General features: G+C 48.0%; 1 protein-coding gene across 5 annotated transcripts; it reads right to left on the bottom strand.

Annotated features, from left to right (window-relative positions):
- Positions 1 to 20,248: 20,248 nt before the first annotated feature.
- Positions 20,249 to 107,209, bottom strand: zgc:86598 (STKc_CK2_alpha domain-containing protein). Of its 5 annotated transcripts, none has more exons than XM_048523797.2 (13): positions 107,082 to 107,209; positions 67,228 to 67,366; positions 65,792 to 65,903; positions 65,104 to 65,205; positions 63,224 to 63,274; positions 59,334 to 59,393; positions 57,433 to 57,516; positions 54,290 to 54,400; positions 45,081 to 45,182; positions 43,949 to 44,049; positions 34,414 to 34,562; positions 27,087 to 27,176; positions 20,249 to 21,047 (listed from the first exon to the last, which is right to left on the bottom strand). In XM_048523797.2, exons 2-13 carry the CDS (start codon positions 67,326 to 67,328, stop codon positions 20,932 to 20,934), a joined length of 1,179 nt encoding a protein of 392 aa, XP_048379754.1. In that variant the 5' UTR covers positions 67,329 to 67,366; positions 107,082 to 107,209; the 3' UTR covers positions 20,249 to 20,931. The 5 variants fall into 5 exon arrangements, with proteins under 5 accessions (XP_048379754.1, XP_048379747.1, XP_048379761.1 ...); XM_048523790.2 differs by having other exon boundaries at positions 107,036 to 107,173; XM_048523804.2 differs by lacking the exon at positions 107,082 to 107,209 and adding an exon at positions 98,231 to 98,326.
- Positions 107,210 to 133,929: the final 26,720 nt, after the last annotated feature.

The following is a 133,929-nucleotide window of genomic DNA, read 5'->3' as shown; positions in this document are numbered from 1 at the left end:
AGGATTCTCTAAAGGTTAACAGGCTCAGTTGACGTTAGGAAGGCAAATGCAGGGTTCAGAGGAAGAATGATTGCAGGGATGAAGGGCTTGTCAAATGAGGAGCAGTTGAGGACTATGGATTTTGAAAATTTTTTTTATTCATTCATGTGATGGGGGCGTTGTTGGCTATACCACCATTTATTGCCCATTTCTAATTGCCCTGAGGGGAGTTAAGAGTCAACCACATCACTATATGGTCTGGAGTCACATGTAGGCCAGACCAATTTCCTTCCCTAAATGTCATTAGTAAACTGACAATTAGTTTTTCCCATAATCAATAATGGATTTGTGACCATCATTAAACTCTTACTTCCAGATTTTTTATGAAGAATGGTCTAGGCCTGATGCTCCTCTGATGCTGTTCATTCAGCTCTACACATTGTTATTCCAGATTTTTGTTGGGTTTCAAATTCTACCATCCACCATGGCTGGATTTGAACCCAGATCCCAAGAACATTATTGGGTTCTGGATAAACAGACCAGCAATAATACCACTGGACCATTGCCTCCACCCGAAGAGGCACAGAATATTTTCTAAATGGGGAAAGGCTTCAAAGATCCAAAACACAAAGGGACTTGGGAGTCCGAGCTTAGGATTCTCTTAAGGCTAACATGCAGGTTCGTTTGGGAGTTAGGAAGGCAAATGCAATGTTATCATTCATTTCAAGAGGGCTAGGTTACAACAGCAGATATGTACTGCTGAAGCTGTATCAGGAACTGATCAGACCACATTTCAATACTGAGAGCAGTTTTGGGCCTAGTATCTACAAAAGGATGTGCTGGCCTTGGAGGAGGTCCAGAGGTGGTTTACAAGAATGATCTCAGGGCTGAAGGTCTTGTCATATGAGGAGTAGTTGAGGACTCTGAGTCTGGACTCAATGGAGTTTAGAAGGATGACAGGGGATCTCATCGTCATTTACAGAATACGGAGTGGCCTGGATGCAGTGGACATGGAGAAAATATTTCCACAAACAGGAGAGAGTAGGACCCAGAGGTATAGACTGAGAGTGAAAGGATGACCCTTTCGAACTGAGAATGAGGAGGAATTTCTTCAGCCAGAGGGTGGTGAATCTATGGAACTCATTGCCGCAGACAACTGTGAAGGGCAAGTTACTGAGTATTTTCAAGACAGACTTAGATAGGTTCTTGATTAGTAAGGGATCAAGGATTACAGGGAGAAGGCAGGAGAATGGGTTTGAGAAACATATCGGCCATGATCGAATGGTGGAACAGACTCGATGGGCCTAATGGCCAAATTCTGCTCCTATATAACAAAGTCTTCTGCTCCTATATGTTGTGATCTTGCAGGGGAAAAACAAAAGGAGATGTTGATCGATTGTAGAAACGATGAATGAGAAAGGGATAACAAAGTGTGGAGCTGGATGAACACAGCAGGCCAAACAGCATCTTAGGAGCACAAAAGCTGACGCTTCGGGACTAGACATCAGAAAAATCAAATTATCTCTGAATGAGAAGGGGAGTTGTGTTGGGCACGAGGAGAAACAGTGAGGAGAAAGAGATGATGAGAATAATGAGAAGTACTGGGGAATTTGAAGGTGATGAGGAAAGATGAAATGAATAGGAAGGCAGAGGATTTTCAAAGTTGCTAGTGGCTGCTAGGAAGATGGCAAGTTGGCAGGGAGGCTGCTATTCAGGGAGTTGAGAACTGCATATTCACTTGTTTCTCAATACAGTGTCACAGTTCGCGCTCTTTTAAGATGTTCATGTTCAGTTTCGTTTCTCATGTCTCCAGCCAATGACCAGAAACAGAAATTGGAGAGAAGCCAACATGTGACAGGATGATGAGATGACTCATATCAAACTCACGGGAACTTTTTGCCTTTGCTGTTAAATTTTTAATAATTGCTTTGTTTCTTTTCCCAATCCTCTGGGGTAATGCACTAGAAGTCAAGTCCTATTATTCACAAATGTGAGGAAATTGAATCAAACTATTTAAATTGCCTGATTTGTTCAACAGTCAAACCCAGGTTAAAGGAAAACTTCCGTGGCCTAACTTGCTGTGTTTTTGCAGCTCCACATTTTTTGAGTCGAGCTTCCAGCATCTGCAGTCCTTTCTGTCTTGAAAGAAAACTTACTATATTTCTGTGCTTAATAGGAAAACAAATTTATTGCAAACACTATTTTCAATTCAATCATAAGAGTCAGAGTTGTACAGCACTAAAACAGATCCTTCAGTCCAACTTGTCCATGCCTACCAGATATCTTAAACTGATCTAGTGCTATTTGCTAGAATTTAGCCCATTTCCCTCTAAATCCTTCCTATGCATGCACCCATCCAACCTCTACCACGTCCTCTGGCAGCTTATTCCAAACACGTACCATCCTAAACATGAAAAGTTGCTTCTTAGCCGCATTTTATATCTTTTCCCTCTCACCTTAAACCTATGCCCGCTAGTTTTGGATTCTCCTACCCTGGGAACTAGGCTGTTCACCCTATCCATGCCCCTCATAAGGTCACCCTCAGCCTCCGATACTCCAGGGGAAAATAGCCCAGCCTATTTAACCTCATTGGTGGTGCTGGCTCGAAGGGCCGAATGGCCTACTCCTGCTCCTATTGTCTATTGTCTCTCCCAATTGCTCAAACCCTTCGACCCAGGTAATGTCCTCTTTTCTGAACTTCTTCAAGTTTCACACCGACCTTCCTATAGCAGGGAGACCAAAATTGAACGCAGTATTACAAGTATGGCCTAACCAAATGTCATGTTGAACTACAACATGATATTCCAACTCTTATACTGAGAAAAGAATCATAAATTACTAACTTATTACTCTCTAGAACTAAAATCTTACCTTTGTTTTGAAGGAAAAAAACTCATTCCAACACAGACACAAAGAGAGAAGACACAAATTCTATGGATAGAGAAGAAAGGCAATAATATCAGCGAAGCACAGTAAAAACTAGATTGTTTCTTGAGCAAGTGGCTACAGCTTTGTGTTCTGCAGCAGTACAGATTCCAGGTATCTTACTTCAGTTCCTTTCCTACTACTTTCAACTCTTTGAAGAGGAGATGAGAGTTGTAGACCCACTGATTCTCAACATTTCATTCACCAGTTGAGCGTTCATCTTTTCACTGTATCTGAAGGAACTTTTTCACTTCAAGGAGAGAATTTGCAGAGAATGCAAGAGTGGCTAGCCACTTGGAATGATCCATGACTTCTCCATTCACAGAAAGTTTAGAGTGAGTCAGAGACAGAGAGATACTCTTTCCTTTCACAGGCTGGGTGTTTCCCTTGTATTGTCCAACACAAAGCTGTTGCCACTTACCGAGGAAACACTGATGAAATTGTTACTGTGCACAGTACTCCAGAACACACACAACTGGGACTTATTAAATAACCAATCACATGTCTGTCACTGGACAAAACATCCACAGGACTAAAGCGTCTAGCTTCCTGCCCCACTGCTTGAATAAGACCATGTTATAGAAACAACACACATTGATTTCTGATAACTCAATTTTTCTTAAACTGCAAATTCATTTTCCACAGTCTCTTGGTTCAAAATAGTATCTTTTCCCATTTGGAGGGGAGGCAATGGCCCAGTGGTGTTATCATGGACTGTTAGTCCAGAGACCCAGGTGATGTTGTGGGGACTTGAGTTTCAATCCTGCCACGGCAGCTGGTTGAGAAGTAAGAGTCTCATAATGACCATGAATTCATTGTTGATTGTCGGAAAAACCCATCTGGTTCACTAATGTCCTTTAGGGAAGGAAACTACCATCCTCAACTGGTCTGACCTACAGGTGACTCCAGCCTCACAGCAATGTGGTTGACTTTTAACTGCCCTCTGGGCAATTAGGGATGGGCAATAAATGCTGCCTAACCAGGAGCACCCTCATCCCATGAATAAATAAAAAAAAAATTCGAGTTCAAAGTCTAAAAACAAATAAAAGTAGTCTCTACACCAAGTGTTGGATGATGAGTCAGGAAATTGGTAGCTTACCAACCTACATTTAAATAACATTAGTTGAGATCACTGGTGACAATTATTGCATGTATATTCTCCCCCTCTTTTGCCCCTTAGTTTGGTATTTTTGAAATGCTATTAATGTCCTGCACCAAGAAGACTAATACAAAATATTTATTCAACCTCTCTGCTACTTCCAAGTTCCCCATTATTATTTCCCCAACCTCAATCTCTAAATAGGCATATGCTTATTTTAATCTGTCACTTCTCACATCTTTAAGCTCTTACTAAGATAATAAAATGTGAGGCTGGATGAACACAGCAGGCCAAGCAGCATCTCAGGAGCACAAAAGCTGACGTTTCGGGCCTAGACCCTTCATCAGAGAGGGGGATGGGGGGAGGGAACTGGAATAAATAGGGAGAGAGGGGGAGGCGGACCGAAGATGGAGAGTAAAGAAGATAGGTGGAGAGGGTGTAGGTGGGGAGGTAGGGAGGGGATAGGTCAGTCCAGGGAAGACGGACAGGTCAAGGAGGTGGGATGAGGTTAGTAGGTAGCTGGGGGTGCGGCTTGGGGTGGGAGGAAGGGATGGGTGAGAGGAAGAACCGGTTAGGGAGGCAGAGACAGGTTGGACTGGTTTTGGGATGCAGTGGGTGGGGGGGAAGAGCTGGGCTGGTTGTGTGGTGCAGTGGGGGGAGGGGATGAACTGGGCTGGTTTAGGGATGCAGTGGGGGAAGGGGAGATTTTGAAACTGGTGAAGTCCACATTGATACCAGTTTCACCAGTTTCAAAATCTCCCCTTCCCCCACTGCATCCCTAAACCAGCCCAGTTCATCCCCTCCCCCCACTGCACCACACAACCAGCCCAGCTCTTCCCCCCCACCCACTGCATCCCAAAACCAGTCCAACCTGTCTCTGCCTCCCTAACCGGTTCTTCCTCTCACCCATCCCTTCCTCCCACCCCAAGCCGCACCCCCAGCTACCTACTAACCTCATCCCACCTCCTTGACCTGTCCGTCTTCCCTGGACTGACCTATCCCCTCCCTACCTCCCCACCTACACCCTCTCCACCTATCTTCTTTACTCTCCATCTTCGGTCCGCCTCCCCCTCTCTCCCTATTTATTCCAGTTCCCTCCCCCCATCCCCCTCTCTGATGAAGGGTCTAGGCCCGAAACGTCAGCTTTTGTGCTCCTGAGATGCTGCTTGGCCTGCTGTGTTCATCCAGCCTCACATTTTATTATCTTGGAATCTCCAGCATCTGCAGTTCCCATTATCTCTGATACTACTTTAAGCTCTTACTGTTTGTTTTTATTCCATTTGTTAGTTTACCCTCACAGTTTATTCTCTCCTGCTTTTTTTTTTCATAATCTTTTTTGGTTTTTAAAACTTTCCTAATCCTCTGAAGGAAACTGTTTATCTATTATGCCTTTCATAACCTCAGAATATCATGAAGTACTTTATACCTATCATAGAGTCCTTTTAGGTGAGTCAATGTATTGCAAAAAGCTGCCAATTTTTACACACTTGGCACCCATAAATTATAATGGCTGGAATACATATGTTAGTGATGTTGAGGGATAAGCGTTCATGCCAGAAAGCTGTAGATGTTCAGTTGTTGAATGTATTCAAGATCAAGACACGTAAGATCAGGGAGTCTTTGCTGGAACTGTATAAATTACTATTTAGATTTGAGTATCATGTCTACATTCGGTCATCTTATTAGATGTCAAATAAAATGACGCTGCCAGACATGCCAAGTTTCTCCAGCCATTTATATTTTTGTTTTTTGACACAAAGAATGTAATTGTACTAGAGGGTGTATTGAGGAGATTTATGAGGATGTTGCCAGGACTGGAAAAAGACGGGTATGAAAAAAGATTGGATAGACTGAGATTGTCTGCTTTGGAACAGAAAAGACCAAGGGAAGATTTTAAGAATTAAGAAGTTCAAAATTTCGAAAGGCCTACATAGGGTGGAATGCAAGGGCCTATTTATCTTAGCACAGAGGTTAGTAACTGGAGGAAGGATCAGAGCTGAGTGAGATGTTAATGTGATAACATCCCATTGATTTCTATACTTCTATAAATTAAAGTCTTTTATCTGCATTTGATTCAAAGAAACAAAGAAACCGACAGCACAGGAACAGGCCCTTCGGCCCTCCAAGCCTGCACCGATCAAGATCCTCTGTCTAACCTGTCATCTATTTTCTAGCGGCCTGTGTCCATTTGCTCCCTGCCCATCCATGTACCTGTCCGAATATATCTTAAAAGACGCTAACGTGTCTGCGTCTACCACCTCCGCTGGCAATGCGTTTCAGGCGCCCACCACCCTCTGTGTAAAGAACTTTCCACGCATATCTCCCCTAAACTTTCCTCCTCTCACTTTGAACTCATGACCCTTAGTAATTGAGTCCCCCCACTCTGGGGAAAAGCTTCTTGCTATCCACCCTGTCTATACCCCTCATGATTTTGTAGACCTCAATCAGGTCCCCCCTCAATCTCCGTCTTTCTAATGAAAATAATCCTAATCTATTCAACCTCTCTTCATAGCTAGTACCCTCCATACCAGGCAACATCCTGGTGAACCTCCTCTGCACCCTCTGCAAAGCATCCACATCCTTTTGGTAATGTGGCGACCAGAACTATACACAGTATTCCAAATGTGGCCAAACTAAAGTCCTACACAACTGCAACATGACCTGCCAACTCTTGTACTCAATACCCCGCCCAATGAAGGAAAGCATGCCATATGCCTTCTTGACCACCCTACTGACCTGCGTTGTCACCTTCAGGGAACAATGGACCTGAACACCCAGATCTCTCTGTTCATCAATTTTCCCCAGGACTTTTCCATTTACTGTATAGTTCGCCCTTGAATTTGATCTTCCAAAATGCATCACCTCGCATTTGCCCGGATTGAACTCCATCTGTCATTTATCTGCCCAACTCTCCAGTCTATCTATATTCTGCTGTAATCTCTGACAGTCCCCTTCACTATCTGCTACTCCACCAATCTTCGTGTCATCAGCAAACGTGCTGATCACACCACCTACACCTTCCTCCAGATCATTTACACATATCACAAACAACAGTGGTCCCAGCACAGATCCCTGTGGAACACCACTGGTTACAGGTCTCCAATTTGACAAACTCCCTTCTACTACTACCCTCTGTCTCCTGTTGCCCAGCCAGTTTTTTATCCATCTAGCTAGCACACCCTGGACCCCATGTGACTTCACTTTCTCCACCAGCCTGCCATGGGGAACCTTATCAAACGCCTTACTGAAGTCCATGTATGTGACATCTACAGCCTTTCCCTCATCAATCAACTTTGTCACGTCCTCAAAGAATTCTATTAAGTTGGTAAGACATGACCTTCCCTGTACAAAACCATGTTGCCTATCACTGATAAGCCCATTTTCTTCCAAATGGGAATAGATCCTGTCCCTCAGTATCTTCTCCAGTAGCTTCCCCACCACTGACGTCAGGCTCACTGGTCGATAATTACCTGGATTATCCTTGCTGCCCTTCTTAAACAAGGGGACAACATTAGCAAGTCTCCACTCCTCTGGGACCTCACCCGTGTCTAAGGATGCTGCAAAGATATCTGTTAAGGCTCCGGCTATTTCCTCTCTTGCATCCCTCAGGAACCTGGGATAGATCCCATCCGGACCTGGGGACTTGTCCATCTTAATGTCTTTTAGGATACCCAACACTTGCTCCTTCCTTATGTCAACTTGACCTAGACTAAGCAAACATCTATCCCTAACCTCAACATTCGTCACTGTCCCTCTCCTTGGTGAATACCGATACAAAGTACTCATCAAGAATGTCACCCATTTTCTCTGATTCAGCGCATAACTTTCCTTCTTTGTACTTAAGTGGGCCAATCCTTTCTCTAGATACCCTCTTGCTGTTTATATATGAATAAAAGGCTTTGGGATTTTCCTTAACCATGTTTGCCAGCAATATCTCATGTCTACTCTGAGCCCTCTTAATCCTTTTTTTTCAGATTCGCTCTACATTCCCGATATTCTTGCAAAGCTTCGTCTGTCTTCAGTTGCCCAGACCTCATGTATGCTTCCTTTTTCCTCTTGGCGAGTTTCACAATTTCACCTGTCATCCATGACTCCCTAATCTTGCCATTTCTATTCCTCATTTTCACAGGAACATGTCTCTCCTGCACGCTAATCAGCCTCTCCTTAAAAGCCTCCCACATATAAAATGTGGATTTACCTTCAGACAGTTTTTCCCAATCTACATTCCTCAGATCCTGCCGAATCTTGGTATAGTCAGCCTTCCCTCAGTTTAGTACTCTTCCTTTAGGACCACTCTTATCCTTGTCCAGGAGTATAGTAAAACTTACGGAATTGTGGTTGCTATTTCCAAAGTAGTCCCCTACTGTAATATCAACCACCTAGCCGGGTTCATTCCCCAGCACCAGGTCCGGTATGGCCTTTCCCGAGTTGGACTACATACATACTGCTCTAGAAAACCCTCCTGGACACACCTTACAAATTCTGCTCCATCTTGACCCCTAACACTGAGTGAATCCCAGTCAATGTTGGGAAAATTAAAATCTCCCATCATCACCCTGTTTCTCCTACACCTTTCCATTATCTGTTTCCATATTTGTACCTCTATCTCACACTCGCTGTTGGGAGGCCTGTAGTACAGCCCCAACATTGTTACCGCACCCTTCCTATTTCTGAGTTCTACCCATATTGCCTCACTGCTCAAGTCCTCCATGGGGCCCTCCTTCAGTGCGGCTGTGATATCCTATTTGACCATTACTGCAACTCCTCCACCCCTTTTACCTCCCTCTCTATCCCACCTGAAGCATCGATATCCTGGGACAACTAGTTGCCAGTCATGCCCTTCCCTCAACCAAGTCTCAGTAATAGCAATATCATCATACCTCCAGGTACCGATCCAAGCCCTAAGCTCATCTGCCTTGTCTACTACACTTCTCGCATTAAAACAAATGCACCTCAGACCACCTGTCCCTTTGTGTTCATCATCTGCTCCCCGGCTACTCTTCCCTTTAGTCACACTGACTCCATTATCTAGTTCCCTACAGGCTTTCGTTTCTACCTCCTTTCTGTCCAATATATGGTTCCCATCCCTCTGCCACACGAGTTTAAACCCTCCCCCACAGCATTAGCAAAAGCACCCCCAAGGACATGGTTCCTATACAGAGACTTTAATTTATAGAAGTTCTTTGAGAAGGTGACCAAACAGGCAGATGAGAGTAAACCAGTTGATGTGGTGTATATGGATTTCAGCAAGGCGTTCGATAAGGTTCCCCACAGTAGGCTATTGTACAAAATGCGGAGGAATGGAATTGTGGGAGATATAGCAGTTTGGATCGGAAATTGGCTTGCTGAAAGAAGACAGAGGGTGGTAGTTGATGGGAAATGTTCATCCTGGAGACCAGTTACTAGTGGTGTACCGCAAGGGTCGGTGTTGGGTCCACTGCTGTTTGTCATTTTTATAAATGACCTGGATGAGGGCGTAGAAGGATGGGTTAGTAAATTTGCAGACGACACTAAGGTCGGTGGAGTTGTGGATAGTGACGAAGGATGCTGTAGGTTGCAGAGAGACATAGATAAGCTGCAGAACTAGGCTGAGAGGTGGCAAATGGAGTTTAATTCAGACAAGTGTGAGGTGATGCACTTTGGTAGGAGTAACCAGAAGGCAAAGTACTGGGCTAATGGTAAGATTCTTGGTAGTGTAGATGAGCAGAGAGATCTCGGTGTCCATGTACACAGATCCTTGAAAGTTGCCACCCAGGTTGACAGGCTGTTAAGAAGGCATACAATGTTTTAGCTTTTATTAATAGAGGGATCGAGTTCCGGAACCAAGAGGTTATGGTGAAGCTGTACAAAACTCTGGTGCGGCCGCACTTGGAATATTGTGTACAGTTCTGGTCACTGCATTATAAGAAGGATGTGGAAGCTTTGGAAAGGGTGCAGAGGAGATTTACTAGAATGTTGTCTGGTATGGAGGGATGGTCTTATGAGGAAAGGCTGGGGGACTTGAGGCTGTTTTCGTTAGAGAGAAGAAGGTTGAGAGGTGACTTAATTGAAACATATAAAATAATCAGAGGGTTAGATAGGGTGGATAGGGAGAGCCTTTTTCCTAGGATGGTGACAGCGAGCACGGGGGGGCATAGCTTTAAATTGAGGGGTGAAAGATATAGGACAACATGTCAGAGGTAGTTTCTTTACTCAGAGAGTAGTAAGGGAATGGAACGCTTTGCCTGCAACGGTAGTAGATTAGGTACATTTAAGTCATCATTGGATAAGCATATGGACGTACATGGAATAGTGTAGGTTATATGGGCTTCAGATCGGTATGACAAGTCAGCACAACATCAAGGGCCGAAGGGCTTGTACTGTGCTGTAATGTTCTATGTTCTATGAAGTAAACTCTTATCTACCTACATATAGGTATGCAAGCACTGCCCTGAAACTTCCTGCCCAGCTAGGAATTGTGTAAAGCTTTTGTAACTCCTTATCTTCCCACACATCGGTATGCAGACACTGTCTTAAGCTTCCTGACTGAATAAAATTAGAATTAAAGTGTTTCAAATAGGGTTAGGTGGGGAAAATTTGTAAAGGTGTGAAACCTCTAAAGCATGTAACTTCTGTCACTGACAAAGGGGCCAGGGCACTGACTTTGTTCTAGCCAGACACGCTGACAACTTGAAATCACAATCTGTCCCAGACAACAACTCGAAATCGCCTCCTGCCATTAGCAGCTACTTCACTTGCAATCAATACTATATCCTGTGAGGCTGGATGAACACAGCAGGCCCAGCAGCATCTCAGGAGCACAAAAGCTGACGTTTCGGGCCTAGACCCTTCATCAGAGAGGGGGATGGGGTGAGGGTTCTGGAATAAATAGGGAGAGAGGGGGAGGCGGACCGAAGATGGAGAGAAAAGAAGATAGGTGGAGAGAGTATAGGTGGGGAGGTAGGGAGGGGATAGGTCAGTCCAGGGAAGACGGACAGGTCAAGGAGGTGGGATGAGGTTAGTAGGTAGGAGATGGAGGTGCGGCTTGGGGTGGGAGGAAGGGATGGGTGAGAGGAAGAACAGGTTAGGGAGGCAGAGACAGGCTGGACTGGTTTTGGGATGCAGTGGGTAGAGGGGAAGAGCTGGGCTGGTTGTGTGGTGCAGTGGGGGGAGGGTACGAACTGGGCTGGTTTTGGGATGCGGTGGAGGAAGGGGAGATTTTGAAGCTGGTGAAGTCCACATTGATACCATTGGGCTGCAGGGTTCCCAGGCGGAATATGAGTTGCTGTTCCTGCAACCTTTGGGTGGCATTATTGTGGCACTGCAGGAGGCCCATGATAGATATGTCATCTAAAGAATGGGAGGGGGAGTGCTTCCCCTCCACCCACTGCATCCCAAAACCAGTCCAGCCTGTCTCTGCCTCCCTAACCTGTTCTTCCTCTTACCCATCCCTTCCTCCCAACCCAAGCCGCACCTCCATCTCCTACCTACTAACCTCATCCCACCTCCTTGACCTGTCCATCTTCCCTGGACTGACCTATCCCCTCCCTACCTATCTTCTTTTCTCTCCATCTTCGGTCCGCCTCCCCCTCTCTCCCTATTTATTCCAGAACCCTCACCCCACCCCCCTCTCTGATGAAGGGTCTAGGCCCAAAACGTCAGCTTTTGTGCTCCTGGGATGCTGCTTGGCCTGCTGTGTTCATCCAGCCTCACATTTTATTATTTTGGATTCTCCAGCATCTGCAGTTCCCATGATCACTAATACTATTCCCTAATCTTTTATGTTGTTGATGTAATAATTGCTTGGTATCCTGTTTTTGTCTGTTGTAGTAATTGTTTTATGCATCATGCCATTGTAAATTGTGAAATCGTTTTATGTATCATGTCTTTTGTAAAGTATAAAAAAAGCGGGGACTGTCCGCTGCTCGGGGAGAATTACTTGCGAGACTCTGCTCTCTGTGCCGGGTTGAGTACAGTGATTCTCCACAGCCTGTACTTGCTTAGTAATAAAAGGATTTGTGTTTTTCTAAACAGGTCAGTGTCTTGTTATTGCAGCAAGTCCATGAGGGTCTCCGAAAACAAACTTGACACAGAGGTCAGGAAAGGCTTTTTTTCATCCAGAGGGTGATGGGGCTGTGGAGATCACAGCTGAAAGGGGCGTTAGAAGGAAAAGCCCTAAACTCATCTGAAAACTGTCTGGATATTCACTTCAAGAACTATAACCTGCAGGGCTACAGATCAAATATTCAAAAGTAGGAGGAAGCTCATTTTTCAATTGGCACAGGTACAAAGCCAAAAGGCTCTTTCCTGGAACGCAAAACTTTTACATTAGATTGTTGTGCATTAGGGGAATTGAAGGATTCAACAGGAACATAAATTTGAGCTAGTAGTCCAGCAATGACTGTTTTAAAAAAAGTTTTATTCATTTGGGGGACATAGGCATCACTGGCTAGAAAAGCATTTATTGCCCATCTCTAGTTGCTCTTCCAAGGACCACTGCAGTCCATGTACTGTAGGTTGACCCACAATGTCCCGAGGGAGGGAATTCCAGGATTTTGACCCGGTAACAGTGATGGAATGGTGATATATTTCCAAGTCAGGATGGTGAGTGGCTCGGTGGGGAACTTCAAGGGGTCGTGTTCCCATGTATCTGCTGCCCTTTTCCTTCTAGATGGAATTGGTTATGGGTTTGGAAGGTGTTGTCCGAGGATCTTTGGTAAATTTCTGCAGTGCATCCTGTGGCCAGTACACACTGCTGCGACTGAGTGTCGGTGGTGGAGGGAGTGGGATGTTTGTGGATGTGGTGCCAATCAAGCAGCTGCTTCATCCTGGATGGAGTCGAGCTTCTTGAGTGTCGTTGGGGCTGCCCCATCCAGGCAAGTGGGGCGTATCCCATCACACTCCTGACTTGTGCCTTGTAGATGGTGGGACAGGCTTTGGGGAGACAGGAGGTGAGTTACCTGCTGCAGTATTCCTAAGGAGAGGTGATGGTAGTGGTGTTATTACTGGACTGTTAATCCAGATAACATTCTGGGACCTGGGTTCAAATTCTGCCACAGCAGATGGTGGAATTTAAATTCAATAAATATCTGGAATTGAGAACCTAACGATTACCATGAATCCATTGTCGATTATCAGAATAACACATCTGGGTCACTAATGTCCTTTAGGGAAGGAAACTGCCATCCTTACCTGGTCTGGCCTACATATGACTCCAGACCCACAGCAATATGGTTGAGTCTTAACTGCCCTCTGGGCAGTTAGAGATGGGCAATAAATGCTGCCTGGTCAGTGACACACTCATTCTGTGAATGAATTAAAACAAACAAGAAAGCCTCTGACCTGCTGTTGTAGCCATTGCGTTTATGTGGTGAGTCCAGGTGAGTTTCTGGTCAATGGTAGCCTCCAGGATGTTGATATTGAGGGATTCAGTGATGGTAACACCAAGGAACTTCAAGGGACAGTGGTTAGATTGGCTCTTATTGTTGATGGTCATAGCCTGGTATTTGTGTAACATAAATGTCACTTGACACTTGTCAGCCCAAGCCTGATGTTGTCCGGGTTCTTGTTGCATTTGAACACGGACTGCAAAGAAGTGACAGATGGAATGAGAAAGGGTAAGGTTTTGCACTGTGGTGAGAATAGTAGACAACATAGACTGTCAAAATCTGAAGCTCAAGTGGACTTAGGAATCATTGCAGGAATTGAACCCTTATTTTCTGTTGTCACTGCATTGCAAACCAGCCAACTAAGCTAACCGTCTAACCAGAATGAATCTTTAATTGAGGACAGAATTTAGATTAACACTTTTGTATAGCTAAACTAAAAAGTTTTCTTCAGTTCTGTGGAAGAATCTTATTTAGCTTGAAACATTGACTTTCTCTCTCCCCACGGATGCTGTCAAACTCACTATGCTTCTCAGCACTGTTGTTATGATAGTGTCAAGGCTATTTCACTGGTCAAGTGCTTCTCTTTTGCCTACTTTAGTGAACTTCAACTTTTGAGTTACTAAATTCATGGAAAGCACAATGTAAAGTTCATGTCATTTATCTACAGGAAGCAAACAGAAAGTACATGTGGCAAGTTATAAATTACAGGGACTGAGTGGCCTCCAGCCAGTTTATGGAGAGTACTGGGGCTGCTGATTGAGGATGCAGAAAGCAATCAGTTTACTCAGTCCTGCAGTGTTCCTCAGGGATACAGTTTTAAGTGAGAAACTCACCCCCTCCACCATGACCACATGCCAGCTGTACTAAGATAAAGAAAGGTGTCACACTGTAGTAGAGTACTGCCTTCAGCTGTTGGACAGACTGCTGTTATACAACTCAGGTAACTTGTTCTTTATGAGCTTGAAAAGGTAATGAATTCAATGCCTAGTCCACTCTTTTAGGATTTCGAATCCAGGGTACAGTCCTGTCCATTTGAGCTGTAATCAAAACACAGCATCAGGGAAATGGAAGGAACAGAGAATGCATTAATTTGTAAAGAGAATAGAGAGATTTCCCTATTAGGACAGGAAAATATACTCTGCAGAAGAAACCCTTCTGCCCATCAACTCCAAACCAAAATCGTACTGCCACCTACACGAGTCCCACTTTCGCGTAGTCTTGAATATAATGACATTTCAGTTGCTCATCCAAGTAGTTATTTAAATGTTATGAGGTTTCCCTCTTCAACTACCTTCCAAGGCAGTGCATTCCAGACCCCCACTACCTTCCAATGAAAAGCTATTTCCACGGATGTATAAAGTGAAAAGCTGTGTTCCCACAGTGACCTTTGCAGAACACCACTTGTCACCAGCTGCCATCCTGAGAGAGACCCTTTTAACCCTATTCTCTGCTTTCTGCCAGACAGCCAATCATCTATCTATGCCTCCACCGTCTCTTCAGTTTTCTGCTTCCGAACACTGGGGTGTAGTCCATCTGGTCCAGTTTATTTATCCACCTTCAGGCCATTCAGTTTTTCTAGCTCCTTCTCCTTGGTGATGGCCAACATACTCAGCTCTGCCCCCAACTCTCTTGAATTTTTGGGATATTAGTCATGCCATCCACTGTGAACACTGACGTAAGGTAATTATTCAGTTCCTCAACCATTTCCTTGTTCCCTGTTACTATCTCTCCAGTATCATATTCCAGCGGTCCAATATCCACTTTTGCCGTTTATACATCTAAAGAAGTTCTCACAGTCCTCCTTTAGATGACTGGCTAGACTACCCTCTTATTTAATCTTCCCTCTCATTTTTTTGTTGCCCTCTGTTGGTCTTTGTAAGCTTCACAGTCCTCTGATTTCCCACCACCCTTTGCCACATTACAAGCTTGGGATTGGGAGGTGAGAGGCAGGTTATTACCACTTCTCACACTTCCTTTAACAGATTATGAGGTGAGGCAAGCTTCTCTAGGGGTTTCGGTTTAAGCCAGAGGGAGTCAACCTCTGCTTCATAACACATAAAAGAAGAAGAAAATCAGACAAAGAACCCAACATATATCTGAATCTCATGCCTCAGTTAGAGAGATGATGGTTCAAGGTCAAAGCAACAAGTGGGGAAGTAAAGTTGTGTCAAAATTTCTGAATTGGAGAGTGGTATGTTCCAAACCTCTGAATCAACAATTACACACCATTAAGCCCTCATTTCTTTTAGATAAGAACTACTACTGGAATCTGTTACTCCCAGTGTGTACAGAGCACTTTTAGTACAGCTACCTTCCTCGGGGGCCTGATGGTCTGGCTTCAATTCTCACCTGACTTGGACGTGTATCATAATCCAAATTAGAGGCTCAAACCTAGCAAACACACACCCGTCGTCCATAGCAAGGCCTAAATGACATTATGGGATACAAAATGAAACAGTGTAAGATAGTGGACAGTGGCACATCCCTCCCTGACATGCTCAACGCTTTCTATGCTGGGCTTGAACAGAATACCACCTGTTCCGACAGCCCCAGACACACCTGTTCCCTTGGTTACCACTTCAGATCGTGGATCCGTCTCCCTGGGAATCAACCCAAGGAAAGCGATGGGCCCAGATGGTGTCCCAAGCTGAACACTCAGATTCCCTGTGCACCAGCTGGCGGAGGTATTTATTGATATCTTCAACTGCTCCCTCCTACAAGCCAAAGTCCCCACCTGCTTCAAGAAGACTACCATCATTCCCGTACCCAAGAAAATGCATGCAGCGTGCTTTAATGACTACCACCCAATAGCTCTGACTTCAATAATCATGAAGTGCTTTGAGACGCTGGTCAGTCTCCAAACTGCCTCGATCCCCAACAGTTTGCTTACCAACGTAACAGGTCCACAGAGGAAGCCATATCCCTAGCCCTGCCCTCATCCCTGGACAACAAAGACACCTACGTCAGACTCCTGCTTATCGACTACAGCTCCGCTTCCGACACCATTATCCCCTCCAGGCAGATCTCAAAACTGCATGACCTCGGTCTCGGCTCCACCGTCTGGTTCTGGATCCCAGCTTTCTGACCCACAGACCGCAATCAATGAGGATAGGTAACTGCACCTCCTCCACAATAACATTCAACACTGCAGCCCCCGCCCCCAAGGATGTGTCCTCAACCCCCTAATGTACTGTCTGTGTACACCCACGACTGTGAGGCCAAATTCCGAATGAATGCCACCTATAAGTTCACTGACAACACCACTGTAGTAGGTCAGAGATCTATCAACGAGTCAAACCACAGAAGGGAGACAGAGGGTTTGGTGACATGGTGCAATGAAAACCTGTCTCTCAATGCTGGCAAAACTAAAGAACTGATCATCGACTTCAGGAAGAAAGGAGGACAATACACCCCCATCTTCAATCAACGGAACTGAGGTTGAGAGTGTGACATTAACCGACCTGTCCTGGAATTCCCACGTAGATATGACAGTGAAGAAGGCACAACAGCACCTCTTCTTCCTCAGGTGGCTCAGGAAATTTGACATGTCTATCAGCTCCCTCACCAACTTCTACAGATGCACCATTGAAAGCATACTGTGCGGGTTCATAATGGGCTGGTGCGGCAACTGCTCTGCCCAGGGCTGTAAGAAACTACAGAAGGTGGTGTGCACAGCCCAGACCATCAGAGAGGCCAAACTTCCATCCACTGACTCCATTTACACAGCTCACTGCTAGGGAAAGGCGGCCACCAAAGACCCATCACACCCTACAGCCTCTTCCATCAGGCCGAAGATGCAGAAGCTTGAACACGCGTAGGAGCAGGTTCAGGAACAGCTTCTTCCTGGCCGTTATCAGACTGTTGAATAGCCTCAAATAATGTAACCTGCAACATAACCTGTACGCCGCTAGGTCTTTTTGATCTGTACATCCTTTGCTTGTTGTGATCTGCCTGTACCACTCGTAAACAAAACATTTCACTGCATTTCGGTACACATGACAATAAGTCAGTGTCTGAACACGTTACTTGAGATAAAAGTACTCTAGGTTCCTCTCATCAATCTTTTGTCTTCACTTGTTCCATGACCACCTCCCTTTTCTTACTAAATCTGCCCTGCTCTGTACCATCACAGACCATCAATTTTCCTCACCTCCCTCACTCTTCCCTCTTCCTATATTTGCTTAAAATTTGAAACCTGTGGCATTTTCCATCAAATGATCATTGATCTGCATCGTTACTTCTACTGCTCCCTCTACAGGCACAGCAGGAGAAGCCTCTTTACCCAAAGCTTGCTTTCACAGGTAATGATCGAGGGCAACAGTATGGCTGCCTTGTTTTTGCACTGCCGCAATTCCACCCACAAGAAATGTGGAAGTGCTGATAGCTGAGGAAGTTAATCCTGAAGAGGCAGGTTCACACAAGCGCTACTCATGAAGCTGTGTATGTGTGTGACCATCTTCCTTCCTATGAATGTGGCCAAGCCAACAAAATCATCTCAGTTTGATAAGTCATAGAGTCATACAGCACAGAAACGACCGTTTGGTCCAAACAGTCTATGCTGAACATAATCCCAAACTAAACTAGTCTCACCTGCCTGTTCTTGGCTCATATCCTTCCAAACCTTTCCTGTTCATATACTTCTCCAAATGTGTCTTAAACATCCACCACTTCTTCAGGAAGTTCATTCCACATGTGAACCACCTTCTGTGCAAAATATTGTCCCTCATGTCTTTTTTAAAATCTTCCACTTCTCGCCTTAAAAATGTGTCCCCTAGTCTTGAAATCCCCCATCCTAGGGAAAAGACAACTATTAACCCTATCTATACCCTTCATTATTTTATAATCTTCAATAAGATCACCCATCTACCTCCCACACTCCAGTGAAAACAGTCCCGACCTTTCCTTAAAACTCAAACCTTCCAAACTCAGCAACATCCTGGTAAAGCTCTTCTAAACCCTCACCAGCTTAATAGTTTCCTTCCTATAATTGGGCAACCAGAACTGGAAACAGTGTTCCAGGAGAGGTGTCAAAGTCCTGTACAACCTCAGTATGACTTCTCAAAGGACTAAGCAACGAAGGCAAGCATGCTGAATGCCTTTCTAACCAGCCTGTCTATACGTGACGCAAACTTCAAAGAATTGTGTACCTGAACCCTCAGGTCCCTCTGTCTACATCATTGCTAACAAATTTGGGAGCTTGGCGTTTGGAAGGACTGCCTTGTCATGCTACTCTTTTGCCAGAGTGTACCCATAAAGAGTCACGAATAATTGAGCATCTTAACAGGTATACAGGAAGTTCTTCTTTAACATGATAGTTGCATTCTTGTGTGACCTCACGCGAGAGGAAATCACTATACCTGTACAGCACAAAGTCCACGTTATCAAAACAGTGCCCACTATTCATCAATCGCATTACAACCAGTTTGTGTTGACGAAACACATGTTACAGCAGAATTACCTGTAAGTTGTCCACATCCTATTGGACAAATTAGGTTTTTCCACGAGCATTCTGAGGGTTAGCAAAAGATTATAGCTGCTGTCCCATGCACGGATAAAGATCTGTACCAAGAAAGCAAAATTTGCTAACTACTTCTAGTGAGAGGTAATTTAGCAAGATTGAAGATGCAACCCCTTGTCCCATGACCACAATTGTTTTTTGATGCCTATAGTCAGGGTGTACTAGTTACATGCATGGGAAAGACAGTCCACAAGTATCTGTAGCTACATTTCGTATAGGCAACTAGCACAGCGTCATCAGCACTTGCTGATCAGGACGCAATGTGTTTTTGGTTTCACCTTCAGTCCTGATAGATTGCCATTTCACCAAGTCTGAATGCTAACTTCTGATATATCTGCAGGGAGGCCAACATTCAGAACAGGAAGAGAACGCCAAACACATCCTAGCTGCTAGGACCCCGCCTTAGTTTAAGGGAAAGTTAAACACAAATGGAGAAAGGAACAGGAGCATAGATTGGTAGGGTAAGATGCATTACGGAGAACTTTGAGACACGAATGGCAGCACAGAGAAATTGGGTCAAATTGGCCATCACTGCTGTAGATACAATGGAAATGTATACGTGCTTTTGAGAAACCCTCCTAACTTGAAGGGCCAAATGGCCTACGCCTGTTCCCACTTTCGGTGTTTCTATATTTGCCTTATTGGTTAGTCTGACATTTTAAACCAAATCCTATAACATCCAACAAGAAAATTCTCTTTATTAAATCAAACTTGTATTTCTTAAAACGATGACATGGTCTCAGGCACCCTGCCTCAAAATCTGATCCTTTTGAATGAGTCAGCCTAACAAAGTTCTATGTTGTATGAAGGGACAACAGAGTAGTTGGGATGGAAGTCTTTCCCTATCCAAACTCAAGGATAAGTGTTGCTCCAACAAATGTGAAAAAGCTCCACACCAACCAGGACAAAGCAGTTGCTTTATTCACACCTTCAGTATTTGGTCACTTCACCACCAACACACAATAGTAGGAGTCTGTCTCATCTACTTCAGAAATTCACACAAGCTCCTTCAATAGCCCCTTCCAAACACGTGACCTTCACCATCTAGGAGGACAAGGGCAGCAGATACGTGGGAACACCAACACTTATGAACTCCCTCCAAAGCCACATAACATTCTGATGTAGAAATATATCGCCATTTCTTCACTGTCGCTGGATCAAAATCCTGGAATTCCATCCTGAACTGCATGGTGGGTGTACCTACAGTATACAGACTACAGCCTTACAAAACGATTGCTCACCTCCACCACCTTCTCCAGGGCAGTTACGGATAGGCAATAGAATCTGGTGCTGATAATAATGCCCACAACATCCTGCAAAAGGGTAAATTTTTTAAAAAAGCAGTTCACAGCAACACAGTATCAGAAAAATGTATTCCTTTTATTATCATCATCTTTAGACTGGTGAGAGGTGCTGGTAGAGGGAAAGGTTCTCATTATAACACTTAAGGGAGTTTAAATACCGTGAAGCTCATTTGTAAATCCCCCTCACTGATCCTCTCGAGAGTGGGGAGGAGTAAAGTCTCAACTAATGTCTAGTCCTGCTCAAGCATCAGTTTCAGTAAGCGCACCAATAGTTTCAGGGCTGGGTTGTAACGAACATATAAAATAAACTTTTTTTTTGTTTTTTTTCTCCATAGCACTCTGCAATAACAGAGGCCAGGTATTCTAAAAACCTAGTGTCACAAAAAGAGAGCAGCTACATTGCTGATCGAGACAGGACAGGACAGGACAGGTCTCTGCAGTCCAGCAGTTAATTACACAGAAAACCAATGCCATTAACAGTCTGCAAACCTAAATAGTATTCATTTTGCAGGTGTCTGTCATTTTGTTTTTGCACTGAACAAAAATAAATGTGTTAACGATCCACAAACAATTGGAGCTTAGTCTCTGGCCTGCCTCCTGCCTCCTCCAGGAAATGCACAGACCAGGAGGAGGAGGAGGAGGAGGAGGAGGGAGGAGGGAGGAGGGAGGAGGGATTATGGTGACGGTGTGGCAAGGCCCTCAGTGCTTCAGGCAACGTCAACAGCCAAGGTTCAAGGGTCAAGGCTGTGCTCCGGCAGCTGCAGGAACAGGTGGCCCCAAAGTGCTGGGTGAAGATATGACTGGCGATCCGGCAAGAGGGCCCAAGGGCTGCGAGGCGGGCATCGAGATTATACCTGTAATGGGGAGGGGGTAGCAGAAGGCAAGAGAAAAAGACAGCCAGGTTATGGGCAAGAATCTCAGCACCATGACAAAACAGCAACCTTCAGACCTCTCAGAGCACAGTCCGGCAGGTCCTGGCAACACATTTTAAAAACTTATATTAAATTTAGAGCACAGACAGAGATTGGTGAGATCGATAGGGCCAATCAGTAACACAGCGAGTGTGGCAGGGCTATTGGCAAGAGAGATACAAATTGCAGGGTTTTAGGTAACAGGGACATGTAGAGAAACAGAGAGGTTGGGGAAAACATTTGAAGAAAATATATTATTTTCCTACAGAATAATTGACAGGAATCCTTTGGACTGTGACCCTGTATCTGTCTCCTGCGTGATACATCTCTCCAGCTGGGACAACGGAGGGAAGGGTGAGAACAGAGTTCAGGGAAGCACCTTGGGGCATTCTGCTATTTTATAAATGTGACACAGACTGGTCTGGCAGCGAGTCATGATGAAGGGTCAGAAAGAGAAATTGGGAAAGGTGACACAATTAGACTAATATCATTGCCTAACATTTGTCATGAGCAACACACTAGCTGACCTGTTCAATAAATATGAAATGACCAGGGAGAGACAGCATGTATTACAGGGCCAAATTATGTTTGTTTAATGTTTTGTTGGAGGACATTTAATGGAATAAATAAGAAATTAAATATCTTCACCCACAGGAAGGCAGGTAACTCGAGGGGATGTAACTCAGCTGGCAAAACAGCAAGCAAGAGAAGAATTTTTTCTGTTGAACAAATGTTCTGTTGCAGTAAGTTATTGTGATTTGGAACGTACTGCCTGAAAGGTCACCAGAAGCTGCTTCAATAGAAACTTTCAAAAGGAGAAACCAGAAACTTTTTGCTGGAGCAGTACAAGCTAGGGATGCTGTAGGGAATGGTCAGGAGACAGGGTTTAATTGAATACCTCTTGCTAACAGCCAGCACACATACAGCTTGCATCAAGATGATTCGATGAATTATGTGACAGCTGTTTGGAATTAGAAACCATAGTTGCAGGTAAATCAGAGAAATATCCTACAGATTAAAAACCAGTAGGAAGTTTAAAAATGTAAATTAAAAGCTAATTAAATAATTCGGAGGTGCAGGTTCAGACCACGTGTTGTACCTGCATGATGTGGGAGCTGATGGACCCCATTGTGGTTCACAGAGACCATACCTGGAGCAAGTGCTGGCTGCCTGAGGAACTCTAACTCGGAGTTGATGAGCTGAAGTCTGAGCTTTAAACACTGCGACACATCAGGCAGGGGCACAGTTATCTGAATACTGTGTTTCAGGCAGCAATCACCTTTGAAGTTAAGTACTTCAAATTGTAGCAGTGATCAGGACAGGAGAGTCTGACTGCGAGGGAGGTAGGCTCCAGAGGTGGTGCTGCAGGAGCCTCAGCCCTTGAGCTCGGCTGATATGAATGAGGTACTTGTTCCCTGGGCAGATGAGGGAAAGTACTGGAGGGAGGATGGTCACACTTCAGCATGGCATTGTAGGTCAGGAGGCCATTCAAGTGAGGAGATCAAAACAAAAGAAGTGTTAATGGTAGGGAACTCAACACTTAAAGGGACAAAGAGCATCCTTTATGAGTAGGATCGAGAGTCCCACATAGTGTACTGCCTGTGATGGTAAGGGAGTTTTTAAACTGGCTCGAAATGATACTGGAGTGGGAGGGGAGGATCCAGTTATTGTGACCCAATGACATAGGGAAGAGTTTCTGCATTATCAGGAATTAGGTGCAAAATTAAAGAACAGAACCTGAACGGTTATAATCTCTGGATTATTACCCAATCTATGTGCAAATTGGCAGAGAGATATGGAAATTAGGGAAGTAAATGTGTGGTTAAAGGAGTGGTATGGGAAGCGGCATTGTTATCGGGACAAGAGGGAACTGAAAAACTGGGATGAGCTTCACCTGAACTGATCTGGGACCACTGTCCCAGCAGAATGGGGCTGGTGGACTGCAGTGATTCAAGAAGGCAGCTCACCACCACCTTTTCAAGGGCAACTGTATAAATAAATGCTGATCAGCCAGCGACACCCACATCCCACAAATGAATTAAAAAAGGGTGGTCAAAATTTAAACTAGTAAAGGAGGTGGCAGGGGCTTGGCAATGTCAATACAGTTTCAAAATCAAGTGACATGACAGAGAGCAGAGAAACAGCCAGGACTCTTACTACAGGTACGGCAGGTAATGGAAAATCTGTAAGAAGTGTATTGATTAAACTGGAAAAGAGAAATAATAAACAGGTGAATAAAGCATCAGTGCTGAGGGACAGGTTACAGTGTCTGGCCAAATAAGGGTTTGCTATACAAATACACAGAGCATATGGAATAAACTAAATGAGCTGTAGGCACAAATTCAAATTGGAGATTATGAAATAGCAGCCATTACTGAGACATAGCCACAGGATGGTCAGGAACTGGGAACTAATTATACCAGGATGGGCAGGGAAAATGGCAGAGGGGTGGAGTGTTCTTACTAATTAGAAACAAAATTGCTTCTGGTGAGGGAGGACATGGTGAGGGCAAAGCATTCAGCAGAGACCATATTTGTGGAACTGAGGGACAGTAAAGAATCTTAAACTGTAAGAGGTGGCATCCGGAACCCCTGGTAGCAGCTCGGATTACAAGACTGTATCATTGCAGAAATTAAGCAAAATGTGTAGAAAAGCCAGGGTAATATTAATGGAGGATATTTAGTTTAACATAGTTTGGGAGAGACAGACAAGCACTTGTCAGAAAGGTTGTGAATTTCTGCAACGTGTCTACAATAGTTTCCAACAGCAATGTGTCCTGGATGCAATAAAGAGACAAGCAATGTTGGATTTAGTGATAAGCTACTAACCTAATTATGCGTGAACATTGATCAAATAGCAATCATAACCTGATCAAGTTTAATGTAGCATTTGAAAGCGAAACATATAAACCAGCTACAAGACTTTTAGATTTAGGTGAGGCTGTCTGTAACAAGATGGGAAAATGTGCTACTGGGCAAAACAACGGAGGGAAAGCGGAGACTGCTGAAAGCAAGATTTAATACAACACACTAACAGCTTACACCCCTTAGAGGGAAAAGCTCCATTTCACTGAATAAAAAAAAACAGCTATCGACAATTAAAGGGATAAGGGGCAGCATCAAACTAAAACAGATTTTTTTTAAAAGATGCAGAAAACAGCACTGATCCTACTGAATGGGAAAGATACAAAGACCAGGTCAGGGCCATAAAGCAACTTGCAAGAGCTCCCAAAAGGAATTACGAAAGGAAGCTTGCCTTGGACAGCAAAATCACTAAGAAGAAATTTTACAGTTCCATAAAAAGGAAAGCAGGTGGTCAGAAGCAATGTTGACCTACTAAAAGACTGAAAGTGGTGAGGTTGTCAGTGACTATGGGGAAATGGCAGACATATTGAACAATGACTCTGCCCCAGAATTTACAGCAGAAACTGAGGATATCTTGCTGGAAGTCCCACGGAAATTAACAGTGGATTGAAAACAGAGATGAAATGAAATTAAGAACAAAGAAAAAAAAAAATTACAGCAGAGGAATAGGCCCTTCGGCCCTCCAAGCCTGCACTGATCCAGATCCTCCAACTAAACCTATCAGCTATTTTCCAAGATGACAAAGTGTGGGGCTGGATGAACACAACAGGCCAAGCAGCGTCTTAGAAGCACAAAAGCTGACATTTCGGGCCTAGACGTCCAGCATCTGCAGCACCTATTTTCCAAGGATCTGTATCCCTCTGCTCCCTGCCCGTTCATGTATCTGTCTAGATACATCTTAATGACGCTATCGTGCCCGCCTCTACTACCTCCGCTGGCAACATGTTCCAGGCACTTACCACCCTCTGCGTAAAGAGCTTTCCACACATATCTGCCTTAAACTTTCCTCCTCTCACTTTGAACTCATGACCCCTAGTAATTGAGTTCCCCACTCTGGAGGGAAAAAGCTTCTTGCTATCCACCCTGTCTATACCCCTCATGATTTTGTAGACCTCAATCAGGTCCCCCCATCAATCTCCGTCTTTCTAATGAAAATAATCCTAATCTACTCAACCTCTCTTCATAGCTAGCACCCTCCATACCAGGCAACATCCTGGTGAACCTCCTCTGCACCCTCTCCAAAGCATCCACATCCTTTTGGAAATGTGGCGACCAGAACTGTATGCAGTATTCCAAATGTGATCAAACCAAAGTCCTACACAACTGTAACATGACCTGCCAACTCTTATATTCAATACCCCGTCTGATGAATGAAAGCATGCGTTGCCACCTTCAGGGTACCATGGACCTGAACACCCAGATCTCTCTGTGCATCAATTTTCCCCAGGGCTTTTCTATTTACCACAATGTTCACTCTTGAATTGGATCTTCCAAAATGCATCACCTCGCATTTGCCTGGATTGAACTCCATCTGCCATTTATCTGCCCAACTCTCCAGTCTATCTATATTCTGCTGTAATCTCTGACAGTCCCCTTCACTATCTGCTACTCCACCAATCTTAGTGTCATCAGCAAACTTGCTGATCAGACCATCTATACCTTCCTCCAGATCAACGCAAGTAAAACATCAGTAACGAGGAAATGAATAGAATTAAAGAACAAGAAATTCCCAGGATGATTTCCATCGAGGATGTTAAATAAAGAAGGGGAGCACATTGTGGGTGCTCTAACTAAAACCTTTCAGACTTCCCTAGGTGGAGGAGGAGTCATCTCTCTAGACTGGAGAATTGCATATTACTCTGCTTTTCAGCAAATATGAAAGAGGAAAAACCAAGGAATTACGGACTAGCAGTTAGCCTGACATCTGTGGTGGGGAAATTGTTCTATAATCAAGGATGGGGTAACTGAACACTTGCCCATGGATTTGAGAGCAAATTACTGACATGGCTGGGAAATTGATTGAGTGGCAGGTGACAAAGTAATGGGTAGGTTGTGACCAGTTGTGTCCCACTAGGATCTGTATTCAGGTCTCAATTATTCACATTTTCTATTAACAAATTGGATAACAGGATAGAAAGTCATATATTCAAATTTGCTAATGCTTTCAGTCAGGCAGCATTGAAGACAGTGTAGATGACAGTCTATCAACATCCTTTTGGGCAGAACTGTGGGAGATAGAGTTCAATATAATCAAGTAAAAGTTTATTCATTTTGGTCTGAAAAAAATATAGATCAGGGTACTTTACAGATGGAATGAAGTTAAATACAGTGAAGTCTGCAAAGATTTGAGAGTTCAGGCACGTAGATCTTTAAAATGTCACAAACAATCATGGAAGCTAATGGAATGCTGGCCTCGGGGCAAGAGTACAAGGATGCAGAAGTTAAATCCCACTCGGAGTACTGCGAGCAGGTCCGGGCACCATATCTTAGTAAAGATAAAGTGGTGGAGGTGGTTTAAGAGACACTTTGCTTTTTTGCACAAGGTCTCAAGTGCAACAGCAGAAAGTTATGCTCAAGCTGCATACAGCAACAGTGGTTAGACCACAGCTAGAGTATGGCATATAACGTTGATTATATGAAAGATGCGATCACATAAGTATGCACATCTGTAAGCGCACAGAAAGGATTTAGATAATACCGCATGAACTGATAATTTTAGCAATGGGGTAAGATTGGATGTGCTGGATCGAACTTAGGGGTTTGGATAGAAAGGACAGGAAAGTTTATTTTCATTAGTAGTGAAGTCAATAACCAGGGTTCATAGATTTGAAGTAATTGGTAAGAATGATTTGAGGGGATTGGAGGAGAACGTCCTCACCCAGGGGATGACGGAGATCTGAAGTTCACGGCCAATGGGTGATGGAGGCAGAAACCCCTCACCACGTTTAAAACTCATGTCGGATTGACGCTTGAGGGGCTAATCTACAGACCAAGCTTTGGAAGGTACTGTCCCCATAGCATCAGCACAGATCTCTGTCCAGTCACATAAACCCCTACAGCACACGGTTGCCCCTGTCAATCTTTTCACTCTTCAAAATCAACGGGTGAACGTGCTTACCTGATATCAGACTGGCAGAGCTGACTGGGGTGCTACTGGACGACATACTCGCTGTGGAACCCATTCGCACCTGATCTTTCACGACTGGATCTGTGGAGGAGACAGATTTAAATTAAACACAACAAACATTTGCTGTCTCCAAGAGCAGCAGAAGACTGCACACTCAGCACCTTTGAGCATGCCCCTCCATTCAACAAGATCATGGATGATCTACAACTTGATTGTATCTGTGTGCCTCTGTTCTACAGCCCTTCACACACCATGAAGCAAAAAAACAAATCAATCGATCTCAGTCCTAAACACTTTCAGGGGAAGTGATGGCCTAGTGGTATTATCGCTTGTCTGTTAATCCACAGACCCAGATAATGTTCTGGGGACCTGAGTTCAAATCCCACAATGGCAGATGGTGGAATTTGACTCGAATTTAAAAAAAATTGGAATTAACAATCTAATGATGACCATGCCGATTGTCGGGGAAAAACCCACCTGATTCACCAATGTCCTTTAGGGAAGGACACTGCCATCCTTACCTGGTCTGGCCTACATGTGAGTCTAGACCCACAGCAATGCTGCTGACTCAGAACTGCCCTCTGGGCAATTAGGGATGGGCGACTAATTAGTCAGCAACGTCCTCATCCCGTGAACAAATAAAGAAAAATAAAAGTCAATAGCCAGCGTCACCACTTTTTGTAGAGTGTTAGACAATAAAGAGATAAAAGAGGAGAGCTGGGGATGCTGGCGATGTGAAACAAAAACCAAAATTGCTAAAAATCAAAACTCAGCAGGTCTGGCAGCATCTGTGAAGAGAAAGCAGAGTTAACATTGAATCCAATGTCCCTTGGAACAGGGGCAATTTCGGTTTTTGTTAAAGAGTTGTGTTCTACTCAGAATTTATGGCAAGCATTGACAAGATGTTGATAAGCTGTTTAGGCCCAAGGTCACTAGAGTTTAGAAGAATGAGAGGAGATATACTTGAGGTGTATAAAGATGCAGAGGGGGATTGACAAAGTAGACAAAGATGATGGTTCCTCGTGTGGGGCAATCTCGAACAAGCAGTCATAGCTTTAGAATAAAGAGTAACAGACACAAAACAGAGAGAAATGGCTTCTCTGAAGAGGTCATGAATCTGTGGAATTCATTACCATAGAATGCAGGGATATGTAACAAATTTAAGGAGGCAACAGACTTTAAATTAGTCACAGGCTAAGGGGTTATGAGGAGCGGCAATTTATGGGGATAGGCCTTCTGCATTCTTCTGATTATAGAGAGATTTGGACAATCTACAGCAGGCATTTCAAAGCCAGGAGAGTACCAGCCGTGTATTCACCAGATCCTCGAAATCTGGTGACAAGATGGTCCAATTGCAGCATCTTGTTCAAAGCCAATCCACCCAACACTGGTGCACAATTAAATTCCAAACCAGCTCCCCAGGAGTGATGCGCAGTTCATGTATCCAACACCAAACTCCTGAAGCAACTGCGCAACTTAGAGCTTGGTCACGGCAAGAGGCTCCCAGGAGGACAGTGGAAGTGCTTTTAGGGATTTCTCTAAAGCCTCCCTGAAGAGGGCAAACACCCCACCGACTCCTGGGAGGCTGAGGCTTGGGAGGTCAGATGCACGAAGGACCTAGGAGTGCAAATCCAAGGCTCCCTGGAAGTGGCAACATAAGTGGAGAAGGTGATAGAGAAGGCATGCAGCATGCTTACCTTCATTGGTCAGGGCACTGAATGTAAAAATTGGCAAGGCATATTGCAGCTGCATGAAACTTTGGCCAGGCCACATTTTGAGTATGTACACATTTCTGGTTGTCTCACTATCTGAAGGATGTGGAGGCTTTGGAGAGAGTGCTGAAGAGGTTTACCAGGATGTTGCTTGTATTGGAATGTATTAGCTGCAACGGCAGGCTAGAGTGTCAAAGGCTGAAAGATGACCTGAAAGAAGTAAGTTTTTAAAATCATGAAGGGCATGGATAGGGTGGATAGTCGGACACTATTTGAGGGGAAAAGTTTAAAAGGAGATGTGCGAAGGAAGTTTTTTTAAAAACACAGAGAGAGAGAGGGAGGCACCTCAAACATGCTGCCGGGGAATGTGGTAGCAACAGATACGTTGGCAAAGTTTAAAGAGACACTTTGGAGACAGTAACGACTATATTTGCTGGAAGCTTAAGTCAATACATGTGGAGCTGGAAAAGCACAAGGTCAGACAGCATCCAAGAAGCAGGAAAGTAAATGTTTTGGGCTGAAACCCTTCGTCAGGATTTTGCAGAGACATTTTGACAGGTGTATGAGGGGGCAGAGAATAGAGGGATATGAACTATGTGTAGGCATATGGGACTAGTTTAGATTGGCATCATGGTTGGCACAGACATGGTGGGCTGAAGGGTCTGCTCCTGTGCTGCACAGTTCTATGTTCTAATAAGAAAAATGAAAAACATTCGCTTGGGAAGGCACTGAACACATATCGGAAGCTGTGGTGTTGGAGAAAGCGAGCGCACAAACCTCCAAACCACCAATTTACTTATCTGCACAAACACCAGCTGCCCTACACAGAGCACAGTCTGCAAATGATACCTTTCAACCTGCTGAGCCTAATGTAACTTTTATTTTTCTAGTCTGCGAGTTGTAACAAGAGAAGTTCCTACTTTAAACAAAAGAAAGCGTGGAAGTTGGTATTTGCATTTCTGTTGATAGATCGTAAAAAAGGATACAATACATTAATGGTTTAGGTGAAGGACCTAAATATAATATCCGCATGTTTGCACCTGATACAAACCTGGCTGGGAGGGTGAGCTGTGAGGAGGATGCAGAAATGCTTCAGTAAAATTTGGGTAAGTTGAGTGAGTGAGTAAAGACATGGCAGATGCAGAATAACATGGATAAATGTGACATTATAGACTTTGACAGTAAAAACAGAAAAAGTGGATTATCACAGATAACACAGTGTGGGGCTGGATGAATACAGCAGGCCAAGCAGCATCTTAGGGGCAGGAAAGCTGATGTTTTGGGCCTAGACCCTTCCACCCTAAGGTGGATTATCAATTGGGAAAGAGGGAAAATACAGCGACCCCTCCATGTCTTTATATAACCATGTGTTGAAGATAAACATGCAATTAGACAGCAGTTAAGACAGCAAATGGCATGTTGAGGATTCGAGTACGGGACGTGTCGGTGAGACCACACCAGGAGTATTACATGCAGTTCTGGTCTCCTTATCTGAGGATAGTTCTGCCTATGGAGGGGGTGAAGCAGATGTTTACTAGACTGTTTCCTGGAATGGTAGGACTGATGTACAAAGACAGACTAGATCAGCTCAGACTATGTTCACTGGAGTTTGGATGAATGATGGGGTATTTGATAGAAACATAAAAACATAAACATGACTAGACAGGGTGAACACAAGGAGCATGCTCCTGATGACTAGGGGGACCACAGCCTAGGGATACAAAGTAGGCTATTTAGGACTGAGACGAGGAGAAATTTGTTGTGGGGAGCCTGTGGAATTCTCTGCCACAGAACGCAGTTGAGGCCAAAACGTTGAATGTTTTCAAGGAAGAGTCAGGTGTAATTGTTAGGGCTAAAGGGAGAAAACGCGAACAGCGTACTGAGTAAGATTATCAGCCTCGATCATATTGTATCTCAGAGCAGGCTCGAAAGGTCAAATGGCTTATCACTGCTCCAATTTTCTACATATTTGTGTGTTTATAATTCTAAAGCTTAAAAATACGCTGGTGGTATAGCACCCTTCTGTCTAATTCACCCACACCGACCAGACATCCCAATCTGACCAGAACCCACTTGCCAGCATTTGGCCCGTATCCCTCCAAACGTTCCTATTCACATCCCCATCCATGTGCCTTTTAAATGTTGTAACTGTACCAGCTTCCGCACTTCCCCTGGCAGCTCACTCCATACATATACCATCCTCTGTGTGAAAAAGTTGCCCCTTAAGTCCGTTTCAAATCTTGCCCCTCTCATCTTAAACCGGTGCCGTCTAGTTTTGGACTTCCCCCACCCCAGGGAAAAGACCTTGGATAGGGTGAATAGCCATGCCCCTCATGATTTTATAAAATGTCTATAAGGTCACCCCTCAGCCTCTGATGTGCCAGGGTTAAAAGGCTCAGCCTCCTCAGCCTCTCACTATAATTCAAACCCTCCAGTCCCAGCAACATCCTTGTATGCACCCTCTCAAGTTTAACAACATTTTTTCTATGGAAGAACAACCAGATTTGTAAGCAGTATTCTAAAAGGGGCCTCACCAATGTCCTGCATAGCCACAACATGACATCCCAAATCCTATACTCAATGTTCTGATCAATGAAGGCAAGCGCGCCAAATGCCTTCTTCACCTCCCTGTCTATCTGCAACTCCATTTTTAAGGAACTACATACCTGTACCCTAAGGGTTTTTTGTTCAACAACACTCCCCAGGGCCATACCATTAACTGTACAAGTCCTGTCCTGGTTTGCCTTCCCAAAATGCAGTACCTCACATTTATTTAGTCTTGGGGCGGCACAGTGGCTCAGTGGTTTGCACTGCAGCCTCACAGCAGCAGGGACCCGGGTTCGATTCCAGCCTCGGGTGTGGAGTCTGTGTGGAGTTTGCACATTCTCCCCGTGTCTGCGTGGGTTTCCTCCGGGTGCTCCTGTTTCCTCCCACAGTCCAAAGCTAGGTGGATTGGCCATGCTAAATTACCCATAGTGTTCAGGGGTGTGTGGGTTATAGGGGGATGGGTCTGGGTGGGATGCTCCAAGGGGCGGTGTGGACTTGTTGGGCCGATGGGCCTGTTTCCACACTGTAGGGAATTGAATCGAACCTTTCAATATTCTGATGACTGAGGCAGATAGATTATTGATAAGCAAAGGGTGAAAGGTCAGGAAACCTGGTTCAGCCACATGCGGAGTATTGTGACCAGTTCTGGTCACCTCATTACAGGAAAGATGTGCAAGCATTGGAAAAGGTGCAGAGCAGATTTACCAGGATGTTGCCTGGAATGGAGGGAAGGTCTTACGAGGAAAGGTTGAGAGAGCTAGGGCTTTTCTCTTTAGAAACACAAAGGATGAGAGGTGACTTGATAGAGGTGTACAAAATGATCAGAGGTATAGATAGAGTAGACAGCTTGAGACTTTCCCTCGGGTGGAGCTAGCTATTATGAGGGGACATAGTTTTAAAGTGAGTCGAGGTAGATATCGGTGAGACGTCAGAGGTAGGTTCTTTACTCAGAGAGGGGTCAGGGCGTGGAACGCATTGCTGGAGAGGATAGTTGAGTCGGCCTCATTGGGGCATTTAAGCGGCTATTAGACAGGCATATGGATGATAGTATAAGGTAGGGGTGGAGGTTAGATAGACCTTAGGTTTAGGGTAAATGTTTGGCACCACACTGTGGGCCGAATGGCCTGTGCTGTTCTATGTTCAATGGGCAGGAATGCAAATAAACAGATCAATCAGGATTTTACTGAATGGTGGAGCTCGCTTAAGGGAATGTATGGGCTACACTTGGTCATAATTCGTACACTCTTAACTGTCTGCTCATTTGGAAAGTATAATGAACTGTACGGCCTTCTACACTGTCCCAATTTGGTAACTGAATAAATTCAAGGCTGAGTTGAACAGATTTTTAACAGATGAACGAGCGAAAGGTTGCAGTGGGCACACAGAAAGTAGAGCTCTGACTAACGAGATCACCCATGATCTTACGAAATGGCAAAGCAGATATGAAGGGCTAAAGGACCTAATCCAGCTCCACGGATCTCGGATTGTAATGGGGGTGCAGGGAGCACAGCAATCAGCACTTGTCTGATTAAGTAATTAAACGTTGGCAGGACTAGTGATTAGCAAAGCACACAATAACCCAGACTTTATTAATAGAGACACAGAGTCCAAGAGGAAGGCAGCTATATTAAATTTATATCAGACAATGCTCCGGCCTCGACCGAGTGGGGTTCAGAGCTCAGTGCTGCACTTTAGGAAGGGCATAAACACTTTGGAGAAGGAGCAGTAGATATTTATGAAAATGGCTCCAGGGATGAGGAATTTCACTGGTCGATTTATATGGGAGAAGTCCGGACTGTTCTCCTTGCAGAGGAGATTTAATCAAATAATTTAAAATCATCGGCGGCTGACCAGAACAGACTGTACAGAAGCTGTTCCCATTCGTGCAAAGATAATGCAGGAAGGTTTAATATAATTGGTTAAAGCAAGCAAAAGCGATGATCAAAAGCTTTGTCACACTGAGTGGTGAAGGTTTGGAATGTTCTACCTTTGAGTGTAGTAGAGGCAGGTTCAATGAACACTTTCAGAAAGGGGTTCAACTGGAAATGGAGAGATAGCAGGAAAATAGCACTGAGTAACATGCTCAGAGAGATGGTGCAGACATGATGGGCCTCCTTCTCAGATACCTGTTAATTCCCCCTGTGCTTGGGATAGCTTTGTGGTTTGTCAAACTTTTGTTCAATCTGCAAACATTTATTCAAAACCGATACTGCTTCCTGATCTTCGCTAAGGTCACACAACTGGCAAAATAAGGATAAACACCTGATAGCTTCACTGAGTAGGAAGACAGATCTCAGGATTAATCCTACCCAGTCTCCATTTTGGACTGTATCCCATCACACTCCCACCCTCCATCTCACCCATCACACGGTGAGCTTCCAGTTACAGTTGAACTATGTTTTATTTTCTGACTGGAGCCTGGTCCAAGATCTATGTGCAGCAGCAATATACACAATCAGAAGGCAATCCTGGGAATAGCGTCAGCTTCCGAGGACCCTCGGAGTAGCTGCACAGTTTAGAGAGAACGCTAGCTGCTCTCAGCAAGGAACAGACACTTATATGCCATTTACTTTGCGCTACGTTTCCCTGGAACCCTGCACTTTGTTCCTTTTCAGATTATTATCCAATTTCCTCAGAAAACCTTGATCGAACTGGTTTCTTCTGCCAATCACCTTAAATCTGTGTTCTCTGGTTCTTGGTTGGTAGGTTGAGGTTGATGTTGAGAAGACACTGGGTCATGAAGGGAGAGAACAGGAAAGTGGAGGTGAGGGCTGTAAAATCAGTCATGGTCTTCCTGCATGATACAGCAGACTCGAGGAACAGTACCCTCTAACCCTGCACCCTGTGATGCTTTACAATGCGACATGGATTCAGGAGGAGAACTGGGTCCACTTCAAGACACAAATCAGCAACAAGCAACAAAACCACAACAAGTGAGTAAATATAAGAGACAGACAGTCATGGATTCCAGCTTTTTCTCATATTTCATCCTCCCACAGATGCACCATGTTACTGCCCTCCCCTCACTCAGCCCTGTTCAATTTTGGGGGGTGACATACAGAAGTAGGGATGATCCATGGCCTCTCTCGCCGTAAGCCGTGCTTGGTGGTCATAACGGAGTAACTTGTCCAAGAAGTCCAGAGCCTCTGAACTGACCAAGTGCTGGTTTTCACTGTGCACAAAACGTTCCCACCTCTTCCGGGAATGCCTGGAGACGAAAGGGGATGACACAGGTTAACAGGTGATGGCAGAACAACCTTGCAGAGGCAGACCTACACACTTGGGGTCATTCGCACTGTGACCAAAAGGTGGCACATAAATTTAAGTTCCTTCTGTGGGGGCGCTGACTCTGAGTGAGGCACCTGGGTTAAAGTGTTCAACCTTGCTGTGCCAGTTTTGTTCATCCCATATCCAAGTTATTGTGAGGAGCAGGCACTACAGCCAGCTTGCACACAAGGTCGCAGGAGCACCATGAGTGCACAGTCAGCGCACAGCGCGGTGACATGCGACTGGTCAATCTCCTTTTGACAGCAGTATTGCAGGAAAAATGCAACTGAGGGAGGGAATTACTACAAGAGGCATAGATAAGGGAGAGAGCCAACAGCCTTTCCCCACGTTAGGGGAGTCTAAAACTAGAGCAGTAGGTTTAAGGTGAGACAGGCGAGGTACAAATGGATCCAGAGGAGCAATCCTTTCACAGAGGGTGGTGAGCGTCTGGATCATGCTGCCAGAGGTAGTGGTGGAAGCGAGTGCAATTTCATCAGTAAGAAACCGTTACACAGGTACGTGGATGGGGTGGGAATGGAGAGATATGGACCAAACACAGGCAAATGGGATTAGTTTAATTGTGAAAATTGGCCGGTATGGACAAGTTGGGCCAAAAGGGACTGGTTCCATGCTGCAGACCTCTAAAACTACACTACAGTGTCATCTTCAACCAGAAATGGCAGCATCTCAACTGAAGGACAGAGTCTAGAATTAAAGCCAGAAATAAGCCCCTGTCAAGACCTAAGCCAAATTAACACATAGACCTGCTCATGAGGGGTGTTTAGAGGGTGAATGATCAAAAATTTGGTTAAAATATGCTCTTCCACCTTTAAGTAGCACATCACACCAGAAGGGCTGAATGGCCTTGTCTCTGCATTGTACACCAGGCCTGTTTTCTTACGGCTACATCTGGGCTCTAACAGCTCAGCATCACCACCAAGAGGTGCACTGCGGCGCTGCACTCATTTGCAGCACTGCCACAAGTTTAAGATCAAACATTCAGGCTACAAAGTAGAGGTTGACTTATACATGAGAAATGCTCTCAAGGGATGGAAATCCATGACATTTATCCAATCCTTGGGGGAAAAGGCAATTATGAGGCGATTAGGCAAGATTTAGGATGCATAGGATGGGGAAGGAAACTGCAGGGGCAGGGCACAGTTGAAATGTGCAGCTTGTTCAAGCAACAGCTGCTGCATGTCCTTGATCAGTTTGTACCCGTCAGGCAGGGAGGAAGTGGTGGAGTGAGGGAACCGTGGTTTACTAAAGAAGTTGAAACTCTTGTCAAGCGGAAGAGGGAGGCTTGTGTAAAGATGAGGCATGATGGTTCAGTTAGAGCACTTGAGAGTTACAAGTTAGCCAGGAAGGACCTAAAGAGAGAGCTAAGAAGAGCCAGGAGGGGACATGAGAAGTCTTTGGCAGGTAGGATCAAGGAAAATGCTAAAGCTTTCTACAGGTATGTCAGGAATAAAAGAATGACGAGAGTAAGATTAGGGCCAGTCATGGACAGTAGTGGGAAGTTGTGTGTGGAGTCCAAAAGAGATAGAAGAAGCACTAAATGAATATTTTTCGTCAGTATTCATGAAGGAAAAAGACAATGTTGTCGAGGAGGATACTGAGATACAGCTATTAGACTAGATGGGGTTGAGGTTCGTAAGGAGCACGTATTAGCAATTCTGGAAGGTGTGAAAATAGATAAGTTCCCTGGGCTGGATGGGATTTTTCCGAGGATTCTCTGGGAAGCTAGGGAGGAGATCGCAGAGCCTTTGGCTTTGATCTTTATGTTGTCATTGTCTGCAGGAATAGTGCCAGATGACTGGACGATAGCAAATATCCCCTTGTTCAAGAAGGAGAGTAGAGACAACCCTGGTAATTATAGACCAGTGAGCCTTACTTCAGTTGTGGGTAAAGTGTTGGACAGGATCATAAGAGATAGGATTTATAATCATCCAGAAAGGAATAATTTGATTAGGGATAGTCAACACGGTTTAGCGAAGGGTAGATCATGCCTCAGAAACCTTACTGATTTCTTTGAGGTGACCAAACAGGTGAATGTAGGTAAAGCAGTTGATGTGGTGTATATGGATTTCAGTAAAGCACTTGATAAGGTTCCCCACGGTAGGGTATTGCAGAAAATACGGAGGCATAGGATTGAGGGTGGTTTAGCAGTTTGAATCAGAAATTGGATAGCTATAAGAAGGTAGAGTGGTTGATGGGAAATGTACATCCTGGAGTTCAGTTACTACTGGTGTGCAACAAGGATCTGTTTTGGGGCCACTGCTGTTTGTCATTTTTATAAATGACCTGGATGAGGGCATAGAAGGATGGGTTAGTAAATTTGTGGATGACACTAAAGTCGGTGGAGTTGTAGATAGTGCGGAAGCATGTTGCAGATTACAGAGGGACATAGATAAGCTGCAGAACTGGGCTGAGAGGTGGTAAATGGAGTTTAATGCGGAAAAGTGAGAGATGATTCACTTTGGAAGGAGTAACGGGAATACAGAGTACAGGGCTAATGGCAAGATTCTTGGTAGTGTGGATGAGCAGAGAGATCTCGGTATCCATGTACACAGATCCCTGCAAATTGCCACCCAGGTTGCTAGGGTTGTTACGTGGTGTATGGTGTGTTAGGTTTTATTGGTAGAAGGATTGAGTTTCGGAGCCATGAGGTCATGTTACAGCTGTACAAAATTCTGGTGTGGCCGCACTTGGAGTATTGCGTACAGTTCTGGTTGCCGCATTATAGGAAGGATGTGGAAGCAGTGGAAAGGATGCAGAGGAGATTTACTAGGATGTTGCCTGGTATGGAGGGAAGGTCTTGAGGAAAGGCTGAGGGACTTGAGGCTGTTTTCATTGGAGAGAAGGTGGTTAAGAGGCGACTTAATAGAGACATACAAGATGACCAGAGGATTAGATAGGGTGGACAGTGAGAGGCTTTTTCCTCGGATGGTGATAGAACATAGAACATAGAACAATACAGCGCAGAACAGGCCCCTCGGCCCTCGATGTTGCGCTGACCTGTGAACTAATCTAAGCCCATCCCCCTATACTATCCCATCATCATCCATATGCTTATCCAAGGACTGTTTAAGTGTCCCTAATGTGGCTGAGTTAACTACATTGGCAGGCAGGGCATACCACGCCCTTACCATGCTGAGTAAAGAACCTGCCTCTGACAGCAGTCTTAAATCTATCACCCTTCAATGTGTAGCTATGCCCCCTTGTACAAGCTGACATCATCATCCTCTGAAAAAGCCTCTCACTGTCCACCCTATCTAATCCTGTGATCATCTTGTATGTCTCTATTAAGTCGCCTCTTAACCACCTTCTCTCTAACGAAAACAGCCTCAAGTCCCTCAGCCTTTCCTCAAAGACCTTCCCTCAATACCAGGCAACATCCTGGTAAATCTCCTCTGCACCCTTTCCAAAGCTTCCACATCCTTCTTATAATGCGGTGACCAGAACTGTACACAATACTCCAAGTGCGGCCATTTTGTACAGTTGCAGCATGACATCACGGCTCCGGAACTCAATCCCTCTACCAATAAAACCTAACACACCGTAAGCCTTCTTAACAGCACTATCAACCTGGGTGGCAACTTTCCGGGATCTATGCACATGGACACCAAGATCCCGCTGCACATCCACACCACCAAAAATCTTTCCATTGACCCAGTATCCTGCCTTCCTATTATTCTTCCCAAAGTGAATCACCTCACATTTATCCATATTAAACTCCATTTGCCACCTTTTGGCACAATTCTGCAGTTTATCCAAGTCTCCGTGCAACCTGCAACATTCTTCCACACTGTCCACCACTCGACCGACTTTAGTGTCATCTGCAAACTTACTAACCCATCCACCTATGCCTGTGTCCAAGTCATTTATAAAAATGACAAACAGCAGTGATCCCAAAACAGATCCCTGAGGCACACCATTAGTAACCGGACTCCAGGCTGAATATTTTCCATCAACCACCACTCGTTGCTTTCTTACAGAAAGCCAGTTTCTAATCCAAACTGCTAAATCTCCCTCAATCCCGCACCTCTGTATTTTCTCCAATAGCCTACCATGTGGAACCTTATCAAAGGCTTTACTGAAGTCCATGTACACCACGTCAACTGCCCTTCCCTCATCCACATGCTTGGTCACCTTCTCAAAAAACTCAATGAGGTTTGTGAGACACAACCTGCCCTTGACGAATCCATGCTGACTACCTCCAATCAAATTGTTGCTTGGTAGATGATTATAAATCCTATCTCTTATAATCCTTTCCAAATTTTTTCCTACAACAGACGTAAGGCTCACTGGTCTATAATTACCTGGGTCATCCCTACTGCCTTCTTGAACAAGGGCATAACATTTGCAATCCTCCAGTCCTCTGGCACTAAACCTGTAAACAATGAGGACTCAAAGATCAAGGCCAAAGGCTCCGCCACCTCCTCCCTAGCTTCCCAGACAATCCTCGGAAAAATCCCATCTGGCCCAGGGGATTTATCTACCTTCACACCTTCTAGAATTGATAACACCTCCTCCTTACTAACCTTAATCCTTTCAATTCCAGTAGCATGTAACTCAGTCATCTCCTCTACAATATTCTCCTTTTCCTCAGTGAAAATAGATGGGAAATATTCGTTTAGCACCTCTCCAATCTCCACAAGGTCCACACACAACTTCCCACTTCAGTCTTTGACTGGCCCGATTCCTACCCTAGGCATCCTCTAATTCCTCACATACCTATAGAAAGCTAATCTGTAACTCTCCATCGCCTCATCTGAACCATCTCGTCTTATCGTCACATAAGCCTCCCTCTTCCGCTTAACAAGAGATACAATTTCTTTAGTAAGCCACGGTTCCCTTACCTTCTCGCTTCCTCCCTGCCTGACAGGGACATGCCCATCAAGGACACGCAATATCTGTTCCTTAAACAAGCTCCACATTTCGATTGTCCCCAGTCCCTGCATTTTGCTAACCCATTCTTTGCCACCTAAGCCTTGCCTAATTGCATTATAATTGCCCTTCCCCCATCTATAACTCTTGCCCTCTGGCATGTTCCTATCTCTTTCCATCGCTAAACTAAACATAACCGAATTATGGTCACTCTCTCCAAAGTGCTCACCCACCACTAAATCAAACACCTGGCCTGGTTCATTACCAAGTACCAGATCCAGTGTGGCCTCCCCTCTTGTCGGCCCTTCGGCATACTGAGTCAGGAAACCCTCCTGCGCACATTGGACAAAAACTGATCCCTCCGACATACTACAGTTATAGCATTTCCAGTCAATGTTGGAGAAGTTAAAGTCTCCCATAATGACGACCCTGTTCTTTTCACTCCTGCCCAGAACAGTTTTGCCGATCCTCTCCTCCACATCCCTGGAACTTTGCGGAGGCCTATAAAAAACTCCCAGCAGTGACCTCTCCTCTCCTGTTTCTGACCTCAGCCCATACCACCTCAGTAGATGAGTCCTCATCAAAAGTTCTTTCAGCCACCGTTATACTGTCCTTGACTAACAAAGCCACACCTCCCCCTCTTTTACAACCTTCCCTGACCTTAATGAAAGTTCCAAACCCTGGAACCTGCAACATCCATTCATGACCCTGCTCTCTCCATGTCTCTGACATGGCCACAACATCGAAGTGATGGCTAGCACGAGGGGACATAGCTTTAAATTGAGGGGTGATAGATATAGGACAGATGTCAGATGTAGGTTCTTTACTCAGAGAGTAGTAAGGGCGTGGAATGCCCTGCCTGCAGCAGTAGTAGACTCGCCAAGTTTAAGGGTATTTAAATGGTCATTGGATAAACATATGGATGATAATGGAATAGTGTAGGTTAGATGGGCTTCAGATTGGTTTCACAGGTCGGCGCAACATTGAGGTCCGAAGGGCCTGTCCTGCACTGTAGTGTTCCATGTTCTATGTTCTATGACAGTTCTTGGGAACTGCTGATAATGACACTGTTTCAGCAGGGAGTTACTGTTCCAGGTAATGTACATATAACCAAAAAACAAAGAACTGTGGATGCTGGAAATCTGAAACAAAAGCAGAAGTTGCTGGAAAAACTCATGTCTGGCAGCATCTGTGTTGAGAAAGCAGAGTTAACATTTGAGGTCCAGTGACCTTTCTTCAAGGGAATGCTCTTAAGTGTGACTGGACTGGAAATATTAACACCATTTCCCTCTCCACAGATGCTGCCAGACCTGCTGAGTTTCTCCAGCAAATTCAATTTTAGCTATCTATTTCTGTCAGGTTAAATGGAGCAAAAGTGATTGTGAAAAAGACATGCAAAACCATCCATACCAACAGTTCCTCTAAAACCAGCACATGAAAAACAAAAAAGAGACAGTAAGAACTGCTGATGCTGGAGCCAGCGATAACACAGTGTGGAGCTGCAGGAACACAGCAGGCCAGGCAGCATCAGAGGAGCAGGAAAGTTGACATTTTGGGTCAGAACCCTCCTTCAGAAAAAGCAAAGCTGTTTTTGGGCCAAAAGTAGGAGGTCAGTTTATACTGTCTCTCAGGTTGACTATCACTTAAATGTCTCCAGGAACAGAAGTTTAAGCCAGGATTTCCTCTCCCTCAGTCCTATTCGGTGTCTCTATACCGACAGCACACATGGGGGGGGGGAAAAAAGTACTTTTTTTTTGCACAGAGGGTCGTGGGGACCTGGAATACATTGCCACCAGAGGTGGTAGAAGCAGACCCTTTAGCAATGTTTAGATTAAGAGACATTTAGATAGACATACAAACAGGCAGGGAATAGCAGGATACAGACCATATACAGGCAGGTGGGATTAGTTTAAAATGGCATTAAGGTTGGTGCAGATATGGTGCACCATAGGGCCTGTTCCTGTGCTGTTCTTTCTACGTTCCGTACGAACTACAGGCAGGAATAGGGCTGGGGATCATGCTATCCATGCTTGGTTCTGATAACTACATGTGACCAGCTCCCAGGAAAACAGACAGCAGCACCAGAAACTACAGGAGGTGAGGGGGACTGGTGTAAGATGGGGGAAAGAGAAGGGTTTTCTCCATGATTTCTGCTAACAGCACACAGGAACAAGGAAAGCCCCTGTAAATGCTCCCCTCCACCTTTTTCCATTGAGCTAAGGGATGTCTGAACCCCTCTTATAGTCTTGCTCCTCCCCAACTTCTGTCACTTCTTTCAGATTTACAACTCTGAGTATTTAAGTCGGGAGGGTCTTGTTAAATCTATACAGGTCACTGGTCAGGCTACAGCTGGAATCCTGGGAACAGTTTTGGGCCTTTATTGAAGAAAAGATACAATGGCTTTGGAAGCAGTCCAGAGAAGGTGCACTAGGCTGATCCCAGGAATGGAGGGACTATTTTGTGAGGAGTTGTGCTGAGTGCGCCAGTACCTGTGAAAACTTAGAAAATTAAGAGGCGACTTTATTGAAACATAAAATTATATTAAGGGACTTGGCATGTGAAGAAGTTGTTTTCCCTTGTGGTAGAGTCTAGGACCAGAGGGCATTATCTCAGAGTAAGAGATCACCCATTTATGACAGAGATGAGGAGAAATTTCTTCTCTCTGAATCTGTGAAATTCTAAATGGCAGAGGGCTATCGACTCTGGGTCATTACATATATTCAAGGCTTAGATGGAGAGATTTTTAATCCGTAAGGGAAAGCGGAGTTGAATGTTATTACATCAGCCGTGATCTCACTGAATGGCCTACTTCTACTCCTAAATGTTATCGGCTGGATCCTTCCATGCAACCCCGCCCCACTTCTCCTTTATGAATCATCATGAAACCTGCCTTTTTCACCAGGTTTTTGGACACCCATTCCAATATCTCCATTTTGGACTCAATGTTGAATTTTTGTTTACTAACAGCCTTACAATTGGAATTTTTTTTTACTGGATTAAAGGCACAATGTAAATACAAAAGTTGCTTCAGTGGGGTGAGCATCTGACTCTGAGCAATACACTTGGGTCAGACTCACTGTGCCAAATCTACTTGTCCACTTGATAGGATGCATTTCCTACAACAATGCGATGTGACCACTCAGCCTTGAGGCTCTTTCCCCACAATTCGATTCCACTGCAACAGATCTGCAGCTCAACGCCATGTTCCTGCCTTTTCTCCACAGGCCCCGATAGCCCTTAACCAACAAGAGTGGGGAGATTCTGCTGCAGATGTACACAGCATTGGTGGAACCATATCTGGAATACTGTGTACAGTACTGGTCACCATAATGACAGAAGGATGTTATTGCTCCGGAAACACTTCAGAGAAGGTTTATGCGACTAATACCCAGAATGAGCAGATTGCCTTATGAGGAAAGGTTTGACAGGCTGGGGCTGTATCCTCCGGAGTTTAGAAGACTCAGATGACTTAATGGAAACATAAGATCCTTAGGGGACTCGAATGGATGGATGTGGAAATGATGTTTCACTTCATGGGAGAATCTAGAATTAGAGTTATTGTTTAAAAATAAGAGCTCACCCGTTTAAAAACAGAAACATTTCTTTCTCTCACACAGAGGGTTGAGTGTCTTTGGAATTCCCTCCCTCAATAGGCAGTGGATGCAGAATCTCTAAGTAGTTTTAATGCAGAGGTAGATAGGTTCTTGATTACCGAGGGGATGAAAGACTATGCAGAGGGTACAGCTGAGGTTAAGGTCAGATCAGCCATTACTGTACTGAATGGCAGAACAGGCTCGAGGGGCCGTGTGACCCATTGTTGTTCCTCGTTCATAACAAAAGTCTCTGCTTGAAAGTTGAACATGACCTAGAGATTCTCAGGCTAATGAGTGATGAAGGAGCGATAGATTTAAACTACAACTTTTTGTGAAATAGGTAGGACTCAGTTAACTTAGATTACAATGAAATTAGTTGCCTCAGTGTCTAGGTGTGATATTAACTGATTGCAACTTCCTCAAACAGAATTTCCAGTCACAGCAGTTGGGGGGTTATGTGATGGAAGCCCAGCTCAAGCAGACTAGAGGAAATGAGCTGTACTGGATAAACGCGGGGATCAGACAAACCTGGGTCACGAACCCAAGTCCCTGCACAGTTGCAGAATACCTTGCTGAGGGCATCTGGGTTGCTAGCAAGAGTGAAAGCCACTTGGACAAAGCGAAAATCTCTCCACAAACTAATACAATCTAAACAGAACATACAGTGTGAAAAGGCTCTGGGTTTCAGACCCAATTCGGAAGCATGTTCTCCTCTGCATTATTTTCAGGATATCAGTGTAGAGGTTGAAGATGAGGAAGGGGTCCATTCCCTCACAAATATATTTCCAACACTTTTCACGGAGTAAAGAGAAACACAGAAAGAAAGAAGACTGCAAGGACTCACCTGCCCAAGATGTCATTGAAGCGTGGGTCTAGTTCAATGTTGTATTTGTCAATGTAATCGTACAAATCTTCTGTGCCCAGCACCTTCGCAATTCTAACCAGCTGGAAACATGTGAACAATACATGAATGGCTCTACAGGGCAACATTTCAAAGTCGGCAGATAGCACAGAATCCACGAATGGAGCACGCAGTGAGGAGCTCAGTAACAGGCCTCACAAGGACACAGACACAATTTGATGCAGCAAAGTGTAAAATATGACATTTTGATTGTAAGAATGAGGAAAGCCAGTATAAATAAAAATGGTACAGCTCCAAAGCAGAAACAGAAAATCTGGGGCTGTATGCACGTGTTTTGCAGGTAAAACAGCACATTGCTAATAAAAAACGATATTTAACAAAGTGTGGGGCTGGATTTGTCTTTACTAATCCGAGTATAATTGTCAGGAATCTATTTAAATTTACAAGCATGAAAACAGGCCATTCGGCCCATTGAGTCCATACAGACTCTCTGAAGAGCAACCCACCCAGGCCGACATCCTCAACCTTTCGAAATCACAATTTGAACTTTCACATGACAAAAGAGCAGCACTCAGAAAGCCTATGATTTCAAATAAACCTGTTTACAACCTGGTGTTGTGTGACTTTCGACGTAGTTACAAGGAATGAGCTAGCACAAACATAATAGGTTGAAGGGCCGGCTTCAATGGTGCATTGTTCTATAGCGAATCTGTCATTTCAGATGAATTAGTGGTATCAGGAAGAAATAAAAAGGTGGGTATGTTTTGCTGACTGAGTGGGTTTGGATGTGTGCACATATGATAAGGTAGGAGGAGGAAGCAGAATTGCTTATTCAATCAGCATGCAACAGCAAGATAGAGAACCATAAAGATACACAGCATGAACTGCTGGGCACCACCAGGATTTTCACCTTTTATGCAACTGTCTGGCACATCCAAGAATTACTAGCATCACAAAATACAGCGCAATAATGATCCTTTCACACTAATTAAGGCTCACAGGGAAATGGGCAGAACAAGGGGCAGAGTTGTAACCCTGAGGTAAAGAGTATCAGTTTGATGCAGAGAGCTCTCTCTCCAGCTGGTTTGATGGAACATAATTGATGGACTTTCACCTGATCATAATTGTCGTGCCCGTGGAAAAAGGGCTCCTTCCTGAAGATCATGCTGGCCAACATACAGCCCAAACTCCACATGTCTAGACTGTAGTCATACATCTAGGAAAGAACAAGAGGTTTATCAATGAAAACAGCATTCATTGTAAAGTTAAATTGCTGTAGTGCAATTGACTGGGATTAGCTTATTTTCTCCAACAGTCAAGCTTCAAACAATGATCCAAGATAACAAGGTGTGAAGCTGGATGAACACAGCAGGCCAAGCAGCATCTCAGGAGCACAAAAGCCGACGTTTCGGGCCTAGGCTCTTCATCAGAAAAGCTTTTCTGATGAAGGGTCTAGGCCTGAAACATCAGCTTTTGTGCCCCTGAGATGCTGCTTGGCCTGCTGTGTTCATCCAGCTTCACACTTTGTTATCTTGGATTCTCCAGCATCTGCAGTTCCCATTATCACTGAAATAATGATCCAATTCCTTTTGGAAACACATGACCAAATCTGCTTCCACCACTGATTATTTCATTAATTACATCAAATGTATATCCCACTTCATCATATAGAGTTCAGGTACTGCTTAAAAACAACACATTTCACCGAAGATGGTTGCACGGTCTTGCATTTCTCAGGATAATTAACAAGAAATAGTAAATCGCAAACTGTATTTACATTGTACAAGAAGAGTATGCTCATTGTTTGCCGAGTGAAATTTGATTGGTAAAGGTTTTACCAGTTTGTTGATGACTGGCAGTTAACTCCCAGGAATTGTTTTAAGTTTTAAGCCAGGCAGGTTGACATGGATTGGTCAAAGCCTAGCCTTGAGAAATGAACCAGAGATGGCTGTGGCATGGAGATGGCCTCAAGGCCCTCCGCCTCTTCCTGTCCCGCAGGCCCGACCAGGCCCCCTCCACCGACACTCTCATCCGCCTAGCTGAACTCGTCCTCACACGCAACAACTTCTCTTTTGACTCCTCCCACTTCCTACAGACTAAGGGGGTGGCCATGGGCACCCGCATGGGCCCCAGCTATGCCTGCCTCTTTGTAGGTTACGTGGAACAGTCCCTCTTCCGCACCTACACAGGCCCCAAACCCCACCTCTTCCTCCGGTACATTGATGACTGTATCAGCGCCACCTCTTGTTCCCCAGAGGAGCTCGAACAGTTCATCCACTTCACCAACACCTTCCACCCCAACCTTCAGTTCACCTGGGCCATCTCCAGCACATCCCTCACCTTCCTGGACCTCTCAGTCTCCATCTCAGGCAACCAGCTTGTAACTGATGTCCATTTCAAGCCCACCGACTCCCACAGCTACCTAGAATACACCTCCTCCCACCCACCCTCCTGCAAAAATTCCATCCCCTATTCCCAATTCCTCCGCCTCCGCCGCATCTGCTCCCACGATAAGACATTCCACTCCCACACATCCCAGATGGCTAAGTTCTTTAAGGACCGCAACTTTCCCCCCACGGTGATCGAGAACACCCTTGACCGCGTCTCCCGCATTTCCCGCGACACATCCCTCACACCCCGCCCCCGCCACAACCGCCCCAAGAGGATCCCCCTCGTTCTCACACACCACCCTACCAACCTCCGGATACAACGCATTATCCTCCGACACTTCCGCCATTTACAATCCGACCCCACCACCCAAGACATTTTTCCATCCCCTCCCCTGTCTGCTTTCCGGAGAGACCACTCTCTCCGTGACTCCCTTGTTCGCTCCACACTGCCCTCCAACCCCACCACACCCGGCACCTTCCCCTGCAACCGCAGGAAATGCTACACTTGTCCCCACACCTCCTCCCTCACCCCCATCCCAGGCCCCAAGATGACATTCCACATTAAGCAGAGGTTCACCTGCACATCTGCCAATGTGGTATACTGCATCCACTGTACCCGGTGCGGCTTCCTCTACATTGGGGAAACCAAGCGGAGGCTTGGGGACCGCTTTGCAGAACACCTCCGTTCAGTTCGCAACAAACTACTGCACCTCCCAGTCGCAAACCATTTCCACTCCCCCTCCCATTCTCTTGATGACATGTCCATCATGGGCCTCCTGCACTGCCACAATGATGCCACCCGAAGGTTGCAGGAACAGCAACTCATATTCCGCCTGGGAACCCTTCAGCCATATGGTATCAATGTGGACTTCACCAGTTTCAAAATCTCCCCTTCCCCTACTGCATCCCTAAACCAGCCCAGTTCATCCCCTCCCCCCACTGCACCACACAACCAGCCCAGCTCTTCCCCCCCACCCACTGCATCCCAAAACCAGTCCAACCTGTCTCTGCCTCCCTAACCGGTTCTTCCTCTCACCCATCCCTTCCTCCCACCCCAAGCCGCACCCCCAGCTACCTACTAACCTCATCCCACCTCCTTGACCTGTCCTTCTTCCCTGGACTGACCTATCCCCTCCCTACCTCCCCACCTACACTCTCTCCACCTATCTTCTTTACTCTCCATCTTCGGTCCGCCTCCCCCTCTCTCCCTATTTATTCCAGTTCCCTCCCCCCATCCCCCTCTCTGATGAAGGGTCTAGGCCCAAAACGTCAGCTTTTGTGCTCCTGAGATGCTGCTTGGCCTGCTGTGTTCATCCAGCCTCACATTTTATTATCTTGGAATCTCCAGCATCTGCAGTTCCCATTATCTCATGGCTGTAACCTATTTTACTGAGTTGCAACAGGCTCAGCACATGTATATGTTCTTTCAAGATATAAAGAACAAAGCTCGTATGAACACAGGCACACAGAACAGCTCGAAGTAATTTTTATCAAATTCAGGATGTAATCTGTGCCATCTTGTTCTCAATTCTTCTACAAATGAAAACAAATATTTTCCCTACTTACTCTGTTCAGACTGCTCATGATTTTGAACACTAACGAATCTTGTCAACCTTCTTTTCCCCACCAAAGTAGACCAATCCCAATTTCTCTAACCTACCCAAATAACTGAATGCTCTTACAGCCTAAACAGTCAGAAAGGAAGGCTGACAACTGAGAGGGAAGGTGATAGCTTAGTGGTATTATCGCTGGACTGTTAATCTAGAGACCCAGGTAATGTCTCAGGTACCTGGGTTCAAATCCTGCCATGGCAGATGGTGGAATTTGAATTCAATAACATATCAAATTAAGAATCTAACAATGAACATGAATCTATTCATAGATCACAGAATTCCTACAGTGGGAAAACAGGCCCTTCAGCTCAACAAGTCTACACTGACCCTCAGAGCAGACCTATCCCCCTATAACCCACCTAACCTACGCATTCCTGGACACTATGGGCAATTTAGCACAGGCAATCCACCCTAACCTGCGCATCTTTGGACTGTGGGAAGAAACCAGAGCACCTGGAGGAAACCCACAGACTCAGGGAGAATGTGCAAACTCCATTGTCAATTGTCAGAAAAGTCCATCTGGGTCACTAATGCCCTTTAGGGAAGGAAGCTGCCATCCTTATCCGGTCTGGCCTGTATGTGACTCCAGACCCACAGCAATGTGGGTGACTCTCAGTTGCCCTCTGGGCAATTAGGGATGTAGAATAAATGCTGGCCTGGTCAGCGACGTGTTCTCACCATGAAAGACTAAAGAGAACCCAAAACACCCTGCGTTCCTCAGTAGCCACCTGTGGTGATCAAACTGCCTGCCCCAAATTAAGAGATCACATTTAGCAACTCTGAGAGCTGAGGCTCTCAAGTGAAAGTGGCTGGAAGGACAGGTCTGGGCTGGGCTGTCAGATCCCCAACATCAGCATCACAGTTCATACAGAACACATCAGGTGTCATCCACTGATGTTCATTGGTAACCATCATTTCTATGCCTTAATGTGCTGCTGGTGGGAATGCACTGACTTACGGATTACAAGGACTGATGTGGACGTGGCTGCACATTAATGGGTTGCAGAACATTTAGCACGTGGTCACTTAGAAGTAGAAAGTCAAAAGACTGCAGGAGACTCCTGCCTATTTGTTGTTTTCCAAAAAAAAGGTGACTTTGTAAAGCACTGTAAAGTTTTCAGAGAGAGAGAGAGAGAAAGGTATAAACCTGTTGCTTTAATTATTGAGCAAACAAGCTGGAAAACACGGAATGGCTCTATGCTATCTCTGACAGCCCCCAATTTAAGTAATGGGTGTTTTTTCAGGCTGTTTTCCGAAGCATCAGGAGTTCTAACGTATCTCGGCTGAATCTGAAATATAGTTTTTTCCAATACAGGAACGCAAAGGAATGGAGAGAAGGAAATCCAATGTTTGTCATCTGAAATCACCCCAACCTATAGTGGTATATTTCACCCCCTTTTTTTGCTGAATTTATTCCCCTGAATCCACACCTCTGCAGTTGTGTACATCTTTTCTCAGCCTGCGCATGAATGGATGTGTGCTTGGAATTAAGGGGGATAATTTAATTTGCATTATGGTTGATGACCAATTGCCACTTGTTTGAAGATTACATTTGCCTATAATAAACGCGTTATCTTTGAACTTCTTGAAAAGTCCGGTAACATCTCTGTTGATCTATTTAAACAGCATTAGAAGACACAATGTGACTAGTTTTCGTGATTGAATGACACATTTAGACATCCGGTAGTGTGCTTGTAAGAGTGGGTCTTGATTTCCAGCATACTCCTCTCGGCTTTATAACAATTCTTAATCCAGCACATGACTCCAGCTTCAACAGGAGATGTTGTTAAAAGCTTGGTTGTTGGCTGTAGCTCAATGTTTTAACACTTTGCCTCAGACTAGAATGAATCTTTTTCGCACAGGAGTACAGTAAGTCCCACATTACAGGCTTTTTTTTAAAAAAAAAGCTAGCAATAAGTGATACAGAATCAAAAGCTATTAAATCTGTGTCGGCAGAGCTGCGGAACCACAAAGGGAAAATGACCCTGTTATGTACAGGCCTCTGAACAGTAGTCAGGATGTGGGGCAGATAACTAATCAGGAGCTGAAAAAGACATGTATGAAAAGCACGATAGCAATAATCATAGGGGACTTCAATATGCAGGTCGACTGGGAAAGGGAGGTTGGTAGCAGATCTCAAGAAAAGGAATTCATGTGGTTCAGCCCCCGAGGGAACGGGCAATTCTGGAACTAGAGATGTGTAATGAGGCAGGCTTGATTAGAGAGTTTAAGATGAAGGAGCCCCCGAGGGGACAGTGACCACAGTATGATAGATTTCACCCTGCAGTTTGAGAGGAAGAAGCTAGAATCGGATGTAACGGTGTTACAGTTGAGTGAAGAATTACAAAGACATGAGAGAGAAGCTGGTCAGAGTTGATTGGAAGGAAAAGATATTGCAGCAGCACGGGCAGGGGTTTCTGGGAGTAATTCAGGATGGTGGCTGAGGGGTTAGCACTGCTTCCAGGGACCCGAGTTCAATTCCAGCCTCGGGTGACTGTCTGTGTGGAGTTCGCACATTTTCCCCATGTCTGTGTGGGTTTCCTTTGAGTTGTGAGGTTATGTTAAGATTGTACAGGACACTGGAGAGGCCTATTCTGGAATACTGCATCCAGTTCTAGTCACCCAGTTATAGGAAGAATGTTATCAAGCTGGAGGGGGTTCAGAAGAGATTTACCAGGATGTTGCCGGGTTTGGAAGGTTTGAGTTATAAGGTAAGGCCATGGATTGGTGGGACCAAAGGGTCTGTTTCCGTGCTGTATTACTCTATGCTCCAGTTTCCTCCCCCACTCCATAGGTGTGCAGGTTAGGGTGGATTGGCAATGGGAAATGCAGGATTACATGGATAGGAAAGATGAGTCCGGATGGGATGCTCTTCGGAGGGTTGGTGTGGATTCTGATTCCATGAATTACTGGAGTCAGGGAGGGTCCCAGAGGGCTGGAAAATGGTTAATGTAACAACCTTATTTATGAAGGGAGGGAAGACAGGAAACTATAGGCTGGTTAGCCCGGCATGAACTGTTGGTAAGATTTTACAGTCCATCATTAAGGATGAGATTGCTGCTCTTGGAAGTTACTAATGAACATCGTAATTAGGTGTGGGAATAGGCAGTTCAGCCCTTCAAACCCACTCTGTCATTTAATCTGATCATGGCCAATCTAATCCTGGTCGCAATTTCACTTTCCTGCCTGATCCTTGTAGCCCTTTATCCTGTTTTTCATCAGAAACATCTCAATTTCTTTCTTGAATCTGTTGATTGGTTCTGCCTTCACCGTGCTCTGGGGCAGTGAGTTCCACAGATGCACAGCCCTCTGACAGAAATCGTTTCTCCTCATCCCAGTTGTGAACCTACCTTTTCTCAATCTATATCTATGACCTCTTGTTCCAGACTACCCCACAAGTGAGATCATCTGTTCAAAGTCCACCTTATCAATCCCCTTTATATACCTCAATGAGATCCACCCTCATTCTTCTGAACTCCAGCAAGCACAAGCTCAAACTATCCAACTGCTCCTTATACGACAGCCCTTTCATTCCCAGAGATCAACCTGGTGAACCTCCTCCTGCCTCCAATGACCCCACAGCCTTCCTCAGGTAAGGAGACCAAAACTAGACACAATACTCTAGGTGTGGTCTCACCAACACCTTATGTACTTGTTATAACTCTTCTTTGCTTTTATAATCGTCATTTTGCAATAAACGCAGGATTTCATTTGCCTTTCTTATAATACACTGCACCTTCATAAACACCATCTGCAATTCATGCACAAAGATACCCAGATCCATCTGCACCGACGCACTTTGAATCTATTTCCCATTTAAATAATAATTCGCCTTTTAAATTTTCTAGTTTAAATGGACAATCTCCACGTTATCCACATTAAACGTCATCTGCCAGATTCTGACGCATTCTCCAAGTCTATCAATATCCACCTGTAAACTCTATCTCCTCATCACAGGCTGCTTTCCCATCTATGTTAGTACCATCTACAAATTTTGCCATGTTATTCTCTATCTGTCTTTGAAGATCATTTACATTGACTATAAATAGTTGAGGCGAGAGAACTGAACCCTGCAGCACTAGTTACAGTTCACCATCCACAGAAGGACCTATTTATCCCAATCCTCTGTTTTCAGTCAGTCGGCCAATCCTCTATCCCTTAACAACCCCTCCCACCAGATCTAACCTTCTGGATCAGGACCTTGTCAAATGCCTTCTAGAAGGCGAGACATAGCAAATCCAACGGTTCTCCATTATCTATCTTGCTAGTTACACCCTCAAAAAACTCCAAGTTTGTAAAGCATGACCAGCCCTCTTAAAACTGTGCTGACACTGGTGAATTGAGATTTGTTTTTCCAAGTGTTCAGTTATCTTGTTGATAGACTCCAGCAACTTCCCCACTATACAGGTCAGACTAACTGGTTTATAGTTTCCCACTGTTTGCCAATCTCCTTTTTTGAATAAGGATATCATATTGGCATGTTTCCAATCCATTGGTATCTTTTCAGAATCCAGGGAATTTCAGAATGTCATAGCTAATGCATCCACTATCTTTGCTGCCACCTCCTTTAATTCCCTAGGGTGTAGGCCATCAGGCCCCAGAGACTTATTTCAATCCTATCTGTTTACTTAACACCTTCTCCCTAGTTATAGTAATTTCAGCAAGTTCCTCTGTAGTAATTGCAGTTTTTTGGAAGAAATTATTACCCACTGTGAAAACAGCAGCAAAATATTAGTTCAGTGCCTCTGTCATTTCTGAGTGTCCCATTATTACCTTGCCATTTTTGTCCTCTGAAGGGCTAGCATTTACTTTCACTATTCGCTTCTTTTTGATATACTTAGGGCAGGGTCAGCACAGCTATGTCGGGGGGAGGTCATGCCTGAGAAATCTGCTAGAATTCCTTAAGGAGGTAACGTGCTAGTTAGACAAAGGACAGCCAGTGGGTTTTGGATCTTTTTGGATTCCCAGAAGGCCCTTGACAAAGTTTAAGGCCTGGGTAAAGTGGACGTGGAGAAGATGTTTCCACGAGTAGGAGAGACTAGGATCCAAGGGCACAACCTCAGGGTGAAGGGCAACCGTTTAGAACTGAGATGAGGAGGAATCTCCTCAGCCAGAGGGTGGGGAATCTGTGGAACTCATTGTCAGAGGGTTGTGGGGGACAAGTCATTGAGTGTATTTAAGACAGAGATAGATAGGCTCCTGACTGGTAAGAGAATCAGGGGTTACAGGGAGGAGGAGGAGATTGAGGTCAAGAAACATACTGGCCATAAACAAATGGCAGAGAAGACTCAATGTGCCAAATGGCCTAATTCTGCTCCTATATCTTATGGTCTTACGGGCTTGAGCAGGAGCTGACCGGACAGGGGTGCCCTTTCTTGGGGAATATCAGTCCCTCTCAGACGGATGTTAAAAATTCCACAGCACGTTCAAGAACCACAGGGCATCCCCCGCCAAGTCACTATTTATCACATAAGACACAGGAACAAAAGGAGATCATTCAGCGAATGGGTCTGCTCCACCCCTCAATAAGATCATAGCTGATCCAACATTCCTCAATTCAACTTTCCTGCTTTTTCCCATAATTCTTGATTCCCTTAATGATTTATAAAAAAAAGGGGTATATTCAACAAACATCATGAAAACAGACAATCCGAACACTGAAGGAACAGCGATATATTTCCAAGTCGGGAGGGTGAGCAGCTCGGAGGGGAACTTGCAGGGGGTGGTGTTCCCATGTATCTGCTGCCCCCTGACCTTCTAGATGGAAGTGGTTGTGGGTTTGGAAGGTGCTGCCTGAGGATCTTTGGTGAATTTCTGCTGTGCATCCTGCAGACAGTACACACTGCTGTGACAGCAATGGCCTCTCAACAGACAGAGCACTATCAATCCCTCTCATTAATTTAGTGATTAGATTAGATTAGATTAGATTCCCTACACTGTGGAAACAGGCCCTTCGACCCAACAAGTCCACACCGCCCATTGCAGCATCCCACCCAGACCCATCCCCCTATAGCCCACACACCCCCGGACACGACAGGCAATTTAACATGGCCAATCCACCTAGCCCGCACATCTTTGGACTGTGGGAGGAAACCCACGCAGACACGGGGAGAATGTGCAAACTCCACACAGACAGTCGCCCGAGGCTGGAATCGAACCCGGGTCCCTGGCGCTGTGAGGCTGCAGTGCCAACCACTGAGCCACCGTGCCGTCCATGATTATGTATAGTCACAATGCCCTGCCTAACATGAAGATGGGGCATGCTCAATGGTCACTATTTGATTGGGTTAAGTTGACAGACTGGCTATTTGCAAACCTACCTGATAGTCAACCAAAAGCTCAGGCCCCTTGAAGTATCTGGATGCCACACGTACATTGTACTCCTGGCCTGGATGGTAAAACTCTGCCAGACCCCAGTCTATCAGTCGAAGCTGCAGGTCATCAGGACAAGAGAACAAAACACAAGACAACATCAGGATAAAGAATTACTATTGTTCCACACGTCGCTTTGAAAAGACAAAGCACATATTTTTAACAGCATTGAGCTTAGCAAACAGGCATGCTCCAAATGGCTTCTCTCAGCTTTTGAGAAATACTTCACTCTCATGAACTACAGCACAGAGATCATGAGAAACTTATCACATCATCAGTCAGAGATCAGTGCATAGCAACATCTTTTATGCAGTCCAAATGATATGTGCTCAAGTCACATTCAAGAGGGACAAGCACATTATTCAGGTCAGTGCTGAGGGAGCGCCGTACTCTCAATACTGCAAGAGCTCACATAGTCAGCTTTGTGGTACTGTCACCGCATTAGTTACCCAGAGGACCAGGTTAATACAAAGGTTCAAGTTCTATTAATTACTGTGGGGAACTGCTTGGTTCACTATTGTCCTTTAGGGAAGGAAATCTGTGACTTTTCTTTCACTTTGTCCGTCCCACAGGTAACTTCAAACCCACAGTAATAGCCCACCTGCCCTCTGAAATAGCCCTGGCAGTTTGTTGAAGGTGGTGAATGCGGTGCCAATCAAGCAGGCTGCTTTGTCCTGGATGGCCTCGAGCAGCTGCACCCCTCCAGGCAAGTGGGGAGTATTCCATCACACTCCTGACTGGTGCCTTGTAGCTGGACAGGCTTCGAGGAGTTACTCGCTGGGGATGTAGGGTTGGGAGGATAAATTTTCTTTCATTGAACTAAAATTTTCAGGTGACCCCCAGCACCTGCAGGTTCCTTTTCAAAAGGGAGGGACCAGATTCTCCCTACTCTTTGTGTGAAGCAGAGTTTCCTCACATCACCCCTGCAGAGCCTGGTTCAAATTTTAAACCAGCATCCCGGTTATCAGGAGTCTTAATGAGTACTTTGCATCGGTATTCACTAAGGAGAGGGACATGGCGGATGTTGAGGTTAGGGATAGATGTTTGCTTAGTCTAGGTCAAGTTGACATAAGGAAGGAGCAAGTATTGGGTATCCTAAAAGACATTAAGGTGGACAAGTCCCCAGGTCCGGGTGGGATCTATCCCAGGTTAGTGAGGGAAGCGAGAGAGGAAATAGCTGGGGCCCTAACAGATATCTTTGCAGTGTCCTTAGACACGGGTGAGGTCCCGGAGGAGTGCAGAATTGCTAATGTTGTCCCCTTGTTTAAGAAGGGCAGCAAGGATAATCCAGGTAATTATCGACCAGTGAGCCTGACGTCAGTGGTGGGGAAGCTACTGGAGAAGATACTGAGGGACAGGATCTATTCCCATTTGGAAGAAAATGGGCTTATCAGTAATAGGCAACATGGTTTTGTACAGGGAAGGTCATGTCTTACCAACTTAATAGAATTCTTTGAGGACGTGACAAAGTTGATTGATGAGGGAAAGGCTGTAGATGTCCCTACCACTGACATCAGGCTCACCGGTCAATAATTACCTGGATTATCCATGTATACATGGACTTCAGTAAGGCGTTTGATAAGGTTCCCCATGGCAGGCTGATGGAGAAAGTGAAGTCACATGGGGTCCAGGGTGTGCGAGCTAGATGGATTAAAAAACTGGCTGGGCAACAGGAGACAGAAGGTAGTAGTAGAAGGGAGTTTCTCAAATTGGAGACCTGTAACCAGTGGTGTTCCACAGGGATCTGTGCTGGAACCACTGTTGTTGTGTGATATATGTAAATGATCTGGAGGGAGGTGTAGATGGTCTGATCAGCAAGTTTGCAGATGACACGAAGATTGGTGGAGTAGCTGATAGTGAAGGGGACTGTCAGAGATTACAGCAGAATATAGATAGACTGGAGAGTTGGGCAGATAAATGGCAGATGGAGTTCGATCCGGGCAAATGCGAGGTGATGCATTTTGGAAGATCAAATTCAAGAGCGAACTATACAGTAAATGGAAAAGTCCGAGGGAAAATTGATGAAGAGAGAGATCTGGGTGTTCAGGTCTATTGTTCCCTGAAGGTGACAATGCAGGTCAATAGGGTGGTCAAGAAGGCATATGGCATGCTTTCCTTCATTGGGCGGGGTATTGAGTACAAGAGTTGGCAGGTCACGTTGCAGTTGTATAGGACTTTGGTTAGGCCACATTTGGAGTACTGTGTACAGTTCTGGTCGCCACATTACCAAAGGGATGTGGAGGCTTTGGAGAGGGTGCAGAGGAGGTTCACCAGGATGTTGCCTGGTATGGAGGGTGCTAGCTATGAAGAGAGGTTGAATAGATTAGGATTATTTTCATTAGAAAGACGGAGATTGGGGGGGACCTGATTGAGGTCTACAAAATCATGATGGGTATAGACAAGGTGGATAGCAAGAAGCTTTTTCCCAGAGTGGGGAACTCAATTACTAGGGGTCATGAGTTCAAAGTGAGAGGAGGAAAGTTCTTTACACAGAGGGTGGTGGGCGCCTGGAATGCGTTGCCAGTGGAGGTGGTAGACGCAGACACGTTAGCGTCTTTTAAGATATATTTGGACGGGTACATGGATGGGCAGGGAGCAAATGGACACAGACCGTTAGAAAATAGATGACAGGTTAGACAGAGGATCTTGATCGGCGCAGGCTTGGAGGGCCGAAGGGCCTGTTCCTGTGCTGTCGGTTTCTTTGTTTCTTTGTTTTGTTTGTTTCTTTGAGTCTGTCCACCAGAAGACTGAGCCTGGTTAAGCCTGGGATTCCCAGGAGATGCCAGAGGCTCACGAGATTAATGGCTCGAGTCAGTGTCCATGAAACATACATAACAACAGCCACAAGGACAGGTCATCCAAATAAGCTGCTCCAGAGTAATCAGGAACTCCAGTCCAGACTCTCTATCGATGAAGCTCTCTGCATTCTGAGCGAGGAAGGTTGGAGAAAAAGGGGCAAGGATTTAACTGGTACAGTTTCACTCCATGAGCTGTAGCTTCCGAGACGCGGTCTTGCACGTGTCAGAAAGCTGTGCAGTTTGTAACCGGCTGACGGCAGCCAGAATATGATCTGCACATCGGCACACATTACCTTTCTGTGTTCGTGGTCAATCATCACGTTGTGTGGTTTGACATCCCTGTGCATGATTCCCATACTGTGGCAGTAATCCAGGGCCTGGCCATGGGGACAAAACAGTAACAGTTCAGCTCAAAACCACAACAAAAAATAAATAGAATTCACTACTTCTAACAGATCTAGAGCAGCTGAAGCAGATACATTGCACCCTTTATCTGTGAACCCCAATGTCTTTAATGGAGAAATGTCTCAGATTTATGTTCACAGTCCTGTAACAATGCCAGTAACACCCCTTCACTGGGGTGTGGGGTCAAAACTGCAAACATTTCCTCGGCTGGGAAGGTTAAAAAGTGATGATCTTCATTGGGGTGGGGAATTCGCTGGAGCAGGATGGTTTAGGGTTGTCATCCTGGCCTGGCATCTTTGGGTTCTGCCATGACATGACTGGCCATCACACTCTACCATTCCAAACAGAGAGAGGGAGCAGTGTCTCAGGTTGTTTATTGACCAGCAGGACCAGGTCCCCAGCACCACCCGCTGTCCCTGTCCAGCTGCACTGCCCTGAACGAGCTCCAGGACTCCACCCGGCCTGCCGCTCACATTAGGCTGCAATGACAACATAAGCAGTCAGTCCCCAAGTCTTCTGGTCTGTGAGAACAGATTATAAACTGGGTGCCTACTTCACCCACATAGGTACATTAATTCAGTGATAGTGATAATGGGCGAATGGCCCAAACAACACAAGTTCCAATCCCGCTGCAAAAGTTTGAGAATTTGCAGTTAATTTTACAAAATAAAAACCAAAATAGGAAAAAAAAAATCAGAGAATTAAGAGCTTGTAAGTCTCAGGAAGTACTCTTGAAGCTGATAGAAGTGCTACTTTTTCATTAATGCCCTTTCACGAAGGGCCTCGGTGCCAAGATGGGTCTTTGGCTCCATGCTATTGTGGCACCGCTGGAATGGGTTAGCAAGCACTCAGTGATATCAGACTAGGGACAGACAATAAAATGCATCCTCCCACACTGGAAATGATTAGCAAAATAAGGAAGGACTGGATAAATCAGGAAGTCCTGACCCAACTTTACCCTCTTACAGATTCCCAACTTTCCACTGAACCTTCTCCAAGAACGACCCGCACCCAAATCACTGATCCTGATATCTGTCCTCGCTTTCATACTGTGTATACCACAGGCAACGTGCTTTCACTAACTCAGGGTTCATGTGGCTTTTAAGGCAAAGTCTCTGAGTGAGAGTTGGACAAAGCAGTATAGCTATCCCTCCTGTTTAACCTGCATTCCAAAAATCACACCTTCGTTTCAGTGTGGTGTGCAGTGAAGTTCCTGGAATAGTGCTACGTTAAAAAAAAATCTTCACTCACCTTGCCCATCAGCAACCAGCCCACCATTCCCTCCCTCCTGGAAGTGGGATAAGCAAGAAAGGGGAGGTTCCAAGGAGATGACAAGAGGAAGTTAAGAGAGGACTTGATACACAAGTAACAGCAGCAAGTCAGATCAAGGAGACTTGGTCCACTTAGGTTCAAAGGATTCAGCAGAGTTTTACATTTGAAAACCACTAGCTAGGGATGTAAGATAACAAAGTGTGAGGCTGGGTGAACACAGCAGGCCAAGCAGCATCTCAGGAGCACAAAAGCTGGCGTTTCGGGCCCAGACCCTTCATCAGAGAGGGGGATGGGGAGAGGGTTCTGGAATAAATAGGGAGAGAGGGGGAGGCGGACTGAAGATGGAGAGAAGATAGGTGGAGAGGGGATAGGTCAGTCCACGGAGGAACGTAACCTGCTTTAGGTGTTTTTACAGGAGGTCGTTCTCTTCTAATAAGTTTTTTCAGGAAGAGATTAGGAAAGCTAAAAAGAGGACAGTTCGGACAAGAGCAGCATGATAAATAAGAAGGGCCCTTACCTTTAAGATCTCGTACATGTAGAACCGAATGTCGTAATCCGATAACGTCTGGTACAATTGCTGTGGAATTGAGAAAAGGACACATGATCCTCATAAATCTTCACAGCAAACCACCCCACCCAACTCACACAGACGTGCCAAAAATGACAGGATGTTTGGCAGTGTGCAACATCAGTCACCTCAGACAGAAACACCAACAACACTCAAATCTACCGGGGACAGTGGCCTGGCCCTTTCACATAAAAACTAACATGTACCTGCCCTCTCCGTCAGCCTTCCCCACATCATTCATAATCAACAATGTCAAAATGTTACAGACTGCAGAAAACAAGGCAGTTTGGCAACAGTGACAGGCCAGGGTAAAAGATATCAGGAAGAGGAATAAGTGGGATAGGTTGACAGATGTCAGAGCGGAATGGTAACACCACTGGACAAGCAAACCAGAACACCAGCTAAATGTCCTGAGGACACAAGCTCAAATGCCATCGGATGATGGAATCTGAATTCAATAATCAAATTCAGGAATAAAAAGCCAATTTAATGGTGACAGCATAGACACTGTGCATTGTCATAAAAACCTATGTGGTTCTTTCAGGAAGGAAACCTTCCTGAAGGGAAGCGATGGCCTAGCGGGTTTATCGCTGGACTCTTAATCCAGAGACCCAGGTAATGTTCTGGAGACCTGGGTTCGAATCCCACCACAACAGACTGTAGAATTTGAATTCAGTAACAATATCTGGAATTAAGAGTCTAATGATGACCGTGAATCCAATGTCAATTCTAAATGTCTGTTCTAAATGGCCTACCCCTTATTTTTAAACTGTGTCCTCTGGTTCTGGACTCGCCCATCAGCGGAAACATGCTTCCTGCCTCCACAGTACCCAAACCCTTAATAATCTTATACGTCTCGATGAGAACCCCTCTCATCCTTCTAAACTCAAGTGTATAACGAGCCCAGTCGCGCAAATCTTTCAACATATGATAGTCCCGCCATTCTGGGAATTGACCTCGTGAACCTACGCTGCACTCCCTCAATAGCAAGAATGTCCTTCCTCAAATTTGGAGACCAAAACTGCACACAGTACTCCAGGTGCGGTCTCACCAGGGCCCTGTACATCTGCAGAAGGACCTCTTTACTCCTATACTCAGTTCCTCTTGTTATGAAGGCCAGCATGCCATTAGCTTTCTTCACTGCCTGCTGTGCCTGCATGCTTGCTTTCAATGACTGATGTACAAGAACACCTAGATCTCGTTGTATTTCCCCTTTACCGAACTTGACTCCATTTAGATAGTAATAGAACATAGAACACAGAACATTACAGCACAGTACAGGCCCTTCAGCCCTCGATGTTGTGCCAACCTGTCATACCGATCTCAAGCCCATCTAACCTACACTATTCCATGTACGTCCATATGCTTATCCAATGACGACTTAAATGTACCTAAAGTTGGCGAATCTACTACCGTTGCAGGCAAAGCGTTCCATTCCCTTACTACTCTCTGAGTAAAGAAACCACCTGACTTCCTGTTTTAATAATCTTTTTTTAATTGAATCCCCACAGTGTGGAAAAAGGCCAGCCAGCCTTGAGTCCAGACCGACTCTCTGAAGAGAATCCCATCCAGACTCGGGTCCCTACCCGGTTGCTGTCACCCTGCATTACCTACAGCTAATCCACCCAACCTGCAGTGCTCCAGAACCGGTCTCACCAATGTGCTGTGCAACGGTTGTCAAAAATTCCTACTTCAAACCACAGCTCCAGCATTTTAAAAACCACTACAATCAGTTCCACAGCAATGATGGACAGCTCATTTACTCAGAGTCACCTTGGGCATGACATCATAAGGATGGCATTCAAGATGGAGATGCGGAGGAATTTTTTCCCTCAGAAGGCAGCAAATCTGTGGAACTCTTTACCTCAGGAGGCTGCTGAGGCTGGGTCATTACATACATTCAAGGCTGAGATAGATTGTTAATCAGGAACGGAATCAAGGGAATAGAGAAAAAGCAGGAGAGTAAAACTGAGGATTATCAGATCAGCCATGGTCTCATTGAATGACAGAGCAGGCAAAATGGCCTATTTCTGCTCCTACATTTGATGGCCTCTTTGTGGATCAGATCTGGATTTAGAAACATCATCCAGAACAAATCACCTTCTTCTCTATCTATATTTGATAATTTTTTCGATGATCTGAATGTACATTAACAGCATCAAATGATTCGATAACTAAACTACACAAAAGAATCAAGCAGAGCAGTATGCGTGTTCACACTCTTCCAGAACTGCTTTTTCTCCATCAACTCATCCACATGATCTATTCATTGCAAACATAATGCTTGGGGAAAGCATCCAAAAAGATAGTAGACCTCCTAGTATATCTGCAATGTGGGTGTTGCCTCTTCGCAGAGGCCGTGGAGTTGTATATACCCAAAACAACATTCGTTGTACAAGCCACTGTGATGTCTTCTGACATACGCTTCTCAAGAACAGGTCAGTGGCTGCACCCAGCAGCACTTTCTCTCGGACACTCCTTATTCTCCCATTCTTACACCAGGTCTTCCACAAACTCCAAATTCCTTTGCTTTAACACTATTAGTGGAAGAGCTATCAAATGTTATGAATTTTAGCTCAAAGCCAGCTTTGTATTTTCATCCTTTTTACTGGAGGCGCAATTCTGCTTGCTGTTTGTCTCACACAGCTGCTAGGTCGAAGCATCTCAAGATCCTGTGCATCGTCGCGGTCGTACAATTGGCACCCGCTGCGCGATTCCCTGACTAACTCGGAAGCTGAGTAAAACACGCCTTTCGGAGGCGAACAATTGCAACCAGCTCCGAAAGTGAGTACAGCTTTTCACAGCAGCAAGTGTTAGGAGGGCAAGTGGAATTACCAGTTAATGGGCTGAAGTCTTCTTCAAAGTGTCAGGGAGAAATTTTTTAACAGCAATCTCCAGAATTTGAGGTCGGCCCCACTTCTTGCTTTCTCCACAAAATATAAGAGGAGAGGGGGATATGGAGATATCCTTCTAGAAAGCAAAGGGGAACTGCTACACTGTAGCCGCATTTGTTTAGGGGCACACACCCATTCCGATGTGAAATATCACCGATGCCTCACCAAGGCTGGGTCACAGCGTTGGAACTCTGTCCTCAACAGCAAAATGTGGGTGTAACCACACCACAGGAACGACAGCTGTTCAGGAAGAATCTTCTGAGAATTTCTTCCAGAAAATTTTCAATGTTATTTGTCACATTTCTGAGAGATTGCAGCTTTGCAGCTCCTTTGTGCCTTAGCTGGGAAAATTACCAGCCCGAAATCAAATCAGCATTTTAAAGAAGAAAATTTTAATACGTTCGTGGGATGTTGGTGTCACTGGGTAGGCCAGGATTTACTGCCTTACAGTCGGTGGTAGTGAGCTGTCTACTTGAATTGCTGCAGTCTGCGTGCTGTAGATAGATGCAGGGTCTTGTTGGGGAGCAAATGCCAAGATTTTCACCCAATGGCACTGTGTGAATGGAAATACATTTCCAAATCAGGATGGTGAGTGACTTGGAGGAGAATTTGTAGGTGACGGCATTCCCACGTATCTGTTGCCCTTGTCCTTGTAGATGGTAGATGCCCCAGATTGGGAAGGTGCTAGTCTGGGTGAGACCGCAGTGCGTCTTGTAGAAACTGCTGTTACTGTTCATCTGTGGCGGAGGGAGGGAATATTGAAGGAGATGGATAGTGGAATGCCTCAGAGAGATTTATTTTGAATTGTGATTATGAATTTGCACAGACAAGATGAGTAAGTGGACTGGAACTGTGCAACGGGTTTCTATTGGGAACCACAACTTGGCCAATAATTGCGATATAATTCCTCTCCACCTCTCCAAAACAATTCATAACGTGACTCACCTTGAAGTCGGTATTGTTTACGTGTTCAAAAACCAGTGCAGGCGTCCGAGACTGAGAAAGGCCCATTCCAAGACATGGAAAGAAAAGAAAGGTGTTTTTTAGTCCTGTGTGTTATTAAATAAGATAAGTTTAGAATAAAGTGTGACCTGTATTTCCATGTACTACATGACCAAATATACTCACTGGAGTGTTGAAGAGTGAGAAGAGATTCAGGCTGTACGGGGATTTGATAAGATAGATACTGAGAGGCATTCATAAAGAGATTCTGAGTAAAGGTTAAACAGGTTGGGATTCTACTCGAATTACTTTGGAAGAATGGGAGGTGACCTTATGGAAACATATCAGATTCTTGAGGGGGTTGACAGGGTCAATGCTGAGAGAATGTTTTCCCTCATGGGAGAGTCTAGGACCAGAGGGCACAGTCTCAGAATAAACGGTAGCCGATTTAAGACTAACATGAAGAGGGTTGAGCCTTTGGAAGTCCTTGCCAGAGAGAGCTGTGGTAACAAAGTCCTTGTGTAAGTTTAAGGCTGAGGTGGATAGTATCTTGGTGAGTTGGGTAAAATCAAGGGTTACGGGGAAAGGACAAGAAACATGAGGAACGTGGGATCAGCCACGATCGTACTGAATGGTGCAGCAGGCTCAAGGGGCCAGACAGCTTACTCTTGTTCCTATATTCTATGGTCTTACGTAGTTACAGCAACATCAAGAGGCTGACAAGCTAATTTGTAATAAACACACGAGTGAGGAGCAGTTGGCCGCACAGCCCTTCCAGGCTGCTCCACTATTCAATAAGATCGTGTTGACCTGGACAACCCACGTTCCTACCTACTCAAAATAACCTTTCACTTCCTTACTCATCAACAATCTATCGCAGCTTGAAAAGTATTCAAAGGTTCTGCTTCCACCAATTTTCCAAAAATTCACATTCAATTTTTTTTTCTTCATCTGTCTTAAATGGGCAACCCCTTGTTTTTAAAGTGACCCCTCGTTCTAGAATGTTCCACAAGAGGAAACATTCCATGCAGCAGCCTGGCCAAAGAAGTGAAAGCACGGCGGATACAGAGCAATGTGTTGAATTGGATCCAAAGCTGGGTTAAACGACAGGAAACCAAGAGTAATGGTTGATGGCTGTCCTTGCAAATGGAAAGCTATTTCAAGTGGTGTTCTGAAGGGTTTGGTATTGGGGGCTCCCTGTCTGTTTTGGGCACAATAATGATCTGGATTTGAACAATGGCGGCACAATCGGAAAATCCATAGACGTTAAAGATTGGCCCTGTGGTGGGTAAGTGTAGAGGATAGCTGTAAGCTCGAGAATGATAGCAATAAGTGGACGGAGCGGGCAGAAACGCAACAGATGGAATCCAACTCTGGCATGTGTAAGGTAGGCAGTAAAAGGGAAAACATAATAGATAGGAATATATTGAGGGGTGGATGAAGTGAGCGATCTTGGCATGCAAGTGAAGGTAGCAGGACAGCTAGGTAAGGTTCTTCACTCTTCTTCATTGGCAGTGGTTGAGAATACGGTAGCAGTGTTATGGTGAAGCTGTATAAGACACTGGTGAGGCCCAACTGGAGTACTGTATGCATTTCTGGTCACCACATTACTGGAAGGATATAATTGGTCTGGAGAGAGTGCAGAGAAGATTTACAAGAACGTTGCCAGGGCTGGAGAACTGTAGCTATGAGGAGAGACTGGAGAGGTTGGGGTTGTCTTCCTTCCAGCAGAGAAGGCTGAGGGGTGACACGATATGAAAAGGTGAGGAAGCAATTTCACTGCCCTGTGATGGGAGGAAGGCAGTCAAATGAACCCGATTTCTGAGCCTGCTGTGAACCCAGAGCCTTTAGGGAAAAGCCCCTTGATAATACTCAATACTCACCACTGGGTCTTTTACTATGTCTAGCAGGTTTATGATATTGGGGCCCCCTCGCAAGTTCTCTAAAATTTTTATCTCTCGCTTTATTTTCTTCTTTTTTACGGGCTGCGGAAGCAAAGAATTTAGTGAGCATTGGCACAGGATTCACAAAGCAAACAGAGCTTAAATTAAACACTGCTGAAAAGAGACATGTTTCTAACACTTTTGTCTTAGTCCAGAATGAGTGTAACTCAAAAATGGCAGTTTTCAAACAATCACAATTACTTTTAACTCCTGGAGTAAGGGATGCTTATTGGTTGACAAGTCAATTCTGATTGGTCAAGGCAAAAGCATTAGGGATCTAAAGACACCCCAAGCCCCCGGTAGTAGCACAGCGAATACCTGCAGAAAGTCTGTCCCTGCAAATAAAAAGAATATGTTTGTGCCTTGCATATTATCAGGGAACATGCAGTTACAGCGGCTGCCAGAGTAACACTTTGGCTACAGATCCTGTTCCCCAATATTGTCACAGCTGGCTGACCAACAGGTAATGTTGGCAGACTAATCCACAGGAAATACCCCATTCAATCCCCAGCCCCTTCTCAGTAACAGCAAGGCAGAGGGGGAAATCACTGAGAACACTGACAAGGTAAATTAAAACATGAGGAATGAGAAACACACGACTACAACTAATAAGACAATTAACACCCACCTTCAGTATTTTGACTACTACTTTCTCATTATTTGTGATGTTGATGGCTTCAAAGACTTCACTGTACTTTCCACGACCTAATTTCCGAACTAACTGATAATCATCTTGATTGCTGCGAGAGAAAACAGGAGTGCAGTCAGTCACAGATCGCCACCTTGCAGCTACACAGGGATAACAGGAGAACTGGTCAGGGATGTCTGCAGTCATCATTCATTCTGGATACAGGCCTCCCACCCGACAGCTCCAGCACTTGGCTGCTGGTACTGAATGGGATAACAGACAAATGGGCCCGGGTGGGGGGTGGGTTCAGTTAGCTGGAAGGCGGATTCACATTGCTGACTCACACCAACAGTAACATTCAATTCCTGTACTGGCTCATGCTACCACAAAGGCTTCATGCGCAAGTGTGCAAACGAGCTCAGTTTGCAGGCAGGGTGGGGATTGGTGGCCAAGGGGAAGGCATGAGTGGGGCTCCAGGCACGGGTGTGGGTTTCTGTGCCTGCATATCATTGGCTAGGCAGCATTTGTTGCCCATCCCTAAAAATGTCCACAGGGCAGTCAGGAGTCAACCACATTGCTGTGGGTCTGGAGTCACATGTAGGCCAGGGCTAGTAAGGATGGCAGTGTCCTTCCCTAAAGGACATTAGTGACCCAGACGGGTTTTTCCCAACAATCGACAATGGATTCATGGTCATCATTAGGGGCTTAACTCAAGATGCTTATTGAATTCTAATTCCAGCATCTGCCACGGTAGGATCTGAATCCAGATCTCTGGAACATTACCTGGATCTCGAAATCAACAGTCCAGCAATACGAAAACTAGGGCATGCATGTGGGCGCAAGTGGAGAAATGGGAGAGAAGACAGCGGAGTAGGCAGCACCTAATGGCAAAATCAGGCTCCGAGGATTGGGGTCTTACGTTAGCAGCAATGCAAGATGAAGAATTTGTGAATCAACAAAGAGAGGGAATAATCAGGTTCTTTTTGGGTTGACAGGCTGTAAACAATTGTCTGTAACAATGGCCAGAACTGAAGGCTTCAACCACACTGAAGGGTTGCAGGCGGGGCCGAGGGGCAAGGCATGGGTGGGGCCGGGGGGGTCACAGTGTGCGAGGCACGGGCGGGGATGAGGGGAGTGGAATGAGGTGTGGGTGCAGCTGACAGGGGACAGCAGCACGGGCAGGGAGGGGAGGAATGCCAGGCAGGGCCATTGGTGGAGGGGAAGAGAGAGAAAATGGGGCTGAGGGAGGGAGATCAAGGCATGGGCGGGGCAGAGGGGAGGGGAACAAGGTGCGGACAAGGCCAAGGGTGGACTGGGGTGAGGCGTGGGTGGGGCCGAGGGGGCAACAAGAGCGAGAGATGAGAGCACATGCGACAAGAGCATGAAACAACAGCGAGTGTGAAAGATGAAAGTGAGAGTTGCAGAATTATTCTTACCCCCATTCAACGACATGTGATTCATAGTCCCAGTACTCGCGAGGTCTTTGTGTGTTAACATCTGCATATACTCTGGCCCTGCTTGGGACCGGCCCAGACATGGTTCACTAGGAACTGGAACGGCCACTTGCTGCGTTACCTGCAATGCAACGTGAAGGATTACATTTTTTCATCATCTTAGTCCAGCTGTCCTGTAAATCCTCCCGATGTTCTCCAACTGGATATGAGCAACTTCGTTGAGAAAGCAACTGATAACAGATACAGACAGACAGCCAATGCAGAAAGCTAAGAGTGGGAGTGTCAGGGTTAACATAGCCTGTGTGTCTGGCATCTGAACCCCCTCCCAACACACTTACCAGGAAGACCACATATTTGGCAATACAGAAACCACCATATGGCTCAGTGAGTACTGCTCCTCACAAAGACTGAGAGACCATCTGCTGCCACCTTACACAGTGCTTAACACAGCAACAGCACACCTTGTCCTCGTCAACACAACTACCTCTGTCTGGGCATCTTGTTGTGTTCTCTCCTCACATAGCAGCAAGTTCCACCATACCACCATGGTCGCGTGGGAGGGCCTGGTGGAGAGATTGAGAGGTGAAACCAAAACAGGGATTCAAGGCAGAGTTGAGTATCTGCCATTGTTACCAGTGAGGACCTGCGTGGCAATCAAGAACACGAAAGACTGGGGGCAACCAGGGATGGGCAACGGATCAGCAACAAGTGAATTAAAATATGACAGGACACTGGCCATTGGCTCCAAATGGACCCTTTGAATGAAACATGACAAATGGAGTTTGTCATTCTGTTAACAAGAGATGAACTGTGCCCCCTGATCCTAGCCTTATGCTGCAGAACTGTCAATGAATTTAACTCAATGTGGAAACAAGCTGCCATTAGATGTTATCACACTGTTACACTGTGTGATGGGGACTGGCTGGTGAAGAAGCTGCCTCCCTTTATACCTCAGACACTTAGAAGAAAACAGTTTTACGGGGCGAATAACTTCGGACTCGTGATGTGAAACATAACTGCCAAATGACTAAACAAACACAGAGGGTATTTGACAGTGACACTGCATATCAACTACCTCTACTGTTGCTCCACTCAATTTCCCAATATTCATCAACAACTCGCATGTCATCTCTCCTGCCAGAAAAATCTATCACAACAGCACAAAACTGGCATGGGTTATCTGGGCGAACGGCCCCAAGCACACATTATCACTAGTGTTTGTGCTTCCCCTACCCTGTACACTGGAGCCAATATAACAGCAGTCCCTCCCACTACCAATACCCAACACCCACACATAGCCAGCACCTTAAAGCAGTGGAGAAGTGCCGCAGCTTCCAAAAGATTCTCCAAGTTCAGTGACAGGAAAGGTGCCCCAACAGCAGTATCCACTCCAAAGCTATCAAGGTGCTAAATCACTCAAAACCAGCTCCACTGAGCATGATGCGGCTCAGCAGTGCCACCAATTTACATCAAACAGTATGCGCAGCTCCAAGTGCAAGACACCAGGGTGCAGCTACCATCTTTAAATGGGTGGGCTCCAACCTCCTAAGTGTGTGTGGTGCTGGGAGACAGCAGAAGAGTGTGACCCTGCCCAGCAGGGCAGAGGGGACAGCATGCTCAACTATTCAAGATGGCAGCACCAGCTCAGTAGGCCTGTCGACTCCAGACCAGTTGCATTCATCTTTTTCTCTTTTCCTCCTTTTCTTCATCTTCCTGACGTCATGGGACTTTTGGCTTCATAGGTCCAATGCATGGACTCCTGGAATTGGTGGTGAGGTGTCAGTTGCAGTGATGGTGGAGCAGGGCTTCCTGGCTGTGATAGCCCTGGAACAGATCAATTCTCCTTAAGCACTTCCTTTTTATTCTTTTGCACTTCCAAACGGCAATAGATTCTGGCGACAGAACACTTTTCACTGTATCTCCCGAGACTTTTGGGACAATAAACAAAAATTAAGATATCTGACACCAGAAGCAATGGGATCCAGACTTGGAACACGGCTGGGGCAGGAGACTCCCAGGAGGACCAGTGGTAACATGTTCGAAACAACCACAAAGTATCACTGAAGAAGTCAAATATCAGCCATCATTCAGGGGAGAGCCTGATGTGTGATGGACCAGAACGCAGAAGGCTCAGTTGGGAAAAATATCCAAGGGAGAGACAAACCCCTGCACACTCCACCCACACAACCCTTCAAACACCCAAGACCCACACATTAAAGCTAACAAAATGCTCTGTTTGATTGGGGGAAGGAAATTGAATGCTAGAGTAGAGAGGTTATGCTTTAGCTATACTGGGCAACTGTGTAGAATACCAATCACCATACTTAGCGAAGGGCATTAATGGATTGCAAACAGTTCAGAGGAGGTTTTCTGGGCCAATATTTGGAATAAGTAGATTGCCTTCTGAGGAATGGCTAGACCTTTATTCCCCTGGAAGTCTCAATTACCAAGGAGATGAGAGCTTATTGGGGATAAGCAGGAACGTAGAGTTGAGACTGAAATCAGATCAGCATGGTCTTACTGAATGGTGCAGCAGGCCCACTCAGAGTCACAGGTGTGGCAGAGTCTACAGATCATGCATTGGTATTGAACTATCTCAGAACCCACAGAAACCAAAGTGGAAGTTGCTGCCAATCCCGAAGAAGGACGGAGGAGGGAGGGAGAAGGGAGGGAGGAGGGAGGGAGGGAGGGAGGGAGGAGATTTCACCAAAATGTCAAGTAAAATTGGAAATAACACAGTGAAATTTTCCATGAATAACTCCCATCTGCTAACAGTGAAATAGTTATCGAACAGCCCATCCTGCCTCCAAATACATGACAGGAATTTAGAGCAACCCGAGTTTAACAGGAGATTCTTTGCTCAGGATGCCACAACTAATTTTAAGTGCAGTGAAATGACCAGAGGCTAGCCAAGCATGACAGGACCATGAAGGCTTCACTGCCAGGATCAGGACAGGTGGTTGTTTAGCCCCTCAGCTGGAGCCTTGTCTATCTTCATTCATTCAGATCATCAGTGATCTGCTCTTTAACTCCTCTTATCCTCAACAGTTTTCATATTCCTGGCTGTCAACGGGGAAACGGGTGGCAGGCCTGGACAGCAGATGGCAGTGAAGGTTGTAGCCTGGCGCAGTAGGGATGTGGGGGCTGGGCAGCGAGTGGGACCAGTGCGAAGGGGTGGGGGGGGGGGAAGGTGTGAAGAGGGCCCAGCGTGGGGTTGGGGGATGTGGTGGAGCACATCATGGAGTGACCTGCAGAAGACTGTGATGTTGAACTTTTAACTGCATTTCTTCAATTTCTATTTTGTACCAAGGTACCCTTGCATTTATGATGGTGCCAGGAATGGCACCTTTGAACCTTTTTCACTGCACTGCTGGAGTTCTGTACTTGACTACATGTGACAATAGACAAGAACAGCCTGAATAAACCTAACCAACAAGAGCTTGCCAATCTTACTTCTGAAAATGTCAAACGATTCCTGCCACTCACACCGTTTTAGTGAGGAAAAGACAGTTTCAAACATGAAGTCCTCTACTAAAGTGTGAGCCAAAAGTATTGATAACAAAGCACAAAAGAAATGTCAGTTAGCAAAATAAAAAGAACAAGAGAATTACAGCGACTGAGAATTCCAATCTTCCACATTTAATCATTAGCCCTTTGAAAGAAAGTTTCAAAAGAAATGTCACCCACTGCATTTTTCCTTCCTTCTCAATGGGAACGGCCTGGATAAGGTCACAACAGCAAAGCTACAGCAACATACAGGCTCGTTATCATTTACAGAGCCATGACCTGATTCCTGTTGTCTTGCGCCTGAAGAACAGAGGGACTTTTCAGGGTTATTCATCAAAACCTGCCCCTAAACTGGTGCTAAGCTCCCAGCGATGATCAAGGTGAGGATATCTCAATGCGCTCTGGGCAAGTGAAGCCGTTAATTACTCTTCATGGTGCACAATGCAATTTCCATTTACCTAGGACACAAAGATACCCAAATGGAAATAGAGCGCGCCTTGGATATCCCAATTCAATTAACTGCAATTAAATACATTTATAATGTAGTTGCTGCAGTCAACTTGCAAACAGCAAGGTGCCACAAACAGCAATGAAACAAGTAATTCACTACAGACTTGGTTCAAACATGGACAAAAGGAGTGGATTCCAGGGGAGAGCTGAAGGAGAGCCCTTGACATCAAGGCTGCAATTAACCGAGTGCAACATCAAGGAGCCTGATAAAAACTGGAATCAGGGGCCAGTCTGTGCTAGTTGGACTCACAGCTGACATATAAAAAGATGTCTGTGGTTGCTGGAGATCAAATCATTTCAGTCCCAGGATCTTAGCCAAGCCAACAACACCTACATCTGATCAGCAAATGAAAAAAAACTGGATAATCTACTTTAAGTCATTCTTGACTCAAATACTGCTACCACTGGAAGTATCCAGTTCAGGTCCTTCCTGTTATGATAATGTCTGAGCAGATCCATTGCAGATATAATTGTGCCAAGACATCTTGCTTCCTTAGGATCAGTGCATTGGACCTTTAACAACCAGCCTAGCGGGGAAGATGGCTCCTCACATTTAACAGCTCTCCTGATGTCAACATCTAATGGCTGACCCGAGTTGCCATTCAGAAGGTGAGCTACCTTCTTGAAGCCTGGCAGTCCTTACGGCATCAGGACACCAACAATGCGTTAGGGAGGGAGCTCCAGAGAAACACAACGACACTAAAGCAACACTGATATATTTCCAAGTCAGGATGGTGACTGGCTTGGAGGGGAACTTGCAGGGGGAAGTGTTCCCATATATCTGCTGCTCTTGATCTGCTAGATGGAAGAAGTTGTGTGTTAGGAAGGTGCCACTGCAGGTGGTCTAATATATTTCTGCAATCATAGTATAGATGGTACACACTGCTGCCACTGTGCATTAGCGGTGGAAGGAGTAAAGAGTAAAGCTGGTCGATATGTTGCCAGGCAAGGGGGCTGCTTTGACCTGGATGGTCTCAAGCTTCTTGAGTGCAGTTGGGGCTGCGCCCACCTAGATAAATGGGGAGTATTCCATCACACTCCTGACTTGTGCCTTGTGGATGGTAGACAGGCTTTGAGGAGTCAGGAAGTGAGCTACTCATGGCAGCATTCCTAGCCTCTGACCTGCCCTTGTAGCCACAGTATTTACACGCCTAGTCAAGTTCATTTTCCAGTCAATGTTGCCCCACAGGATCTCTATCTTGGGGGATTCAACAACATTAACGCAAAGGATTGCTAAGGAGAATTAAACAAATTCCCTCATTAGAAGTGGCCATGCTCTGGCACTTGTATGTGGCAGATGTTACTTACCACACAGCAACTTAAGCTTGGATGTTGGCCGGGTTGGACACTTGCCTAACTCAAAGGAAGATGTGCACGGTTGTTGGTCATCAATCACCTCTGTCCAAGGACATCACTGCAACTGTTCTTTGTGGTAGTATCAACGAACATCCAAAGATGGTTGAGCTAGGACACTACACCAAGGAACTCCTCCAGAAATATCCTGGAGCTGATTGGATCCATCAACTGTAAACGTCTTCCTTTGTACTAGACAGGGGCTGCAATAACCTAGTGGTATTATCGCTGAACTGTGAATCCAGAGACCCAGATAACATTCTGCGACCCTGCCTCGAATCCCGCCATGGCAGATGGTGGAATTTGAATTCAACAAATATCTGGAATTAACGATCTCATGATGACTGTAAATCCATTGTTGGTTGCCAGAAAAAACCCATCTGGTTCACTAATGTCCTTTAGGGAAGGAAACTGCCATCCTTACCTGATCTGGTCTACACTTGACTCCAGACCAATAGCAATGTGGTTGAGTCTGAACTGTCCTCTGGGCAACTAGGTTGGGAAATAAGTGCTGTTTAGCCAACAATGCCCTCATCCATAAATGAATAAAGAAATAAAACATGTGGCTCCAACCAGTGAGTCCCCCAACACTACCACCACCTGATTCCTCTTGCCTCCAGTTTTGCTCCGGCTCCTTGATACTACCCTTGGACACGTGCTGCGTTAATATTAAGGGCAGTCACCTCACCTCTGTCATTGTGCTCTTTTGTCCATGTTACAACAAAGAAACTGACATCTAGTCAAGCTATCAACCACGTGATCATGTAGTTACCTTGCACTCAGTTTCAAAACAGATTAGTTGCCCATTCACCCCACTCACTCCTATTAACACAATGCCGGTCTAAAACATTTCATCTACAGCCAGAAAGAAGCCTTTCCCAATTTTGGAGGTCTTCATTACCCAGAAGCATGACAGTGAACTTGGAAAGTAGACAATTGGCAGGGTTCAGCCTGATGTGCTATTTAATATTTAACCTGGCCTCTGACTGGGCTTCAAACAGCACGATCTGTAACGATAGCAAATGAGGGTGATAGCAAATGACCTCATGTCTGCAAAGCCTGCCCAGTTCAGATAAGGGGAAGGTCATGTGTTTGGGAAGAGAGAATATACAATAAACAGTAGGATATCAAGAAGTGGGAATTGGGAACATGATGCATCTGAATGTGTAACATATTGGATTTTTGATAAATAAGGAAATTGAGAGTTTTGGGGTATATACAGGGAAGAGGAGACCAAAAACAAATTAATCATGATCTTACTGAATGCAGAGCGAACTTGAAGGGCCAAATGATCTATTTCTGCTCCTACGTATGTCCAGAGAGCCCTGAAAACATCTGGGCAAATAGATAAGGGGATTAAGAAATACAAGATGCCAGCCAAGACATTAGAAATAAGATCTGGGAGGTAGTGCTGGACCTGAATAATGCACCAGTTGCAGTACTGTTTGTGATGCTAGTCCTTGTACAAGGAGAGGTGACGGAGGGGATCTACCACAATGTTGGCAGGAATGGAGAACTTTAGCCAAGAGGAAAGATTGGATAGGTTACAATTATTTTCTTTGGAACTGTGGAGGCTGAAGTCAGGTTTAATTCAAGTGCATAAACTTATCAGGGATCTAGATAAAGTGGATAGGCAAAGAAGAAAGATGTATGAAATATGTTTGAAGTGTAGTTGCTGTTGTAGAAAATGCAGCGGTCCGTTTAGGACCATTAAGATATAGGAACAAAGTACACCATTTGACCCATCAAGTCTGCTTCGCCATTCAAGGAGATTGTGGTTGATCTGATCATCCTCAATCCCAATAGATTCTTGTTGATTTGAAACTCAGCCTACTGCCATTGTAGGAATTTCCTTGTGAGCCTGTGCTTCTAGATAAGAACTCTCGTGACAAGCAAATACACGCTTAACAAACAAGCAAATAGTGCCATACTAAGTAGATAACCAGTTACTTTGTGACTGAAGGATAACCATTGGCCAGTTCAGAGGATAATGCCCATGTTTCCTATTTCTGTTTTCTCTGGGGATGCGAGTTTAGGCCCTAAAATCATAAGACATGGGAGAGAAGTAGGCCATTCAGTCCATCGAGTCTACACCATTATTTAGTTAGATCATGTCTGATCTGATAACCCTCAACTCCACTTTCCCGCCTTTAACCCCCTAAAGGCTCAATTCCCTAAAGGATTAAAAATATGGCTCTCTCAGGCTTGAATATACTTCATGGCCCAGCTTCCACACCTCTGAGGTGAAGAATTCCAGATTTACTCCCTTTTATTCCTCTTCACCTGTCTTAAAAGGTTCAGGTTATGCCCTCTGGTCCTGTACTCTTCCACAAGCAGAAAATAACCTTTCCGTAATTATGCTGTCATATCACCAAAAAACCTGTATATTACAATAAGGCTGCCTCTTATTCTTCTAAATTCCAGTAAGTACAGGCCCAATCTTCTCAAACTCACCTCATAAGACAATCCCCTACACCCGAAATCCCTGGATTACGTCCAATGCCACCATGTCTTTCCAGCACTGGTTGCTCGTCAATGTTTTTTACTTATGCAATGGGGTGTTGCTGGCTGGGCCCAGCATTCATTGCTCTCGAGAAGGTGGGGGTGAGCTGCCTTCTTGAACCACAGCAGACGATGTGCTGTAGCTTGACCTGCAAAGCCCTTAGGGAGGGAATTCCAGAATTTTGGCCCAGCAATGCTGAAGGAATAGCAATTTATTTCTAAGTCAGGATGGTGAGTGAATTGGAGGAGAATTTGCAGGGGCTGGTGTTCCCATGCATCTGCTGCCCTTGTCCTTCTAGATGGAATTGGTCATGGGTTTGGACAGTGCTGTGAGAGGATCTTTGGTGAATTTCTGCAGATAGTACACATTGCTGCTACTGAGCGTCAATGGTGGAGAGAGAGGATGTTGGTGGATATAGCGTGTGCCAATCGAGCAGGCTGCTTTGTTCTGGATGGTGTCAAGTTTTGAGTGTTGTCATCCAGGCCAGTCCCAAGCATCACGGATGTCTGCCTTTTTCAAACAACACTTTTATTAAGCCCCCACCCCATCATCTACACAGCCCTCCACTGTGCCTCCGCCATTCCGCGCTCCACAGCTCTTAACCACCATCCCTGTCCAAAGATAATAGACAGGGGCTCCCTTGTCCTCATTTTCCATCTCACCAGCCTCTGTATCCAACATATCATCCTCAAAACACTTCCGCCAGCTCCAGTCAGACTCCGCCAGCTCCAGTCAGACTCCACCACCCCATGGACCATTCCCTTTGCCACTCCTTAGTTCACGCCACACTCTCCACCAACTACTGCAACCTGCCCAGTACCTTCCCCTGTAACCATAAAGGATGCAACACCCACCCACACACCACCTGCCTCACCTCCATCCAGGACGCTAAACGGTTCTTCCAGGTGAGACCTTTCTTCACCTGCGTCTCCTCCAACCTCGTCTACTGCATCTGGTTCTCCGGATTTGCTCTCCTCTGCATCGGTGAGACCAAATGCAGACGAGGTCACCATTTCGCCAAACATCTCCACCTGGCCCACAGAAGCCAATCTAACGCCCCAGTCACTGTCCATTTCAACTTCCTGTCCCCACTCCCCCTCTGACACGTCTGTCCTCGGACCCCACCAGTGTCGCAGCAACTCAGAATGCAAATTTGAAGAACAAAACCTTACCTCCCACCTGGGCACCCGACAGCCCGGAGGATTCAACACTGAGTTCTCCAATTTCAAATAAGCTCCCCACCCTTCCCTGACCCCCTTTCCAGCCCCACCTCCTCCCTTCCATTCTACCTTTGAACCTTCTCTTCCAGCTATTAACTGGATTCATCCCTCCCATCAACCACACCAGGTCATATCTACCACTAGTGTCCACCTATCACCCCCATTCCACTCACTACCACCCCCCACCCCAGGCATTTATCTGCAGCTCCCCCTAGCTCCCACATCCAGCCCTGAAGAACGGTAATACCCAATACATTGACTTCTCCTTTCCTCCAGATGCTGCCTGGCTTGCTGTGTTCTTCCAGCCTCCCACTTGTCTACCTTGGATTCCAACAACTGCAGTTCTTTTTGCGTCTAGTCAAGTATTCCATCACACTCCTGACTAGCGTTTTGCGGATGGTGGACAGACTTTGGGAAGTCAGGAGATGAGTTATTCGCTATAGTATTACTAGCCTCTGACCTGCTCCTGTAGCCACTGTGTTTATCTGTCTAGTCCAGTTCAGTTTCTGTTTAATGGTAATCATCAGAATGTTGCTAGTGAGCGATTCAGTGACAGTAATGCCATTGAATGGTCAGGAACTGTGGCCAGATTGCCTCCGATTAGAGATGGTCATTGCCTGGCATTTGTAGCACACAAATGTTACTTGCCATTTGTCAGTCCAAGCCTGGCTACTGTCCAAATCTTGCACCATTTGGATGAGGAAGGCTTCACTGTCCGAGGAGTTGTGTGCTGCAAAGAACTTTGTGCACAATCAGCGAACATCCCCACTTCTGACCTTATGATGGACAAAAGGTCAAAGATGAAGCTGCTGAAGATGGTTGGACAGAGTTTCAGCAATGCCAACTGCATTGAGAGAACATTCAATTCTTTTGCATTGGAAATGGACACAGTCCAGTGTCAACATTGTTTTGCACCAGTCAGTCCAAAGTCTGCAGCATGTGTGCACAGTGTGTCCAGTTGGTATCTCAACGCCACTTCTAAATTGGGTCATCAATGCATACTACTTTAGATCAGTACATTGCTGAGAATTCTAGTTATATTCACGTGAAATCTTGTGACAATTTGAGGCCTTGTACTTGCATGCATTCAGTTATAATTCCTATGTCAACACTGATACTGATAAACAGTCACACAGCAATCATGGCCTCCCACTAGTGGTGACACTGCAGTAGTTCAGCCCATGTCCCAGAAACGTTTTTGGAATTTATATGCTTCAACAAAATTGACTCTACCTCTTCTGAAATTTCTGCAAGTTCTTCATATAATCATAGAATCCCTACAGTATAGAAGCAGACCATTTGGCCCAGCGAGTCCACAATGACTAACTGAACAGCATCCCATCCAGACCCACCCTCACCCTATTTCTGCATTTCCCACCCTTGACACTAGGGGCAATTTAGCATCACCAACCCACCTAACATGCACATCTTTGGACTATGGGAGGAACCAGAGCACCCGGAGGAAACCCACGCAGACACGGGGAGAATGCACAAAATCCACCAGACAGCTGGCCGAGAGCAGAATTGAACCTGGGTCCCTGGTGCTTGAGGCAGCAGTGCTAACCACTGAGCCACCGTGCTACCCCATGGTAATGTCACCATAGTCCTAACAGAGTATAGGGATTCTCTCATTAGAAAGAGACAAATGGTGATGGTTTAATTGGAGGGTTACCATGTCTCCGACAAGGGGAAGCGCTGAGGAGGAGATTTCTTCATTGTAACCTCAGCCAGTGATAGGAATTGAGCCCACACTGTTGATGTCACTCTGCATCATAAAATAGCCATCCAGCCAACTGAGCTATAAACAACTGCACCTCCCAGTGGCGAACTATTTTAACTCCCCCTCCCATTCCTTAGACAACATGTCCATCATGGGCCTCCTGCAGTGCCACAATGATGCCACCCTAAGGTTACAGGAATAGCAACTCATATTCCACTTGGGAAGCCTGCAGCTCATTGGTATCAATGTGGACTTCACAAGCTTCAAAATCACCCCTTTCCCCCACTGCATCCCAAAGCCAGCCCAGCTCATCCCCTCCCCGCACTGTATCCCAAAACCGGCCCAATTCGTCCCCGCCTCCCTAAACTGTTCTTCCTCTCACCTATCCCCTCCTCCCACCTCAAGCCGCAAACCATTTCCCACCTACCAACCTCATCCCGCCTCCTTCATCTGTGCGTCCTCCCTGGACTGACCTATTCCCTCCCTACCTCCCCACCTATCTTCTCCTCTATCCATCTTCAGTCCACCTCTCCCTCTCCCCATCCCCCTCTCTGAAGGGTCGAAGCCCGAAACGTCAGCTTTTGTGCTCCTGAGATGCTGCTTGGCCTGCTGTGTTCATCCAGCTCCACACTTTGTTGTCTTGGACTCTCCAGCATCTGCAGTTCCCATTATCTCTATCCACTCTCTCGTTCTTATGGTGAAAGAAAACTGAAATACAACCAAACAATAAAAGTGGCTTCAAAATGGTGCCTGAATAAATTCAGCTCACCCGAATCGAATCATCCGTATGTTCTAATCTTTTACGTCTGAAGACACCATGTGATCTTGATAGTCTCTGATTAATTGATAATGTTGCTAAAGGGTTTCTCAAGTCAAGCCACAAGTGTTGAAGCATGAAGGGTTTACAGACATTGCAAAGAATAGACTGTAAAACGCTGTCTTACAGACTCTCTTGAAGTTGTAGGTTCAGCAACACTGATGGGGCGATAGCCTCATTTTCGGTTGTTCAGTTGCAGGGGCACTCACTCTCGCATCTTCAAAAGGTCCAATGTGAAAGGCCTTAGGGCTATTTCTGGTGGATTGTGAATACACACACAAGGCTCTCATTGTTCAAGAGGAGAGAGAAAAAAAGTACAACGGCCCACCCAAGACTTTAGATGTAAACGGTAACCAGATTGTTGTAACTGCTCTGCTTGTAATCACGTTGATACGATCAATCAATTGCTTCTCAGTCCAAGGCAGAACGAACATTGCTTTGAAACTCAGATAAGAATTTCAATAGCCCATTTATTTCTGTGTCTGAAACTCAAAAAAGTGCCAGCAACTGGGGAAAACACTCTCCGAAGCTCCGGCAATCTTTCGCATTCAGCCAACCACGCAAAAACAGCATTCTCCCTCTCAAAGAGGTCAGATCAGCCTTGGTATCAGGAGAAAGTGCTTTAGTCAGATTTGTGGAAGGGTACAAAAATTATAAAGTAAAAAGGGGGACAAATCCTCTTCCAGTGAACTTCACCCTATGACCATTGTCAGCATATAACTTGTAAACGTGCCCTTCCCTGTATATGATTTCATAGAATCCCTATTGTGTGGAAAGAAGCCATTTGGCCCATCAAGTCTGAACCCTCTGGAGAGCATCCCAAAACCCTATCCCCATATTTCCCATGGCAAACCCAGCTAACCTACACATTCCTGGACACGACAGGCAATTTAGCATGGTCAATCCACCCTAACCTGCACATCTTTGGACTATGGAAGAAAACCGGAGCACCTGGAGGAAACCCACGCAGACACGGGGAGAATGTGCAAACTCCGCACAGACAGTCGCCCGAGGCTGGAATCAAACCCGGGTCCCTAGCGCTGTGAGGCACCACTGAGCCACTGTGCTGATTTGTATACAATATGTGTTTAAAATCAGTGAAAACTTCCCTAATTGTGAATGTGCAGCCCTCAGGACATCTCTAACAGACTGCGGCAGGGATGCAATTGAGATGCGTATGAGGACTGTAGACGGGAAGAACCTTTTTTCTTGATGGAAGCACTAATGACAGGGGAACAGACTTAAGAACAGGGGCAGAAGGTTGTGATAGGATGTGCGGAAACATCTTTTCACCCAGAGGGTGGTGGGAATCTGGAACTCACTGCCTGTAAGAGAGAGTGTAGAAAGAGAAACCCTCATAACATTCAAATACTTCAATGTGCACTTGCAATGCCAAGGCATACGAAGCTATGGTCGAATGCAGAGAGATGGGATGAGTGGGGTTAGGTGGGTGGTTTTGACCAGCACAGAGCTGATGGGCCAAAAGAGCCTTTTTTATGCTATAGATCTTTGTAACTCTACAACTTGATAACTGTCTCAGATATTCTAACTCTTCAGGTGTTTAATTGCTAAAATTAATGAAAAGGAGTTTGGTGAGAAAGGGAGAGAGAGGTGTTCCTTCTGTTCTCCAGGGGACTGACAAAGTACAAAAAAGGAGTTGAAGAGCTGCAGGAGGGGATCAGTGATGTGTTGAGACTGCAGCATTTGGAAGATTACGGCCTTTGGCGTGATTCAGGCAAATATGTCAGCAACATTGACAGTTTGAGGAGTTTCAGCTCAGATATTGAGAGCTGGAGACCAAGCTGCAATGCAATGCAATGCATTAGGGAGGAGAAAAGTGACTTGAGCTCGCAGGAGACAGTACAGTTCGGGTAGATGGATATAGAGCCATGGAGTCAGACAGCATGGAAACAGAACCTTCGGTCCACGCAGCCGAACATAATCCCAAATTAAGTTAGCCCCACCCGCCTGCTCCTGGCCCAGATCCCTTCAAACCTTTCCTATTCATTTACCCATCCAAATGTCTTTTAAATGTCGTAACTGTACCCAGCTCCACCACTTCCTCAGGAAGGTCATTCTACACGTGAACCACCCTCTGTGTACAAAATTTGCCTCATGTCCTTTTTAAATCTCTCACCTTAAAAATGTGCCTTCGGTCTTGAAATTCCCCAACCTAGGAAAAAGACAATTACCATCAACTCTATTTAAACCTCTCATTATTTTATAAAGTTCAACGTCCTACGGTCCAATGCAAAAAGTCCCAACCTATCAAGCCTTTCCTTATGATTCAAAGCTTCCATGCCTGGCAACATCCTGATAAATCTCTTCTGAACCCTCTCCAGCTTGATAGTATTCTTCCGATAACAGAGTGACCCGAACTGGACACAGTATTCCAGAACAGACCTCACCAATGTCCTGCACAACCTCAACATGACTCCCTGACTCCTATACTCAAAGTTCTGTGCAGTGAAAAGCAAGAGTTCAGATAGCTATGTTGGCTAACCAGTGCCAAGGTTCAGACATCTGCTCTGGGTTGAACACGGTCAGTCCAGTGATCACATTCATATCGGCACCAACAACAAGTGCTCTCTTTACACAGGGAGTGGTGGGCATGTGGAATGGGCTGCCAGCAGCAGTAGTGGGGTCAGATACTTTACAGACTTTTACACGACTCTTGGATAGGCACACGGAGGAGAGTAAAATGTAGGATATGCAGGGTAGATTGATCTGAGTAGGATAATAGGTTTGCACAGCATCGTGGGCCGAAGGGCCTAGTACTGTGCTACGTTCTTATAGAGAGAACGAGGAAAGGGAGATCCTAGGCAGGCAGGGACTGAATTTAAAAGCAGAACCTCTAAATTATTACTTGAACTTTGAGTACAGTGGCGTAGGATAAACTACTTTGGTGACCTGTGGGGAAAAAAACTCTGTTCCTGGCAAATTGCTGAGGAGTGAGAGAGCTGTAACTTTGGGATGGCCTATATCTGAAGCATACTGGAACCAATATTCTGGCAAATTATAAAACTAGGGCGATAGGAGAGGGTTTCAATCTGAATCATAGAGGAGTAGAATCAAGTGAGTGGAGATAAGAGTAAAGCAAAGGGAACCAACTAAATTGTGGCAGGAAGGTACAGTATATAAGGGGATCAGCAGCTAAATCAGGCATTGCAAAAGTGGTTTTAAAAAAATATTTAAAACCAGCATTTAATAGAATCATAGAATTTTACAGTACAGGAGGTCATTCAACCCATCGTGTCTGTACCATCTCCCAAAAGAACAAACAAATAAATGAATTGTTAGCATAAATGGAAATAAACATGTATGATCTGGGAGGTTATGACATGGCTGAGAGGTAATCAAAGGAAACCAGTAGGTATAATATATTTGGATTTCAATAAGGCACTTTGATAAGGTGTCACAGGTGTACCATGGTATAGGGGACACCCAGTTAGTTCATTAGAGCTGAAGGTTAGGGGAAGCAGACAGGAAAATGCACCTATGATCAGCCAATATCCAAAAGAATGATGGAGCAGGCTTGAAAGGCCAAATGGTTTAATGCTCCCTTTGTGTAAGTGAATGCTGGGCCTACTGACCTGATGTTCCACCTTGCAGTATTCAATAATGACAGGTCAGTAGCGGTGAATTAAGTCTCATGTTTCAGGAGCATGTGAACTCAATGACCAGGAATAGTGTGTAGCAGGTAGTATAAAAGAAATGCTCAATTTGTGGTAACAGGATAAATCCAGATAAAAAAATAATGAAGATTTAAACTGAAATTCAAAAATCGACATGATCATATTTCTTTAAATTCATTTGTGGGATGTGGGCGAGACTAGCTGGGCCCAGCATTTATTTCAGCAAGGCGTTCGATAAGGTTCCCCACGATAGGCTATTGCACAAAATGCAGAGGAATGGAATTGTGGGAGATATAGCAGTTTGGATCGGAAATTGGCTTGCTGAAAGAAGACAGAGGGTGGTAGTTGATGGGAAATGTTCATCCTGGAGACCAGTTACTAGTGGTGTACCGCAAGGGTCGGTGTTGGGTCCACTGCTGTTTGTCATTTTTATAAATGACCTGGATGAGGGCGTAGAAGGATGGGTTAGTAAATTTGCAGACAACACTGAGGTCGGTGGAGTTGTGGATAGTGACGAAGGATGCTGTAGGTTGCAGAGAGACATAGATAAGCTGCAGAGCTGGGCTGAGAGGTGGCAAATGGAGTTTAATGCAGACAAGCGTGAGGTGATGCACTTTGGTAGGAGTAACCAGAAGGCAAAGTACAGGGTGAATGGTAAGATTCTTAGTAGTGTAGATGAGCAGAGAGATCTCGGTGTCCATGTACACAGATCCTTGAAAGTTGCCACCCAGGTTGACAGGGCTGTTAAGAAGGCATACAGCGTTTTAGCTTTTATTAATAGAGGGATCGAGTTCCGGAACCAAGAGGTTATGGTGAAGCTGTACAAAACTCTGGTGCGGCTACACTTGGAGTATTGTGTACAGTTCTGGTCACTGCATTATAAGAAGGATGTAGAAGCTTTGGAAAGGGTGCAGAGGAGATTTACTAGGATGCTGCCTGGTATGGAGGGAAGGTCTTACAAGGAAAGGCTGAGGGACTTGAGGCTGTTTTCGTTAGAGAGAAGAAGGTTGAGAGGTGACTTAATTGAAACATATAAAATAATCAGAGGGTTAGATAGGGTGGATAGGGAGAGCCTTTTTCCTAGGATGGTGACGGCGAGCACGAGGGGGCATAGCTTTAAATTGAGGGGTGAAAGATATAGGACAGATGTCAGAGGTAGTTTCTTTACTCAGAGAGTAGTAAGGGAATGGAACGCTTTGCCTGCAACAGGAGTAGATTCGCCAACTTTAGGTACATTTAAGTCGTCAATGGACGTACATGGAATAGTGTAGGTTAGATGGGCTTGAGATCGGTATGACAGGTCGGCACAACATCGAGGGCCGAAGGGCCTGTACTGTGCTGTAATGTTCTATGTTCTATGTACCCATCCCTAGTTGACCCTTGAGAAGGTGGGGGTAAGCTGCCTTCTTGAACCGCAGCATTCCACCTGCTGTGGGTTGACCAACAATGCCATAAGGGAGGGAATGCCAGAATTTTGACCCAACGACAGTTGGGGAACGGTGAGACGTTTCCAAGTCAGGATGGTGAGTGGTTTGGAGGGGAAACTGAAGGTGGTGGTGTTCCCATGTATCTGCTGCCCTTGTCCTTCTAGATGGAAGTGGTCCTGGGTTTGGAAGGTGCTGAGGATCTTTGGTGAATTTCTGCAGTACATCTCGTAGATAGTACACACTGCTGCTACTGAGTGTTGGTGGGGAGGGAGTGGGAAGCTTGTGGATGTGGTGCCAAATCAAGCGGCTGCTTTGTCCTGGATGGTATCAAGCTTCTTGAGTGTTGTTGGGGCTGCACCCATCCAGGCAAGTGGGGAGTATCCCATCACACTCCTGACTGGTGCCTTGTAGATGGTGGAACAGGCTTTGGGGAGTCAGGAGGCGAGTTACTCACCGCAGGATTCCCAGCTTCTGGCCTGCTCTTGTAGCCGCTGTGTTTATGTGGTGAGTCCAGTTTCCGGTCAATGATGACATCCAGGATGTTGATAGTGGGGGGGATTCTGAGATGGTAACACCATTGAATGTCAAGGGATGGTTGTTTGATTGACTCTTATTTGTGATGGTCATAGCCTGGCATTTGTGTGGCACAAATGTTAACTCCACTTCTCAGCTCAAGCCTGGATAGTCCAGATTTTGTTGCATTTAAACATAGACTGCCCCTTCAGTATCTGGGGGGTCATGAATGGTGCTAAACATTGCACAATCATCAGCGAACATCCCCATTCCGACCTCATGATGGAGGTAAGGTTATTGATGAAGCAACTGAAGATAGTCAGGACACTACCCTGAGGAACTCCTGCAGAGATGACCTGGAGCTGAGATGATTGATCTCCAGCAACTACAACCATTTTCCTCTGTGTCAGGTCTGACTCCAACCACCAAAGGGTTTGCCCCCGATACCCATTGATTCCAGTTTTGCTCGGGCTCCACGATGCCACACTTGGTCGAATGCAGCCTTGATATCAAGGGCTGTCACTCTCACCTCACATCTGGAATTCAGCTCTTTTGTCCATGTTTGAACGGAGGCTGTAATGAGGTGAGGAGCTGAGTGGCTCTGGCGGAACCCAAACTGGGCATCACTGAGCAGGTTATTGCTGAGCAGGAGCTGCTTGATAGCTCTGTTACTGACACCTTCCATCACTTTACTGATGATCGAGAGGAGACTGATGGAGCAGTAATTGGCCGGGACGGATTTGTCCTGCTGTGTGTGTGCAGGACATACCTGGGCAATTTTCCACATTGTCGGGTAGATGCCAGTGTTGTAACTGTACTCGAACAGCTTGGCTCAGGGAGCGGCAAGTTCTGGGGCACAAGTCTTCAGTACTGTTGCAGAATGTTGTCAGGCCCCACAGCTTTTGCAGTATCCAGTGTCTCCAACCGTTTCTTGATATCACAGAGTGAATCAAATTGGCTGAATACTGGTATGTGATGCTGGGGACCACTGGAGGAGGCCGAGATGGATCAACCACTCAGCACTTCTGGCTGAAGATTACTGCAAATGCGTCAGCCTTATCTTTTGCACTAATGTGCTGTTCTCTTTCATCATTGAGGATGGGGATATTATACAGGTTCCTCCTTCACTGAGTTGTTAAATTGTCCACCACCATTCACGACTGGACGTGGCAGGACTGCAGAGCTTAGATCTGATCCATTCGTTGTGGGGTCACTTAGCTCTGTCTGTCACTCGCTGCTTACATTGTTTGGTGTGTAAGTAGTCCTGTTTGGTGGCTTCACCAGGCTGATGCCTCATCTTCAGATCTGCCTGGTGCTGCTCCTGGCCTGCCCTCCTGCACTCTCCATTGAACCAGTCTGATCCTCTGCCTGGATGGTAATGGTTGAGTGGGGGATATGCCGGGCCATGAGCTTACAGATCGTGCTGGAGTACAACTCTGCTGCTGTTGATGACCCACAGCGCCTCATGGATGCCCAGTCTTGAGTTGCTAGATTTGTGTGAAGTCTGTCCCATTGAGCACGGGGATAGTGTTACACAACACGATGGAGGTTATTCTCAATGTGAAGGTGGGACTTTGCATTTAACTGGAGACATTTGGAAGGAGAATGGATGGAAGATGTCTCGGTGATGAGTTAAGAAAACAAATGTTGAAAGTGGCTCAAGAAGGGAAGTCATTTTTTGAAACTGCAATCAAACTTCATGCCAGAGACTGCAGCAATTACACAACACCGATTCTAAACCATCATCCACGCAGCAGCCCTCCCACCACAACACTACCCATCGGCCAAGGCACCCACTCTTCGCCAAAATAATGCTGATGGAATCACTAAGACAAGATCACTGAGGAAAGCGGTAAGTGTGGAAGCCTTCACATGATCACTGTAGCAGAAGGAGAGGCCATTCGGGCCATCATGCTTATACCAACTCTCAAAGTAAGCAACTCACTCATTGCCAATCTCTTGTCTTCCCCATTTAAGCCTACACATTCTTAAACAAAACTGAAAATGCTGGAGAAACTCACCATGTCTTGTATCATCTGTAGAGAGAAAAACAGAGTTTAACGTTTCAAGTCCAGAGACCCTTCGTCTGAACTGAACGGTGTCGTGGGGGATGGGGTTTGCTGGATAAATGGAGACGGTGGCCAGAGACAGAGAGAGAGAGAGAGAGACAAGAGATTGCGATCAAGTGAGAGAGGCAGGGAAAGAAAGGGGGAGCTGGAAATAGGTGATAATAGTTGAAAATGGTATGCTGGGAGCAACCCACACAGGAGTCAGGAGTGGAGGTTGATTAAACATGGACAAAGTGTACACACTCAAATTGTTTCAACCTGCGTCCACCAGAGCATCAGGCAGCACAATCCTGCGTGAAGCAGGTTTTCCTCATGTCACCATCTCTGCTTCTGCCAATTAAAGGCAGCCCCTGATTTACAAATCTGCGACTTAGAAACACTTACTTAAAAACAGATCCCGTACGGTGATGTATTAATAATTTTAAAGTCAGAAGTCAAATGACACCAGGTTACATTCCAACAGATTCATTTGAAAACACACACTTTGGGAGCTCTGCTCCCTCACCAGGCAGGTCACTGGGCAAAGGACAGCACTCTGAAAGTTTGTGATTTCAAATGAACCTGCTGGAATATAACCTGTTATTGTGTGACTTCTGACTTTGTCCACCCCTGTCCAACCTCCACATCATTAATCATTTTAAAGATCTTACTAATGAACATATTCTGTGTTTTACACTGTCCTGCACAATGTTCCAACTTAGATACAGTCAATAGAGTCATACAGCACCAAAACAGACCCTTCGGTCCAACGAGTCCAAGTTGAATATAATCCCAAACTATGACAGTCCCACCAGCCTACTCTTGGCCCATATCCCTCCAAACCTTTCCAATTCGTGTGCTTATCCAAATGTCTCAATTTTCAAACTCAAGAACAGAACCTCATTGCAACATGGAGATTATCTATGCTTTAAATCTGTGCACTCTGATTCTCAATCCTTTGACACATGAAAACAGTTTCCACAAATCTACCCTGTCCAGAGACCATATGATTTTGAACACTGTGAAGAGATCTCCTCCAAGCTTCTCATTTCCACAGAAAACAATCCAGATCCCCTGCATTTTGTAGGGATCTAATAACCTGGCCAGCATTTACAGGGTTACATTTCAACAGTAACAAGTAATATATTAACATCAGAACATTTATGCTACTCTCTTATGTACAGTAAATACAGTTAAGTGAAGTGAATCAACCTTGTAGACAGAGAAGCTGCCAATACCCAGGAAAGCAAATTACCTGTAAACAACTTTTTGACCATTACTGACAGCTCAACAAATATTTACAACAGCAGCGACACTGTGGCTTTGCTACCAGGTCAGTGATTACAATTTAATTGACTTAATTTGTCATGGTGGGCCTCGAATGCTGGATTTCCATTACTACTATGCTACTGCATGCAAACAGCAGCCATACATCCCAATATGATTAAACTTGGAACGTAGATGCAAACTGGAAAGATAAAATCAGTTTTAACTATGGCAAGCCTGATTTCAATGGCAACTCTGAGTGGTGGACTGAACAGTATTCTCTGGTAGCTGTCTATTCGTCCTCTCAAAGCTCACATCTGGGATCTCTCTAAGGAACTGGTCTCACACTCCCACCCCAAATCAGAGAAATAACCTCTCATCCCACCGTTAATTCCAGATAGGACTACCATAAGACCGTAAGATATAGCAGCAGAATTAAGTCATTGGCCCATTGAGTTTGCTCCACCATTCGATCACGGTTGTTGTGTTTCTCAACCCCATTCTCCTACGTTCTCCCTGTAACCCTCCATCTCCTTATTAATCAAGAACCTCTCTATCTCTGTCTGAAACACATTCAGTGACTTGACCTCCACAGCCCTCTGTGGCAATGAGTTTCACAGATTCACCACTATCTGGCTGAAGAAATTTCTCCTCATCTCAGTTCTAAAGGGTCATCCCTTCATTCTGAGGCCGAGTCCTTGGGGAGAAGGAGTTTAGGATTCTCCTATTGTTATTCAGATTTCCGAAGCATTTTCCCATTTAGAAATATCTATGCCTCTATTTCTCCTACCAAAGTGCATAACCTCACACTTTCCCACACTGCCACTTCCTTTCCCAAGACTAGTCTCTCCTGCTAATGAAAATATCTTCTTCACATCCACTCTATCCAGGACTTTCCATATTCTATAAGTTTCAATCAAATTCCCCGCCCCCAATTCTTCTAAACTCCATTGAGGACAGACTCAGCGTCATTTGACAAGGCCTTCATTCCCGAGATCAGCTCCTTGTAAACCTCCTGTGCATTTCCTCCAATGCCAGAACATCCTTCCTTAGATAGTGGGAACTGCAGGTGTTGGAGAATCTGAGATAACAAATCGTAGAGCTGGATGAACACAGCAGGTCAAGTGACCTATCCCCTCCCTACCTAGACTCACCTCTACAGGCTCCATCCCCGCCTCTTTAACTTGTCTGTCTCCTCTCCACCTTCAATCCGCCTGCCCCCTCTCTCTATTTATTTCAGAACCCTCTCCCCCTCCCCCCATTTTCTTATGAAGGGTCGAGGCCCGAAACATCAGCTTTCGTGGTCCTAAGATGCTGCTTGACCTGCTGTGTTCATCCAGCTCCACACTTTGTTATCCTGTCTCAGATACTGGGCCCGAAACTGCACACAACATTCCAAACAAGGTGTGGCCTGAGGATTATACAGCCTCAGCAGTACATCCCTGCTCTTGTATTCTTGCCCTCTTGAAATTAATATTAATATTGTATTTATGACACAAAGTTGGGTGGCAGCGTGAAATGTGAGGAGGATGATATGAGAATACAGGGTGTGCAGTTTCGGTCTCCAAATTTGAGGAAGGACATTCTTGCTATTGAGGGAGTGCAGCGTAGGTTCACGAGGTCAATTCCCAGAATGGCAGGACTATCATATGTTCAAAGATTGGAGCGACTGGGCTTGTATACAACAAAACGTGAGGCTGGATGAACACAGCAGGCCAAGCAGCATCTCAGGAGCACAAAAGCTGACGTTTCGGGCCTAGACCCTTCATCAGAGAGGGGCATGGGGTGAGGGGTCTGGAATAAATAGGGAGAGAGCAGGAGGCAGACCGAAGATGGAGAGAAAAGAAGATAGGTGGAGAGAGTATAGGTGGGGGAGTAGGGAGGGGATAGGTCAGTCCAGGGAAGACGGACAGGTCAAGGAGGTGGGATGAGGTTAGTAGGTAGATGGGGGTGCGGCTTGGAGTGGGAGGAAGGGATGGGTGAGAGGAAGAACAGGTTAGGGAGGCGGAGACAGGTTGGACTGGTTTTGGGATGCAGTGGGTGGAGGGGAAGAGCTGGGCTGGTTGTGTGGTGCAGTGGGGGGAGGGGACGAACTGGGCTGGTTTAGGGATGCAGTTGGGGAAGGGGAGATACAATGCATCATCCTCCGACACTTCCGCCATCTACAATCCGACCCCACCACCCAAGACATTTTTCCATCCCCGACCCTGTCGGCTTTCCGGAGAGACCACTCTCTCCGTGACTCCCTTGTTCGCTCCACACTGCCCTCCAACCCCACCACACCCGGCACCTTCTCCTGCATCCGCAGGAAATGCTACACTTGCCCCCACACCTCCCCCCTCACCCCTATCCCAGGCCCCAAGATGACATTCCACATTAAGCAGAGGTTCACCTGCACATCTGCCAATGTCCAGTGTACCCGGTGTGGCTTCCTCTACATTGGGGAAACCAAGCGGAGGCTTGGGGACCGCTTTGCAGAACACCTCCGCTCAGTTCGCAACAAACTACTGCACCTCCCAGTCGCAAACCATTTCCACTCCCCCTCCCATTCTTTAGATGACATGCCCATCATGGGCCTCCTGCAGTGCCACAATGATGCCCCACCCGAAGGTTGCAGGAACAGCAACTCATATTCCGCCTGGGAACCCTGCAGCCTAATGGTATCAATGTGGACTTCACCAGTTTCAAAATCTCCCCTTCCCCAACTGCATCCCAAAACCAGCCCAGTTTGTCCCCTCCCCCCACTGCACCACACAACCAGCCCAGCTCTTCCCCTCCACCCACTGCATCCCAAAACCAGTCCAACCTGTCTCCGCCTCCCTAACCTGTTCTTCCTCTCACCCATCCCTTCCTCCCACCCCAAGCCGCACCCCCATCTACCTACTAACCTCATCCCACCTCCTTGACCTGTCCGTCTTCCCTGGACTGACCTATCCCCTTCCTACCTCCCCACCTATCTTCTTTACTCTCCATCTTCGGTCCGCCTCCCCCTCTCTCCCTATTTATTCCAGAACCCTCACCCCATGCCCCTCTCTGATGAAGGGTCTAGGCCCGAAATGTCAGCTTTTGTGCTCCTGAGATGCTGCTTGGCCTGCTGTGTTCATCCAGCCTCACATTTTGTTGTCTTGGATTCTCCAGCATCTGCAGTTCCCATTATCTCTGGGCTTGTATACACTTGAGTTTAGAAGGATGAGAGGGGACCTGATTGAGACGTATAAGATTATTAAGGGATTGGACACTTTGGAGGCAGGAAGCATGCTTCCGCTGATGGGTGAGTCCAGAACCAGAGGACACAGTTTAAAAATAAGGGGTAGGCCATTTAGAACAGAGTTGAGGAAAAACTTCTTCACCCAGAGAGTGGTGAACATATGGAATGCTCTGCCCCAGAAGGCAGTGGAGGCCAACTCTCTGGATACTTTCAAGAAAGAGATGGATAGAGCTCTTACACAGACAGTGGAATCAAGGGTTATGGGGATAAGGCAGGAACAGGATACTGATTGTGAATGATCAGCCATGATCATAATGAATGGCGGTGCTGGCTCAAAGGGCCGAATGGCCTACTCCAGCACCTATTGTCTATACCTTCCTAACACCAACTGAACCTACGTTTACCTTAGGAGAATCCTGAACTAAGATTCCGAAGTCCCTTTGTGCTTCAGATTTCAGAAGCCTTTCCCCATTTAGAAATAGTCTATGCCTCTATTTCTCCTACCAAAGTGCATAACCTCACACTTGCCCATACTGTATTCCATCTGCCACTTCTTTTCCCACAAGCCTGTCCAAGTCCTTCTGAAGCCTCCCTCCTTCCTCACCACTACCTATCCCTCCACCTTTGTGTCAATGATTTCTTTCCCATGACAGCATTAGTGAAACACTGCTCAAGCACACAAACCAGCCTCAAGAACAACCTCAGATTCCCGTCCTCCCCGCAATAAACAGTACGTCAGGTCTTGAGGATACAGAGAGTATTCAGTTTGACCCACTTATTTGATAAGATCACAGCTGATTTCAACTCCATTTCCTTCCCCCGTTTCAAAACCTTCAACATGTTTGCACCAAAAAAAAAGTTGTTTTAATTGACTCTCACATGCACACCATTCTTTCCCACCTCCAGAGTTACACATTACCACTGCACTTTAAATGAAGAAATTCTGACAGCACCTCCAAGCAGCCTGGCTCCACATTTAAGATTGTTCTAGGCTCTTTCCATGACAAGAGGAAATGGTTCAGCTATCTAACCTACGACTCCCTTTTAAACATCTTGATGAACACACTCTGAACGCAAGGAAACCTGGTAAGTCTGCGTAATACGCCCTCCAATTATCCTTCCAGAGTTGTGGGACCCAAAAGTGAACCCAGTTACTCCCGATGAGTCTGATCAGACAAGGATGGCATTTTCAGGCTGGCATTAATGCCATCGCCATAATTATTTGCAATAAATATTAGTGACTTTGATTAGGAAAGTGAACACACTATAACCAACTTTGCCAATGACGCAAAAATAGGTGGGAAAGCGTGGTGAAAACGATGGAGTCTGCGGAGGGATATAAACAGTTTGAGTGAGTGAGTTAAAAAAACCAGCAGAGTATAACATGGGAAAAATAGCTTACACATTTTAAACAGGAAGTGTAGACAGATAAATATTATTTTAATGGGGAAATCTGCAGAAAGCTACATAACAGAAGGATCTGGAAGTCCTCACCCATCAATCACAAAAAAAATTGTATTCAAGTTGAGTGCATGATAGGGAAGTCAAATGGAATGTAGGCCTTTATTTCAAATGGAATGGAGTGAAAAAGTAGGGAGAATTTTCTAAAACTGTACAGGACAGACCACAGCTGGAATACTGCAAACAGTTCTGGACCCCTTATCAATGGAAAGATATACTGACATTGGCAGGCCAAAGATGGTTCGCTAGGCCGATTCTAGGTACGGAGGGATTTCCTTACACAGAGGTCGAACAGATCGGGCCTGTACCCTTTGGAGTTTAGAAGAATGAAAGCCAATCTTATTGAAACGTACAGGATTCTTAGGAACTTGACAGGGTAGATGCAGAGAGCTCGTTTCCTCTTGTGGGAGAGTCTAGGGCCAGAGGGCATCATCGCAGAGTAAAGGGTTGCAGACAGAAATGAGGAAGTATTTCTTCTCTCAAAGGGTACCGAACCTGTGGAATTCTTTGCCGCAGAGGCTCATTAAGTATAATTAAGGCAGAGGTAGACAGATTTTTAATCAGTGAGGGAATCAAGAGTTATGGTGAAAAGGCAGGAAAATGGAGTTAAGGATTTACAGATCACCCATGACTTCACTGAATGGCACAGCAGATTTGATGGGCTGAATGGCCAAATTCTACACCTACATCTTATGGTCTTCATGGTAACTGCCACTGATGCTGTATACTTAACACTTTTTTAAAGAAAACAATTCTGCCTTCCCAAACTCCATCAATAAAACAAAACCCAAATACTCCCCATATTCCCCATCTCCAACACATCCCTCACCTTCCTGGACACCTCAGTCTCCATCTTAGGTAACCAGCTAGAAACTGATGTCCATTTCAAGCCCACTGACTCCCACAGCTACCTAGAATACACCGCCTCCCACCCACCTGCATGCAAAAATTCCATCCCCTATTCCCAATTCCTCTGCCTCCGCCGCATCTGCTCCCAGGATGAGGCATTCCACTCCTGCACATCCCAGATGTCCACATTCTTCAAGGACCGCAACCCCCCCACCCCCCACCGCAGTGGTAGAGAACGCCCTTGGCCGCATCTCCTGTATTTCCCGCAACACATCCCTCACACCCCACCCCCACCACAACCGCCCCAAGAGGATCCCCCTCATTCTCACATACCACCCCACCAACCTCCGGAGACAATGCATCATCCGCCGACACTTCTGCCATCTACAAACCGACCCTACCACATTATTTCCATCCCCACCGTTGTCTGCCTTCCAGAGAGACCACTCTCTCCATGACTCCCTTGTCTGCCCCACACTCCCCTCCAACCCCACCACACCCAGCACCTTCCCCTGCAACCGCAGGAAGTGCTATACTTGCACCCACACCTCCTCCCTTACCCCCAGCCCAGGCTCCAAGAAGACTTTCCATATTAAGCAGATGTTCACCTGCACATCTGCCAATGAGGTATACTGCATCCACTGTACCCGGTGTGGCTTCCTCTACATTGGGGAAACCGAGCGGAGGCTTGGGGACCGCTTTGCGGAACACCTCCGCTCGGTTCGCAACAAACAACTGCACCTCCCAGTCGCGAACCATTTTAACTCCCCCTCCCATTCCTCAGACGACACGTCCATCATGGGCCTCCTGCAGTGCCACAATGATGCCACCCGCAGGTTGCAGGAACAGCAACTCATATTCCGCTTGGGAACCCTGCAGCCCAATGGTATCAATGTGGACTTCACAAGCTTCAAAATCTCCCCTTCCCCCCTCCACTGCATCCCAAAACCAGCCCAGTTCTTCCCCTCCCCCCAGTGCATCCCAAAACCAGCCCAGCCTGTCTCCGCCTCCCTAACCTGTTCTTTCTATCACCCATCCCTTCCTCCCACCTCAAGCTGCACCTCCATTTCCTACAACCTAACCTCATCCCACCTCCTTGACCTGTCCGTCTTCCCTGGACTGACCTATCCCCTCCCTACCTATACTCTCCTCTCCACCTATCTTCTTTTCTCTCCATCTTCGGTCCACCTCTCCCTCTCTCCCTATTTATTCCAGTTCCCTCTCGCCATTCCCTCTCTCTGATGGAGGGTCTAGGCCCGAAACGTCAGCTTTTGTGCTCCCGAGATGCTGCTTGGCCTGCTGTGCTCATCCAGCTTCACACTTTGTTATCTTGGATTCTCCAGCATCTGCAGTTCCCATTATCACTCCCCATGTGCCTGCAGCTTCAACAACACCCAAGAAGCTCGACACTATCCAGGACAAAGCAGCCCATTTAACTGGCATTTGATCACCATCTTCAACATCCACTCCCTCCCACTCCCAGCACTCAGTAGCAGCAGGGTATACCCTCTCCAAGATGCAATGCAGAAGTTCACCAAAGATCCTCAGACCACCTTCTGAACGCATGACCACTTTAATCTAGAAGATCAAGGGCACAGGTACATGAAAACACCATCACGGGCAAGTTCCTCTCCAAACACACACCATCTATACTTGGAACAAAATTACCATTCCTTCATGGTTACTGGGTCAAAATCCTGGAACTCCATCAGCAACAACCTCCAACAGATGATGCACCAAGTTTATGCTGGTGGCTCACTAACATTGGAGAAAGGCATTAGAGCACAGCATCTTCCAAACCCACAATGTCTACAATCTCAAAAAGCAATATTCACTGCCTTGTGCTTCAGCTATCTGTAGTTGACACTGGTCTTTTCTGTAGCCTGACCAACCCCTTTTGCTCCCAGCTCTCTGCCCACCCTATCAACCCTCCTGCCCCAAAGAGGGAAGCAACAAATGCAGGAGGGTCAGTAAGGGGAAGCAACAGACAGAGAGCCAGCATGAAGGAGAGACAACAAGCCGAGGCAAGTACAAAGAGTTATTGAGCCAGTTAGAATTAGTAAGTTATTAAACACGTTAGTAAACGCGCACTTGGCTTACCGTGCACAGTTACTAATACATTCATCACTGGCTTGTGTTTTCATTTCTTCATTCTGTGACAGTCAACAGCAAGGCCAGCATTTGTTGCCCATCGATTATCTCTGAATTTAGTGCCTTGCTCAGTCATTTTGGAGACTAGTTGAGAGTCAATCACAATATTGTAGGTCTGGAGTTACACCCAGACTGGGTAAGGATGGCAGATTCCCTTCTCTAAAGGACCCTTAATGAATTAGGGTGGGTTTTTATGAAAATCAATGACATTTTCATGGCAACTATAGCCAAGCTTTATGAATTGAATTTCAATTTCAACAGCTGCCACGTCTCCAGACCTTTGACTGGGTCCCTAGCTCATTAGTCCTGTGACATCACCATCTCCCCAAATACCAAGATAATTTTTGTAAAAGAAATCACAAAGCAAGCAACTTTTAAATTCTACTTGCAGCTTAATTAAAATCTTCCACAACCCCAACTAGCATCTAGTAAATTTCACCTGGAAGGACAGGGGCTACAGATACATGGGAATGCCACCAGGGGCAAGTTCCCCTCTGAGCCACTCACCATCCTGACCTGGAAAAATGTCGCCATTCCTTCAGTGTCACCGGGTCTGAATCACTAGGTCAGAATCCTGGAGCTCCCCTCCCAACAGTGCTGAGGATTCAGGCACATCCAAAGGAATGCAGCAGTTCAAGGCAGCAGCTCACCTTCTCGAGGGCAGTTAGGAATCGGCAAGAAATGCTGGCCTCACCAACTCTCATTTGAAATTAAAGAATAAAGAAAAAAATTTCCAAGCAGGAGTCATCAGAATCAAGAAATAAACTGGAGGACTTAGAGCAGCAGAAATGAAGGATCACAATATTAAAACCTGAAAGGGAGCTCTTCACAGCCCGAGAACAGAATCTTGGCAGCACAGTCTTTCAATTCAGCAACAGAAAACACTTGTAGATCATTGATCATACTCTGCAAACACGTCAGACCTCTGCATCCAGTTGGATTAGAACCTTACCACAGGAACTTGTAGAAAATGCACATTTAAACAAACACGGCCCAGACATCTAAAACAACCCACACACCAAACAAATTTAAATTCTTCAACCGCCCATTCATTAAGAGTGCTTGGTAAGGTCAACTATGAGGCAGGAATGCTCTCAAGCACCCCACAGAAACACCACCCACAATCACAATGCAATCACTGAACTCAACTGAAGCCCTCAATCACAAAACTCAAACTGGCAAAGGAAATACCTTTAATCACAGAGTGAGAGCAGGGGAATCAAAATAAAACACACAAAAGGCAGAAAAGAAAAAATGCATATGTGCAAGTGTACAAATTGCCTGTTCACAACTTCAGCTCCTAAAACACATCCCTGCCAATGAGGCACTTCAAAATCACAGGCTACTCATTGAAAATGAAGCTGCACAGCAAGCTCCCAAAAACAGCAATGAGTTGATGATGAGATTATATGCTTTTCATTCAAATGCCAGTCGAATGTTAAACATCGACCTGAGAGAGCCTGCCCGCTCCTCGAACCTTCTGCATTCAGCCTGGAAAGCAGAGAGACACAGAAACATCGAAAATAGGAGCTGGAGTAGGCCATTCAACGTGATGATGGCTGATCATCCAATTCAGTACTGCTTAGTCCCGCTTTCTCACCCTTACCTTTTGATCCCTGTAGCCTCAAAAACTATAGCTATCTTCTTTTTGAAAACATTCAATGTCTTGGCCTCACCACTTCCTGTGGTAGAGAATTCCACAGGCCCACCATCTTTTGGGAGAAAACATCTCATCTCAGTCCTAAATGGTTTACTCCAAAGTGTTGTTCTCCCTCAACACCAGTTAAACCACTGCCAATTGTACCAGAGCAGCCCTATGGTCTGATTCCACTACGGGCTTGACCTATTTCATCGACTGCCATGAGATGTTCTCATGTTTTATGTGATAACAGCACACAATGCCTGATCAAAGCTTTCTTGAAAACCCAAATTAACAACATTAAAGTAGATAAGAGGCATGCAGTGGACGATCAGAAATTCAAAAAACCCCAGCAGATTTGTCAACATGCAATTCTCCCTTGATAAATTGGTTCTGGATCAGAATATGATGAATGCTAACACATTCACACACTTTGCCATCTCTGATATTGGGCTCTCTCCTCTCAAAAGAGCTGCACTGTGTCCACACCGTTCCAATTCTTGGGGATTGTTCTAGAATATCCGGAATCTACATTTTGTCTTGAGACAATGGGTCATAAGGTACTTCAGTGACAGCGAAACACACACAGATGTATGAGAATCAAGACAGACCCCCTTCAAACATTCAATTTTCTTTTCTCCCACCATCTTGCAGCACTTGGGCTAAGACCATGATCAGCACCAGTGTGGAAAATAAATTCCCCTTCCCACAAGAGTAAAGGCCCAGTCCCTTCGACTCTCAGCAGTGCACCCTGTCCGTGCAATGAACAGATTCAAAGCCTCACCTCTGACATAAACACAGGCAGGATTAATCCACTCAAGGCCCTTTTCCTCAGGCACGAGCACATCACGGAAATTATGACTGTTCAGGAACTGATTGTCAAACTTCCAAACACAGGGCCGCAAGGGGAGAACACAGAGAGGTTTGGCAGTATATCTGTGCATTCCAAGCAACAACTGCACACAGACCAGACCTAGATACACAAGCTATCTTTCTTAAGACTCAGCTGCTGCAAACGGGAGAAATCCAAATCTCTGTTCAAATCCATGCCACAAATGTAGCAGCAACCCTGGGCAGTGCAGCGAATGAAATGGTCAGCAACAAAAGGTCAGTTGTGAAACAGCATCACCCTCAAGAAGCGGGGGGAATAAAACTCACCCACAACAGCCACTGTCCCCAGGGCAGGGCAGAACAGGGAGGGAAACACATTCAGACTGTCTCCACACAGCCACTCCCAGCTTCTGCCTGTCTAACATGAGGCAAAGAGCAAAGAAGTGGTACAGGATAATTATATACATTTCATAGCAAGAGAGCTGTGTGCAAAAAGATGTAACATACAACACCACAAATTCCACCAACTGCACAAACATCTCATTGAACCTGTTACATGAAAGTACACACATCTTTAAATTAAAACTGAATTACATTCACGGCTCGCATTGTTTTAATGTCAATTATTTTCTTGGAGACAAAGATAATAAAGCCCAATTAAATTTCACAAGTGTGACGTACAATAAGGCAACAGGGGGCAAGGAACATACCACTGCACTCAAATTCAAATATGTGGAAGGCGAGGCTGAAACATCCTCCAGCCACAGAATCACTGTCTAATGCATAAATACAAAAAACATCAACACTGAAGCAGGGTCTAGACCCAAAATGTCATCTTTCCTGCTCCTCTGATGCTGCTTGGCCTGCTATGTTCACCCAGCTGTACACCTTTTTGTCTCAGATTCTCCAGCATCTGCAGCTCCTACAATCTCTGAACACTTGGTAAACGGGACTCAGGTACCAGCAGTCACCGGTGGGAATAGGGAGGAAGAGCAGGCAAACGGCAAGCACCAAACAGGAAGGAAAAAGCAGATTGCGGTGAAGGCTGGGCGAATATAGACTACGTAGCCACCTGCAGCACAAGTGGAGGGTGAGGGAACAAAACCACGGCTTTCCTGGGTGACGACGCCAGACTATGTGGCACACCACATCAGTGGTTCCTCACTTCCAGCACCACAAGCCCCAGGAGGAGGCAGGAACCTCACTCCAGCACCCCCAACTCAGAGATGCACAGGGGGGGTGCAAGTTGGGTGGGGCAGCCGTTATGCTTAGTGTCGGGGGTGGAGTGGGGGCCTGGGGGTTGGGGAAGAAGAGAAGAGGGAGATGGGGGGGGTAAAAGAAGGGGGAAAGAGTGTGTGGGGAGGTGGCGGGGAAGTGTAGCGAGATGTGGGGAGGGAGCATGGCGGGTCAGCTGGGGGGGGGGGAAGAGCGTGGCGGATTGGCTGGGAGTGGGGGGGGGAAGAGCGTGGCGGGTTGGCTGGGAGTGGGGGGGGGGAAGAGCGTGGCGGGTTGGCTGGGAGTGGGGGGGGGGGGAAGAGCGTGGTGGGTTGGGTGGGGGAAGAGCGTGGTGGGTTGGGTGGGGGAAGAGCGTGGTGGGTTGGGTGGGTTGGGTGGGGGAAGAGCGTGGTGGGTTGGGTGGGGGAAGAGCGTGGTGGGTTGGGTGGGGGAAGAGCGTGGTGGGTTGGGTGGGTTGGGTGGGGGAAGAGCGTGGTGGGTTGGGTGGGGGAAGAGCGTGGTGGGTTGGGTGGGGGAAGAGCGTGGTGGGTTGGGTGGGGGAAGAGCGTGGTGGGTTGGGTGGGTTGGGTGGGGGAAGAGCGTGGTGGGTTGGGTGGGTTGGGTGGGGGAAGAGCGTGGTGGGTTGGGTGGGTTGGGTGGGGGAAGAGCGTGGTGGGTTGGGTGGGTTGGGTGGGGGAAGAGCGTGGTGAGTTGGGTGGGGGAGGGGGAACAGCGTGGTGGGTTGGGTGCGGGAGGGAAAGGGCGTGGTGGGTTGGGTGGGGGGAGGGGAAGAGCGTGGTGGGTTGGGTGGGGGGGGGGAAGAGCGTGGTGGGTTGGGTGGGGGGGGGAAGAGCGTGGTGGGTTGGGTGGGGGGGGGAAGAGCGTGGCGGGTTGGCTGGCGGGGGGGGGAGAGCGTGGCGGGGGGGGAAGAGCGTGGCGGGTTGGCTGGCGGGGGGGTGGAAGAGCGTGGCGGGTTGGCTGGGAGTGGGGGGGGGGGAGAAGAGCGTGGCGGGTTGGCTGGGAGTGGGGGGGGGGGGGAAGAGCGTGGCAGGTTGGGTGGGATTGGGGGGGAAGAGCGTGGCGGGTTGGGTGGGGGGGGGGAAAAGAGCGTGGCGGGTTGGGTGGGGGGGGGGGGGGAAAAGAGCGTGGCGGGTTGGGTGGGGGGGGGGGGAGAAAAGAGCGTGGCGGGTTGGGTGGGTGGGGGGGGGGGGAGAGCGTGGCGGGTTGGGTGGGGGGGGGGGGGGGAAGAGCGTGGCGGGTTGGGTGGGGGGGGGGGGGAAGAGCGTGGCGGGTTGGGTGGGGGGGGGGGGGAAGAGCGTGGCGGGTTGGGTGGGGGGGGGAAGAGCGTGGCGGGTTGGCTGGCGGGGGTGGGAAGAGCATGGCGGGTTGGCTGAGAGTGGGGGGGGGAAGAGCGTGGCGGGTTGGCTGGGAGTGGGGTGGGGAGAGCGTGGCAGGTTGGCTGGGAGTGGGGGGGGGGGGGAAGAGCGTGGCGGGTTGGCTGGGAGTGGGGGGGGGGGAAGAGCGTGGCGGGTTGGCTGGGAGTGGGGGGGGGGAAGAGCGTGGCGGGTTGGCTGCGAGTGGGGGGGGGGGGGAGAGCGTGGCGGGTTGGCTGGCAGGGGGGGGGAGAGCGTGGCGGGTTGGCTGGCAGGGGGGGGGGGAGAGCGTGGCGGGTTGGCTGGGGGGGGGAGAGCGTGGCTGGCGGGGGGGAAGAGCGTGGCGGGTTGGCTGGCGGGGGGGGGGGGGGAAGAGCGTGGCGGGTTGGCTGGGGGGGGGAGAAAGAGCGTGGCGGGTTGGCTGGGGGGGGGGAAGAGCGTGGCGGGGGGGGGAAGAGCGTGGCGGCGGGGGGGGGAAGAGCGTGGCGGGGGGGGGGGGAAGAGCGTGGCGGGGGGGGGGGAAGAGCGTGGCGGGGGGGGGGGGGAAGAGCGTGGCGGGGGGGGGGGAAGAGCGTGGCGGGGGGGGGAAGAGCGTGGCGGGGGGGGAAGAGCGTGGCGGGGGGGGGAAGAGCGTGGCGGGGGGGGGGAAGAGCGTGGCGGGGGGGGGAAGAGCGTGGCGGGGGGGGAAGAGCGTGGCGGGGGGGGAAGAGCGTGGCGGGGGGGGGAAGAGCGTGGCGGGGGGGGGAAGAGCGTGGCGGGGGGGGGAAGAGCGTGGCGGGGGGGGGGAGAGCGGGGGGGGGGGGGAGAGCGTGGCCGGGGGGGGAGAGCGTGGCGGGGGGGGGAGAGCGTGGCGGCGGGGGGGAGAGCGTGGCGGGGGGGGGGAGAGCGTGGCGGGGGGGGGGAGAGCGTGGCGGGGGGGGGGAAGAGCGTGGCGGGGGGGGGGAAGAGCGTGGCGGGGGGGGGAGAGCGTGGCGGGGGGGGGGAGAGCGTGGCGGGGGGGGGGAAGAGCGTGGCGGGGGGGGGAAGAGCGTGGCGGGGGGGGGAAGAGCGTGGCGGGGGGGGAAGAGCGTGGCGGGGGGGGGAAGAGCGTGGCGGGGGGGGGAAGAGCGTGGCGGGGGGGGGAAGAGCGTGGCGGGGGGGGGAAGAGCGTGGCGGGGGGGGAAGAGCGTGGCGGGGGGGGAAGAGCGTGGCGGGGGGGGAAGAGCGTGGCGGGGGGGGGAAGAGCGTGGCGGGGGGGGAAGAGCGTGGCGGGGGGGGAAGAGCGTGGCGGGGGTGGAAGAGCGTGGCGGCGGGGGGGGGGAAGAGCGTGGCGGGGGGGGAGAGCGTGGCGGGGGGGGGGGGAAAGAGCGTGGCGGGGGGGGAAGAGCGTGGCGGGGGGGGGAAGAGCGTGGCGGGGGGGGGAAGAGCGTGGCGGGGGGGGGAGGGCGGGGGGGGAGGGCGGGGGGGGAGGGCGGGGGGGGGAGAGCGTGGCGGGGGGGGGGAGAGCGTGGCGGGGGGGGGAGAGCGTGGCGGCGGGGGGGGAGAGCGTGGCGGCGGGGGGGGGGAGAGCGTGGCGGGGGGGGGAGAGCGTGGCGGGGGGGGGGAGAGCGTGGCGGGGGGGGGAGAGCGTGGCGGGGGGGGGGGAGAGCGTGGCGGGGGGGGGAGAGCGTGGCGGGGGGGGAAGGGCGTGGCGGGGGGGAAGGGCGTGGCGGGGGGGGGAAGGGCGTGGCGGGGGGGAAGGGCGTGGCGGGGGGGGGAAGGGCGTGGCGGGGGGGGAAGGGCGTGGCGGGGGGGGAGCGGGGGGGGGAGAGCGTGGCGGGGGGGGAGAGCGTGGCGGGGGGGGGGGAGCGTGGCCCGGGGGGGGGGAGCGTGGCCCGGGGGGGGGGGGGAGCGTGCCCGGGGGGGGGGGAGCGTGGCCGGGGGGGGGAGAGCGTGGCGGGGGGGGGGGGAGCGTGGGCGGGGGGGGGGGGAGCGTGGCCCGGGGGGGGGGGAGCGTGGCCCGGGGGGGGGGGGAGCGTGGCCGGGGGGGGGAGAGCGTGGCGGGGGGGGGGGAGCGTGGCCCGGGGGGGGGGGAGCGTGGCCCGGCGGCGGCCGGGGGGGGGAGAGCGTGGCGGGGGGGGGGGAGCGTGGCCCGGGGGGGGGGGGCGTGGCCGGGGGGGGGGGGGAGCGTGGCCGGGGGGGGGGGGGGGAGCGTGGCCGGGGGGGGGGGGGGGGAAGAGCGTGGCGGGGGGGGGGGGAGAGCGTGGCGGGGCGGGGGGGGGGGGGAGAGCGTGGCGGGGGGGGGGGGGGGAGAGCGTGGCGGGGGGGGGGGGGGGGGAGAGCGTGGCCGGGAGGGGGGGGGGGGGAGAGAGCGTGGCGGGGGGGGGGGGGAGAGAGCGTGGCGGGGGGGGGGCGGGAGAGCGTGGCGGGGGGGGGGGGGGGAGAGCGTGGCCGGGAGGGGGGGGGAGAGAGCGTGGCCGGGAGGGGGGGGGGGGGAGAGAGCGTGGCGGGTTGGCTGGCGGGGGGGGGGGGGGGAAAGAGTGTGGCGGGTTGGCTGGCGGGGGGGGGGGAAGAGCGTGGCGGGATGGCTGGCGGGGGGGGGAAGAGCGTGGCGGGTTGGCTGGGGGGGGAGAGCGTGGCTGGGGGGGGGGGAGAGAGCGTGGCGGGGGTTGGGGGGGGGGGGCGGAGCGTGGCCGGTGGGGGGGGGGGGATCCTGGCCGGGGGGGGGGGGTGAGAGAAAGGGGGGTGGGGGGGTGAGAGAAAGGGGGGTGGGGGGGTGAGAGAAAGGGGAGTGAGAGAAAGGGGGGTGGGAGAAAGGGGGGTGGGAGAAAGGGGGGTGGGAGAAAGGGGGGTGGGAGAAAGGGGGGTGGGAGAAAGGGGGGTGGGAGAAAGGGGGGTGGGAGAAAGGGGGGGTGAGAGAAAGGGGGGTGGGGGGGGTGAGAGAAAGGGGGGTGGGGGGGGTGAGAGAAAGGGGGGGTGAGAGAAAGGGGGGGTGGTGAGAGCGGGGGGGTGGTGAGAGCGGGGGGGTGGTGAGAGCGGGGGGGTGGTGAGAGCGGGGGGGTGGTGAGAGCGGGGGGGTGGTGAGAGCGGGGGGGTGGTGAGAGCGGGGGGGTGGTGAGAGCGGGGGGGTGGTGAGAGCGGGGGGGTGGTGAGAGCGGGGGGGGGGAGAGCGGGGGGGGGGAGAGCGGGGGGGGGAGAGCGGGCGGGTGGGGGGAGAGCGGGCGGGGGGGGAGAGCGGGGGGGGAGAGCGGGGGGGGAGAGAGCGGGGGGGGGGGGAGAGAGCGGGGGGGGGGAGAGAGCGGGGGGGGGGGAGAGAGCGGGGGGGGGGAGAGAGCGGGGGGGGGGAGAGAGCGGGTGTGAGGGGGGGGTGGGGGTGTGAGAGGGGGGGTGGGGGTGTGAGAGAGGGGGGGTGGGGGTGTGTGAGAGGGGGGTGTGAGAGGGGGGTGTGAGAGGGGGGTGTGAGAGGGGGGTGTGAGAGGGGGGTGTGAGAGGGGGGTGTGAGAGGGGGGTGTGAGGGTGGGGGTGTGAGAGGGGGGGTGTGAGGGGGGGTGGGGGTGTGAGGGGGGGTGGGGGTGTGAGGGGGGGTGGGGGTGTGAGAGGGGGGGTGGGGGTGTGAGAGGGGGGGTGGGGGTGTGAGAGAGGGGGGGTGGGGGTGAGAGAGAGGGGGGGTGGGGGTGAGAGAGAGGGGGGGTGGGGGTGAGAGAGAGGGGGGGGTGGGGGTGAGAGAGAGGGGGGGGTGGGGGTGAGAGAGGTGGGGGTGTGAGAGGGGGGGGTGGGGGTGTGAGAGGGGGGGTGGGGGTGTGAGAGGGGGGGTGGGGGTGTGAGAGGGGGGGTGGGGGTGTGAGGGGGGGGTGGGGGTGTGAGGGGGGGGTGGGGGTGTGAGAGAGGGGGGGTGGGGGTGTGAGAGAGGGGGGGGTGGTGGTGTGAGAGAGGGGGGGTGGTGGTGTGAGAGAGGGGGGGTGGGGGTGTGAGAGGTGGGGGTGTGAGAGGGGGGGGTGGGGGTGTGAGGGGGGGGTGGGGGTGTGAGAGGGGGGGTGGGGGTGTGAGAGGGGGTTGGGGGTGTGAGAGGGGGGGTGGGGGTGTGAGAGGGGGGGTGGGGGTGTGAGAGGGGGGGTGGGGGTGTGAGGGGGGGGGGTGTGAGGGGGGGGGTGCGGGGGTGTGAGTGAGGGGGGGCGGGGGTGTGAGTGAGGGGGGGGCGGGGGTGTGAGTGAGGGGGGGGCGGGGGTGTGAGAGAGGGGGGGGGCGGGGGTGTGAGAGAGGGGGGGGCGGGGGTGTGAGAGAGGGGGGGGCGGGGGTGTGAGAGAGGGGGGGCGGGGGTGTGAGAGAGGGGGGGCGGGGGTGTGAGAGAGGGGGGGGCGGGGGTGTGAGAGAGGGGGGCGGGGGGGTGTGAGAGAGGGGGGCGGGGGGGTGTGAGAGAGGGGGGCGGGGGGGGTGTGAGAGAGGGGGGTGGGGGGGGTGTGAGAGAGGGGGGTGGGGGGGGGTGTGAGAGAGGGGGGTGGGGGGGGTGTGAGAGAGGGGGGTGGGGGGGGTGTGAGAGAGGGGGGTGGGGGGGTGGGGGGGGGTGTGAGAGAGGGGGGTGGGGGGGTGGGGGGGTGGGGGGGTGGGGGGGGTGGGGGGGTGTGAGAGAGGGGGGTGGGGGGGGTGGGGGGGGGGGTGGGGGGGGGTGGGGGGGGGGTGGGGGGTGGGGGGGGGGGGTGGGGGGTGGTGGGGGGGGGGGTGGTGGGGGGGGTGGGGGGGGGGGTGGGGGTGGGGAGGTGGGGGGGTGTGAGAGAGGGGGGTGGGGGGGTGTGAGAGAGGGGGGTGGGGGGGTGTGAGTGAGGGGGGTGGGGAGGTGTGAGTGGGGGGGTGAGAGTGAGGGGGGTGGGGGGGTGTGAGAGAGGGGGGTGGGGGGGTGTGAGAGAGGGGGGTGGGGGGGTGAGAGAGGGGGGTGGGGGGGGTGAGAGAGGGGGGTGGGGGGGGTGAGAGAGGGGGGTGGGGGGGGTGAGAGAGGGGGGTGGGGGGGGTGAGAGAGGGGGGTGGGGGGGTGTGAGGGGGGGGTGTGAGTGAGGGGGGTGGGGGTGTGAGTGAGGGGGGTGGGGGGGTGTGAGTGAGGGGGGTGGGGGGGTGTGAGAGAGGGGGGTGGGGGGGTGTGAGAGAGGGGGGTGGGGGTGTGAGGGGGGGTGTGAGTGAGGGGGGTGGGGGTGTGAGTGAGGGGGGTTGGGGTGTGAGTGAGGGGGGTGGGGGTGTGAGTGAGGGGGGTGGGGGTGTGAGTGAGGGGGGTGGGGGTGTGAGTGAGGGGGGTGTGGGGGTGTGAGTGAGGGGGGTGGGGGGGTGTGAGTGAGGGGGGTGGGGGGGTGTGAGTGAGGGGGGTGGGGGGGTGTGAGTGGGGGGGTGTGAGTGAGGGGGGTGGGGGGGTGTGAGTGAGGGGGGTGGGGGGGTGTGAGAGAGGGGGGTGGGGGGGTGTGAGAGAGGGGGGTGGGGGGGTGTGAGTGAGGGGGGTGGGGGTGTGAGTGAGGGGGGTGGGGGGGTGTGAGAGAGGGGGGTGGGGGGGTGTGAGAGAGGGGGGTGGGGGGGTGTGAGTGAGGGGGGTGGGGGTGTGAGTGAGGGGGGTGGGGGGGTGTGAGAGAGGGGGGTGGGGGGGTGTGAGTGAGGGGGGTGGGGGTGTGAGTGAGGGGGGTGGGGGGGTGTGAGTGAGGGGGGTGGGGGGGTGTGGGGGGGGGTGTGAGTGAGGGGGGGTGTGAGTGAGGGGGGTGGGGGTGTGTGGGGGGGGGTGTGAGTGAGGGGGTGGGGGTGTGAGTGAGGGGGGTGGGGGTGTGTGGGGGGGGTGTGAGTGAGGGGGTGGGGGTGTGAGTGAGGGGGTGGGGGTGTGAGTGAGGGGGTGGGGGTGTGAGTGAGGGGGGTGGGGGTGTGAGTGAGGGGGGTGGGGGTGTGTGGGGGGGGTGTGAGTGAGGGGGTGGGGGTGTGAGTGAGGGGGTGGGGGTGTGAGTGAGGGGGGTGGGGGTGTGTGGGGGGGGTGTGAGTGAGGGGGTGGGGGTGTGAGTGAGGGGGGTGGGGGTGTGAGTGAGGGGGGTGGGGGTGTGAGTGAGGGGGGTGGGGGTGTGTGGGGGGGGTGTGAGTGAGGGGGGTGGGGGTGTGTGGGGGGGGGTGTGAGTGAGGGGGTGGGGGTGTGAGTGAGGGGGTGGGGGTGTGAGTGAGGGGGGTGGGGGTGTGTGGGGGGGGTGTGAGTGAGGGGGTGGGGGTGTGAGTGAGGGGGGTGGGGGTGTGAGTGAGGGGGGTGGGGGTGTGTGGGGGGGGGTGTGAGTGAGGGGGGGGTGTGAGTGAGGGGGGTGGGGGTGTGTGGGGGGGGGTGTGAGTGAGGGGGTGGGGGTGTGAGTGAGGGGGGTGGGGGTGTGAGTGAGGGGGTGGGGGTGTGAGTGAGGGGGTGGGGGTGTGAGGGGGGGGGGGGTGTGAGTGAGGGGGGTAGTGCCGGCTCCCCTCCCAGTCCGGCCGCTGGAGTCTGAGGCCCGGGGACTCTCCTGGTTTTTGTAAACGAGCGGCTTCCGGCGCAGACAGGGAACCTGAGCCCGGGGCTCGGGCCCGAGCTACACTCTAACCCACCGGGGCCTACCTGACTCTGCGAGTCCCCCAGGAGCCTCGGGCCTAGCACGCTTTACCTGTGCCACTCTCTCGGATCCTCGGACAATGAATATGGCGGCGGCGGCGCTGACAGGCGGCTCCTTCCGCAGCGAGGCCCCGCAGGGGTTAAATTCCGTCTGAAACCGCGATCCGCTTCGATAGGGCAAGCGGCGGACACCGTAGCGGCGGTGCGTGTGGGGTATCCTGGGAATTGTAGTTTGAGTCTGATGGTGTACTACGAAGAGAACAACAGGCCTAACTACAGCTCCCAAAGGACAACACTTCAGGGCCAGCCTAGAGGGTGGGTCAGAGAGGCATAGTGGGAAATGTAGTTTGATTCCCGTTACGGTGCGCGTTGAGGAACACAGTGAGACCTACAACTCCCAGCAGCCCACGTACCAGGGGTTTCTGACAAGTCGAGCCTGGGAGCCCACGTGGTGATTTAGTGGCACTGCCTGGGGTCTTTCATGGAGCAGTGACAGTGTCCCTGCCTCTGAGCTAGGAGACTTGGGTTTAAGTCCCCATCTGCTCCAGATATGTGTCATAACATCTCTCAGCATGGTTGATTAGGAAAGTATCAGTTCACATCTGAAACCAGGCAGAGAATACTGCAGGGTGAGGGGACTGTAGTGTGATCCTCCTGGTGCCTGGGAGGGTCCCAAGGGCTGGAAACTGACTGATATTTAAGGCAGAAGTCAGTAGGTCACTTGCAAGATTTTAGGGTCCAGTACTAAAGGATGAGATTGCAGAGTACTTGAAAGTGCGTGGTGAGGTAGCGCAGAGTTTGGGAACTGCAGATGCTGGAGAATCCAAGATAATAAAATGTGAAGCTGGATGAACACAGCAGGCCCAGCAGCATCTCAGGAGAACTGAAGCTGATGTTTCAGGCCTAGACCCTTCATCAGAGAGGGGGATGGGGTGAGGGTTCTGGAATAAATAGAGAGAGAGGGGGAGGCGGACCGAAGATGGAGAGAAAAGAAGATAGGTGGAGAGGAGAGTATAGGTGGGGAGGTAGGGAGGGGATAGGTCAGTCCGGGGAAGACGGACAGGTCAAGGAGGTGGGATGAGGCTAGTAGGTAGGAGATGGAGGTGCGGCTTGGGGTGGGTGAGATTATTCCAGAACCCTCACACCATCGCCCTCTCTGATGAAGGGTCTAGGCCCGAAACGTCAGCTTTTGTGCTGCTGAGATGCTGCTGGGCCTGCTGTGTTCATCCAGCCTCACATTTTATTATCTAGGGCAGAGTTTGAATGGCTTTCTGAACTCTGACAAATCTGCTTCAATTGTGTGAGAAGGCAACCAGCAAGTTAAACAAAGGAGAGCCAGTGATCATGATCTATTTCGATTTCCAGGTTATAGTCCAACAGATTTTTTTAAAATAACAAGCTGTTGGAGCGCTGCTCCTCTGTCAGGTGACACCCAATGTTGTGTGACTTTAGATTTTGTCCACTCCCGTCCAACACAGGCATCTCCACATCGTGATTTCTAGATGGCCTTTGATAAGGTGCCACACAGAAGGCTGCCAAACAAAATCAGAGTCCATGGCGTTAAGGGCAAGGTACTGGCAACGATAAAATATTGGCTAACTGGCAGAAGGCAGAGAGTGAGGATGGTAACCGATGGGGACGGGGGTCCAGGTTTGGACCACAACTATTCATGTTGTTTATTAACAATCTGAACGAAGGAACTGAGGACGTTGTTGCTGGGTTTCCAGATTACACAAAGATAGGTGGAGGGGCAGATTCCTTGGATAAACATATGGATAATGATGGGATAGTGTAGGGCGAGGGGCTTAGATTAGTTCACAGGTCGGCACAACATCGAGGGTCGAAGGGCCTGTTCTGCGCTGTATTGTTCTATGTTCTAGATAGTGTTGAGGAAGCGGGGAGGCTGCAGAAGGACCTGGACAGGCTAGGAGAGTGGGCAAAGAAGTGTCAGATGGAATACAATATGGGAAAGTGTGAGGTTATTCACATTGGTAGGCAGAATAAAGGCGTAGACTACTTTCTAAATGGGGATGGCTTCAGAAATCTGAAGCACAAAGGGACTTGGGATTCCTAGTTCTCTTCAGGTTAACATGAAGGTGCGGTTGGCAGTTTAAAAGGCAAAGGCAGTGTTAACATCCGTTTGAAGAGGGCTAGAATACAGGAGCAGGGATGTATTGCTGAGGCTACTAAGGCTCTGGTCAGACCACATTTGGAATATTTTGAGCACTTTTGGGCCATATATCTAAGGAGAATGTGCTGGTGTTGGAAGAGCTGCAGAGGAAATTTACAAGAATGATCCTGGTCACATGAGGAGTGTTTGAGGACTCTGGGTCCGTTTAGAAGACTGGCAGAGATCTGATTGTAACTTACAGAGTACTGAGAGGCCTGGACAGGGTGGTAGAAGGACAAACTAGGGCCCAAGGACACAATGTCAGAGTGAAAGGACAACCTCTTAGAACTGAGACGAGGAGGAATTTCTTCATCCAGACCGTGGTGAATCTGTGGAACTCATAGCCCCAGAGGGCTGCAGCAGCCAAGTCATTGAGTGTAGTTAAGACAGAAACAGACAGATGCTTGATTAGTAAGGGGATCAAGGATTACAGGCAGAAGGCAAGAGAAGGGGGTTGAGAAATGTATGGAATGGTAGGGAAGACCTAATGGGCCAAATGGCCTAATGGTCCAGGCCTGAAATGTCAGCCTTCCTGCTCCTCTGATGCTGCTAGGCCTGCTGTGTTCATCCAGCTCTACACCTTGTCATCTCAGATTCTCCAGCATCTGCAGTTCCGACTGTCTCTAATTCTGCTCCTTTGTCTTATGAGACACCTATAGCCATTCCCCACGTTGCAAATGGGTTTCGTTCTTGAGCCCAATTCCAAGTGGATTTGTACGCAAATCCAAACACAATTCCAGGCAATATAATGCAGCTGTTTATAAGTACAGGGAAATATTTATGTTTCATGCCATAGAATTGCACCCCTGTATGGGATCGCATTCCTTAGTCGGATCGTCAAAAATCCCCTGGATATCCTTGACATTTCTTGACAGGGCAAGACCATCACAGAGGTCCAACAGGATGCTAATTTCCATCAGAATTTTCCCAAAAATATACTTCATTCATTCATAACATTTGTAAAAGCACAGGACAAAATATTCCAAATTGAACTTCACAGAAAGTACAATAAAATTCAACAATTCTCAATATGATATGCTGCCTCATTACAACAGCAATTCATTTGATCTCTGAAATAAACGTTTCCCTGTCACATGTACACTCTGAGTGCAGGACTTAACACGGCAGACAGTGCAACAGAATTCAACTCATTCCAAACCCAAATCTCCTCTGTACGGTGAACCCTGCCCTGCATCCTGACTTCCTGGGGGTCTGTACCACCTTTACAAGGAAACTTGAGAGTGAGGTATGAAGGTGGTGGACCTGCACATTGCCAACTGTCAGGCACTTGCTTATTTCTGCAACATTTGGGAGAAGTGAGGAGAAACAGAAATCTCAGCAGGCCATGAAGCAGCCCCAGGGAGGACAGGCCTGTAAGTCATCCTCTTTCTCAGGCAACTGTCTCACCGAATGCATCAAAGTCTGCCACTACAAAAGCAGGGTGGGGTTCCTGAACTGCAAGACGTGATGGTTAACACAGAGTTGATTACGCCATTGCCATTCTTTACTCAGAGAGTGGTAAGGGAATGGAACGCTTTGCCTGCAACGTTAGTAGATTCGCCAACTTTAGGTACATTTAAGTCGTCATTGGAAAAGCATATGGACGTACATGGAATAGTGTAGGTTAGATGGGCTTGAGATCGGTATGACAGGTCGGCACAACATCGAGGGCCGAAGGGCCTGTACTGTGCTGTAATGTTCTATGTTCTATGTATGAGACAGAACTATCGAGCTTAAAGTCAGGAAAGCATGCAAGACTGCAAATACAGTCATCATGGAATGGTTACATCACTGGAGAAAGGACATTCAGCCCAAGAAACACATGAGGGCTCTCAACCAGAGCCAATCTGTCAAGAGTGATTCAGACTTTTTTATCCACTGAGTATTAGGATCTGGAATGCACTGCCTGGAAATGATGTGCAGGCAGGTTCAGATATGCACTGGTTGGGTACAAATTAAAATGCAAGGGTATGGGGATAAAATAAGAGACTGGGCACAAGGTAATGACGATGTGGTATACTCCATCTGCTGTACCCGGTGTGGCTTCCTCTACATCGGAGAAACCAAACGGAGGCTTGGAAACCGCTTTGCAGAACACCTCCGCTCGGTTCGCAATAAACAACTGCACCTCCCAGTCGCAAACCATTTCCACTCCCCCTCCCATTCTGTAGATGACATGTCCATCATGGGCCTCCTGCAGTGCCACAATGATGCCACCCGAAGGTTGCAGGAACAGCAACTCATATTCCGCCTGGGAACCCTGCAGCCTAATGGTATCAATGTGGACTTCACCAGTTTCAAAATCTCCCCTTCCCCCACTGCATCCCTAAACCAGCCCAGCTTGTCCCCTCCCCCCACTGCACCATACAACCAGCCCAGCTCATCCCCTCCCCCCACTGCATCCCAAAACCAGCCCAGCTCATCTCCTCCCCCCACTGCATCCCAAAACCAGCCCAGCCTGTCTCCGCCTCCCTAACCTGTTCTTCCTCTCACCCATCCCTTCCTCCCACCTCAAGCCGCACCTCCATTTCCTACCTACTGACCTCATCCCGCCCCCTTGACTTGTCCATCCTCCCCGGACTGACCTATCCCCTCCCTACCTCCCCACCTATACTCTCCTCCCCACCTAACTTCTCTCTATCCATCTTCAGTCCACCTCCCCCTCTTTCCCTATTTATTTCAGAATCCTCTCCCCATCCCCCCTTTCTGATGAAGGGTCTCAGCCCGAAACGTCAGCTTTTGTGCTCCTAAGGTGCTGCTTTGCCTGCTGTGTTCATCCACCTCCACACTTTGTTAACAAGGTAATGACGCTCGTTTGAGAAACTACTGCTGGTAGAGCAGTTCTGAAGAAAGGCCACTGGACCCGAAATGAGAACTCTGATTTCTGTCTGCTGGTGCAGCCAGACCTGCTGAGATTTTCCAGCAATTTCTATTTTTATTTCAGATTTCCAGAATCCGCAGTTCTTCGGGGTTTTTTTGATAACTTTATTTGTTTTGGTTTGAATGAAGTAAAATTTAACAGCGGTAAGATGTTACAGAACAACGATTTAACAGAGTTTATTAGAAGAATTTCATAAAGCATCGCTACAATGTGGAGCTCAGGGCCCTCTTGTGGAATAGTGGTAGTATCCATACCCCTGGACTGGGAGGCCTGAGTTCAAGTCCCACTTGCTCTAGAGGTGTGCAGTAGTATCTCTGAACAGGCTGATTATAAAAATACAATGCGTACAGAGGGAGAAAACAGCTTAAAAAGGGTACAAACTGTACTGCAACAGAATTTGGAATAGCAGTGATCTTAAAGAACAGCATGTTACATTCAGCATTAAGAATTTTTTTAGAAATATGTTAAGGAGAATTGGAATGAGAAATAACAATCTCAAAACTATTCAAAGTCATAGATACCGGACAGGATCCGACATCTTGGAGATGACAGTTCCTAGACCAAGGGGGAGAAAATGGAGTCCAGATAGGTGGAGATGAGTTCGGTGGGGCAGGAGCAGGCGGAGACAATGGGTGGACCAGGGCAGGCAGGTTTGTGGATTTTGGGAAGGAGATAGAAATGGGCCGTGCGATGTTGGGGAACAATGAAGTTGGAGGCTGTGGGTGGGAGGTCGCCTGAGGTGATGAGGTTGTGGATGGCTTGGGAGATGATGGTTTGGTGCTTGGGGGTAGGGTCATGATCCAGGGGCGGTAGGAGGAGGTGTCGGAGAGTTGGCGTCTGGCCTCAGCAATGTAGAGGTCAGTGCGCCATACCACAACTGCGCCTCCCTTGTCTGCGGGTTTGATGGTGAGGTTGGGATTGGAACGGAGGGCAGCCCGTTCTGCGGGGGAGAGGTTGGAGTGTGTCAGAGGGGTGGAGAGGTTGAGGCGGTTAATGTCTCGACGGCAGTTGGAAATGAAGAGGTCGAGGGAGGGTAGGAGGCCTAGGGGTGGTCTCCAGGAGGAGGACCTGAAAGCTGCAGGTCAATGGGCCATGTGCAGAAAGGTGGGATTAGAAAAAGCATCTGGGTGTCTTCAGTTCAGCATGGACAAGATGGACCAAATGGCCCTCTTCTGTGCTACATCATTCCTGCGGCTCTGTGGTTCTATAATCATATGTCCATCAATAGGCTGCTTTTCACCTTGCATTCTAATATTGAGCACACACTTTTTGGCAGATTTTTATATTTACTTGGGGTTCAAAATGCACCCCCAAGGCTTTCATAACTTCCACGGTCTGTTCTTTCCGTTTTTTGAGAGATTTAGAACGGAATGCAGTTTGTAACAGTTTCTTCCCAGCAAGTGACAAAAGTGTAGCTACACTTAGCTGCAGTGGCTCATCAGGTGAATCATAGTTTTGTCAGTGCAAGCAGAAATATGGCCAGTTCTTTCCTGTCACCTTTGATCTTAACTAGACCTGAGAGAGGAAAATTAATAGTCATTCTGTGACCTATTCAGTGGTTCAGCTGCCTTCCTTTGTTTACATTTCCTTTTCAGTGGCTTTTAACAATCGCTTCCATCTCTGACCATTCTGTGTTCCTCTTTTAGTAACTGTGCTTCGATACAGCTCTTCACAATTCAATCTCAGCTCCATTTCAGTATGCTGTTTATGTGTTCAGTGGTACGATGTTGCATGCACTTCGTCTTTGTTAGAAATAGTTCACTCCTGATCTCATTGCAGTCTGATGACATTTCACAGCACACCAGGAAGGGCTACAGTATGTGATTGCATTTCAACTCAAACATTTAACAACGAGAGGTATTTATGTTTCCCTTTGAAACCAGTAAAGCATCCCATTGCACAGGTTCGTAGTTAGACAAAAATTGACATTGAGCCCCCTCAAAAAAAAACAAGCCCCAGGTCTGGACTAAGGAATGTCTTAATACATTAATACCAGAATTAAAGAGGCATAGAGACCTTGGAGGGGGTTACAGAGATAGTGAGGGGTGTAGGGGCTGGAGGAGGTTACGGAGATAGTGAGGGGTGTAGGGGCTGGAGGGGGTTACAGAGATAGTGAGGGATGTAGGGGCTGAAGAAGGTGACCGAGATAGGGAGGGGTGTAGGGGCTGGAGGAGGTTACAGAGATAGTGAGGGGTGTAGGGGCTGGAGGAGGTTACAGAGATAGTGAGGGATGTAGGGGCTGGAGGAGGTTACAGAGATAGTGAGGGATGTAGGGGCTGAAGAAGGTGACCGAGATAGGGAGGGGTGTAGGGGCTGGAGGAGGTTTCAGAGATAGTGAGGGGTGTAGGGGCTGGAGGAGGTTATGGAGATGGTGAGGGGTGTAGGGGCTGGAGGAGGTTTCAGAGATAGTGAGGGGTGTAGGGGCTGGAGGGGGTTACAGAGATAGTGAGGGGAGTAGGGGCTGAAGGAGGTTACAGAGATAGTGAGGGGGAGTAGGGGCTGGAAGAGGCTACAGAGATAGTGAGGGGTGTAGGGGCTGGAGAAGGTGACCGAGATAGGGATGGGTGTAGGGGCTGGGGAAGGTGACAGAGATGGGGGGGATGTAGGGGCTGGAGAAGGTGACAGAGATAGGGAGGGGGTATAGGGGGCTGGAGAAGGTGACAGAGATAGGGAGGGGTGTAGGGGCTGGAGGGGGTTACAGAGATAGTGAGGGGAGTAGGGGCTGAAGGAGGTTACAGAGATAGTGAGGGGGAGTAGGGGCTGGAAGAGGCTACAGAGATAGTGAGGGGTGTAGGGGCTGGAGAAGGTGACCGAGATAGGGAGGAGTGTAGGGGCTGGAGAAGGTGACAGAGATAGGGAGGGGGTATAGGGGGCTGGAGAAGGTGACAGAGATAGGTAGGGGTGTAGGGGCTGGAGAAAGTGACAGAGATAGGGAGGAGTGTAGGGGCTGGAGAAGGTGACAGAGATAGGGAGGAGTGTAGGGGCTGAAGAAGGTGACAGAGATAGGGAGGAGTGTAGGGGCTGGAGAAGGTGACAGAGATAGGGAGGAGTGTAGGGGCTGGAGAAGGTGACAGAGATAGGGAGGGCTTAGCGAGCTTTGAGAAGATTTGTAGCTCAGGTTGAGGTTCTGGATGTGAGTTTGCTCGCTGAGCTGGAAGGTTAGTTTTCAGATGTTTCGTCACCATTCTAGGTAACATCATCAGTGAGCCTCCGACGAAGCGCTGGTGTTATGTCCCACTTTCTATTTATCTGGTTAGGTTTCCTTGGGTTGGTGATGTCATTTCCTGTTCTTTTTCTCAGGGGATGGTAGATTGGCTCCAAGTCAATGTGTTTGTTGATGGAGTTCCGGTTGGAATGCCATGCTTCTAGGAATTCTCGTGCATATCTCTGTTTGGCTTGTCCTAGGATGGATGTGTTGTCCCAATCAAAGTGGTGTCCTTCCTTATCTGTATGTAAGGATACGAGTGATAGTGGGTCATGTCGTTTTGTGGCTAGTTGATGTTCATGTATCCTGGTGGCTAGCTTTCTGCCTGTTTGTCCAATGTAGTGCTTGTCACAGTTCTTAGGGAGGGGGTGTAGGGGACTGGAGAAGGTGACAGAGATAGGGAGGGGGTGTAGGGGACTGGAGAAGGTGACAGAGATAGGGAGGGGTGTAGGGGCTGCAGAACGTGACAGAGATAGGGAGGGGTGTAGGAGGCTGGAGGAGGTTACAGAAATAGGGAGGGGATGTAGGGGGCTGGAGAAGGTGACAGAGATAGGGAGGGGATGTAGGGGGCTGGAGGAGATGACGGAGATAGGGAGTAGGTGTAGGGGGCTGGAGGACGTTACAGAATTAGGGAGGGGGTGTAGGGGACTGGAGGAGAAGACAGTGATAGGCCAGGGGTGTAAGGGCTAGAGAAGGTGAGAGAGATCGAGGGGGGGGTTAGGGAGGTTTGAAAATGACCATGAAAATTTAAAACTGATAAATTGCGACACAAGGAGCCACTGCTGATGAGAGAAATCGGGTTGACGGGGGACGGGAGCTGGTGTTTGTTCAGTCATCAGCAGAAAAAATCAAATTGGTATCAGTCTTATCGAGTGGAAATGAAAGCAGCAGTGATTGTCAATGGAATGGCCTGAATCCAGACTGTTCTAATAAATTGTGGTGTTGATGTTGGAGTTGGCAGGACTTTGTAGGTGAACTATCTGTGTCTGTGATGGAACAATATACATTCAGTTACAGGCATCAATCAACAAGCAATAAACTGGGTCCCAGGTGATGCAGTCTTCACCGAAACTGCTGGCTCATTCTGACTTTGTGTTATTCAAGATCTTCTCCTCTGTTTCAACTGCTTTTGGATTTCTTAATCCACGCAGCTCAGGTTCTTCCCCGTCTGATGAAATGTATGTGATAAATTAATTGTCGCTTGTGAACTATACCCTTTCCATTGCTCAGCGCTCAGGAGCAGCTCAGATTTAAGAGCACAGTCTCAAACGTCCGCAGACCCCGTACTCCCTCACATTCCAAACTCCATTGCCTGCTCTGGTTAATAATGTGGTTCGCCCTCAGTCAAAAGGGTCAGGAAACAAGATTTTTTCTTCTATTCATTTGTGGGATGTGGGCATCACTGGCTGGCCAGCACGGTGGCTCAGTGGTTGGCGCTGCTGCCTCACAGTGCCAGGGACCCAGGTTCAATCCCACCCTCGGGCGACTGTCCGTGTGGAGTTTGCACATTCTCCCCGTGTCTGCGTGGGTTTCCTCCCACAGTCCAAAGATGTGCAGCTTAGGGTGGATTGGCCCATGCTAAATTGCCCATAGTGATCAGGGAGGTGTAGATTGGTAGAGTTATAGGGTTATGGGGGGATGTCTGAGGGTTGGTGTGGAATTGTTAGGCCTGCTCCCACACTATGGGGATTCTATGAGGGGAAAAAATTTGTTGCCCCTGGAGAAGGTGGGGGTGAGCTGCCTTCTTGAACCGCTGCTGTCCTCCTGCTGTGGGTTGACCCACAATGTCCCGAGGGAGGGAATTCCAGGATTGTGGCCCACTGACAGTGTAGGAACGGCAAACTATTTCCAAGTCAGGATGGTGAGTGGTTAGCAGGGGGTGGTGTTCCCAGATGTCTGCTGCCCTTATCCTTCTAGAAGTGGTCATGGGTTTGGAAGGTGCTAGCTCTGTTTTAATCATTCACGGAATGAGTGTGTCGCTGGCCAGGCAGCATTTACTGCCCATCCCTAATTGCCCAGAGGGCAGTTAAAAGTCAGCCACATTGCTGTGGGTCTGGAGTCACATGTAGGCCAGACCAGGTAAGGTTGGCGGTTTCCTTCCCTAAAGGACATTAGTGAACCAGATGGGTTTTTTCCAACAATCGACAATCGATTCATGAACATCATTAGAGGCTTAATTCCAGATTTCAAAAAAAAAATTGAACTCAAATTCCACCATCTGCCATGGCAGGATTTGAACTGGGGTCCCCAGAATGCTTTCTGGGTCTCGGCATTAACAGTCCAGCAATAATACCACTGGGCCATCGCCTCCACATCTGAGGATCTTTGATGAATTTCTGTAGTACATCTTTTACACACTGCTGCTACTGAGTGTCGGTGGTGGAGGGAGTGGGATGCTTGTGGATGTGGTGCCAATCAAGCAGCTGCTTTGTCCTGGATGGCGTCAAGCTTCTTGAGTGATGTTGGGGCTGCGCCCATGCAGGCAAGTGGGGAGTATCCCATCACACTCCTGACTTGTGCCTTGTACGTGGTGGGACAGGCTTTGGGGAATCAGGAGGTGAGTTAGTCGCTGCAGTATTCCCAGCTTCTGGCCTGCTCTTGTAGTCACTGTGTTTATGTGGTGAGTCCCAGCCAAACATTTGACCATCACACTGAGACTGTTGATTGCCCAATGTTCAGCATCAAAAAGATCCAGTTTGGACTCAAAAGTAACAAGCGATATTCATGCCACAAAAATTCCCCACACCATGTCCCTGTCGCTCTGTGGTGTTACCATCTCTGAATCCCACACTATCAATTTGTTAGGGGTGAGCATTGCTTAGAAACTGAACTTGATCAGGCCACATAAACACTGCGGCTACAAGAGCAGGCCAGAAGCTGGGAATACTGCGGTGAGTAACTCGCCTCCTGACTCCCCAAAGCCTATCCCACCATCTACAAGGCACAAGTCAGGAGTGTGTTGGAATTCTCCCCACTTGCCTGGATGGGGGCAGCCCCAACAACACTCAAGAAGCTTCGATGTGGAGGTGCTGGTGTTGGATTGGGTTGGACAACGTCAGAAGTCTCATGACACCAGGTTATAGTCCAGCAGGTTTATGTGAAATCACAAGCTTTTGTAGCGCTGCTCCTTCATTGAATTGGGTTCCAGCTGATGCAGTGTTCACGGAAGCTGCTAGCTCATTCTGACCTTGTGTTAATCTTCACTTCTATTTCATCTGCTTTAGGGCTTCTTCTTCCTTTTGGAGATTAATCCACATTGGATGAAGGGGCTGCGCTCCAAAAGCTTGTGATTTCAAATAAACCTGATAGATTATAACCTGGAGTCGTGTGACTTCAGTCTCAAGAAGCTTGACACCATCCAGGACAAAGCAGCTGCTCGATGGGCACCACATCCACAAGCATCCCACTCCCTGCGCCAACACTCAGTAACAGCTGTGTGTGTTTTTTACTCACTTGTGGGATGTGGGCATCACTGGCTGGCCAGCATTTATTACCCATCCCTGGTTGCCCCTGATCAGAGTGGCTTGCAAGACCATTTCAAAGGGCAGGTTAGTGTCAACCGCATCATTGTGGCTCTGGAGTCACATTTAGGCCTAACCAAGTGAGGACAGCAGATTTCGCCCACTGAAGGACATTAGTGAGCCAGGCGGGTGTTACTGAACATCAGCAATGGTTTCGTGGTCATCACTAGATTTTTAATTCCACATGTGTTTAATTGAATAAGTCCACCATCTGTCATAACAGGATTCGAACCCAGGTCCCCAGAACATTAGCTGAGTTTTTGGATTCATACTTCTAGTGATAACATCACTAGGCTGTCGCCCCCCAGCCCATCTCCAAGATGCGCTGCAGGAATTCACCAAAGGTCCTCAGGCAGCACCTTCCAAACCCACAACCACTTCCATCCAGAAGAACGAGGGCAGAGATACATGGGAACACCACCCCCTGCACAATCCCCTCCAAATCACTCCCCATCCTGACTTGGAAATATTTCACCATTCCTTCACAGTTGCTGGACCAAAATCCTGGAATTCCTTCCCTAATGGCATTATTGGTCTACATGAGAGAAAACATCTCCCACTGGGGGTCAGTGCCGCGGGAGCTGTGCACGTCAGAGAGTCAGTGCTCAGGGAGTTTTCACTTCCTTTATTCGTTCACAGGATGAGGACATCACTGGCTCGGCAACATTATTACCCAATCCCTAACTGTCTAAGGTGTTGGAGTAGATTTGCAGCTTGAGTTTATTAGATTCCCTACAGTGCGGAAACAGGCCCTTCGGCCCAACAAGTCCACACTGCCCGTTCAAGCATCCCGCCCAGACCCATCGCCCATACACCCCTGAACACTACGGGCGATTTAGCATGGCCAATCCACCTAACCTGCATGCCTTTGGACTGTGGGAGGAAACTGGAGCACCCGGAGGAAACCCACGCAGACACGGGGAGAATGTGCAAACTCCACACAGACAGTCGCCCAAGGCAGGACTGCAGTGCTAACCACTGGGCCACCGTGCTGCCTATGCCAGGTTGTGAGTGTTGGGGTTGGTTGGCCGAGCTGGCTCACTGTTCCGTAGCCAGTTCATTACTGTGCTGGGTGACATCCTCAGTGCAGCCTCTGACGAAGTGTCGGTGTGTTTTCCCACTGGGTATTTAAACTCTGGAATCTGTTGAGCTGGATTGTCTGACTTCCAGTTTTCCTTCAAAATCTTCCCTCCCTGCACCGCTTACCAAAACCAGCCCAGCTTGTCCCCACCTCCCTAACCTGTTCTTCCTCGCACCTGTCCCTCCTCCCACCTCAAGCCGCTCCTCCATTCCCTACCCACTGACCTCATCCCGCCCCCTTGACCTGTCTGTCCTCCCTGGACTGACCTATCCCCTCCCTACCTCCCCACCTACACTCTCTCCACCTATCTTCTTTTCTCTCCATCTTCGGTCCGCCTCCCCCTCTCTCCCTATTTATTCCAGAACCCTCACCCCATCCCCCTCTCTGATGAAGGGTCTAGGCCCGAAACGTCAGCTTTTGTGCTCCTGAGATGCTGCTTGGCCTGCTGTGTTCATCCAGCCTCACATTTTATTATCCTGGAATTCTCCAGCATCTGCAGTTCCCATTATCTCTGGTTTTCCTTCGTAGTGGAGTGTATATGGGGTCGAGTTCTATGTGTTTACTGATGGTTTTCTTCGTGGAATACCAGGCTTCTAGGAATTCCTGTACCTGTCTCTGCTTAGCCTGTCCCAGGATCTTGGTGTTGTCCCAATCAAAGGGGTGGTTCTTCTTATCCACGTGGATCGCGATGAGTGAGTATTGGTCGCGTTTCTTTGTTGTCCCTGATGTTCCTGTACCGTTGTGGTTAATTGCCTTCCTGTTTGTATGACATAATTTTTGTCGCAGTCTCTGCAGGGAATCTTGTATATGACATTGGTCCTGTCCAGAGTGGATAGTGGGTCTTTGGTTCGGGTGAGCAGTTGGCATAGGATTGATGTTGGTTTGTGTGCCACTTTGATGCCCACTGATCATAGGAGTATTGCGGTGAGTCCAGATGTGTTCCTGACGTAAGGTAGTGTGATGAGTGTGTTGGAGAGTGGAGTATCTTCCCAGTGTTGTTTGTGTGATAGGCATCTTCTGACCCAGTTTTTCGGATACCCCTTGTCCTTGAACACCTGGAAGAGGTATTCTTCTTCTCAGCATAGCTCTGTGTTGCTGCCCATTTAAATAACGTCCTCATCATTGGAGGCTGCACTGAGGATGTTACCCAGCAGGGCAATGGAACGTCTGCGGAACAACGAACCAGCTCGGCGAGACAAGCAACGTCACCATCCCTAATTGCCCAGAGGGCACTTCAGAGTCGACCACATTGCTGTAGGTCAGGAGTCACATGCATTCCTCACCAGAAAGGATGGCGGCTTCCTTTCCGAAAGGCATGAATGAATCCAGATGGGTTTTTCCCCAAATTGTTAATTTCACATATTTTATCGAACTCAAATTCCACTATCTGCTGTGGCAAGATTTGAACCTGGGTCCCCCAAAACATTATCTGGGTCTTTGGGTTAGCAGTCCAGCAATAATACTACTAGGCCAACACCCCCACCCCCTTGTTATGGAGCGCCGCCATGTCGGAGGGCCAGTGCTGAGGGAGTGGGCACTGTCGGAGGGTCAGTGCTGAGGAAGTGGGCACTGTCGGAGGGTCAGTGCTGAGGGAACGGGCACTGTCGGAGGGTCAGTGTTGAGGGAGCGCCGCACTATCAGAGGGTCAGTGCTGAGGGAGTGGGCACTGTCAGAGGGTCAGTGCTGACGAAGTGGGCACTGTCAGAGGGTCAGTGCTGAGGGAGCACCGCACTGTCGGAGGGTCAGTGCTGAGGGAGCACCGCACTGTCAGAGGGTCAGTGCTGAGGGAGGGGGCACTGTCGGAGGGTCAGTGCTGAGTGAGCGGGCACTGTTGGAAGGTCAGTGCTGAGGGAGCAGGCACTGTCGGAGGGTCAGTGCTGAGGGAGCGTCGCACTGTCAGAGCATCAGTGCTGAGGGAGTGCCACACTGTCAGAGGGCCAGTGCTGAGGGAGCGGGCACTGTCAGATGGTCAGTACTGAGGGAGCACTGCACTGTCGGAGGGTCAGTGCTGAGGGAGTGGGCACTGTCGGAGGGTCAGTGCAGAGGGAGCGGGCACTGTTGGAGGGTCAGTGCTGAGGGAGCGGGCACTGTCGGAGGGTCAGTGCTGAGGGACCACCGGACTGTCAGAGGGTCAGTGCTGAGGGAGCGCCACACTGTCGGAGGGTCAGTGCTGATGGAGGGGGCACTGTCGGAGGGTCAGTGCTGAGGGAGCGGGCACTGTTGGAGGGCCAGTGCTGAGGGAGCGCCGCACTGTCAGAGGGTCAGTGCTGAGGGAGTGCCACACTGTCAGAGGGCCAGTGCTGAGGGAGCGGGCACTGTCAGATGGTCAGTGCTGAGGGAGCGCCACATTGTCAGAGGGTCAGTGCTGAGGGAGTGGGCACTGTCGGAGGGTCAGCGCTGAGGCAACGGGCACTATCGGAGGGTCAGTGCTGAGGGAGTGCTGCGCTGTCGGAGGGTCAGTACTGAGGGAGTGGGTGCTGTCGGAGGGTCAGTGCTGAGGGAGTGCCACACTGTCGGATGGTCAGTGTTGAGGGAGTGCCGCACTGTCAGAGGGTCAGTGCTGAGGGAGCAGGCACTGTCGGAGGGTCAGTGCTGAGGGTGCGGGCACTGTCGGAGGGTCAGTGCTGAGGGAGCGCCGCGCTGTCGGAGGGTCAGTGCTGAGAGAGTGGACACTGCCGGAGTGTCAATGCTGAGGGAGCAGGCACTGTCGGAGGGTCAGTGCTGAGGGAATGGGCACTGTCGGAGGGTCTGTGCTGAGGAAATGGGCACTGTCGGAGCGTCTGTGCCGAGGGAGCGCCACACTGTCAGTGCTGAGGGAGTGGGCACTGTTGGTGGATCAGTGCTGAGGGAGCACCGCACTGTCGGAGGGCCAGTGCTGAGAGAGTGAACACTGTCGGAGGGTCAGTGCTGAGGGAGCGCCGCACTGTCAGAGGGTCAGTGCTGAGGGAGTGGGCACTGTCGGAGGGTCAGTGTTGAGGGAGCGGACACTGTCGGAGGGTTAGTGCTGAGGGAGCAGGCACTATCGGAGGGTCAGTGCTGAGGGAGTGGGCACTGTCGGAGGGTCAGTGCTGAGGGAGTGGGCACTGTCGGAGAGTCACCGCTGAGGGAACACTGCAGTGTTGGTCAACCTCCTCAGGAATGCTGGGTCATTGACACAGTGTTAATTAAAAACTGTGCTCTGTAATCCGATTGGAACCATCTTAGTTCCTCAATGAACCTAATCACCTGAATTGAAAGTGAGCCTGCAGTTCATTTAATACAGTATTAAAGGAAAGCTTCTTTATGACAATGTTTAAATCGGTACAATGTAATTGATTCCCCTGTCTGTCAGCACTCTGATATTAACTGGCAATGTGAGCGGACAAACACGCGAACTCATATTATAAAGGGGCTCCAGGAAACTGCGTGTCCAGTCCCGAAGGAAGGCTTCATTTGAGGTATAGCCTCCTGCTTGTTGACTTGGCATTTCAGCATGTTATCCAGGTGAGTATGGGCAACCGCTAGCCTTGGGTTCAGACTGTTCCTTTCCCCTTCAAAACAACACTTATGTGAAGTATCTCTTCGGATCTTTCCTATGATTTTGTTTTTGTGAGAATGGGTCTGGATCTGGTCGATTGGAATAAAAAATCAGCAGGTAAATTGGAACTGAACTCAGAACAGTCTCTCAGTGGTTAGCACTGCTGCCTCACAGTGTGAGGAATCCAGGTTCGATTCCCCCCCTCGGGTGACTGTCTGTAGAGTTGGCACATTCTCCTCATGTGTGTGAGAGATAATGGGAACTGCAGATGCTGGAGATTCCAAGATAATAAAATGTGAGGCTGGATGAACACAGCAGGCCAAGCAGCATCTCAGGAGCACAAAAGCTGACGTTTCGGGCCGAGACCCTTCATCCTGAAGGGTCTAGGCCCGAAACGTCAGCTTTTGTGCTCCTGAGATGCTGCTTGGCCTGCTGTGTTCATCCAGCCTCACATTTTATTATCTCCTCATGTGTGTGTTGGTTTTCTCCGGGTGCTCCGGTTTCCTCCCGCAGTCCAATGTTGTGCAAGCTCGATGGATTGGCCCAAAATCCCAGGCAAAGGATTTGCCAGAGCTCCTTGGGAGGGTTTAACCTAGTGTGGCAGGAGTTGGGAACTGGGCCAACAGACCAGCAAGATTTGGGGACTGGGGACAAAAGAGAGACTGAGATGTGCACAGCATAGAGTAAGGGCAGGCAGAGGGAAATCACTGAACTCAGGAACTGGAGGACTGGAATGCATTTACTTCAATGCAAGAATTACAGCAGATAGGGCAGGTGAACTAAGAGCATGGATTACTGCATGGAATATGGAATTATGATCTTATTCCCATTATGGATGTGGTTAGAGGAGGGACAGGGCCGGCAGCTTAACATTCCAGGATATCGCCGTTTCGGATAGGACAGAAAGGGAAACAGAAGGAATGGGGGAATTGCACTGCTGATTAGGGATCACGTCACAGCTGTGTTGAGGGAGGATACATCGGAGGAATATTGCAGTGAGGCATTATGGGGGAAGCTCAAGAATGGGAAGGATGAAATCTCAATGTTGGGAGTTTTCTACAGACCTGCCAATGGCCCACAGGAGACAGGAGCAGATATACAATCAGATGCTTGAAAGGCGTGAGAAGAACAGGATAGTTGTGGTGGGTGACTTCAACTTTCCATGTATTGATTGGGACTCCCTTAGGGCCAGGGGCTCGTTGGTGAGCAGTCTGTTAGATGTGCCCAGGAGAGCTTTTTGAGACATTATGTTGACAATCCAACCAGAGAGGAGGCTATGCTAGACTTGTCAGCAGGGAATGAGCCAGGACAGGTTATCCATGTTTCAGTAGGAGAGCATTTTGGGCTCTGTGACCGTAACTGCATACAATTTCAAGTAGTCATGGACATGGACAAGAGTGGCCCTCAGGTGAGGGTGACTATTTGGGCAAAGGGCCAGTTGCATCCAATTTACTGAGGAAGTGGGGAATGTGGATTGGGAGCAGTAATTTGAAGTCCAATGTATGTCTGGCATGTGGGAGGCTTCTAAAGACCAGTTGACTAAAATGCAGGACATTAGGCCCAACACCTCAGGAAGGACATACTAACCCTGGAACATGTCCAGTGGAGATTCATTCGGATGATCCCTGGAATGGTAGGTTTAACGTATGATGAGCGGCTAAAGATCCTGGGATTGTACTCATTAGAGTTTAGAAGGTTGAGGAGAGATCTAAATGAAACTTACACGATAATGTATGGCTTAGAAGGGGTGGACGCCAGGAAGTTGTTTCTGTTAGGCGGGGAGACTAGGACCCGTGGGCACAGCCTTAAAATTAGAGGGGGTAAATTTAAAACTGAAATGAGATGACATTTCTTCAGCCAGAGAGTGTTGGGCTTGTGGAATTCATTGCCACAGAGTGCAGTGGAGGCCGGGACGTTAGATACCTTCAAGGCAGAGATCGACAAAGTATTGATCTCAGAAGGAATCAAGGGCTACGGGGAGAGTGCAGGGAAGTGGAGCTGAAATGCCCATCAGCCATGATTTAAATGGCGGAGTGGACTTGATGGGTTGAATGGCCTTACTTCCACTTCTATGTCTAATGGTCTTATGCCCCTGCAAAACAACTGGATAAGAATGGCAGGATTCGGGAACCATGGATGACCAAGGGAAATTGTAAGGTTAGTCAAAAGGAAAAAGTCAGTAAACAGTCAGTTTGGGCAGCTACAATTTGACAAAACCCTGGAGGAGTACGGAGAAATTAGGAAGGAACTTATACACAGAATTAGGGAGGCTAAAAGGGGCTATGAAATGTCTTTAGCAACAGAGTAAAAGAATCCCAAGCCTTTTTCCGTATATGTCAGGAGAAAGGGGAGCAAGGGAAAGAGTAAGCCCTTAAGGACAATGGAGGGAAACAGGGATAATCCAGGAAATTATAAAGGATAGGAATGGCAGGATTCAGTAACCATGGATGACAAGGGAAATTATAAGGTTAGCGAAAAGAGCCTTTTACAACAAGTCTAGGCAGCTACAAACAGACGAAGCCCTGGAGGAGTACAGAGAAATTAGAAAGGAACTTAAATGCAGCATTAGGAAGGCAAAAAGGGGTCATGAAATGTCTTTAGCAAATAGGATCAAGGCGAATCCCAAGACTTTTTATGCATATGTCAGGAGAAAGAGGGTAGCAAAGGAAAGAGTAGGACAAAGGAGAGACAGTTAAACGTAGAGCCACAGGAAGTGGGTGAGATCCTGAATGAGTACTTTGTATTGGTTTTCATCAAGGAGAAGGACATGATTAATGTTGAGGTCAGGGACAGTGTGTGAATACGAGAGAATGTCAACATATTGAAAGAGGAAATTTTGGGAATCTTAAATTACATTAAGATAGACAAGTCCCCAGGACCAGATGGTATCTAGCCCGGGTTTCGCAGACAGGCAAGGGAGGAAATAGCTGGGGCATTATCAGATATCATCACATCCTCGTTGACAACAGGTGACATTTCAGAGATCTGGAGATTAGCAAATGTTGTTCCCTTGTTTAAGTAAAGCTGCAGGAATAATCCAGGAAACTACAGGCCAGTGAGATTGACATCTGTGGTGGGGAAACTCTTGCAGAAGGTACTAAGGGACAAGGTATATGCGCATTTGGAGGAAAATGGACTAGTTAGTGAAAGGCAGCATGGTTTTGTCTGGGAAGGTCATATCTCACCAACCTGGTTAAATGTTTTGAAGAGGTAGCGAGGATAATTGATGAGGGAATGGCTGTGGATGTAGTTTATCTGGACTTTAGTAAGGCACTTGATAAAGTCCTACATGGCAGGTTGGTACAAAAACTAAAATCTCAAGAGATTTGGGGTGGGCTGGCTAGATGGATAGAAAACTGACTTGGTCATAGAATACAGAGGGTAGTGGTGGAAGGATGCTTTTTAGAATGGTGACCGGTAACTAGTGGTGTTCCACAGCGGTCGGTCTGAGGTCGTTTGCTGTGTGTTGTATATACAAGTGATCCAGAGGAAAATGCAGGTGGTCTGATAAGCAAGTTTGCTGATGACATGAAGACTGGTAGAGTTGCTAATATTGCCAATAACTATGAAAGTATACAACAGGATTTAGACAGATTGGTGACTTAGAAATGATAGATGGAATTTAATCCAAACAAATGCAAAGTGATGCATTTTGGAGGATCAAATTTAGGTGCAAATTATATTGTAATTGGCAGAAACCTTAGGAATACTAACATTCAGACAGATCCGGGCATGCAGGTCCACAGTTCCCTGAAAGTGGTAACACAGGTAGCCAAAGTGATTAAGACGACATACGGCATGCTTGCCTTCATCGCCCAGGGCACGGAGTACAAGAGTTGGCAAAACATGTTGCAGCTGAATAAAACCCTTGGTAGACCGCATTTGGTATATTGTGTGCAGTTTTTGTCACCATACTACCAGAAGGACGTGGAAGCATTGCAGAGAGTTCAGAGAAGGTTCACCAGGATGTTGTCTGGTCTCCAGGGCATTGACTATAAGGAAAGGTTAAAAAGACTAGGATTGTTTTCACTGAAAAGACAGCGGCTGAGAGGAGAGCTGATAGAGTTCACAAAATTATGAGAAATTATTATAGATAGGGTAGATAGTCAGAGGCTTTTTCCCAGGGTTGAAGTTCCAATTATAAGGGGGCACAGGCTCCAGGTGAGAGGGGGAAAGTTTAACATAGATTTGCAGGGGTACATTTTCATGCAGAGAGTGGCAGGAGCCTGGAATGTACTACCAGAGGAGGTGATGGGAGCAGACACATTGGCGACATGTAAGAAGCAGCTGGATGGTTACACGAATAGGGAGGCAATAGAGGAACAAAGACTGAATAAGGACTAAAGGTTTGTTTTTTAGTTTAGTCAGTGCACGATGATCAGCATAGGCTTGGAAGGCCGAAGGGCCTGTTCCTGTGTTGTGCTTCTCCTTTGTTCTTTGCCCTTTTAAATTGCCCATAGAGCCAGGGCTGTGTTGGCCAGATGGATTAGCCACGGGAAATGCAGGGTTACAGGGATCGGGTAAGGGGTGGGTCTGGGTCAGATGCTCTTCTGAGGTGTGGAGTCGATGGGGCTTCCACACTGTAGGGATTCTACAAAAAAGGGGTGCATTTGGAGAGAGATGACTGAAAGCCTGTGAGGGTGTGCTCACACAGAGGGAAAAGCTACTGCAAATTAATTTACAGATAATGGCAGAGATAGAGATAACAATGAAGCAGAAAACTATTGGCACATGAAAACTGTCAAGTGGGGATCAGGCTGAACATTGAAAGTTCAGAGGGAAAGTGAAAATAACTGATTAAATATCGAATATATCTGAGGACCCTGGTGGATTTAAGGGTAAAAATTATGGAGGCACTGGTCATGATTTCTTCACCCTCCTTAGACTCAGGGGGCAGTGTTGGAGAACTGCAAACATGGCCAGCCCAGCAGCTGTTAGTCTGACCTTGATGGTGGGAAAACTTTTGCAAAGGCCAGTCCCAAATGAAATTGACAGTTTCTTGGATGCTTGAGAATCAAATCTGGTAAACCAGCTTGGATTTTATAAGGAAAGCTCATGTGTAAGTAGAGTTTTTTGAGGAGGGAACGGGATGTTGATGAGGGTGACAGTATTGATGTTTGGGGACTTCCAAAAAAAAGAGGAACATCTGATAAAGTGTCCAACAAAAGCCTTGCGAGCAAAGTTAGAGATCATGGAATAACAGAAATGTAGCAACATAGATTATAAACTGGCTGAGAGATAGGCAAAAGAACAATGGATATTTGTCTCATTGAGGGAAAACTACTAGCAAGAAGGTTATAGCAGGTGAGGACTTAGAAACTACCATTATCACTAAGGAGGCAGTGCTGGGCAACCTAATGGGGCTAAAGGTAGACAAGTCTCCTGGCCCTGATGAAATGCATCCCAGGGTACTAAGAGAGGTGATGGAGGGAATAGCAAATGCACTAGTAATTATTTACCAAAATTCACTGGACTCTGGGGTGGTTCCTGCAGATTGGCTGTTTTCCAATGTGACGCCACTGCTTTTAAAAAAAAGGAAGTAGACAAAAAGCAGATAACTGTAGACCAGTTAGCTTAACTTTGGTAGTGGGAAAAATGCTTGAATCTATCATTACGGAAGAAACAGCAAGACATCTGGATGTAAATTGTCCGATTGTGAACACCCAGCTTTGTTCATGAAGGGTAGGTCATGTTTAACTGATTTGCTGGAATTCTTTGAGGACATTACTTGCATGGTGGACAGTGGGGAACCTGTGGATGTGATGTATCTGGATTTCCAGAAGGCATTTGACAAGGTGCCACATGAAAGGCTGCTACACTAGATAAAGTTGCATGGTATTACCGGTAATATGTTGGCATGGATAGAGGATTGGTTGACCAGGAGAAGCAGAGAATAGGGGTAAATAGGTGTTTTTCTGGTTGGCGGTCAGGGGCTAGTGGTGTGCCTCAGGGATCAGTGTTGGGACCACAATTGTTTACAATTTACATAAATGATTTGGAGTTGGGGGACTCAGTGTGGTGTGTCAAAATTTGCAGATGACACTAAGGTGAGTTGTAGTGCAAAGTGTGCAAAAGACACTGAAAGTCTGCAGAGGGCTACAGATAGTCTAAGTGAGTGGGCAAAGGTCTGACAGATGGAGTACAATGTTGATAAGTGTGAGGTCTTCCATTTTAGTAGGAATAACAGGAAAATGGACTATGTTTTAAATGGTAAAAAAATAGCAGCACGTTGCTGTGCAAAGGGACTTGGGTGTCCTTGTGCATGAATCACTGAAGGTGGGATTGCAGGCACAGCAGGTGTTCAAAAGGACAAATGGAATTTTGTCTGCCATTGCTCGAGGGATGGAATTTAAAAACAGGAGGCTACGCTGCAGCTTTTTAGGGTCCTGGTGAGGCTACACCTGGAGTATTGTGAGCAGTTTTGGTCTCCTTACTTGAGAAAAGATATACTAGCACTAGAGGGGGTGTAGAGGAGATTCATTCAGTTGATTCCAGAGTTGAGAGGGTTGGATTATGAGGAGAGACTGAGTAGACTGGGATTATACTCATTGGAATTCAGAAGAATGAGGGGAGATCTTATAGAAACATATAAGATTATGAAGGGAATAGATAAGTGGAGGCAGGGAGGTTGTTTCCGCTCGCAGGTGAAACTAGGACTAGAGGGCATCACCTCAAAACAAAGGGAAGCAGATGTAGGACTGAGGTCAGGGGAACTTCTTCACCCAAAGGGTTGTGAATCTGTGGAATTCCCTGCCCAGTGAAGTGGTTGAAGCTACCTCACTGCATGTTTTTAAGGCAAGGCTAGTTAAACTTTTGAACTGTAAAGGAATTAAGGATAATGGTGAGTGAGCGGGTGAGTGGAGCTGAGTCTCAAAGATCAGCCATGATCTTATTAAATGGCAGGGCAGGCTTGAGGGGCCAGATGGCCACTCATACTCCTAGTTCTTATGTTCTTATGATTTGTCATCAGTTTCTCAGGGCTCACTTTAGCGATCATAGACTTTTTTACATAAATTAACAGGAAGTAGGTGTCACTGACCAGGCCATCATTAATCATCCATCCCTAATTGCCCAGAGGGCAGTTCAGAGCCAACCACATTGCCGTGGGTCTGGAGTCATGTGTAGGCCAGACCAGGTGAGGATGGCAGTTTCCTTCCCTGAAGGACATTAATGAACCAGATGGGTATTTCCCCAACTTTTGACAATGGATTCATCATTAAACTCTTAATTCCAGACATTTTATCGAATTCAAATATCACTTTCTGTCGTGGGGGGATTCGAACTGGGTCCCCAGATCATTATCTGGGTCTCTGGATTAACAGTTCAGCGATAATACCACTAGGCCGTCGCCCTCCCCTATAATTCTGACATATTCCCGAAATGTTAATCACGTGCTCCATAGCGCACAGGGAATAATCTCAAAACTGGTGACAAGGCAAAACCTGACCCAGAGCTGAGCGACTTAAGTGAATGTGGAGAGAGAAAGTGAAGTGATTTTTCACCAGGGTTTGGAGTGGAACTAATTGTATTACTTGTTCAAAGAACTGGAACAGGGATAGTGGGCTGGAAATAGCTTGGTTCTGTGCTGTAAGGTGGACCCACATCGCTCTGCTTCAAAATATGCCATGCAGCTAATGGAATTCCATTAGATCACCAAGCTCTGGCATTAGGGAGGGGGGAAGGAGCCAGCAGCGGTGCTGCTGTGTGACTCCTGTAGAGCTCTGGCTTGCTAATGAGCATGTTATTTTCCAGGTCCATCCTGTGCTGTGTCCTGCTGGTTTTACTGGGATGCTGGCTGAGCGCTGCAGGAAGAGGTAACAGATTGACCGGCCGATGAATGAGGAACTGCACCAAAATCCTCCTTTTGTATCCTTCTCTTGTACTCTGCAATCTATTAATCTGTCAGTGGTGATATCCACTGAGCGGACAGTTCCAAGAGTTGCTGAGCGTCTCCATTTGATTCTGTTTCAGTTGTTATGGACAGGCCCTGTTGCAAAGTATTTAATAGGTGACCCAAGACAGTTAAAGGGTCACTGAGGAGGAAGTTAAAGATGACAGGCAGAAGGGGGGAATGGGAGAACAGAAAAAGATAGAAGCAACTCTATCAGTGATAATGGGAACTGCAGATGCTGGAGAATTCCAAGATAACAAAATGTGAGGCTGGATGAACACAGCAGGCCAAGCAGCATCTCAGGAGCACAAAATCTGACGTTTCAGGCCTAGACCCTTCATCAGAGAGGGGGATTGGGAGAGGGTTCTGGAATAAATAGGGAGAGAGGGGGAGGCGGACCGAAGATGGAGAGAAAAGAAGATAGGTGGAGAGAGTATTGGTGGGGAGGTAGGGAGGGGATAGGTCAGTCCAGGGAAGATGGACAGGTCAAGGAGGCGGGATGAGGTGTAGGTAGGAAATGGAGGAGCAGCTTGTGGTGGGAGGAAGGGATGGGTGAGAGGATGTTCATGTTAGGGAGGTGGAGGCAGGCTGGGCTGGTTTTGGGATGCAGTGGGGAGAGGGGACGAGCTGGGCTGGTTATGTTTGGCTAGATTATTGTTGACTGTCATGCTGAATAGGCCAGTGAAGCACAGCAAGTCAGGGAACTCAGCAGTCAACAGCAGTTGAATGGATCTGTACATATAAACCTTAGGAAGAAGTTTTAGGAACTAGGAAGCAGCTCAGGATAGGTTCTGGGAGGCACAAGGGTTCAGCAGAAACTGCAAATAGTTCAGTGCAGCTCTTTGTAACCCACAACCTGCAGTTATTTTGTGCAACTGAGTTAGATTAGAGCTGAAAAAAAAATTCCGAGCCAGTTGTAGCTTGGTGAAGCGAGCTGTCTGTAAAAAGCTGGAGTGCAGCTTTGCAGCCCAGGGTGACACAAAGCCAGCAACGCCCAGGACAGAAACAGTTGTTGAAGAAATCCACGAATGGCTCTTCAGAGAGAGTTTCAAGGTCAGATCGGCGAAAGTGCAGAATAGTAATCTCCTTTGAAGCTGTATGAGATTTGATGACCAATCATGTTATTAATGTTTGGCAGGTGTTGTGGAGAAAACCATTTGATCAGGTTGGATATGTGCCATGGGGTGTTCGGTCATAAACTGTTCCTGGTTATGACCAAACGTTAATTCTGGGTGGTCGAACAAAAATGTAGAAATGTCAAAACTAGGAGCAGAGGTAGGCCATTCAGCCCTTTGAACCCACCATGCTGTTCTATCTGGCCATCGCTGATTGTCCTCTCGTTCCCGTTCTCTCTCCATACCCTTTGATCCTTTTAACCTGAAGACATTTAAAAGGATGAGGACATGAATAGGAAGGTTTAGAGGGATACGAGCCAAATGCTGGCAAACAGGACTGGATTGATTTCGGATATCTGGTCAGCATTTTGGCTTTTACTGCTTTCTGTCACAGAAAATTCCACAGGCTCTCTGCTGTGTGGGTGGAAACATTGCTCCTCATCGTAGTCCTAAATGACCTACCTCCATATCCTTAGAATAAATGACATAACCAGAGTCATTCTGGACCCCCTGGTCATCAGGAAAATCCTCTCCGCCCAGACCTGTGAGAATTTTTTAGGATTCTATGAGATACACCCCACCCCCATGTTCCTCTAAACTCCAGCATCAGGCAATGAACGCTGACCAGCAGTGACACCCACATCCCACAAATGAATTAAAAAGTAGTCCGAGCCAATGAATACTTCCTATTCATAAGTCCACACACAAGTTGCACGCATTTTGTAGATTATATCACTGATGTTCCATTGTGTAGCAAAATTTATTGTTGTTTGCTTAAAGCCATTGAATCTTGTGACTTTATTCTCTTCGGAAGTCCTTAGGACCTCGCACTTAACTTGAAAAATAAAATGTACTGGTCCCTCTATAACCAGACTGCAACATGAAGTTAGTGGTCTGCTCCAATTTCATAATAGAACCCAAGCCATTGCCCCTCTCCCTCTCTGTCTCTCTTTGATTCACTGTCGCTTACACTCTCTCTCTTTCTCACTCTTCCTCTTGCCTACTCTCTTTTCTTCATGCGCGGTCTTTCACTCTCCCTTTCTCATTCACACACAAGGTCTTAATGAAGCGATGAATGTCGCAGAACAATACAGCACAGATGAGGCCCTTCAGCCCACTGAGTGTGCGCTGAGCTAGTCCCTGACAGATTTGGGTTCAGGATTGATTGTAAAGTTAGAAGTCTGCCCCTGTGAGCCCTCTCTTTGCCCCCACTCCACCCCCAAATCAGGGGGGAACCTGGGCAAGAAAGAGGCGACATGAAGCCATTAAACATTTAGACAGAGACTCCCCCACCCCCTAACACACACACCCCTCACCCACCTCTAATCTCTCAGTTTCGGGGAGTTGTGGATGGTAAGGGTGGGGAGAGGGTCTGGGGGGTGGTCACTCAAAAATACTAATGTCTTCTTTCTGCCTTCACAGGGAAGCCACATTCCAAGAAATCCTCGGATTCATTGGGAAGTGAGTATTCCTGTTTCAGACATAATGGGAACTGCAGATGCTGGAGAATCCAAGATAA

The sequence above is a fragment of the Stegostoma tigrinum genome, chromosome 2, assembly GCF_030684315.1.
Source record: "Stegostoma tigrinum isolate sSteTig4 chromosome 2, sSteTig4.hap1, whole genome shotgun sequence".
Classification (NCBI taxonomy): Eukaryota; Metazoa; Chordata; class Chondrichthyes; order Orectolobiformes; family Stegostomatidae; genus Stegostoma; species Stegostoma tigrinum.
Note: the sequence above shows the minus strand (reverse complement) of the source record. Positions and strands in the feature narration are given on the sequence as shown.

Excerpts from the sequence above, each read along its gene's own strand:
- zgc:86598 (XM_048523797.2), bottom strand. The coding sequence starts at position 67,328 with ATGTCTGGGCCGGTCCCAAGCAGGGCCAGAGTATATGCAGATGTTAAC. Across the intron at positions 65,904-67,227 it reads TCACATGTCGTTGAATGGGG|CAATCAAGATGATTATCAGT; the intron begins GTAAGAATAATT and ends TTTCTCTCGCAG. Across the intron at positions 65,206-65,791 it reads TAGTAGTCAAAATACTGAAG|CCCGTAAAAAAGAAGAAAAT; the intron begins GTGGGTGTTAAT and ends TTGCTTCCGCAG.